The sequence below is a fragment of the Chiloscyllium punctatum genome, chromosome 29 (assembly GCF_047496795.1).
Source record: "Chiloscyllium punctatum isolate Juve2018m chromosome 29, sChiPun1.3, whole genome shotgun sequence".
Lineage (NCBI taxonomy): Eukaryota > Metazoa > Chordata > Chondrichthyes > Orectolobiformes > Hemiscylliidae > Chiloscyllium > Chiloscyllium punctatum.
Genome location: NC_092767.1, coordinates 20,009,601 through 20,153,779, shown reverse-complemented (window position 1 = coordinate 20,153,779; position 144,179 = coordinate 20,009,601). Strand labels below are relative to the sequence as shown.

The 144,179-nt window shown below is 45.2% G+C and overlaps 1 long non-coding RNA gene and 1 other non-coding gene across 5 annotated transcripts; one reads left to right on the top strand and one right to left on the bottom strand.

Annotated features, from left to right (window-relative positions):
* The first annotated feature begins 29,757 nt into the window (after positions 1-29,757).
* LOC140454329 (uncharacterized) lies at positions 29,758-99,325 on the top strand. Of its 4 annotated transcripts, none has more exons than XR_011952666.1 (4): positions 29,758-29,821; positions 36,084-36,190; positions 38,709-38,808; positions 99,219-99,325. It is a non-coding gene; the product is annotated as an uncharacterized lncRNA (long non-coding RNA). The 4 variants fall into 4 exon arrangements; XR_011952664.1 differs by lacking the exon at positions 99,219-99,325 and adding an exon at positions 56,658-57,300; XR_011952667.1 differs by lacking the exon at positions 99,219-99,325 and adding an exon at positions 54,838-54,925.
* Positions 99,326-125,996: 26,671 nt separating this feature from the next.
* On the bottom strand, positions 125,997-126,078 carry trnas-gga (transfer RNA serine (anticodon GGA)). The gene has a single exon. It is a non-coding gene; the product is annotated as a tRNA-Ser (tRNA).
* Between the last annotated feature and the right edge of the window lie 18,101 nt (positions 126,079-144,179).

Genomic DNA, 144,179 nt, shown 5'->3' with positions numbered 1-144,179 from the left:
AACTATGTCTCTATCACATTCCCTGTTCCACGTAGGTGCATCATTGCTGCTGTCATACACAGTGCCATACCCTTTGCATAAAATGTTCTCGCTCGATTTGAAGATATATTTATATGTCCCCGCTTCATTAAAAACATAACATGTTTAATGTATTCAGAATACCTGTGTCAAAATGAATGCATTTTTTAACAAATACAGAAATTGCTGGAAAAGCTCAGCAGGTCTGTCAGCAACGAGATGCCTTTCACATGCTGTAGTTGTACCAGCCTCCATCACCTCTCTGATATCATTTCATATGCACACCACTCTTTGCGTGAAATGGTACCCCTTAGATGTCTTGAAAACGTTTCCCCTCTCACTTTCAAGCAATGCCCTCTAGTTTGGACACCCCTAACCTGGGGAAAAACTCTGACTACTCACCCTACCCGTGACCATTTTGATTTTATAAACCCTTTACTGCTGGGAAATGTAACTCCAATCAACACTTTCAGTCATCCCGGGCTTAAATTCTGAAATTCAATACTGATACCTCTTCCTTCTCCATCAAGTCTCAATTCTAAATCCATTTTAATCCGTTTGTTCAGATGCATCATGAGACACCTCTGTGGGCTTTACGCCTGGACCTTTGTGCCCGGAGGTAGGGACACTAGCACCACTCAGCAATACCCATAAAGCTGTAACAGTATTCTCCTGTGTGTTTGCTCATCAGCCTGTTCTGACATGCTGGGACATACCTCTGCAACAGGCAGGACTTGAATCCAGGCCTTCTAGTCCAGAGCTAGGAACACTACCACACAAGTTCAGAAATTGGAATCAAATCCAGAGCTCTGGCTCAGAGACAGGGACAATACCCACTACACAACCATACCCAGATTTTCGGTCATATTTTAAGTGCCAGCTTTCAGCTCAGTGTGGATTTATTATAATCAGGTTACCATTACTGAATTACACAAAACGTTTTGTATTGTCAAACAAATGCAAGATATTTGTCTCAACTGCAGGATGTTGAGTGCACGTGCTGTGCCATTGAAATTAACTATGAACAACTTTAATCGCTATTATCTGTAGTCTGCAATATTAGGGAAAGAAAACCTGCAGGCACACTCTGCACACTGAACGGTCTCGAATTGATATTTATTACTGATCACCAGAGACGGAGAAAGACCATAATTTCTGGCCCCAAAACACAGGTCAGTATTACAACTCTCACGTGTGTCTGCCCTCTGCCTAAAAGCATGAAATTTTACCTGGCCGCTGATTACATTCCAGCCACCCCTCGCCACCCCCCTGACTGTGTCTGCAATCTGTCCCTCCTCCCCCTAACCACCCAAGGTAAACCAAGCTCAGGGTCATTGCGAAAATCAAGGCCAGAGTGTGCAGGCTTCCTGGAGATCGGGAGGGAATTTTAAAATTGAAGGGGGAGGGTGAGGAGGCAGTGATATCACACACTGGGCTGAGGGGTGGGAGATGGAGTTTAGTTTGGATTAATGCGAGGGATTGGATTTCGTAAATCAAACAAGAGCAAGACCTATACAATTAAAAGTAGGGCCTTTGGTAGAGTTGTAGTACAGAGACCTCGGCCGTCAGGTAAAGTCCTTTAAAATTTGCATCTCAAACCGATAGTGTGGTTATGAAGGTGTTTAGCACACTTGTCTTCATTGGTCAGACCATTGTGTATCGGAATTGTGACGTCATGATGAGGTTGTACAGGATATTGTCGAGACCTCTACTGGAATACTGTGTCCAGCCTGGTCATCCTGCCCGCTCATTCCATAGGCACACCACCCTCTGGGTGAAAAAGCTGCCCCTTAGGTCACTTTTAAATGTTTGCCGTAACACCTTAAAGCTATGCCCTCTAGTTTTGGTCCCCCCCTACCCTCAGAAAAGGACTTGACTATTCACTTTGATATGATTGACCTTGATATTATTAAGCTGGAGAGGGTTCAGAAAAGATTAACCTGGATGTTGCTGGGAATGGAGAGAGTGATCAATAAGGAGAGGCTGGATAGGATGGGACTTTTTCACGGGAGAGTATGAGATTAAGGGGTAACTTTACAGAGGTTTATAAAATCATGAGGGGTACAGATAAGCTGAAGGGCTGATGTCTTTTCCAGAGAGTCGGGGGATTCAAGACTGGGGGGTAGTTTGATGTGCGCAGAAAAAGATTTACAAAAGCCATGAGAACTAATTATGTTAGACAGAAGTTGACTTGTGTATGGAATGAACTTCCAGAGGAAGTGGTGAAAGCAGGGACAGTTACAACGTTTAAAGGACATTTAGATCAGTCCACGGACAAGACATCAGTTTGGATGGTGTTGTGAGCAGCTATCCTCTCCCTTCCCCTCTCTGAATGAATCTCTGCCAATGCCTGTGCAGTGGCGTGTGGAGGCCAGCAGAGGGTGGCATTGCATCACTTTAAGCACCACAGAGACTGCCAGACCTGCCCCACACAGACACACAGATACACACACAGCAATTGTTAGGGCACGGCGTGAAGCACATCTCGGAATTTAATCTAAATATACAGAAATGCTCAATTCACCTCATAAAATATAAAACAAAGAGTGACAGAGAACTCCCAAATTGCACTGTTTAAATAAAAAACATCAATTATTTTTTACTCTGAAAGTAAACATTTTACATCAACTATTCACAACTCTGAGACCCTCTTTCTCTAAACTGCTTTTTAGCCAACTCCGAGCTCTATAGCAATATACTGTTTCAACAGCTGCTTATTGAAATTGCATTAACTTAATTTCAAAACCATACAGCAGCTGTTGTTTCCGACGTCTTCTTCGCTATAGATCTCCCTGGGTCATCTTCTTTCTGTTTACTGCGGATATGTTCCATATGAAAAGGTACCTTTGATGGTGAGTGTTTCCTAATCTCTTGGATCTGTGTTGATGACATTTGCTCTGTCTGCAATTTTCAAAATGCCTGCATTTTTAATATCCACAACATTGTATTATCTCATTGGTTCGATATTTGAAAAACAATAAATTCAAACGTGATTTGGTTTTAATATCATGGGGCATAAGTTAAACTGATTGGTAAAATTCGAATTATTGTCCAAACATTAAACATCTCAGGGATCTATTTCTCAGCCAAATGTGATATATTTTCAGTTGACTTTGACACTCAGGGTCTGCCATCCTTTCATACCACGGGCGCTTGGCAGCTCTCAGTTCAGAACAGCTTTCCCACTCTCTTAAAGGTGCTGTACACACTTTCAACTTCATAACATTAATACCCTGTTGTCAATGAAGATAGGTGGAGCCTATCCAGATTTCTACGTGATTTGTCAATATTTCATTCACTCCGTGTCGTGTGTGTCAGGATTGTTGTTGCTCCATTGACAGCATAACATTATTCGAATCTATCCGTGGGAATATAGCTGTATTTCACTTGCTCATACTCATGAGTGTGGCAGGATTTCAGTTCTTTCATGGGGACTGTGACACTATGACAATCTCAACATTTGTAGATGGCACCAATCTTGGACGAATTGTGAAGTTTATGGTGGACAGTGTGCAACTCACACAGGACAATCACAAAATGGTGTAGTTTTCGGACAGATGGGGATCAATGCAGAGCAGTGTGAGGTGATGCACTTTAGTAGGAAGGACATTGAGAAACAATGTAAAACAGGCCGTACCGTTACAATTGTGGTGCAGGAGCCAAGGGACCTGGGTGTAAATTAGATTAGATTAGATTAGATTAGATTAGATTAGATTACTTACAGTGTTGAAACAGGCCCTTCGGCCCAACAAGTCCACACCGACCCGCCGAAGCGCAACCCACCCATACCCCTACATCTACCCCTTACCTAACACTACGGGCAATTTAACATGGCCAATTCACCTGACCTGCACGTCTTTGGACTGTGGGAGGAAACCGGAGCACCCGGAGGAAACCCACGCAGACACGGGGAGAACGTGCAAACTCCACACAGTCAGTCGCCTGAGGTGGGAATTGTACCCAGGTCTCTGGTGCTGTGAGGCAGCAGTGCTAAAAAGATGTCAGGACAAGTGAGTAGAGCAGTAAATCTCACAGATTAGTTTCAGTATCTGAGCTGTTTATAGGAAAAGGTGTAGGAGGGAGTCTCGGTGCTCCCTTCCTGGGAGGTGGTGGTGACGATGTGTTGTAAGCCCACCCTCCTGCCCACCGAGACCATGGGGATTCCATTTGTACCAGCTCAACACAAAAGGGAGATGGCATCAGGGCCGCAGCTTCTAAGTTGTGCCGGGTGGAAACGGAGCTGCCAGTGGGTTTAAAGTGAGAATTGCCCTTCACTGAACATTGCTCCTTACTCGGTCACTGGGACGTGGATGTTTCAGAATCTCCACACGAGGCGTCACTGCGCTCTCGGCTCCTACCAGGGTCCTCCCCACATGGAGGGGGGAGAAGGGGTGAGGGAACGGATATCAGGCACTCCACCACCCGGCTTGGCCCTTTCTGTCCTATTCCAGTTTGTTTCTCCTGGAATGGGAGAAAGGGAGGGAGGGACGCTGGGAGTGGGTGGCCCAGCTATTAGTGCTAGTACAGGAGGGGGTGGAGGATGGGTTTTGGTGAGGTGTCCAGAGCGGGTCAGTCCACAGGGTTGTATTCATGCAGTGTTGTTAGTGTGGCGGTGGTGGGCGGGGGGGGCGGAATGGGAAGGTAAAGTGGAGGGAGAGAGGGGGGTGAAGAGAGAGAGAGAGAAAGAGAAGGTGCTGCATGCGGCAGTGACAGTGTTGGAGCTTGAGACTTGTTCGTTTGTAGGTGCTATAACAGATATACAGTGAGTGTGAGGGAGCCGGGACAATACAGTGAGCCTTATCCTGACAGAGTGGGGATGCTTGTCCTGTATTGCTGGGCATTTCTTCAGACCACAGACACTGCACCGAGCTGTGTGGTGAGCTCAGACCATGCTCGGTGGGTCTGGTGGTGTGGCCCTCTCTGGGAAGAGAATGGCCTTCCTCTGTACTAGTCCATCAACTAGGACCTCTGTGCCCCTGTTGAAAAACCATGGCATAATTGCCCCTTATTTGCCATGCTCGTAGTAAACTGCTCAGGCCAGATCCAACCTCAGAAATCTCAACCGTGTGCCCACTGGCCTTTTAAAGATGGCACCAGTGCCAGTGATCATGGAATATCCAGGGGCATCCGGGCGATGGTGAGGACCTCCAGCCATGATGGGTGGGAGAATCGGGCTGGTATTGAATGAGAAGGACACCATGGGGTTGGGTAGGTAGTTAATGAGGTGAGTTCGATTTGATAGCACCAGAAAATAGGTCAGCCTTGTGCGGACGATCCCTCTGTTCCACTCAAAGAAATGCAAACAACGATAAATTATTGTTAGAATTTGCCCAATGAGTCATAGATTCTGTTGAAACTAATTTCAGTTACAAAAATGCAGAACAAACGCTCATCTGACCTCACACCAATATCCATTTTTCCCAACATTCCCGGGAATACTGGTTCATGTTACAGGATGCTATCAAAGTATCTAAATTTCAGCACTCTGAAACCCGGGAACACATCCAACCAAAACAATGTCTCTCAGTCGCACCCAATCTGTCTATTTCCCAAACCCCTCCCATCTCTCTCTGGCAGTGATGGTCAAGCCCACAGCACCCGCTTATAATGGCAGAATGGAGATATGGAGCTGTAAATGGGTGGGAGCGGTACATCCTGTTATTCCAGTATGGGCTGCAAGTTTCCCCACACTGGGCAGGGTTCAAACACAGTGTTACTGAACAATGCACTTTGGTGGTGTACACAGTCCTACATGCTGGGAGGGTAACTGCTCCTCGTTTACAGATCAATGCACTGGGGTGGGGTACACAGTCCTACATGCTGGGAGGGTAACTGCTCCTGGTTTACAGATCAATGTACTGGGGTGGTGTACACAGTCCTACATGCAGGGAGGGTAACTGCTCCTGGGTTACAGATTAATTCACGGGCGATCACTGCACATCCTGCTGTGCTGGTCAGACTATCTGCGGTTTATAGATAATGCAATGATGTGGTCAGTGCAGCTCCCCATGTTGGATGGATATGTGGCCTTTGCACAGTACATCATGTTGGTGGGGTGGATGGGGGGGAAGGTGATGGACAGGTCAAGGAATTCCTCGGAACGTTCTGTCCCCAACATTCTATAACTGACATTCCCCAGAACGTTCTGTCCCCAACATTCTATAACTGACATTCCCCAGAACGTTCTGTCCTCAACATTCTTTAACTGACGTTCCCCAGAACGTTCTGTCCCCAACATTCTATAACTGACGTTCCCCAGAAAGTTCTGTCCCCAACATTCTATAACTGCCATTCCCCGGAACGTTCTGTCCTCAACATTCTTTAACTGACGTTCCCCAGAACGTTCTGTCCATGACATTCTATAACTGACATTCTCCAGAACTTTCTGCCCCTGATGTTCTATAACTGCCATTCCCCAGAACGTTCTGTCCCCCACATTCTATAACTGACATTCCCCGGAACGTTCTGTCCCTGACATTGTTTGTGAACGGCCGGACGTCAGTGAATTGAACATACGATAAGATCCCGAGGGAAGAGATCCCGTTCCAGGGAGAAGGAGACACTGTTCCGAAGGCCCCTCAGGCAGTTAAAGGGGTGAATATGTTTTCCCTGCGTTTACATTTCTTCACGACACAGGATCGACCACAATTTAGACCAAAATACAGAAATTCCCAAACTCCGTTTGTCTTCAGGAAACTGGGAGAGAATCCTTCAGGACAGCAACGTTTCCACCCTCCGTATTAGGAACTGGGAAGGAGTGACCTGTGTCTGCTCTCGAGGGATCGAGTTGTGGGAATATTCGAGAAACAATCTGTCCTGATGGACGTGTCTCTTTTTTGGGGGGGAGAAGGGTTTCTTTTGGTTTATGTCACATTTTTGTCAGTAATTCCGACCTTCCCATTTGTTATTCCAGCTCCAATTATTTTAATAAATCCCTGAATCCAGGGACACATTTGAAAATCTCACTGGGTCCCCGATCAAACGGGTCCCTTTGCCTCCAGGCTGATGGATAATGGGTTTGTTTTCCTTCCTCACAGTTAACGTAGTGACCATCTACGTCCTGCTTTATAAAGATTGTGGATTGTCTCCATGTGTCAGACGTTACCTGGGGGCCATGGCAGTGGCGGATCTCCTGGTCATTATCCTCGACCTGATACTGAGACACATTCCCATTGTCTATTGGAAACAGTTTTATTACCTGTTGGACTCCGTCCCCGTGTGTAATATCCACGCCGTCCTGCTTTATGCAGCCACTGACTGCTCTGTCTGGTTCACCGTCACTTTCACCTTTGATCGGTTTGTGGCCATTTGTTGCCAGAAGCTGAAAAGTAAATATTGCAGTGAGAAAACGGCGGCTGTGGTTCTGGGAGCAGTGACTGTGCTGAGCTGTTTAAAGAACATTTTCTGGTATTTTATGCTCACGACTCGGTATTCGCTGTGGAACCCTCAGAACACCCCCTGGTTTTGTGATGTAACAGAGGTTGTTTTTTACTCCATTGTCTGGAGCACAATCGAGCTCCTCCACCTCATTCTAACCCCGTGTGTCCCATTTCTCCTGATTCTGCTGCTCAATGTTCTCACCGTCAGACACATTTTAGTGACCAGCAGAGCCCGCAGGAGACTCCGCGCTCACACCAATGGGGAGGCTCAGTCTGACACTGAAATGAGAAACCGAAAAAAATCCATCATTTTACTGTTTGTGATCTCGGCCAATTTCATCCTGTTATGGTCAACGTTAACGCTGTATTCTATATGGTTACGGATGTGGAATATTGGGTATCATTCTGTGCTTCTCGATCGCTTTGTGCGGGAATTGGGTTTCATGCTGCAGCTCCTCAGTTGCTGCACAAACACCGCGATTTATGCCGTGACCCAGACTAAGTTCAGGCAGCAGCTGAAGAATGTGCTGAAATATCCCTTCACCCAAATCCATCCATCCATCAAATTCCCTCATTAATCAATCCATCCGGGATTTTCTCATTTCAGTTCAGTGTTTCAGTGATGGAGCAGCCTGTCGCTATGGTAACAGACTGAGGGTAGCGCTGGTTTGTCCATCCTTATCCCACAGGGGGGCAACAGGGGCACATTTCAATGTTTCTCTCAACTCAGGGGCCATTGAGAAAAGGCACCATCCCACTGACTGTTTCCATCGCTTCCATTTGTAAACAATAAAAATGTTGATTAAAGCGTGCTGAGCAGCAGAGTGACCGATGTTGTTGTGTGTCTTTGTGTTGGAGAAGCTGAGATGGAGAGAGACAGACTCAGCCCCAAGTCCTGGTCCTCAGGGAAGGGGAGGGCACCGCGCCCTGAGCTCAGGAGCTGGGTTTAACTCCCTCTGTCTGGCCTCCCCATTACCTCTCCCCTTCTCTTTCTCCTCAATTCTTTCTGTCGCTCTCTCTTTCAGCACACGCACTCTTTTTCAACCCTCCCACTCATCCCCCTCTCTCTCTCACACACAAACCCCCCAACCCTGGTTCCTCCACCTGCCTCCACTCCTCCCTCTCCCCCCCTCTCTCCCTCCCACAACTCCATCTCTATTTTCCCCACCTCCCACATCTCACCCCCACCCCTCACACGCAGCCTCACCCCCAAACACCCCCAGTCTCTGGGTCAGAGGGAGAGGGAAGGACCAGGGAGACCGAGTATGTCAGAGAGAGAGGGAGGGAGAGAGATTCAGTCAGAGGGAAAGAGGGAGCTGGGAGGAGAGAGACACCAAGGGAGGTGGAGAGCGAGAAGGGGGAGAGAGAGAGTTAGGGTGAGGGAGAGAGACAGAGAGACACAAGGAGGGAGATAATGAGAGAGAGGGGCGAGAGAGAGAGTGAGACTGAGAGAGGGCCGAGGGAGGGGGCAAGAGAGAAAAAGAGACAGAGAGAGAGAGGGGCGACGAGAGAGAGGAAGGGGGCAAGAGAGATAGGGAAGACGAGAGAGAGAGAGAAAGACAGGACAGAGAGAGAGAATGAGGGGGTGAGAGAGATACAGGGGTTGGGAGATGGGGGCAAGAGAAAGCAAGATGGCTAGAAACAGAAACAGGAGGGAAGAGAGAGAGAGATAGAGGTGTGAAGAGAGATAGAGTGTCGAGAGATGGAGGTGAGAGAGAGAGAGAGAGGGAGAGACTGGATGAGAGAGAGCAAGGGCGACAGAGAGAGATATGGTGAGAGAGAGGAAGGGCACAAAGGAGAGAGGGGTGTGTGAGAGGGCGAGAGAGGGAGTGAGTGGTGAGAGAGAGAGAGGGGGGAGAGAGAGGGGGGGGTAGCGGGCGAGAGAGGGAGGGAGGGGGTGAGATAGAGAGAGATGGAGGGGAGAGAGAGAGGGGAGCTAGAGAGAGAAGGAGGGGGAGAGAGAGAGGGAGGGGAGAGAGAGAGGGAGGGGGCGAAAGAGAGTGAGGGAGGGGGTGAGAGAGAAAGAGGGCGGGGGTCGAGAGTGAGAACGGGCGAGAGAGAGAGAGCGGCAAGAGTGAGAGGGAGGGGGTGAGAGAGGGGGGAGCAAGAGAAAGGGAGGGGTGAGAGAGAGGGGGAGGGGGTGGGAGAGAGAGGGAGTGGGGCGGGAGAGAGAGGGAGGTGATTAGAGAGAAATTAAGGGAGGGGGTGAGAGAGGGAGGGGGCGAGAGAGAGAGAGAGAGGGAGGGGGCGAGAGAGAGGGAGGGGCAAGAAGGAGAGGGTGGGGGCGAGAGAGAGGGTGGGGGCGAGGGAGAGGGAGGGGGCGAGAGAGAGAGAGGGAGGGGCGAGAGAGAGAGGGAGGGAGGGGGCGAGAGAGAGAGGGAGGGGTGAGAGAGATCGTGAGGGGGGTGAGAGAGAGGGAGCTGGTGAGAGAGAAGGAGGGGGCGAGAGAGAAAGGGATGGGGCGAGAGATAGAGGGAGGGGGCGAGAGAGAGGGGAAGGGAGCAAGAGAGAGAGGGAGGGGGTGAGAGAGATAGAGGGAGAAGGCGAGAGAGAGAGGGAGGGAGGGGGCGAGAGAGAGAGGGAGGGGGAGAGAGAGAGAGAGAGAGGGAGGGGGCGATAGAGGGAGGGGGCAAGTGAGAGAGGGAAGGAGAGGGCGAGAGAGAGAAGGAGGGAGGGGGCTGAGAGAGAGGGGGAGGGTGGGCGAGCGAGCGAGAGGGATGGGGCGAGAGTGAGAGAAGGAGTGAGAGCGAGGAAGGAGAGTGAGAGAGAGGGAGGGGACGAGATAGAGGGAGGGGAGGCGAGAGAGCGAGCGAGAGAGAGAGGGAGGGGGCAAGAGAGAGAGAGGGAGGGGGCGAGAGAGAGGGAGGGGGTCAGAGAGAGAGAGGGAGGGGGAGAGAGAGAGAGATACGGAGGGCCAAGAGAGGGAGGGGGCGAGAGAAAGCGAGAGGGAGGGAGCGAGAGTGAGAGAAGGGGCGAAAGAGAGGGAGGAGGTGAGAGAGAGGAAGGGGGCGAGAGAGAGGGAGGAGGACGAGATGGGGGGGCGAGAGAGAGAGAGCGAGAGAGAGAGGGGAGAGAGAGGGAGGGGGTGAGAGAGAGGGAGGGGGAATGGGGTGAGAGCGAGAGGGAGGGGGGCAAGAGAGAGAGGGAGGGAGGGAGGGGGTGAGAGAGAGGGAGGAGGTGAGAGAGAGAAAGGGAGGGCCAAGAGAGGGAGGGGGCAGGTGAGAGATGAGGGAGGGGGTGAGAGAGAGAAGGAGGGCGGGCGAGAGAGGGGGAGGGGGACGAGATAGAGCGACGGGGCCGAGAGAAAGAGGTAGGGGGTGAGAGAGAGAGGGTGGGGGCGAGAGAGAGAGGGGGAGGGGACGAGTGAGAGAGGGAGGGCGGCGAGATAGAGAGGGAGTAGTCAAGAGAGAGAGGGAGGGAATGAGAGAGAGAGGGTGGGGGCGAGAGAGAGAGGGGGAGGGGAGCGAGAGAGAGAGGGGGAGGGGACGAGTGAGAGAGGGAGGGAGGCGAGATCGAGAGGGAGTAGTCAAGAGAGAGAGGGAGGGGATGAGAGAGAGAGGGTGGGGGCGAGAGAGAGGGGAGGGGAGCGAGAGAGAGAGGGAGGGGAGCGAGAGAGAGAGGGAGGGGGCGAGAGACAAGGGAGGGGGCGAGAGTGAGAGGGAGGGAGGCGAGAGAGAGGGGGGCAAGAGAGAAAGGGAGGGGGGCGAGAGAGAGGGGGAGGGAGGCGAGAGAGAGAGGGAGGGGGCGAGAGAGGTGGGAGAGAGAGAGGGGAGAGAGAGAGGGTGGGGGCGAGAGTGAAAGAGGGGCGAGAGGGAGAAGGAGGGACGTGAGAGAGAGAGGGAGGGGTGAGAGAGGAAGGGGTGTGAGAGAGAGGGGGAAGGGGGCGAGAGAGAGGGAGGGGGGTGAGACAGAGAGGGGGTCAAGAGAGAGAGAGGGAGGGAGGGGGCAAGAGGGAGGAGACGGGCCAAGAGAGAGAGGGAGGGGCGAGAGAGAGAGACGGAGGGGATGAGAGAGGGAGGGGGAGTGGGCGAGAGAGAGAGGGGGAGTGGGCTAGAGAGAGAGAGGGGGAGGGGGCAAGAGAGAGAGGGAGGGGGACAAGAGAGAGAGGGAGTGGGCAAGAGAGAGAGTGATGGAGGGGGGGCGAGAGAGAGAGGGAGGGGGTAGAGAGAGAGGGGAGGAAGAGGGAGAGAGACGGGCCAAGATAGGGAGGGAGGGTTTGAGAGAGAGAGAGAGAGAGAGAGAGAGAGAGAGGGATGGGGCGAGAGAGAGAGAGGGACGGGGCGAGACAGGGAGATGGAGGGGGCGAGAGAGGGAGAGGGAGGGGGCTAGAGAGAGAGAGGGAGTGGGCTGGAGAGAGAGGGAGATGGAGGGGGCGAGAGAGAGGGGATTGAGAGAGAGAGTGGAGGTGAGAGAGAGAGGGAGGGATGCGAGAGAGAGAGAGGGGTGTGAGAGAGAGAGGCGGGGCGAGAGAGAGGGAGGGGGCAAGAGAGAGAGGGAGGGGGCAAGAGAGAGAGGGGGGGTCAAGAGAGAGTGAGGGAGGGGAGCGAGATAGAGGGGGGTGAGAGAGAGAGAGAGAGAGAGGGAGGGGGCGACGGTGAGAGAGAGACAGGCTGAGAGAAAGAGGGAGGGGGAGAGAGAGATAGAGGGAGGGGGGGCGAGAGAGGGAGAGGGAGGGGTCTAGAGAGAGAGAGGGAGGAGGGCGAGAGAGAGATGGAGGGGGCGAGGGAGATAGAGAGTGGAGGTGAGAGAGAGAGAGGGAGGGGTGCGAGAGAGAGAGAGGGGGCAAGAGAGAGAGGGAGGGGGACAAGTGAGAACGGGAGGGGGGCAAGAGAGAGGGAGGGAGGGGTCGAGAGAGAGAGAGGGAGGAAGGGGCGAGACAGAGTGGGTGGGGGCAAGAGGGAGAGACATGGGCTGAAAGAGAGAGAGAGGGGTTGAGAGTGAGAGGGACGGGGTGAGAGAGAGGGAGGGGGTGAGAGACAGAGGGAGGGGGGCGAGAGAGAGAGACGAAGGGGGTGAGAGAGAGAGGGATGGGGAGAAAGAGAGAGAGGGAGTGGGGTGAGAGAGACACGGAGGGGGCAAGAGAGATGTAGGGAGAGGGCAAGAGAGAGAGACACAGGGGGTGGGCGAATGAGAGGGAGAGGGTGAGAGTGAGAGAGAGAGAGTTGGTGAGAGACAGAGGGGAAGGGGGCGAGAGCGAGAAAGGGAGTGGGCGAGAGAGAGAGAGAGAGGGCAGCGAGAGAGAGTGGAGGTGAGAGAGAAGGATGGAGGGGTGGGAGAGAGAGAGAGAGGGAGGGGTATGAGAGAGAGGGGGGTGCGAGAGAGAGGGGTCGAATCAGAGAGGGCGGGTGGCGAGAGAGAGAGAGGGAGGGGAGTGAGAGAGAGTGGGATGGGATGAGAGAGAGATAGAGACAGAGAGAGGGAGGTGCGAGAGAGAGGGAGGGGGCAGAAGAGTGAGGGTGGGAGTGGGCAAGAGAGAGGGGGGGATGGAGAGAGAGAAGGAGGGGGCGAGAGAGAGATTGGATCGAGAGAGAGAGGGAAGGTGAGAGAGAGAGGGAGGGGCGAGAGAGGAAGGGATGGGGCGAGAGAGAGAGGGAGGGGGCAAGAGAGAGAGAGGGAGGAGGCGAGAGAGAAAGAGGGAGGGGGCGAGAGAGAGTGAGGGAGTGGGCGAGAGAGAGAGAGGGAGGGGGCGAGAGAGAGAGAGGGAGGGGCGAGAGAGGGAGGGGAGGGGGCGGCAGAGGGAGGTGAGGGGGCGGGTGAGGGAGGGGGGTGAGAGAGAGAGAGTGAGAGGCGAGAGAGAGGGAGGAATGAGAGAGAGAGAGAGGGAGGGGGAGAGAGAGAGGGGGAGGGTCAGGTGAGAGAGAGAGAGAGAGGGAGGGGACGAGAGAGAGAAGGAGGGAGGGGGCTGAGAGAGAGATGGAGAGCGGGCGAGAGAGAGATAGTAAGGGGGCGAGAGAGAGGAAGGGGGACAAGAGAGAGGTCGGGAGGGGGCGAGAGAGAGAGAGGGAGGGAGGCGGGTGAGAGAGAGAGGTAGGGAGGTAAGATAGAGAGGGAGGGGGTTGAGAGAGAGGGAGGGGGCAAGAGAGAGAGGGAGGGGCCAGAGAGAGGGAGGGGGCGAGAGAGAGAGAGGGAGGGGGCGAAAGAGAGAGGGAGGTGAGCGAGAGAGAGAAGGAGGGGTGCGAGAGAGAGAAGGAGGCGGCGAGAGAGGGGGGGCGAGAGAGAGGGAGGAGGGCAAGAGAGTGAGGGGGGCGAGACAGAGAGGGAGGAGTTGAGAGAAAGAGAATGGGGGCAAGAGAGACTGCGAGGGGGGTTTGAGACTGAGAGTGGGAGGGGGCAGAGAGAGGGAGGGAGGCGAGAGAGAGGGAGGGGATGAGAGAGAGAGGGAGGGAGGGAGCGAGAGTGAGAGAAAGGGAGAGAGAGAGAGGGAGGGGCAAGAGAGAGGGAGGGGGCGAGAGAGAGAAGGGGTGAGGGGGGCGAGAGAGTGAGGGGGAGGGAGCGAGAGAGAGAGGTAGGGGGCGAGAGAGTGAGGGAGGGAGGGCGAGAGAAAAGGGAGGGGGCGAGAGAGAGAGGGAGGGGGCGAAAGAGAGAGGGTTGAGAGAGAGAGAGGGAGTGGTGAGAGAGAGAGCTAGGGGGTGAGAGAGAGAGGGGGAGGGGGCGAGAGAGAAAGAGGGAGGGGATGAGAGAGAGGTAGGGGGCCAGAAAGAGAGGGAGGGGGCGAGACAGAGAGTGGGAGGGGGTGCGAGAGGGAGAGGGAGGGGCGAGAGAGAGAGGGAGGGGGCGAGAGAGAGAGGGAGGGGTGCGAGAGAGAGGGAGGTGGGCGAGAGAAAGAGAGGGAGGGGGCGAGAGAGAGAGAGGGAGGGGGCGAGAGAAAGAGAGGGAGGGGGCGAGAGAGAGAGAGGGAGGAGGCGAGAGAGAGAGGGAGGGGGCGAGAGAGAGAGAGGGAGGAGGCGAGAGAGAGAGTGAGGGGTGGCGAGAGAGAGGGAGGGGGGCGAGAGAAAGAGAGGGAGGGGGCGAGAGAGAGAGAGGGAGGAGGCGAGAGAGAGAGGGAGGGGGGCGAGAGAGATGGAGGGGAGCGAGAGAGAGAGGGAGGGAACGCGAGAGAGGAGGGGAGAGAGGGGGTGGTGAGAGACAGAGAGGGAGGGGACGAGAGAGAGACAGGAGGGAGGGGTGCGAGAGAGAAAGGGAGGGGGGATGAGAGAGAGAGGGGGGGCGAGAGAGAGTGAGGGAGGGGTAATAGAGAAAAGTGGGGGTGAGAGAGAGAGTGGGAGTGCGAATCAGAGGGGGGGTGAGAGAGAGAGAGGGAGGGGGCAGAAAGAGAGAGGGAGGTGGCGAGAGAGAGAGGGGGGGGTGTGTGAGAGAGAGTGGAGGTGAGAGAGAGAGGGAGCGGTGAGAGAGAGAGGGAGGGGGCAAGAAAGAGACATGGAGGGGGCGATAGAGAGGAAGGTTGAGAGGGGGGTTGAGAGAGAGAGAGGGAGCGGTGAGAGAGAGAGAGGGATGGGGGAAAAACAGAGGGAGGGGGCAAGTGAGAGACGGAGGGGTCGAGAGAGAGGGAGGGGCAAAAGAGAGAGAGGGAGGGTTGCGAGAGGGTCAGACAAGGGCCGAGAGACAGATAAGGGATGGGGTGAGAGAGAGAGGGATTGGGTGAGAAAGAGGGGGGAGGGAGCGAGAGAGAGGGAGAGGGTGAGAGAGAGGGCGGGGGGGTGAGAGAGTGGGCGGGGGCGAGAGAGTGGGTGGGGGCGAGAGAGAGGGCAGGGGGCGAGAGAGAGAGAGGGAGGGGGTGTGAGAGAGAGCGGGATGGGATGCGAGGGTCGGGCGAGTGAGAGAGAGAGGGCGCGAGACAGAGAGGGAGGGGGTGGGATAGAGAGGAAGGGGGTGAGAGAGAGGGAGTGAGGGGGCGAGAGAGAGAGGAATGGGGTGAGAGAGGGAGGGAGTGGGGCGACAGTGAGAGGGAGGGGGTGAGAGTGAGAGAGAGGGGGCGAGAGAAAGACGCAGGGAGCGAGAGAGGGACACGAGAGAGACGGGGGCGAGAGAGAGGGGAGTGAGCATGAGAGAGGGGGGTGGAGGGGCGAGAGAGGGAGGTAGGGGCCTGAGAAATTGGGATGTGGTGGGAGAGAGGGAGGGGAGCGATGGGGGGGGGGCGAGAGAGAGGGGAGGTGGTGAGAGAGAGGGGGAGGGTGCGAGAGAGAGAGTGACGGGGCAAGAGAGAGAGGGGGAGGGGGCGAGAGAGAGAGAGAGAGGGAAGGGGTAGAGAGAGAGAGATTATTAATGCGAGTGACAGGGAGGGGGCGAGAGAGAGAGGGGGTGGGCGAGAGAGCGAGAGGGAGGGGGTGCGAGGGAGAGGGAGGGGACGAGAGAGAGAGGGAGGGGGCGAAATAGAGAGGGAGGGAGGGGTCGAGAGAGAGAGAGTGAGGGGGCACGAGAGAAAGGGATGGGGTGAGAGAGGGAGGGAGGGGACGAGAGAGAGGGGAAGAGAGAGAGGTAGGTGGCGAGAGAGAGAGGGAGGGAGTCGGGCGAGAGAGAGGGATGGGGGGCGAGAGAGAGAGAGGGGGTGAGAGAGAGCGTGGGAGGGGGGCGAGAGAGAAAGCGGAGTGGGGCGAGAGAGAGAGGGAGAGGGCGAGAGTGAGAGAGAGGAGGGCGAGAGAGAGAGGGAGGGGAGGCGAGAGAGGGGGGAGAGAGAGAGGGAGGTGGCGAGAGAGAGAGGGAGGGAGGCGGGCAAGAGAGAGAGGGAGGGGGCGACAGAGAGAGAGGGAGTGGCGAGAGAGAGCGAGAGGGAGGGGGTTGAGAGAGAGAGAAAGTGAGGGGGCGAGAGAGAGAAGGAGGGGCAAGAGAGAGTGGGAGGGGGTGAGAGAGACAAAGAGAGAGGGGCGAGAGGGAGAGGGAGGTGTTGCAAGAGAGCGAGAGGGGCAGTGAGAGAGATAGGGAGGGTGGGCAAGAGAGAGAGAGAGGGAGGGGGCGAGAGAGAGAGAGGCAGAGGCCGTGAGAGAAGGGGGGGCGAGAGAGCGAGGGGGGGTGAGAGAGAGGGAGGGAAGCGGGCGAGAAAGAGAGAGGGAGTGGGCGAGGGAGAGAGTGGGTGTGGGTGAGAGAGAAAGAGAAATGGGGCGAGAAAGAGAGGGAGGAGGTGAGACAGTGTGGGAGGGGGCGAGAGAGAGAGAGGGAGGGGGTGGTGAAATATTGGGGGGTGTTGAGAGAGAGGCGGGCGAGTAAGAGGAGGGCGAATGAGGGTGCCAGCGAGGGAGAGCCAGGATGAGAGCAAGAGACACAGAGAGATGAACAAAGGGGGCGAGCAAGAGTGAGAGCGAGCGCGAGAGAGCGAGAGAACGAGGCGGCGAGAGAGAGAGAGAGAGAGAGGTGCCAGAGAGACAGAGAGAGGGGGCAAGAGAGAGAGTGAGAGACAGCGAGAGTGCGCGCGCGAGAGAGAAAGAGGATTGGTAGAGAGAGAGAGAAAGGGGCAGGATAGAGAGAGAGAGGGCTACAAAGAAAGAGGGGGAGAGTGAGAGTGAGAGAGAGAAGCCGCGAGAGAGAGAGCGGGAGCGAGAGAGAAGGGATAGCGAGATGGAGAGACAGGACAAGCGAGAGGTAGAGCAATGAGAGATGGATGAAAGAAAGAGAGAGGAGGCGAGAGACAGAGGGAAGTCCCAGAAAGGCAAAGAAAGCGGGGTGAGAGAGCAAGAGAGGATGCGAGAGCGATGAGGCAAGAGTGAATGAGGGAGAGAGGTGGCGAGAGAGAGAGAGAGAGAGAGAGGTGCCAAAGAAAGAGAGGGGCAAGAGAGAGAGAGAGGCGGGCGAGAGAGGGATAGAGTGGGGAGAGAGAGAAATGAGCGAGATGGAGAGGGGGAGAGTTAGAGAGAGAGAGAGAGATGGGGGGACATGGTATAGAGAGAGGGAGAGAGTGACGGAGAGTGAGTGAGAGAGAGAACGAGCGAGAGAGATTGAGAGAAAGAGGGAGAGAATTGCAAGAAAGAGGGAAAGAAGGGGCAAATACGAGAGAGAGAGTGAGAGAGCGAGGGAAAGAGAGAGGGAGAGAGGCTGTGGGAGAGAGGGTGGGGGAGAGAGTGATCGAGAAAGGGCAAGGGAGGGGTTAGAGAGGGGCAACAGAGAGAGCGAGAGAGAGTGAAAGGAGCGAGACGGAGAGGTGATAGAGAGAGCGACAGAGGTGAGCGATGGTGAAGGGGGCACAAAGAGAGAGATATAGAGAGAGACGGGGGAGAAAGGGGGTGTAAGAGAGAGAGGGTGACAGTGATTGGGTGAGAGAGGAGAGAAAGGGGGTGTGAGGGGGGAAAGGAGAGCGAGAGAGAGAGAAGGAGTAAGAGAAAGAGAGAGAAGGGGAGAGTGAGAGGGCAAGAGAAAGTGGGGGCGAGTGAGAGACAGAGGGATGAGAGACAGAGGAGTGTGAGAGAGGGAGGGAGGGAACGGTGGCCGGGGGGGCGGGGGGGGGGCGGAGTGAGAGGGGGTGATTGGGGGGGAAAGGGTGGGCTGGGGGAGGAGAGAGGGGGGGTGAGGGAGGGTGTGTTTAGGTGCGAGAGGGGGGTGGGGGTCGAGGGGGCGAGAGGGGCGGGACAGGGGTGGGGGTTAAGAGGGGTTTGCTGGGGCCGCGCGAGAGGGTGGGGGAGAGGGTGGGAGGGGAGGAGTGAGTGGGAGAGGGGGGAGAGAGGGAAGGAGAGTGCTGGCTGTGTCATTTCATCAGCTGTGAAACACATTCAGACCGGTGAAGTCCCTCATCCTGATGATTTTCTGGTCAGGACTCCAGTCACTAACTTGCTGCCAGGTTCTGATAAATAACCAAAAACACAACAGGAGTTGCACTTGCAGAGAATAAGGGAGCCATGGTTACATCAACATCAGAGCACGAGGAGGCTATTTAGCTCCGTCAGCCTATTCCACCATTCACCCAAATCATGGTAATCTTCATCATCATGACAAATCCCTGTCTTTGTCCCATAATCCTTCAGCATTTTCATTCGAAATCTACCAATCTCAGATTTAAAATTTGCAAATGATTTCCAATCAATCGCTGTTTGTGGAACTTTATCAAATTTTATCCATTTCTGTGTATAAAAGTGTTCCCCGATATCACACCTCAATGTTCTGACTCTAACAGTTTATCTGTTTAATCTTCTTAAATTAAGCCTTGGAATCCAAGTATCACATCAGTAAATCTACACTGCCCTTCCACTCAGAGTGATACTCTCCTTAAGCCATGGTGCCCAGCCCTGACAGCTTGGTCTAACTAGGTTCGGATTTGCTGAAGCATGACTTCTAATCCTTTGGTATCTCATCTTCTGTCGAGATCAATGTCAACATTCTACCGGTCCCTTGGTCATGTTTCTGAACCGGTTTGTGACATTTTCATGAACTATACAGCTGAATCAATCCCACCAAGTTCCTTTGGAGTCCACTCTCTCTCTATTTTCACAATCAAGAAATATCCAACCTCTCACTTGCCGACACAAACTCATCTGTCATTGTTTTTTTCATTTACTGAATCTATCAAGATTGTTTTCTAATGCTATGCTTCCATCTACCTACACTTGGAATCACTGTAATCTGCAGAGTGGCCCCAAATTTTGAATGTGGCTTTCCTTTCATTATGAATAGTGAATAATTAGGGCTCCAACATCGATCCGTGCAGGATTTCACTAACCATATCCTTCCAATTAGAATATCTACACAAATGTCTCTTGTTCAAATCAAATTCCTCTGCAAGGACATCTTTTGCATCTTATTACCTTTAATGGAGAGTGGAAAGGTGTAAATTTAGGGACATAGTCAAATTTGCCTTGTGTTTATCTGATTGGGGGAGCAATGAATCCCATTAAATATTAATCTTTGTCTTCACCACATGGTAACTCAATCACAAAGATTAACAATGTTAAATATTTATTCTCCTTCATGATTGTTAAACTCTGGGCACATTTTTACCGAGTGGTACTCACTTTTTTTTTCAAAAACACAGGGCCTGCCCAACTGTTGGCTCACACCCGTTACACCATATGGTCCTCGTCCTCCCCATTCTGAATCTCATGGCAAAGTACCTCGAACATGGAGAGGAGCAACTATTCCAAGCACTGAGATCCCAGTAATTGGTACCACCACTCACCCTAATCCATTGGAGAAGCCGAATGGTCCCGTACTATGTCCTCATCTGAATCATCCTGCTAGCTGCGTTTCTTCCCCATATTAAATTGGTGATGGCTCTCTGGTGGCAGAAGGGAATGGACGGATTTCTCTTCAATCTCATCTTTCATCATTGACTCGTCGAACTCATGGGAGTACTCAGTGGCAACAGAAGCAGAGTCTGGAGAGACAATAAATGATTAACATTGTTCTTTGTTATTTTCCATTGCTCACTGAAAGGTTTAGAACTTGAACTTGAAGTTAGGGGCTGAGCTAGAATCCTTGGGTTAATTATCGGCTCAAGGAGCAGAGTTGGGTTACAATTATTGATTCAACACAACTTTGATATTGAATCACACATTGTTTAGGTTTCCTTATGCACAACCACAGATCCAAGGGAAACACAAGGAAGTTGGATTGAATAGCTTAAGCACATGACTGAATAAAGGAATCTTGAAATAAATCAATGCACGACATGTGCCTATTTGACCCACATATCCTTTGGGTAGGGAAGGAGTGCTAACGTAGCAAAAGATTTGATTGATTCAAATCATCTAACTGAAGAGACACATTTCCCTGCTTAAGTCATGAGATCAGTGGAAGGACAAAACATCATTTCTGGTTAAAGAATTCACCTTTCTCACCAGGTAATGAAGGCACACTGTCTCTGCGGATCGAGTCATTGGCCACTGTTTGAACCACCTCCTCAATAGAGCTATTTCACTTTTGTGTGGCCAGAGGTTCTGCTTTTCTCCAAGAATGGTAAGGGTGAGCTGCCTTGTTTACTGCTGCCGCTGCTGCTCTTATAGAAATAGAAATGTCACAGAACAACACAGATGCATAGTTTCAGGACACAAAAACAGGTTCTCAGTATTTTTGATTAACACAGACTTCCTTCTCATCCTAAACACATCAACATAGTTTTCTTCGATTTCTTGTCTTCCAAGCTCCTCCTTGAATTAATCTGTTATTTGCTTCAATTATTCCTGATGAAGTAAGTTCTACATTCAAACCCCTTTTTGGTAAAGACTGTGTCGCCCTCTGCAAATTCCCCATTAGATTTAATAGTGATTACAATTATATCCCCAGATCCAGTGGATTCTGTCATTCGCAAGCAGAAACATCTTTTCCATGTCTACTCGATCAAACGTAACTGGAACATGTCACTCTTTTTCAATGAGACAACACTGCCCAATCCTACTTGATGAATTCAAACTCAGTTTGGATATAATTCCAGTAACTATTCTTTACCTTCCCAGATCCGAACTGTGTGCAGTGCTCCAAGGGTGATCTGTCCATGGTCCGACACATATCGAACACATTTCCATTCTGTCACCCCAGAAATAAACCCATGACCTACTTCTCCATCTAACCTCACAAACCGGTGCCATTTGCTGCCAGTGACTCATTCCTATCTCCAGATCCCTCTGCCCTATTTAAGGACATATTTCCAAAGAGGAAGTGGTCTCTTTAGTCTTTTGACCACAGTGTACTACCTCACACATGGGTGGAGGTTAATCTTCCACAGCTTTGACTGCAATATTCCCTTAACCAAATCTTCCCAACAGTAAATCTTCCTAAAAACAAAACGCCAATATATTAATGTACTTAATCTCATCAACTATTTCTTATTAGAAAAGCACTAACTGTCAAGCTCAGTTTTGAACAAAAATCCTCTGCCAGAATTATTAAAATGTCACAAGCTGAACTACAAACACTATTTCCATTCATATTCATTGCAGCCCAAGAATGAGAGGTGGTATCATTGAGGGTCTATAAAATGGTCAAGGGATTGACCAAGTAGATGCAGAGAAGCTGATTCAATCTACAATGAGTCGTCATAAGTTTACAATAAAGGGAAAGTTGGAGGCATTACTTCTGTCAGAGAATGGTGAATCTTGGGAATTCACTACCTCAGAACAATGTGGATTCTGGGACATGAAGTAAATTTTAAAAAGAGGCACACGGGTTTTTAATTAGTAATGGGTTGAAGAGTTAAGGAGAGCTGGCAGGAAAGTGGTGTTCAGGCCAAGATGAGATTAACCATGTCTGTATCAAATGGCAGAGCAGGTCCAAGGGGCTGGATTAATATTCCTGCTCCTAATTATGATGCTCTAATGTTCTTATTTCAAAAGGAGGAAGTAAGAGGAATGGACTAATACAAGGTGTTTAATGGGCATGGTATTGGAAAGACTATGGTGAGAGGCTGTTTGATTTGGTGAGGTGAAGCACAATATTTCTACAGTAGTGTCAGCAGACCAGCTGGGCCCAGCACAGAGAAAAGACCGTGCTGTCTTCTTTGCAGCATCTTTCCCCACCTATCCGATTCTAGCCTCTACCTTATTCCCCTCTCCCTAGCTTTCAGCCTGAAGCTCCTTCACCAAAAACCTTGCAGCCTCTTTCTTCAAACCCACCATCACCGAATCCCCCACCATCAACATTCTGGGGATTTACTATTGACTGGAAGTTGAAGTGGACTTTCCATATAACTACGGTAAGTAAACCACCCTCCAAATCTCTGAAGCCTGTCCACCATCTACAAGAATCAACTCAGGAGTGCAATAGGATATTCACTACTTGGCTAGGTTTGGGTGCAGCTCCAATAACACTCAAGAAGCTTGACAGTATCAGGAAAAAGCAGACTGTTTGATTGGCACCACATTCACTCCCTTCTGCACTGATGCCCGGAGCAGCACTTTGTACTATCTACAAGATACATTACATCAATTCATAACACTTCAATAGCATCTTCCAAACCTATGACCAATATCAAATAAAAGGAAAAAGGAAGCAGATTCATGGGAACATCACCTCCTGCAGGTTCCCTTCCAAGCCACTACCATCTGGAGTTGAAAATCTTTCAGCAGTCCTGAAGTGTCATTGAGCCAAAATTCTGGAATTCCCTCCCAACAGCACTACCAATAGGTCGACAACCCATACGGACTGCAGTGATTCAAAAAGGGAGCTCACAACCACCTTCTCAAGGGCATTAGAATGAGGAAATAATTTTTCGCACAGCCAGTGACACCCACATTCCATAAATTCATTAATTCCTTCATGCCTCCTCCTCCCTTCCACAACACCCCCACCCATAGACAGCTACGCTGCACAAACACAAAGCCTTGAGCAGCATGTGGTAACCCACAAGGAGGCCCAAGCTACGTTCAAGCCGTGCTCAGACAGGGGTGGTCCTGAATGAACAATCATCCCCAGTGATTGACACACCGTAGTCAACAGTGAAACTATCAGTTGCCAACGTTTTCACAGAGATTGGTTGGGACATGGGATGAACGGCCAGAGGAAGTGGTAGATGCAAGTACAGTTACAACATTTAAAAGACTTTTGCGGAGGTATATGAATAGGAAAGGTTGAGGAATATGAGCCAAATGCTGGCAAACTGCACTGGCATAGTTTGGGAAATTTGGTTGACATGGATGAGTTGGACCGAAGGGTTCATTTCCATGTTGGTGACTATGATTCTATTCTTTTCAGTCACAGTGGCATTTTGCAATTGTCATAAACTATGGTCAAATTGAACAAGTTAATGGAGGCTTTTGACACCAGGGCCACAGTACTCTGTAGGTAAGGTGTTGAGTAGTAGCTGCAATTTAGTGGACATTTAATAAACAACATAATGAAGAAGTAGAGAAGGACATTACTACAGATGGTGGAATCTGTACTGAAAACAGCAAATGCTGGAGCTGACAGCAGGTCAGAAAGCATCCATGGAGACCAAGCAAGTTAACGATGTGTCTCGACGACTCGATCAGAGATCTGATGTAGAATCATCTGGACTCAAAATGTTAGCTTGCTCTCTCCATCAATTTTTTTCTTTTAAAAGGAAGTTCATGGGATGAGGGTGTCATTGGCTCAGCAGCATTAATTGCTCATCCCTAATTGCCCAATGGGCAGTTACAAGTCAAGCTCATTGCTGTGTGTCTGGAGTCACATGTAGGACAAACTAGGTAAGGATGGTAGCTTCTTACTTCAATCATGTTAGTGATCCAGATGGGTTTTCCGTAACCCGACAAAGGATTCACGGTCATGAGATTCTTAATTCCAGATATTCACTGAATTCAAATTCCACCATTTCCTGTGACACAATTCGAACCTGGTTCTCCAGAATGCAACCTGGATCTTTGGATAAACAGTCTAGCAGTAATACCACTCAGCCATCGGCTCCCTCCTGTGATCTGCAGTATTTGTTGTTTTCAGTTCTCAAGAAATAAGTTATGCATTAATTTTGAACTCTGTAAAAGCATCCACAGTGAACACAAAAAGTCCAGCTCCAGTCATGATGTTTGAGTCTGGATGACTCAGACAGACTGGCTAATGAAGCAGAGTTACGCATTTTAATATCTGGCAGTTTGTCCGCAGTTTCGGCTGGCGTTGGGCTGCTCTCATTCCTTCTGCGATGAAACAAACAAAGAGATAACAGTCGATACACCCCACCAAATCTCTAAATTCAATTGCACCGCAACCAAAGTAATTTATTTTAATTCAAAAATGTTTCAGTGAAAGACATTCCAGCAAGCTCACCACCACATATCTCAGTTTAATGGGAAATGGGATCAATTCTGTAGCACCTACTGTCCCAGTGGAAAAGGCCACTGGTTTAAGCCCTTGAACAGGCTATCAGCTGATCTGAGTTTTCAATCTTGTTCTTTGACAGATTGCAACATGTTTTGCACAAGGGGGCATGCAGACAGGACAAACTTCAACTATATTCAACACAAGAAAAGGCAATTCCATTTAAATGAGGCAGATTAATTGAGATCAGGCCTCAGGTGAGGATACAAAACAGTCATGTTTGGAATTTCCAAAGACCCTCAAGATTGTCCATTCAATTACTGAAGTTTGTCTCAGTATTGCTTTCGCAATCAACCTATTTCAATGCATTATGACACCTCTGGAGCAGGTGGGACAGTTCCAGGCCTTCTGGCTCAAATTTGGAGACACTACCACCGCATCACAAGAGCACTGTGTTTTAGGCTGAGTAACTGGTGGGTTAATTTGCCCAATTATCTTACTAATCCGGAAGATACTGTGACCATCCTAATGCTGGGAAATAAGCAAGGTATTAATGGGAGCAAAGACGTTACAACAGTCTCTCTGACAAGGGACAAAATATCTTCCATCTGTTGTTTTGTTCATCCTTCGATAGTTTGAAATTTTTAAACCTCCTGGTCTACCATCATCTTTGCAGTTTTGTACATTTTTTCTTTCAATTTGATGTCACTCATAATTCCCTCAGCTATGCACCACTGTTCATCGTCCATTTTTTTTACAAGTTAATATATATTGTTGAGAATTATAAAATAACTGAATATATTCTTCTGCTTTAACATTCTAACTAGAGTCCCATTCCAGTTTAGCGAACTACTACCTTACCCCCCTGTGACTGCCTTTAAGTTTAGATACTAGTTGAAGAACCAAATTCCTCACCCTAAACCTAGATTCTATCATGCTGCATTGCATCTTACCAAAAGGGTCTTTTACATTGAGCTCATTAATCAATCATATTATCAGGTCTAAAATAGCTGTTCCATGATTGGTTCCAGAGCATCTGTTCTGTGAAATTGCACAGAGCAGTCGACCTCAAACTGCTTCAGAAGGTAACATAAGCTGAGTTGTGCAATACTATTTTAACTAACAGAGAACCCTCTGAATACCAGGATTCTATTAGATCTCCAAAATTACTCAGAGCATGGAATCCCTACGTTGTGGAAACAGGCCCTTCAGCCCAACAAATCCACACCAACCCTCCAAAGAGTATCCCAACCAAACCTATTCCTCAATGTTTACCCCTGATTAATGCAACTGTGCATCGCTGGACACTATGGCAATTTAGCATGACCAATTCACCGAACCTGCAGTTCTTCGGATTGTGGGTTTGCAGCCCTGGTTCGCAGTTGCTTCGTGAAGTCTGAATGTTGTTGCCTCTATTAGTCCAACAGCACTGTCACTGACACAGGAGCTGTTCCCCCAGATCGGTTTGTGGCAGTCAGAGATCCTGCTACAACCTACGCACATGCCAACCCAGTCATCTCAATCAGAAAGAATTAGTACAGCACAGATTAGAAGACAACTTGGATCACATTGTGCTTTTGAAATCAGAGGCTTTTACAAGGGACAAAGTATTGACCAACTAATAGGACTAAAGGCAGACAGGACCTAATGGCCTGGATCAAACATTTTTATGGCAACTGACTGCAGAGATATTCAAGGCATCGATTGGAATATTCCAGAATCAGGGGATACAGGAAGCATCCAGTGGATTGATGCGCCTGTTCAAGAAGGGAAGGGAGACAGAAATCAGGAAACTATAGACTAGTTAGTTTAATATCTGTTTTTGTAATACGGCAGAGTCGAATGTTAAAGTAATATATAGCAGGACATTTAGAAAAGCTTATCATTAAACATGGTAGACTGGGTTTTGTGAAAGAGACACTATGACAAATTTGCAACAGTTCATTGAGGAGATAACAAGCAGGGCTGATAAAGGGCAATCCAATGATGTTCTGTATTTGGATTTTAGAAATGCAAATTTTAAGGTGCAACAGAAAAGTTAATTGCATAACTTCAGCTATTACAAGGGGGCATAGCTTTAAATTAAGGGGGGGGTAGATATAGGACTGATGTTAGGGGTAGGTTCTTCACTCAGCAAGTCGTAATTTCATGGAATGCCCTGCCAGTAGCAGTGGTGGACTCTCCCTCTTTATGGGTATTTAAGCGGGCATTGGATAGGTATATGGAGGATAGTGGGTTAGTGTAGGTTAGGTGGGCTTTGATCTGCGCAACATCGAGGGCCGAAGGGCCTGTACTGCGCTGTATTCTTCTATGTTCTATGTTAATACAGGAGCTCACTGTTTCAGGGGTGACGTATTTGCATGGAGTGAGGATTGGTTAACCACACTGGCTGTTGTTGAGACCTCACTTGGAGTACTGTATGCAATGTTAGCTCCCATATTTAATAAGGGATAAACCAGTTTTGGAGACCATTCAAAAAAAGATTCAGCTCGCTGCTTCAAGGACAAAAAGGTTGACCTATCAAGAATAGCTAAACAGGTTAGGTAATTATACAATAGAATCTCAACAAACAGATTACATACTTTGTGGAAACAGACCCTTTGGCCCAAAAAGTCCAAACCGATCTGCCAAAGCACAACCCACCCAGACCCATTCCCCTACATTTACCCCTTCACCTAACACAATGGGCAATTTAGCATGGCCAATTCACCTAACCTGCGCTTTTTTTTGGATTGTGGGAGGATACCGGAGCACCCGGAGGAAAGCCACACAGAGAGCGTGCAACTCCACACAGAGAGTCACGTGAGGCAGGAATTAAACCCAGGTCTCTGGCACTGTGAGACATCAGTGCTAACCACTGTGCCACCCACATAATATAAGGGGTGATCTTATGGAAACAAGATTCTGAGGAGCTTGACAGGGTAGATGTTGACTAGATCTTCTAGCACCAATGAAGTCTCAAACTAGGGGACATTACATAAGGGAACATTCATTTTGTAAAAAATGTAAAGAATTTTTTTCTCTTAGTGAATGGCTAGAATTTTCTAGCCCAAACAATTGTGAAAGTTAAATGTGGTAGGGGAATGGATCTGGTTGGGTTACTCTTCAGAAGGCCAGTGTAGCTTGTTGGGCGGAAGGGCCTGTTTCCACACAGTAGGGAATTTATGATTCGATCTCAAATTATTCTTCAAGAGGGCAGATAGATTTTTGAAGTATTGAGCAGTTAAGGGCTATGTGGATCAAGCATAAAAGAGGTGTTGAGGTCTGGGCTTGCCCAGCCATGATCTGATAGAATGGGGGAACAAGCTGGAGGAGATGAATGTCCTCCTCCTGCTCCAATTCCTTGAGGCTCCATTTCATGCTTTTTTTTATCTGCAGAGTGTGATACAATGTCTTGAAGACCTCAGATGTTGTGAAAATGGTGTGTTTATGTACTGGTTCAGATGGCATTGGTTCATCAATCACAGCTATACAGTCATGAGTAGGAAGGCAATTTCCTTTATGAATAAAGGAAATCTACTGCAGAGCTCACACAAAGGGATCCTTCCCCTCAGTAAACTCTCCCATCACATGACCCAACATAGCAGCAAAAGCAGGATGCACTACGCATGCTCTAGCCAACAAAGGGACACCCTCGGGTGATTGATGTCAGCTCCAGACCAATGAAAGGACGGTGGGCGGAGCTGGAGTACCTGGCGGGAGGGTGGTCCTCCAACCAATCAAAGTGAACTAGGGGCAGAACTAGACTAAACCACGTGATCACCCTCGCGCGCAGCGGAGAGTCACTGTAATGAATGATCGGGAAGTTATGGAGCGAAAGGATACGGTAAGGAAAGAAATAAATAAACAGAGGGAAACGGGAGGAAAACTGTGTTGCTATGAGCGGAGAGGTTTTACAAACATGTTGTGCACGTCGGAAAACACAAATTTGAAGGTCCCAGTCCCGTGTTTGGAGTAAACGGGGAATTGCCTCAGCGCGGCTGCAGGTCTGAGTGAGCGCCGCCATCTTTATTCGGGGCAACGATTGAGTGGACACGTGTGCGGCCGCCATCTTTGTAGGGGGCAAGGTGCAGCCAGGCGCATGTGCAGCCTTTCTCTGGTACAGAGTCATTAGGCAGGATTTACACAGAACACATTCACACTCAGAGTAATGGATGTTTATTTCTGGATTTGTTTCGTCATTCATTTAAATGACTTGCTGTCGTAACTGAGTTTGCAGGTCATTCAAAATTGGAGGTATTGTGCATAGTGAAAAAGGTTACCTCAGGTTACAGTGAGATATTGATCAGATACGGATTAATTTAGATAAATGTGAGGTGCTGCGTTTTGGAAAAGCAAGTCAGGGCAGGACTTATACACTAGGGGAAAGTGAAGACTGCAGATACTGGAGATCAGAGCTGAAAAATGTGTTCCTGGAAAATCACAGCAGGTCAAGCAGCATCCAAAGATCAGGAGAATCGACATTTCGGGCATGAACCCTTCTTCAGGATTCCTGAAGAAGGGCTCATGTCCGAAACGTCGATTCTCCTGATCTTTGGATGCTGCCTGACCTGCTGTGCTTTTCCAGCAACACGTTTTTCAGCCCAGGACTTATACACTGAATGGCAAGGCCCTGGTGACGCTTGCAGAACAAAGAGACCTTGGACTGCAGGTTCATAGTCCTTGCAAGTCAAGTTGCAGGTAGATAGGATGATGAAGAAGGTGTTCAGTATATTTTCCTTTATTGGTTAGAGCATTGAGTATAAGATGTGGGAGGTTATGTTGCTGTACAGGACATTCGTTAGGCCACTTTTGGAATATTGTGTGCAGTTCTGGCCTGCCTCCAATCAGAAGGGTGCTGTGAAACTTGAAAGGTTTCAAAAAAGACTTACAAGGATGTTGTTAGGGTTGGAGGATTTGAGCGACAGGATGAGGCGTAAAAGGCTGGGGCTGTTGTCCCTGGAGTGCCATAGGCTGAGCGGTGATGTTATGGAGGTTTAAACAATCATGAGGAGCATGAACAGGGTAAATGAACAAGATGTTTTCCCTGGAGTAGTGGTCTCCAAAAGTAGAGGACATTGCTTTAGGGTGAACGGGGCAAAAATTCAAAGGGGGCTGAAGGGCAACTCTTTCATGCAGTGAGTGGAATGAGCTGCCAGAGAGAGTGGTGGAGGCTAGTACAATTAAAACTTGTTGAAGGCATCTAAATGGACACATGATATGATTGGGAAGCATTTACAGGGATATGGGCCAAGTGCTGGCAAATGGGAATGGATTAGGTTCGGATACCTGGTTGGCATGGATGAGTTAAACCGAAGGGTCTGTGTCGGTGCTATACATCTCGATGACTGTGGGATCATAACAGCTTATACAGCTTTGCTTCATCTCTGGGCTCCCTTATGACCACTTTGTCAATATCTAGCTTGCTCAGTACCGAACAATGGGTGTATTTTTGGTCTGTTTAGTATTTTACAATTACTTTTACAGACATTTTTGTAAGTTAATTTTTCTCTGCCGCCCAGCCCCTGACCATGTGCTGCTTATTAATTTTTTTCTGGAAAATCTTTGACAGTCAAGAATTCATTTTTCCAATAAGCAAGTATATTTTCCTTCCATTTCTGACAATCACATTCTGCACCATTTTCATTCCCTGTAATCTGTTTTGTACTCCCTGAAACATCAACTGTGTTTCTCCTTCCACAGAAACCAGTGATTAATGCCAAAGCCCTGTTGCTTTTGGAGAGGGTGATGTTTGACTTTCTTGTACAGCTGCAGTGGTGAAGGTGCTCCCACAATGTGGTTGGGTAAGAGACATTACAGAGTATTCATTACAGCAACAGTGATGATTTGAAGGTAATGTCCACATCAAGAACAGTTTGTAGTTTAATCATCCTGCTTATAATTTCACTAAAATATTATTGGGAACTTTAGACATGAGGCCAGAGAAGGATGATATTAGGTCAGGTGACCAAAAGCATTGCCAAATAAGCAGGCTTTGAGGAATGTCTTAAAGGAGGAAAGCAGACCTGTGAGGTTTTGGCTGCGAATTTCAGAAAATGTTGCTTTGGCAACTGTAAAAGCAGCCACACAGGTGAAGTCATGAATTAACAGATCATTGGGAGTCTCGAACAGAATGGGTTGTCGAGGGCTTCAAGGATGTGTGATGCGGTGAGCTAGGCATGATCACAACCAGGAATTAAATCAAGGGTGAGAATTTTAAATTGAGGGATGTGGGCCGGATGCTGGCAGGTGGGACGGAATTGGGTTGGAATATCTGGTCGGCATGGACGGGTTGGATTGAAGGGTCTGTTTCCATGCTGTACATCTCTGTGGCTCTATGTTTTTGATTATGAATAGGAGCCTTTTGATGGATCGACAAGTTTTGGTAAGAGGGAGTACTTGGGCAGCAGAGATTTAGTTTTCCTTAAGATTACAGGGAGATTGAATGTGGGAAGCTGGCCAGGAGTGTGTTTGGATACTGAAGTCTGGAGATAACACAAGGTGGATGAAAGTATATGAGCTGAGACAAGGATAGAATCAGCTAGAAATAGTGATCTTGGAGTGGGACTGGGCTGTCACCCTCACCTCACCTCTGGGATTCAGCTGGTTGCCAGGTTGTGAATCAGGGCAGGAACACAATCGGGAGCTGAGTGGTCCTGGTGGAGCCTAAAATGAGTGTCGCTCAGCTGGCTGTTGCTGAGCAGCTGCTGCTTGGTAGCCCTGTTGATGACATCTTCCATCACTTTACTGCTGATCGAGTGTGGACTGATAGATGGAACTTGCCTGGGTTGGATTACCCTGTGTTTTTGTGTTGAACATTCCTGGGCAATGTTCCACATTATCGGTAGATGCCAGTGCTGGAGCGGTACTTGACTTGGTGGGTGGCAAGTTCTGGAGCTCAAACCATCAGTATTATTGCCAGAATATTGGTAGGGCCCGTAGCCTTTGCACTACTTAACCATTTCTTGATGTTATTCAAACTGGCTTAAAACTCACATCTGTGATGTTGGAAACCACTGGAGAAGGCTAAGATGGATCATCCCACTTTGCACTTCTGGCTGAAGATTGCTGCAAATGCTGTTGTCTTATCTGGTGCGTGGTGTGTGAGGCCCCTCCATCAGTAAGGGTGGGGATATCTGTGATGTTTTCTCCAGAGAGTTGTTCAATTGTCCATCACCGTTCACAACTGGGAGTGGCTGAACTGCAGAGCTCCGATCTGATCTATTGGTTGTGGGATTTGTTTACCTCTGTTGCTTGCTGTTTGACATGAAATAGCTTCAGGAAATGGTTTAAGTAGAATCCAAAGAGATTAAACAAATATATCACAGACAAAAGATGAACTGGACCAGAAAATAGGACCCCTTAAAAATTAACAAGGCTGTCTATGGAACCACCAGGGGGTGGGAAAGATATGCGAATATTTCACGTCCTTTTTACTGGAGAAAAATACGGAATCTCGAGAGGTTGGAGAAATAAACAGAGAGAACTTGAAAAGTATCCATGTTACAGTGGAGGTGTTACTGGATGTCTTGAATCGCATCAAGGTAGATCAAGCCCTGGGACCTGACCAGATGTATCCCAGAACTTTCTGGAAATCTAGGGAATTGATTGTTGGGCCTCTCCTGAGGTATTTGTATCATTGATAGCGACAGGTGAGGTGCCATTAATTTAAAAAGGTGATAAGGAGAGGCCATGGAACAAGAGAATAGTGAGCCTGAAGTCAGTGGCAGGCAAGTTGCTGGAAGGGATTCCGAGGGACAGGATATCCATCTATTTGGAAAAGTAAGGAATAATCATTGACTGTTGTCACTGTGGCTTTGTACGGGCACAATCGTGTCTCACTAACTTGAGTGAGTGTTTTGAAGTAACAAAGAAAATTGATTAAACCAGGCTGTGAACGTTGTTTATATGGACATTCGACAAGGTTCCACAAAGCAGACTGGTTCGCAGGGTTAGATAACATGGAATGCAGGGAGAACAAGCCATTTGGGTACAAAACTGGCTTGATGGTAGGAGACAGAGGGTGATGATGGAGATTTGCTTTGTGGACTGGAGGACTGTGAGCAGCAGTGTGCTACAAGGATCGATTATTGGGTCCTTAAATAAATGACTTGGATGTGAATATATGAGATATGGTTAGTAGCTTTACACAAGACACCAAAAATTGGAGGTGCAGTTGACAGCGAAGAAGGTGAGTTCAGAATACAACAGGATCTTGATCAGATGGGCCAGTGGAGCAAGGAATGGCAGATAGAGTTCAATTTAGATAAATGTTAGCTGTTGGATTTTGTAAAGGCAAATCAGGGCAAGATTTATACACTTTCTGGTAAGGTCCTGGGGAGTGTTGCTGAACAAAGAGACCTTGGAGTGCAGGTTCATAGTTCCTTGAAAGTAGAGTCACAGGTAGGTAAGGGAGTGAATGCAGCGTTTGTTATGCTCTCCGTCATATTGTGGCTGTACAGGACATTGATTAAGGCTCGTCTGGAATTCTGTTTTCAGTTCCAATCTCCCTGTTCCAGGAATGATGTTGTGAAACTTGAAACATTTCAGAAAATGTTTGCAAGGACTTTGCCAGAGTTGGACAGTTTGAGGGCAGTGCATGTTTGGAGTGAGCTGTCAGAGGAAGGGGTGGAGGCTAGTACAATTACAACATTTAAAAGACATTGATTAAGCCACTTCTCGAATTCTGTTTTCAGTTTGATTTTCCCTGTTCTGGGAAGGATGTTGTGAAACATGAAAAGGTTCGGGCAAGAGTTACAAAAATGTTGCCAGGATTGAAGCATTTGGGCTACAGGGAGAGGCTGAATAGGCTGGGGTTAATTTCCCTGGAGAGTCCAAGACTGAGAGGTAACTTCATGGAGATTTATAAAATCACGAGGGGCATGGATAAGGTGAGCAGCTGGGGTTCTTTTTCCTGAGGTTAGGTGGGTCCAAAACTAGAGCACATGGTTGAGAGGGCAACGATTTAAAAGGAATCTAAGGGGCAATGTTTTCAAGCTGAGTGTCGTGTGTGTATGGAATGAGCTGCCAGATGAAGTAGTGGAGACTGATAAAATCACAACATTTAAAAGGCATCCGATTGGGTACGTGAACAGGAAGGGTTTTGATGGATACAGACCAAGAGCTGGCAAATGGGACTCCAGTAGTTTAGGATTCCTAGTTGGCATGGATGAATTGGACCGAAGTTCTGTTTTTGTGCTGTATATGTCTATGACATTAATAAACTAAGATGCGTTCCTCTTTTGTGGAGAGCAAGCTGAAGCACAGATAATTGTCCTTGGAGCTGAGAAGGTGAAGCAGTGATTTTGACCTGGTGCAGATTTGGTTCCAAGGTCTTGTTTTGCAGAGAGAGAGAGGAATTGTTAACACTGTCCCAACGTTTAGTAACTACTTTCAAGTAATTGGCAAATAATATAAAGTGAAAATGTGAACATTATTGTACTCAGTAAGTTCTGAGCCTCTGGAACAGTCTGAACGACACAGATTCGGCAGGTATTCTGAAACAGACTTGGAATTTTAATTTTTCAGGAAAGATTTGGGGGGCTGTGGGCAAATAGAAGGGGACTTGGGACAGATTTGCAGCATCTCCAGAGGGAGAGAGTACAGCCCCAATGGGCTGAATAGCCCCCAGGCCCTGTGCTTTGTGATACTGCCCCATTGACTGTGAATGATGAAGCTCATCCCAGGGCAGAGAGCGGGATGAGATCTCCACTCTCATCACAATGGGGCCCGGCTGATTGACAGCAGCTCCAGACCAATGGGAGGAGAATCTGTGTGGTCCTGCAGCCAATGGGATTGAACGAGGGGTGTGGCCAGCAAGATGACACCTGTCGATGAGCTGTGCAGGTGTAGTGTCACTGTTTGGGGTTGGGAGAGACAGCAGAGACTGGGACAGAGGCTGTGGGACCTGAATTACAAACTCCCGGGAAATAAAAACCAAAAGAACTGCGGAAGATGTAAACCAGAAACAACAAACAGGAGGTTCTGGAAAAGCTCAGCAGGTCTGGCAGCATCTGTAAAGAGAAATCAGTTAAAGTTTCAGATCGAGTGTCCCTTCCTCAGAACTGATACTGAGAGAAAAAATGTTGGTTTATATGCAGCAGGTAGGGTTTAGGGGAGGATGAAAGGATTAAAGGATAGGTGGGGATAGAGCGAGAAGAAGGGAGTGGATAACGATCTGGCTGGGGGAGGGCGACTAGCTGTTACTGGAGACTGTTAGTGGCTAACCATTGGTAGTGTGTAATGGCAGGCTGTGAGAACAAGGTCTGGGGTGTGGGGTAGGGGGGCTAGGACATGGGGTTGTTAAACTATGGTCAGCCACTAACTGTCTCCGTTGTAAGCTGTTCCCCACAGACATCAGAGCTGCAGATGGTTAACACTGCTGCCTCTCAGTGCCAGAGACCCGGGTTCTATTCCCACCTCAGGCAACTGTCTGTGTGGAGTTTGCACATTCTCCCAGTGTCTGCGTGGGTTTCCTCCGGCTGCTCCGGTTTCCTCCCACAGTCCAAAAATGTACAGGTTAGGTGAATTAGCCACGCTAAATTGCCCGTCGTGTTAGATGTAGGGGAATGGGTCTGGGTGGGTTGCTCTTTAGACGGTTTGTCTGATCTAAAAACCTCTTCAATATCCTTCCCAACCCCCTCTGTACTCCTCCTCAAAGATGTATCTTAAAGTTGTTCTCTTTAATCAATGTTTCCAGCATTCGTGAAGCACTTTAGCAGAATTGTCAGTGTGAAAGGCTCCATACAATGTAGGTCGTTGTTGTTAATGTCTGACATTAGGAGAAACAGGAATGAACACTCTCTCTTATACCTGATGAACAGCAGCAAAAGCAGGAAGCACTGAGCATGCTCCAGCCCACAAAGGGCCTCTGGTGATTGATCTCAGTGCAGGACCAATAAGAGGATGGGGATGGGGCTGGAAGACAAGGTCGTGCCGGTTGGTCTGAGTGAATGAGGGGCGTGACTACACTCACCCACGTGATAAGCTTCTGGATTCGTGTTGCTGGAAGAGCACAGCAGTTCAGGCAGCATCCAAGGAGCAGCGAAATCGACGTTTCGGGCAAAAGCCCTTCATCAGGAATAAAGTGATACCATGTGATAAGCTTCACTGGCAGCACTGTGATGTTGTGACCAAGGCATTGGAAATGTGTGAAGGTGCAGGGCATGGTTAAGGAAAGACATATTGACCAGGAAGGGAAGGAAATTTTAATGGAACGGGCTGAGACGTTTTACAGAATTTAGTGCACATCGGAAAACACAAATTAGAAAATCCCAGGCCCGTGTTTGTGGCAAATGGCAAAATGCTTCAAATGGTGAAAGGTGTGAGTGATCACCGCCATCTTTATTGGGGGCAGTGATCCGTGGGACATGTGTGTGGCCGCCAACTTTGAGAGGGACAAGCTGTAGGGGGATGCATGCGCAGCCTTCCTTGGCAGGGAGTGATAGGGCAGGATTTACACAGTGTCAAAGTCAGGATGTTTTCAATGTCAAAGAGTGTGATGCTGGAAAAGCACAGCAGGTCAGGCAGCAGCCGATTGGTGGAAAGGAAGATGGAAACGTAGGACAGGTCAAAAGGGCAGTGCCGAGTTGGAAGGCTGGATCTGGGATAAGGTGGGGGGAGTGGAAATGAGGAAACTGGTGAAATCCACATTGATCCCATGTGGTTGGAGGATCTGAACACAGATGATGAGGCATTCTTCATCCAGGTATCAGATGCCTGGGATTGGGCGGTGGAGGTGGCCCAGGACCAGCATATCTTTGGTGGAGCGGGAAGGGGAGTTCAAGTCTTTGGGCACAGGCTGTTTGGCTTGTTTAGTGTTTTATTGTTACTTTCAAAGACATTTTGTAAGTTAATTTTCCTCTGCTGCCCAACCCCTGACAATGTGCTGCTCTCTCAACGGACTAAATTTTCCACAGTATCTTTGCCAGTGAATAATTCTTCTTTTTTTCAACAAAAGAGTGCATTTTCCTTCCATTTCTGACCATCAAATTCTGCAACATTCTCACTTCCTGTAATGCATTTAGCACTCCCTGAAATATCAACTATGTGTTTCTCCCTCCACAGACACCAGTGATTAATGCCAGAGTCCCATTGCCTGTGGAGAGGGTGATGTTTGACTTGCTTGTCCAGCTGCAGTTCGTGTGGTGAATGTGCTCCCACAACTAACTTGGGTAAGAGATGTTGCAGATTATTCACTCAGCGACAGTGAAGAGTTGACAATGTGTGTGCAAATCAACAACGGTTTGTATTTTTATCATTTTTATAATTTCACAGAAATTAAAAATTTCTGACATATCCCCATTCTGATGGGGATATTGGGTCAGGTGATCAAAAGTATTGCCAAATAAGCAGGTTTTCAGGAATACCTTAAAGGATGAAAGCATGTCTGAGAGGGTCAGGGTGCGAATTCCAGACAGTGTTCCCTTGACCGTGTCAAAACAGCCAGACTGGTGAAGCAATGAGTAAATGAATCTTTGGGAGTCTGAAAGAAAATGAGTTGACGAGGTCTCTCAGGTTGTGTGATGCAGGGAGACAGGGATGTTCACAGCCAGGAATTACATCAAGGGAGAGAATTTTAAATTGTTGCTTGTTAATAGGAGCCTTTTGATGGATCAACAAGTTTTGGTACAAGTGAGCACGATGGGCAATAGGGTTTTAGATACTCTTGAGCTTATATGTAAGTTGCATGTGGGAGGCTGGCCAGGACTGTGTTTGGAGAACGAAGTCTGGAGATAACACAGGGATGGATGAGTATTTCAGTAAATGAGCTGAGACGAGGGTGGAGTTGGGTGATGTCACTGATGTAGAAATAGCAGTTTTGGAGTCGGGCCCCTCCTCATCACCCCCCCTCCCCAATTCACAAATATTGTTCCTTGTTCTGTCTGTCTTTTCTGGTTATGTCCAGTTCTCTAATTCTGCTAATAACTAATATTTGACCTCTCAGTTGTTGGAAAATCCTGCTCCATCTCCACTCTCCCTTTCCTTTCTGAATTCCTCATATGTGGTGTCCATCCAGGATCTATCTTTGTTCCCTCCTGTATCTCACCTACACACTGCCAGGAGGTGACATCGTATTGGTTTCACATGTACACTGACAATGCCCAGCTCTCTCTCCCGATCATCCCGCTCCATTGCTCCACTGTTACTCATTCATCAAACTGCATACCACACGCCTACAACTCGATTGGCTGCAATTTCCTCCAATGAAACACTGCAATGGTTAAACCCATTGCCTTCAGTTGCTGTTACTTACACTTAGTGCTGAGCCCCTCCCTCTTACTGGGAAATGCCTGAGGCAGAACTTCACAATATTGCTCTCATATCCTGACCCCAAAGTGACCTTCTAATCAGACATCTACATAATCGCAAACACCAGGAATTCCAATCTCTAAAATGTTGCTTTTCTCCACCTCACCCCAGCTCCGTTGCTACTGAAACCCCTTACCCATGTCTGTGTTGCATTAATGTTGACAAATCTAAAACAGAACCCTTGATTCTGTAACTGACCCAGAGACTGGTTCCAGGTTCCCTCATGATGGGACACATCCTCTCAGTATTTACACTGTCATACCCCTTAATAAGCCTATATGTTTCAATAAGATCCCCTCTCATTCTTCCCCAAATCCAATGAGTCAAGTCCCAACTTCTTCAGCCTTTTCTTCAAAGAGAGTCCCTGCAAACCAGGGATCATCCCAGTCAATCTTCTCTGAATGTTTCCGATGAAGTGATGTATTTCCTTAAATAAAGGGACCAAACCTTCTCTCATTACTCCATATGTGGTCTCACTCGCACTATATAATGTGGCTCTCAGGTATATACTCCCAACTCTTATACTGCAAATCCCTTCAAACAAGGAACAACGTTTCATCTCCCTTCCTGATGACCTGTTGTAACTGTGTGCTAGCTTTCTGTGTTTCCTGCACAGTTACCCCCGGTCCCTTTTGTGTTGCAGGTTCCTACAGTTTCCACCATTTAAATAGTCCTCTGTTCTTTTATTACCTCATCCAAAATGAACAACTTCACATTATCCCAAGTTATGCTCCATTTACCAACTTGTCCACTTCTCCGAATCCCTCTCTTTAAACTGTTTATAATCCTTTTGGAAGTTTACTGTTCTACATTTTCTAGGAGATTCCCCCCTCATTCTTCTAAATCTTTCCAGGGAGCTCCGGACAGTGGGAAGCATGCTGATTTGCTGTGTTTTTAGAGAGACTCTTTGGAGTGACTGGGAGGATCTTGCTGCCCATTTGTCAGAATGGAGACAACTTGCCCATCAAGCTGCATGAGCCTTTCACCCCCCATGTCTGATTGATGAGGCACAGTGGCAGCACGGAAGGGAATAAAATCCTGCTGTCCGCATCTCACTGACAGCAACTCAGCATGCTTCCCACTGCCCGGTGCTCCCTGGAAAGATTTAGAAGAATGAGAGGGGAATCTCCTAGAAAATGTAGAACAGTAAACTTCCAAAAGGATTATAAACAGTTTGTCCCATGTGTCAAAGATCTGCCCTGTTCAGTCACATGAAGTCCCAAGGTGGAAACTCATAGAAACCCACACAGATTTCCCCCTGAACTGATTGCTGATCTCCACAAGGGGTAATGTGTACAGTCATCCTGGACCAGGAGGAGGGGATGGTGTGAGTTTCTAACCTGAACTGACAGTGACAGATTTTATAAACTTGTATTACAGGATACTACAGGTGGATGTTCAGATAGGAATCTCAGTCATTGTAACGCCAAACTCTGATTGAATTACTCCATTCATCAGGACCTGGATATTTGCACTGTGTGTGAGTATTTTGTTCCAGCTCAGTTCCATTTTCTGCATAAAAATTCTCCTTTGAATCAAACCGTCCTGTCAATAGATCTCCCCAAAATCTTCAATATATGTCCAGTCATCCTTTTATGATGAGTTGATGAGTGTAAGGTTTAACATCCTGATGTATATGTTTTGCAAGCACTTGTCTCTCAGCTCCCCTCAATTTCCTTTGCTACAAGGAGAACAATCTGTTTTCCCAAACCCCTGATTCCCCAATGTCTGTTTGCTCTCTATAAGGCACACGTCAGGATCGTGTTGGAACATTCTCCACTTGCCTTCATCAGTGCAGCCCTCAACAGTATTAAAGAAAGCGAACATCCTCCAGGACAAAGCACTGTGCCTGAGCGGTGTCCCATCCACCACCTTCAGCATTTCCTCTCTCCACCCCCGATGCACAGTGCCATCACTGTGTAAAAGGTAAAGTCAGCATTGTCCTACCAGACCATAGGGCTGCTCTCTCATTAGGGAGAGATGTCTGGTGGTGGTTTAACCTGAAGGTTAACACAGCCCAGGCAAGAGGAGAGGTTGAGAATGGGAGTCCATCTGTATTAACAACACCCATGTCCCTGGAACTAAAATCCCCCATTCCTTGAGCCATCCTGGTAACTCTCCTGTGCCCCCTCTCAGGGACCCTGCCATCCTTCCCAATGTGTGGGCGAACTCTGGTTTGCACAGACCCAGCTGCTCTGTGTTCCTGTGGGTGATGTCATCATCCAGTTGCACTAAACCTCACTGTCTGTGAGGGTGGGAGACACAAATCCCCAAAACATTTGAGATGTATTTAGTGTGCACTTGCTGTGCCATGATAGTTGACACTTTTCCATAAGTACTGGAAAATAGATGAGGATAGTAGTATGGTGGTAGTTTTCTTTTTCACAGACCTGATGGACCACCAGAGCGTTTTTCTGTTCTGTAGACCACTGAGATGTTTATTATAGGAATATGACAGGCTCCATTGGACATCAGGTCAGAAAAGGTGATACTAGAATAGATGACACGTGATTGGTCGATATGTTTGGAAGAAAAGTGAGACACAGAGGTTTAAAAGCAAATTCAGAAGCTCAGCGCAGGAATTGTAAAGGGCAATCATCAAGTGAGAAATAAACATTGGGCATCCTGAAAGCTGGAAATAAAGAAAGGCACATATAGCAGAGCTTTGAGAGACTGGAGGGGATTAGACATGGGGAGGATAATGAAGCTGGAGGAGATGCAAGTTGGAAAGGATTGTGAGGATGGAGGATGTTACAGAGATAGAGATATTTGTGATAGAGGTTCTTTTGATTTTGAGGCTGGAGTGGACTTACAGAGATGAGGAGGATTTGTAAGGCTGGATGGGGTGGCACTGATAGGGAGAGTTCCAAACAGAGAGGAATTTACAGAGATAACGAGTCAGAAAGTTACACAGCATCGACACAGACCCTGTGGTCCAACCAGTCCGTGTCGACCATAAATTCGAACTGAACTAATCGCACCTGCCTCCACTTGGTCCAAGTCCATCCTAGCATTCCCTATTGATATACGGGTCCAAATGTTTTTTTTCCTAATAGAATCCCATTCCCCTACCCTTTTGCTCTACAATTAACCCTGACTAATTCACTCAACCCAATCATTCCTGAACACTATGGGCAATTGAGCACGCCCAGTTCACCTACCCTGTACATCTGTGGATTGTGGGAGGAAACGGCAGCACCTGGAGGAACCCGCTCTGTCATGGGGAAGAATATGCAAACTCCACATGGACAGTCACCCAATACAGGAATTGAGCCTGTGTCCCTGGCGCTGAGAGATAGCAGTGCTAACCATTGAGCCACTGTGCCACACTTAAATTGTAAATATATTCACAGCTACCATGTCCTCTGCAAGTTTATTCCACGTGTGAACCACTCTGTGTGCAGAAACCAAAAATAAAATCCAGAAATTCTTTTTAAAGCCTTCCTTTTCTCACGTTAAAAAGTATGTCCCCAATCTTGAATCGCGGCCCTCCTGGAAAGGGCATCTGCTATTCACATTACTGAAACTCTTCAGGATTTTATAAACCTCTCATAAGATCACCCCTCAGCCTCCTGTGCTCCAGTGAAAAAGGACCCAGCCTCTCCAGACTCTGCTTATAATTAAATCCCTCCGTTCCCATTACCATCCTGGTAAATCTCTTCTGAACCTGCTCCGATTTAATAATATCCTTCCGATAACAGCACAACTAGAACTGGGCACAGTATTCCAGAATTCCAGAAGAGGCCTCCGCGACATCCTGTACAACCTCAACATAACGTCCCAACTCTTATATTCAAAAATCTGAGCAATGAAGGCAAATGTGCTAAAGCCCTTCTGAACCACCCTGTCTGCATGTGACACATAGTTCAAAGATCTGAACCCCTCGGTCTCTTTGTTCCAAATCACGATCCGAGGCCCAACTTTTAATCAGTGTAATTCCCGCCCTCGTTAGTTTTACAAAGATGTAATATTTTGCATTTATTCCAATCCAAAAATCACAAACATCCTTCGAGTATAAAGGCAAGAGGAGCATACTTCAGAGTAAAATCAGAAAGGCAAAAAGGGGACAGGACACCACTTTGGTGAATAGAGCGGTTTGGACAAACCCGGGAACTACAGACGCTGTGCTAGACTAGGTGTTGGAGGGAGCCCTGAGAGACAGGATTTGCGTGTATTTGGAAAAGCACAGACTGATTAAGGATAGTCAGCATAACTTTCTGCATGGAAAATCATGTGTCACATACTCGATCTGGTTTTTAAGAAGTAACAAAGAGGATTGAGGAGGGAAGAGCAGTAGATGTGATCTATATGGACTTCAGGAAGGCGTTCGACAAGGATCGGTGCTGGGTCCACTACTTTTCATCATTTATATAAATGATTTGGATGTGAACACAGGAGGTATAGTTAGTAAGTTTGTAGATAGCACCAAAATTGGAGGTGTAGTGGACACTGAAGAAGGTTACCTCCAATTTCAATGGGATTTTGATCAGATGGGCAAATGGGCTGAGCAGTGGCAGATGGAGTTCAATTCAGATAAGTGCGAGGTGCTGCATTTTGGAAAAGCAAAGCTTCGCAGGACTGATACACATCATGGTCAGGTCCTGGGGAGTATTGCTGAACAAAGAGACCTTGATGTGCAGGTTCATAGCTCCTTGAAATTAGAAGCACAGGTAGATAGGTTCGTGAAGGTGTTTGGTAAGATTTCCTTTATTGGTCAGCATATTGAGTACGAGAGTTGGGAGGTCATGTTGCAGCTGTTCAGGACATTGGTCTGGCCACTCTTGCAATATTGTGCGCAATTCTGTTCTCCACCTAGCACAACGATGTTGTGTAAGTTGAAAGGTTCACAAACGATTTATAAGGATCTTGCCAGGGTTGGAGAGTTTGAGATCTAGGGAGAGGCTGTACAGGCTTGGGCTGTTTTCCCTGGAGTGTCAAAGGCTGAGGAGTGATCTCAGAGGTTGATCAAATCATGAGCATGCATCAGATAGATAGACAAGGTACCTTCACTGGAGTGAGGGAGTCTAGAACTAGAGGGCATAGATTTAGCATGAGAGGGAAAAGATGTAAAACGGACCTAAGGGGTAACGTTTTCATGCGACGGTGTTGCGTTTATGGAACGAGCTGCCAGAGGGAGTTGTGAAGGTTGCTACAATTGCAACATTTATTAGGCATCTGGATGGGTATATGAATACGAAGGGTTTAGAGGCATATCGACCAAGTGCTGGCAAATGGGACGAGATTAGGTTTGGATATCTGGTCGGTATGGAAGAGTTTGACTGAAGGGTCTGTTTCCGTGCTGTATGTCTGTGACTCGCAGCCGGGGATCAGCTCAGTGGGTTTCAGTCTATTAAAAGGTAAATCTTACTCTGCTTTACTTTTAAAATCCGGAACATTCAGTAGGGTGAGTGTTTACTAGTTTAAGTGCCTCTGTTATGATGTTTTGGTTGAATGTTTTAAATGTAAAACACAGGTACCAATGTATTCGAGAGTAGTCTTTTGTAAAGCTGTAAGACTCTGCCTTTTTATGGGTCTACAGATTAAGGTGCAGAGATGGCCATTTGTACAGTGATGTGCGCTTCCTGGAGGAGAGTAGGGGGAGTTTGAATGATCCTGATGATAGCCTGCAGGAAGTGATGCAAATCCTCTTAGATCACATGGATCAGATGGAGCGGTGCTTAATGGTAATGAAGAATTTACAAGAGTCAGGGTGTGTGATAGATGGCAGTTTCAGGCCGGAAAACTGCAGATACAGTCAGGTAGATGGGTTACCTCTCGGAAAGGTAGGAGAGGGAGGTAGGTAGAGCATGAGTCTCCTGTGGAGAAAGTGAGGACTGCAGATGCTGGAGATCAGAGCTGAAAAATGTTTTGCTCGAAAAGTGCTTCTGCCCGAAACGTCGATTCTCCTGCTCCTTTAATGCTGCCTGACCTTCTGCGCTTTTCCAGCAACACATTTTTTCAGCCATGGGTCTCCTGTGGCTATCCCCATCTCAAACAAGTTTACTGTTTTGGATAATGTAGGTTATCATAGACTTTGAGGGAATGTTGCACTGACAGCCAAGTGACTGATACTGAGATTGGCTCCACTATAATGAGAGGTCTATCAGATTCCAAACGCTCAAGGATGACAAGGGACTTTCTAGTCGGGCACAGACTGCTGTTTCTGCAGCTGACAGTGAGTCATCAGAATGGGGTGGTACCTCCCTGGTGCTAGGGTCAAGGATGTTTCGGACAGGTAGCAGAATATTCTCAAAGGAAAGAATGACCAGTGGGAGGTCATTGTACATTGGTACCAATGACATAAGAAGGGGAAAAGATCCTGATGAGAGAATATAGCAAATTAGCCTGGAATATAATAAACCAGGTCCTCGGTCATAATATGTGGATTACTCCAGGTGCTACATGCTCGTGAGACTAGGAAGAGCAGGATGGAGGAGATGAATGATTGGCTAAGGAGCTGGTGTAGGGCAGAAGGATTCACATCTTTTGATCATTGTAATCTCCTCTTGAGTAGAGTTGATGTGCATAAGATGGATGGATTGTACCTGAATTGGAAGGTGTCGGATATCCAGGCAGGGAGATTTGCTCGTGCTACTCAGGAGTCATTAAACCAGTGAGGGAGTGTGGGTAAACTCAAAGAGATAGTGAGAAAAGAGGTAAGTCTGAGGCTGGTACAGTTCAGAAGTCAGACAGTCAAGCCAGGCAAGGGTAAGGCACAGAACCAGGTAGAACTGACAAGTTACACTGCATTTGCTTCAAAACAAGAGGCCTGACAGGGAAGGCAGATGGGCTCAGGGTATGGTTTAGAATGTGGCACTGGGATATCATGAGTATTACAGAAACGTTGCTCAGAGATGGGTAGGACTGGCAGCGTAATGTTCCAGGGTATCGATGCAAGAGGAAGGATAGAAAGGGGGACATGAGAGGAGGCAGAGTGGCCTTTTTCATTAGGGGTAGCATTACAGTTGTGCTGACGGAGGATATTCTGAGATTACGTCCAGCGAAGTTATTTAGGTTGACCTGGGAAATAAGAAAGGGATGATCACCTTGTTGTTATTACCTGCGTGGGTTTCGTCTGTTTGCTGTGGTTTCCTCCCACTATCTAAAGATATGCAGGTTGGGTGGATATTCCAGGCTGAATTGCCCATATTGTTCAGGGATGTGCAGGCGAGGTGGATTAGCCATGGGAAATGCAGCGTTACAGGTTTAAGGTAGGAGGCTTTGAGGGTCAGTGTGGATGTGATGGGCCGAATGGCCTGCTTCCACTCTCTCCGGATTCTCTGATAATTCTACTAGTTTTAAAATAGTTACAGAAAATAATAAACCAGATCTAAATGGTGTCCTAAATTGGACAATTCGAATTTTGACGGTACAAGGCGAGAACTTTCAATATTTCTTTGCTATTCCCAGGTAAAGGGACAGCTGGAAAGTGGGAACATAAGAACAGAAGGAATAGGAGCAGGAGTAGGCTACCTGACCCCTCAAGCCTGCTCTGCCATTCAATAAGATCAGGGCTGATCTTTTCATGGCCTCAGCTCCACTTTCCTGTTCTCTCACCATAACCCTTAATTCCTTTCCTGCTCACAAATCTACCTTTTGACCTAACGATAGTCAAGTTGATAACGTCAACCGCTGCACTCAGCAGCAAATTCCACAGATTCACAGATTTATCTGAAGAAGTCCATCCTGAACTCAGTCCTAAATCTGATATCCCCTTATTTTGACTCTCTGCTCCCTAGTTTGCTCCGTCCCCAGTGGAAATCACCTCCCTGCTTCTAGTTTATCTACTCCCTTCATAATTGCAATTTTTTTCCTATCCAACCCCCCATACTTCGAAATTCCGATGAGTATAGAACTAGTTTTCTCAATCTCTCCGCATACGTCAACCCTCTGAAATCCTGACTCAAACTAGTGATCCTTCTCTGCACCCTCTCGAGTGCCAGTGCATCCTTCCTGAAGTAAGGAGACCAAACCTGTACACAGTACTCCAGGTGTGGCCCCTCCAGCACCCTGTACAGCTGCAGCATAACCATCCCTCTAGCAATGAAGGACAATATTCCCTTCACTGTCTTATTTACCTGCTGCACCTGCAAACCAACTTCCTCTGATTCATGTACAAGGATACCCAGCTCCCTCTGCACAGCAGACTGCTGCATTTCATCAGTTCGCTGTTAGTCCGACCAAAATGGATGACCTCACATTTCCCAACATTGTCCTCCATCTGTTCGACCCTGACCCACTCACTTAACCTATCCGTATCCCTCTGCAGACTTACATTGGCCTCTGCACACATTGCTCTACCACTCAGCTTAGTGTTGTCTACCTTTCATGAATCGATGCTGTGTCTGCTCTGAGACAATTTCGATCCAGATAGCTCACTATTTCTTCCTTGAGCGATCGAGCATTTCCCCCACTACAGAAGTTATGCTAACAGGTCCATTTTAAAATATTGGCATCACATTTGCAGCTATCTAATCTGTCAGAACCGTCCCAGAGTCCAGCACATTTTAGTGAATTATCACGAGTGCGTTTGCTATTTAGCCTCTGCCATCTGTTATAGTCCCCTGGGATGCACTCCATCACGGCCAGACGACCCATCTACCTTTAGACTGTTATCTTTCCCAGCACCACCTCTTTACTGAGAATGATTGCTTCTCTGTCCTCATCTGCCTTTGCATCCATAGGCCTGCAATAACGAGAGTACACAGACAGTATGTTCTTGTTAAGGCCAAGGCTGGGAGGTGTAAGGAATGCTGCCTGTCGAGAGAAATTGAGGGCCTGGTCAAGAAAATGAAGGAGGGATATGGCAGGTACAGACAGCTGGGTTTGCGTGAATCCCTCCAGGAGTAAAAGGGCAGTAGGAGTATAGTCGGGGGAAACCATGAGGGCTAAAAGGGGACATGAGATAGCTTTGGGAAATAGGTTTAAGGGAGAACCCAAAGGGATTCGACAAATACACCTAGGACAAAAGAGTAACCAGGCAGAGATTAGGGACCCTCAAAGATCAGCAAGGCTGTCTGTGGAACCATCGGAGGTGGGAGGATTTCATGTCAGCTTTTACTTAGAGGATGTGGAAGTGAGACAGTTTGGAAAAATAAATAGGGATAACTTGACAAGTTTCCATATTACAGAGAATGAGGTACTAGATGTCTTATAATACATAAAGCTGAATAAATCCCTGGGACTTGATCAGGTGTGTCCCAGAACTTTGTGGGAAGTTAGGGAAGTGATTGCCGGGCCCCTCGCTGAGATATTTGTATCACCAATAGCCACAGGTGAGGTGCTGTAAGACGGGCGCCATTATTTGAGAAAGGTGATGAGGAAAGTCCAGGGAACAATACACCAGTGAGCCTGAAGACAGGCAAGTTGTTGGAAGGGCTTCTCAGGGACAGGATTTGGATGTAATTGGAAAGGCAAGAAATAATTCGGGATAGTCAGCATGGCTTTGTGCCTGGGAATCACTAACTTGGTCTTCAGAAAGATGTTCAACAGATTCAACGTAACAGACCGGTTAACAAATTATACAAAATTGGCTGGAAAATTGGATACAGAGGATAGTGGTGGAGGGTTGCTTTTCGGACTGGAGGCCTGTGATGAGCAATATGGTGTAAGGATTAGTGTTGGGTCCACTGCTTTTCATCATTTATATAAATGATTTCCATGTGAATATCTGAGCTATGATTAGTGACTTTACATCGACACCAAAATTGGAGATGCAGTGGACAGGGAAGAAAATTACCTCCGAGTACAATGAGACTTCAATCAACTGGGCTGAGGAGTGGCAGATGGAGTGGAATTCAGATAAATGTGAGGTGCTGCATTTTGGAAAAACAAATCAGGGAAGGGCCTGGGGAGTGTTGCTGAACAAAGAGATGTTGAGGTGCAGGTTCATAGTTCTTTGAAAGTGGAATAGGCAGGGTGGTGAAGAAGGCGTTTGGTTAACTTGCCTTTATTGGTCTGTGCATTGACTATAGGAGTTACGACATTATTTTGCAGCTGTACAGGACATTGATTCAGCCATTTCTGGAATTCTGCTTTCAGTCCTGTTCTCCCTGCTATCGGAATGATAATATAAAACTTGAAAGGATTCAGAAAAGATGTGCAAAGATGTTTCCAGGGTTGAGGGTTTGACCCATACAGAGAGGCTGAATAGGCTCGGGCTGTTTTCACTGGAGCATCGGATGCTGAGAGGTGACCTTCGAGGTTGATAAATTGTGAAGGACATGGTTAGGGTGAACAGCCAGGGTCTTATTCCCAGGTTAGGGGAGTCCAAAACCAGAGAGCACAGACGTGAGGTGTGAGGGAAACGATTTAAATGCGATCTAAAGAGCAATGTTTTCAAGCTGAATATGGTACGTGTATGGAATGAGCTGCCTGAGGATGTGTGGAGGCTGGTACGATAACATTTAAAAGGCATCTGATTGGGTACGTGTTTCGGAAACTTAGAAGGATCTGGGCCAAGTGTTGGCAAATGGGACGAGATTAATTTAGGATATCTGGGCGGCATTGACGAGTTGGATCGAAGTGTCTGTTTCTGTGCTGTGCATCTCTATGACACTAATAAATTAAAATTAAGATAGATTTCTCTTTTACGGAGAGTTAGCAAAAGACCTGACAATTTTCCTTGGAGCTGAGAAGCTTAAGCAGTGATTTCAACCAGAAACAGATTTGTTTCCAGGATATTTAATTTACCGAGACACAGAGAGAAATTATTGTCACAATTTTTAGTAACTACTTTCAGGTAATTGGCAAATAATGCAGGTTACAAATGTGAAGGTTATTTTACTCAGTAGGTTCTGAGCATCTAGAACAGTTTGAATCACAGCTGGATGCAGCTTTTGTTATTGTCAAAACAGATTTGGAATTTAACTATTTGAGGATAACTGTGGAGGGCTACTGGTAAATAGGAGTGGAGTAAGTGCAGATTGGCAGCATCTCCAGAGGAAGAAAGTACAGCCCCAATGGGCTGAATAGCCCCCAGCCCCTGTGCTCTGTGATACTGCCCCATTCACTGAATGATGAAGCTCATCCCAGGGCAGAGCCACAGTCATGTACAGCAAGGAAACAGACCCTTTAGTCAAACTCGTCCACACCGACCAGATATCCCAACCTAATCTCGTCCTATCTGACAGCAGTTGGCCCATATCACTCTACGCCCTTCCCATTCATATACCCATCCAGCTGCCTTTCAGATGGTGACAGCTTGTATAGTTGCACCACTTCCCTGACAGTAGATTCCATACACGCACATGAAAAAAGTTGCCCCTTGGGTCTCTTTTATATCATTCTCCTCTCACCTTAAACCTATGCCCCCTCGTTCTGGACTTCCTCACCCCAGGGAAAAGGCCTTGTCTCTGTATCCCATCCACGCCCCTCATGATTTTATAAACCTCTGAGGTCACCCCTCAGCCTCCTACCACTCAAGTCACAATGGGACCTGGCTGATTGATGGCAGCTTCAGACCAATAGGGGAGTTGGTGTAATCCTCCCGCCAATGGGAGTGAATGAGGGGTGTGGCCAGCAGGCCAACACGTGACCATGAGCTGTGCAGGTGCAATGTCACTGTGAGGGGGGACCCAGTGAGTGTGAAGGGAGTGGGAGAGACAGCAGAGACTGGGAGAGAAATTGAGTTTGTGGACTGGGTGGGTTGATAAACACACGCTGTTGGCTGCTGGACCTGAATTACCAACTCCCAGTAAATGAAAACCAAAGGAATTGCGGATGCTGTAAATCAGAAACAACAACCAGAAGATCCTGAAAATACTCAGCAGGTCTGGCAGCATCTGTGAAGAGAAGTCAAAGTGAACATTTCTGATCCAATCACCCTTCGTCACAACTGATGTTCCTGAGAAACAATGTCGGTTTATATGCAGAAGATAGGGATTAAGGAGTAAATGATAGGTGGTGATAGATTCCAAAGAACGCGATGGGAGCAGTTGGACAAAGGAGTGGATAACGATCTGGCTGGGGGAGGGTGAATAGCTGTTTATGGAGACTGTTAGTGACTAACCATAGGTAGTGTGTAATTGCAGGTGATGTAATAACAGGGCCTGGTCTATGGGATGGGGGCTAGGACATTAGTACGTAGGAGACTTCGGACCTAAAATTATGGAATCCAATATTGAGGCCAGAGGGCTGAAGGGTCCCCAGGTACAAGATGAGGTGATGTTCTTCCAGCTTGTGTTAAAGTGTGGCACTGGATGTGCACAGCAGGTCAGGCTGTATGCAAGGAGAAGGCGAATTGACATATTGAGCCTAAGCACTTCTTCAGGAATGTGAGGGTGGGGAAGAGGACAGATAATAGGATGGGTGTGTAGGGCTGGTGGGAAGGTAGTTGGGAAGGCGATAGGTAAATGCAGGTGGGGGTAATGGTGAGAGGGTGGAGTGGATAATTGGGAAGGAAGATGGACAGATGGGACAGTTTGAGGGCGGTGCTGAGTTGGAGGGTTGGATCTGAGATAAGGTCGGGGAGAGGAGATGAGTAAATGTTCCCATGTTGTTGAAGGGTCGCTCCATCCCACCTATTATTTACTCTTTTACCCCTATCTCCTGCAGTCCAAAGATGTGTAGGTTAGGTGAAGTGGCCAAGCTAAATTTCCCGTCGTGTTCAGGGATGTGTAGGTGAGGTGCGTTCTTCAGGAGAAATTTAGAATAACAGAGTTGCGGAATGTGCCTGGGTGGGATACTCTTCAGAGGGTCAGTGTGGATTTGTTGGACCGAATGGCCTGTTCCCATACTGTAGGGAGTCTAATTTTCCCAGCTGCCATCGGTTCTGAGGAAGGGTCACTGGACCCGGAATGGCCCTTGGTGTGTGCAGGAGCCGGAAACTGGGAAGGGGGAGTGGCAGCGGAAACCGGGAGAAAATGATTCAGTTTAGACTGGGAGGTTTTATTTACACGTCTGTACATGGTGTTAGTCCTGAATTAGAAACTCTTGGTCCCATGTTTACAGCAAATGGGAAAACGGCTGTGGGCCTCAGTCAGTGATAGGTCCTGGGTTATGGCCGCCATTTTTACTGGGGGTACGGTACAGCGAGGCGCATGGACATGTCCTCTTCCTGGGTGGGGGAGGGGTGATTTGAAAGAGGAGCATTTACACATCAGACACATACCAGAGAAATACTTGTCTTTCCAATTCATCCTGCACTTGTTTTGTGAATTCTTTTTATGGGATATTAAATGAGAATAATTGAGGACGGGATCTCAAAAAAGCAGATTTCTGCACTCAGCGGAGTCATCAGGATCTGAATATCATGAGCATTTTACTGTGGAAGGAGAAAGGGTTGTCTGTTCTGTCTCTGGGAAAATATCTCCAATACTTTTGTGAAGCAACATGCAGAAAGATGTTCAGATTTGTGGTTGAATCCCCCATGGGCGATTTGGCCTGAGTGGGAGCACAGATTTATCCAGATTATACCTAGTCTCTTTGCAGGAACTGTCAGATTTAGTCCCAATCACTCACTTCATGATGTTAACCTGTAAACTCCTAATTTTCAACTGCCTGCAAAATTCTCATTAAAATTCTTTGTGAACTCAAATTCCAGCACATTTTCAGGTGGAATGTTCCAGGTTCTGACAACTGTCTGTTCATCCAGAAACTGCTGAGGTCCATGTTGACTCTGGGGTTACAAAGGGCTGAGCTGAAAGATGAGATGCAGTTCCTGAGCTCTCATTGTGATGCATTGGAACAGGACAGGAGGCTGAGGGCAGTGTCGGTGTGAGCAGACAATGAAAATGACAGGGCTGCACTGAGTGTTGCTTGACTCAATGAGTGTGCTTTGGAGTTGGGTGAAAACAGAGGGAAGTGAGACAGGGAGAAGTTGAAGATGAAACTCCGGTTTAGTTCAGGCCATTGAGAAATTCACATGGTCCCAATGGGAACAGCCAATTTGTAAGTGATATCTGCAGAGTATTTGTTAAGTTTTTAAAATATAACGTATCAGCTTATGTAAAGATTGGGGCTTTTGATATATAATGGAAATGTTTGAAGTGAAGGAATGTTGACAGCTATTTTAAATTCTCTTAATGGGAGTAATTAGCTGAATCCAGAGAGACGTTGTGACAGGAGCCCTCAGACCCGTGGGGTGCTCCTCTTGTACAATGTGGGAAATAAGGGATACTTTCAGTGTCCCTGACGGCTATGTGTGCAGGAAGTGGGCCCACCTGCAGCGACTGGGAAACTGCTTTTCAGGCCTGGAGTTATGAGTGGACTCAGGGAGACAGTAAAATGTAGCTCCTGAAATAAAATAATGTCAGACTTACTCACAGTGCCATGTGCTAGTGAGAGCAGGACTAAGAGGATAGATCAGCTGGACGTGTGACTGGCAAACTGGTGTATCAGAGAAGGGTTTAGATTCTTCAGGCACTGGGACCGTTTCTGGGTGGGTCCTGTACCAGTGTAGGCTTAGATGGGTCAGATTCAGGACAGGGAGTGGGAGGTAGAATATTAGTGATGTAGTCAGCAGCTCAGAAAGCCAAAGGAAAGGAGGATGAAATGAGGATTGAGTCCCTCTTCATCCATCAGTCCTGCCATCCCAGGAATTATAGTCAGCAAAATATGGAGCTGTACAGCTCTCTGACTCTAAGTGCTTGAGCAAAATGGGGGAAATCCACAATAAAAACAAAACGTGCTGGAGATCCTCAGCAGGTCGGGCAGCATCTGAAATGGTGACAGAAACATTGCAGCCTTGAAGACGTGTTTAGATGATCACACCAGGTACTACAATATCGGTTACACGCTGAGTGCCAGAACGTGGGACTCGAATTAATAGGTGCTTGATGACCAGCATGAATACGATGGGGCTGGAAAGGGGACGTTTCGGGTCAGGACTATTCATCAGGGCTGACAAAGGGTTCCAACCCAAAACATCAACCTTCCTGCTCTTGTGATGCAGTCTGACCTGCTGCACTTTCCCAGATCCACATTGTATGGACTCTGACTTCCAGCATCTGCAGCCCTTAACTATCTCCACATCCCAGGACTCAGGCTGGTGACCCTCCTTTACTCTCTCAATAACCAGGAGAGCCTTCCTTGGGAAAGGGGAACAAAGGTATACACAGTACTCTAGGTGTGGTCTCACCAAGGCCCTTCCAGAAAGGGATCCCTGCTACTATACACGAATCCTCTCACTAGGAAGGTCACCCATCATTTACATTCTCCGCTGCTTCCCACTCCTGCCTGCTTCTGAAAAGAGGGAATCGCAGAGAAACATGGAATCAAATGGGGTCAGAGTCTCTGTTATAAAACTGTTGAACACAATGCCCCCATCTTCTACATACTGGCCACCAAGCGCACGTGCCTGGTGTGATAATCTAACCACTTCTTCAAGGCTGCAATGTTTCCTGCATCCGTCAGCACTTCAGATTCTGCCAGACCTGCTGAGGATCTCCAGCACTTTCAGTTTTCTCTGTTGTGTAGTTCTGAAAGGGGGGATTTGCAGTTGAGAATACAAATTGAACTTCATTTTCAGTTTTGATAGTTACTTGATCCGTGCCGATCTGAATATCATTTACCCTATCTGGATGGAAAGGTGGTGCATTCTGTCCGTGGGCGAATATTTCAAATGTCAGTGTGACTGGGAAAAAAGTACTGAGACAGTGAAGTCCATGTCAGCGTGGGGACTGTGGAGAGAGATTTCATTGGTTTTTGAAAGTCTAAAAAATCATGGCACATTTCCCAGGAACAGTTAAGCCAGTGGTTTTGTATGAGGGCAATTAACCATGAAACCGGAAAGACAAAAGGATTCCTGCATCATGGAAAAAGCTATGAAAATGGGATTGTTGTAATGGGGTAAATTATCAATCATTGATTGTAATCCATTGGTGTTGTCACATCGGTTCCAGTGCCGTGGGGAAACACTGGAAATGTGATGAATGCAGTGTAGGTTTCAGTTTTTAAACTGGAAAAGGTGCAGAAGAAATTTCCAAGGATGATGCCAGGCCTCGGGGGTCTGAGTTACAGGGAGAGGTTGGACAAGTGAGGGCTTTTTTGTTTAGAGCAGAGGAAACCGAGGGGGAATATTTTATAGAAGTGTATAAGACCATGAGAGGCGTGGGTAAGGTGAATGCACTCAGTCTTTTTCCCAGGGAACCAAGGACTGGAGGGCATCAGTTTAAGGTTAGAGGAGAAAGAATAAAAGGGAAGCTGAGGGGTAACTGTTTTACACAGAGGGTGGTATGTATATGGAATGAGCTGCCAGTGGAAGTGGTTGAGGCGGGTACACTAACAACATGTAAAAGGCATTTGGACAAATACATGGATAGCAACGGTTCAGAGGAAGATAAGCCAAGTGCAGGGAAATGGGGTCAGCGTGGATGGACATTCTGATCGGCATGGGCCATTTTGGGCCAAAGGGCCTGTGTCTGCTGTAGGATGCTGTAACTAAGTGCATTTGCTATTTCTCCCACGAACTCTGTTGGTATCCTGGGATGTATTCCATCAGGGCAATGAGGCTTGTGTACCTTTAACTCCACTACCTTGCCCAGCTCTAACTCTTTCACGATAATGGTTATTATCTAGGTCCTCACCTTCCTCAGTCTCCTTATCAATTACTGGCATGTTCTTCGTATCCTCCATTGTGAAGACTGACTGCTGTGTCCTCATCTTCCTGAACCCTGCTGGATAGGAATTACAAGGCACAGAACTCTGAGAGGTCTTCTTTGAGTCTTTATTGATGAGACATGGTAGTTACCTGGGTATTTTACGTGCAAAACGCCTTTAGGCAGCATCAGGTCCAATGAACGGCTGCCATTCTTCTACCTTTGTGATTTGTGACTTTGCATAGAGACTGTCTCTCAGGATTAACTCCATGGCAACAACAGTTTAAAAAGTCTAGTTCAGTTCAACTCTGTGGTTAAACCACACACCCCTCCCCCACACCCCCGTGGCTCCCTCAAGTACCTGACAGGCGCTTCAGTTTCAGTGGGGCTGTCTATCAGGATTCTGATGTGGAGGAGCCGGAGTTGGGGTGGGGTGGACAAAGTTAAAAACCACACAACACCAGGTTATAGTCCGACAGGTTTATTTTGAAGTACAAGCTTTTGGAGTGTGCTGTGATTTTTAACGTGATCAGGATTATCTCTCTGGTAACTGTTAAATGCTTCAACAATTAGAGAGGCCATATATTCACCAAACAATAGGTTTCCCTCTAACAGTGTAAACTGCTATTCTGTCCCTGGGCATTGCTACTCATCACTATTTTCACCCAATCCCATCAAGGTTTCAGTTGACCTTTGAAGTTTTTCTAATCTCCTAATTTCTCCTTGGTCTTTGCCAATTTATATGCCTTCTATTTCAATTTGATAGACTCCCTTATTTCCTGAGCCACCCACGGCAGATTACTCCTTTTCCGACAGTCCTTCCTTTTCACTGATATATACTTTTGCTGAGCACTTCGAAAAATTGCTTTGATATTCCTCCACTGTCTGTAAACTGTCCCACCGTAAAGTCTTTGCTCCCAGTCTACATTACCAACTCGTGCCTCATCCTATTGTAGTCTTCTTTGTTTAAGCACAGGATCTTGGGACTGGATTTAATCTCCCCGCTTTCCATCTGTGTTCTAAATTCAACCAGATTTATCACGCGTCTTTTGTCAGATTACGAGGTGAGGCGATGTTTCCTGGGTGTTTTGGTTTTCATTATCAGTAACCTTGGCTTTGTAATAAATTACAGAATAGATATTTACAACAGAGTATTCTGGACAATGTGAATGTACGACACAATCCATAACCATAAATCACTTACCCCTCAGTTTAAAATTGCAAAATCATTATCTTCTACACACTTCCTCACTATCTCAGTTTTGAATGCTATTCCACTTGACTATCCTAAATTTTCTGAAAATCTCCTTTGGTGAAGGTGGTGAGTTTTGGATTCCACTTTCCAGTTATTACCGTAAGAAGATAACCCTGGGCACAGGAGAGGCAATGCAGCCCTTTGAACCAGCTCCACCATTTAATACGGTGATGATTGAGCTCACCTCGGTCTCAGCTGGATTTTCCCGCCTGTTCTCTCTCTCTCACTCTCACCCTTCAGCTCATTGCAAATTAAAATTCTATATCTGTCCATTAAATTTGCTCATTGTCTTGGCATCCACTGTGTTTTGAATAGGGAATTCCTCAGATGCACAACACATCGAGATAGGTGCATTCTTCTTCATGAGAATAGAATAGAATCCCTAAAGTGCAGAAGCAGGGTATTCATCCATCGAGTCCACACCAATCCTATAATTCATTTTCACCCATTCCCAGTATTTCCCATGGTTAATGGCTTAACCTGGACATGCATGGACACTGTGGTTTATCATGGCGAATCCACCTAACCAACACATTTTTGGACTTTGGGAAGAAACTGGAACACCGAACAAAACCATGCAGCCACTGGGAGAATGTGGAAACTCAACACAGTCACCTAAGGCTTGAATCAAACCAGGGTCTCTGAAGCTGCGAGGCAGTGGTGCTAGCCACTGAGCCACCTCTGCCTAAAACTGCTTCCCCTTCTTGACCTCTCCACCCCGCAATTGACTGAATCTATATTCCTTACATCAGAAATTGGGTTGTCTAACCAGATGTCTCAGTAAAACCCAGTGACAAACCATATGTCCTGTCTGTCTGAATGGGGATCCTATACACAACACCCTTCCACCCCACACGTTTCATTTTACTTTCCAGAGACAGGGCTCCAGTGACTTCATGGGGACTGTAACTTCCATATTTCCTGAGGCAGGGACCACAGGTGTAGTGGGAAACCCGGCATTGTATATGTACAGAATGCGGGCGGGTTTTGGAGCATGTGTTTTAGGGTAATTAGGGGAAAGTATTTCACACTGTGATTGGTTAGAGGAGGAACGTATCTGTTTGGAGTATTGATCAGTTGGGGGGGTCAAAGTGTCACTACACCCTCGTGGGACCACTCTCCATCCCCAGTTCATTGTAATGCTGGGAATAAACTAATGGGAAACAAGGAAGAATCTGATCCATTCTCCCAGACTGAAGGTTCCTCTTCTGTCCAGGATCTGCCACCTCCCTTTCTGTTTCCATCTGTTTCATTCTGCTCTTACATTTTTGACTTGCAGCAACTGAAGGGAAAGCAAGTAAACCCAGAAAGGGTGCAGAGTCTAACCAGGATGGGAAGTGGTGGCATGGATCTGTTTATCAGTAACTCCATGAGAATGAGGAGGGTGTATATTAGAGGCAGCAGAGTCATAATGGTGGGAGAGAGTAAGTGGGCTGGAGGGTTACAGCTTTGGGGGAAGAACGGGGAAAAAGATATTCCAGAGAAACTAGAATAGTCTGTTCTGAATTTCTAATCTGTACATATTCCTTTACACAGGGTATTAGATGGTGAAGATTTGCAGGCTGAAATCTCAAAATCATGTGCAGATTGTGATTAAGTTAACCAGCATTTGAAGAACCAAAGATGGAGAATCACTCGGCCAAAATCCTGCAACAATCTCCCTCCCAGCATTGTCAGTCTGTCTGCACCAAATGGACTGCGAATGGTTCAAGACAGCAGCTCACGACCATCTTCTCAATGGTACCTAGTGATGGGGTATAAATGCTGGCTGAGCCAGTGATGCCCATATCCTGGAAATGGGTTCTATCTTTATTTACTGAAATCCGGTTGATGTTACTGTAGGATGATGAGGGACGCTGAGTGTGTCCTCCAGGAAGAGCACCATCACATTACCCCTGCCTACACCCACACATTAACACAGCAACATCGCTGGGACAAAAGGCAGTGAAGCCCAAGGAGGACTGAAATATCGTTCTTCAAGGTGAAGTCATGAAAGCGGATTGGAACAGAGCAGGAACAGGAGACTGAGCTGGATGGTCAGCTGTTTCCCATTGAATGGTGGAGCCAGATTCAAAGGCCGAATGGCCTTTTCCTGCTGCTATCTTCCAGGTATGTATATAGCCATGGAGCCCGGGTAGGAAGAAGTAGTCAGGGCAGGGATTCTGCAGGAGATTGCACTTCCACCTCAGTTTTCAGTGAGGGGTGGTTTGATGGATTTTATTTAACATTTGTCTTTAATGCAAGGTTTGTGATTTTGTTTTTTTTGAAAAGTACAAGTTTATTCCACAATAAATAAAACTTAAAGAATCAACACTATCTGCATATAACCGTTTTTAAAATTTCAAATGCCCTTTAAACAAAATCCTGTCAACTCCCGGACCCCATCACTTTTCAGTTACTCAAACTCCAGGGAAATATTCCTTCCCCCTCTGAACCTTTGGTTTGATTTAACTACTTTCAGTTCTTGTTCTGTGAGCTGTGAAGCATTTTTCTCCCATTTCTCTTACCCAGAAGTGTTATCTCACACAGCTGAGCAACCTTCCCACCATCAACATCATTATTCCATTATTTTGTTTTTTGTTGATGTATAATCACCAGCAGTAGCACACCAGTGTCATCAGTTGAATATTTACAAACAAAGCCCATTATGGGCAAAGCAAACCATTACAAGTGACAGAGTGGGAAGGGAATAAATCAAAGTCGAGTTGAGGGTGAGGGGGTGGCGGTGGTGGTGGAGATCAAGCACTGTATCCCCTGCGGTGCCCACCTCCATATAATGGCATAGAGAGCATTGATACACACCACATGCTCCTCCTCCAAGGAGACGCTGAGAATATTCTTTATCCTCAATCATAGAATATAATCCCTACAGTGTAGAAAGAGAGCATTGGTCCATCAAATCCCACCAACCATCTGAAGAACATCCCGCCCACAGCACTCCATCCCTGTAACACTGCATTTCCCATGGCTGATTCACTTCGTCTGCAAATTCTGAACACAGTGGACAATTTATGACTACCGATCCACCTAACCTGCATATCTTTGAATTGTGGGAGAAAACCAGCGCACGTGGAGGGGACCCCCACTATATGGGGAGAATGTGGATACCCCACATAGGCCGTTGACCAAGGCTGGACTCTAACCTTTTACCTGGTGCTGTGAAACAGCAGTGCTATGATCACAATTTAAATCAATACAGATGAATCCTGCTCCTTGTCACATTGCTGTTTGTGGAGACTTACTGCCCAGAGAGACATCCTGAGGTTCAGAAAGTGGCAATATAAACTCAGTCACCTCCAGCCCAGTTAATGTGGTTAACAACAACAACATCAATTCTCCAGCAGTGTCATCATGTACAAGGTCCACTCCTGACTCTGATGGACAGTAACTGCAGAATCCGAGTGCTGCAGTGATGTGTGAACTCTCCACCACACGGAGCAGGGGGATGACCACTTCCCTGTGTGCACTCACTGGGCTCTCAGTCGTGTTGAGTCTCAGCAAATCCCTTGTCACACAGAGGGAAACAGCTCCTACCCAGTGTGAACCCGCTGGTGTGTCAGGGGTCAGGATGAATCACTGAATCCCCTCTCACACCCTGACCATCTGAATGGCCTGTCCCCCCTGTGTGGGCTCACTGGGGTCTCAGGGGGTCAGGATGAATCACTGAATCCCCTCTCACACCCTGACCATCTGAATGGTCTCTCCCCTGTGTGGGCTCACTGGGGTCTCAGCAGGTGGTGCATTTGAGTGAATCTCTCCCCACATTGGGAACAAGTGAATGGTCATTCTCCAGAGTGCGCTCACTGGTGTTCCAGCAGATCAGAGGACTGAGTGAATCCTTTCCCACACATGGAGCAGGTAAAGGATCTAAATCCATTGTGCCTCCTCTGGTGCCTCAGCAGATTGTAAGATCGAGTAAATCCCTTCCCATACGTGAGGTAGGTGACCAGCCTCTCCCCAGTGTGACTGTGTCAGTGAGTGTCCCACTGGGAGGGGTAAGTAAATTTCTTCCCACAGTCCCCACCAACCATCTGAAGAACATCCCGCCCACAGCACTCCATCCCTGTAACACTGCATTTCCCATGGCTGATTCACTTAGTCTGCAAATTCTGAACACAGTGGACAATTTATGACGACCGATCCACCTAACCTGCATATCTTTGAATTGTGGGAGAAAACCAGCGCACGTGGAGGGGACCCCCACTATATGGGGAGAATGTGGATACCCCACATAGGCCGTTGACCAAGGCTGGACCTTTCAGTCTCAATTGCCAGTTCCAGTCCTTGAAGCAGCCAGTAACATGCCATTGTGACTTGAATTCTAACAGCAGCATTGCCTTGGCAGAAGAGGTTGAGGAGAATGAAACTGTCTTCTCTGGACTATCTAAACATGAAACACTTCAAATGAACAGAAATCTTAAAGAGATCAATCTGGTAGACACAGCAAGAATGTGTGCCCTGGCTGGTGTGTCTGGAATGAAATCAGCACTAACTTTGGTATCTTTACCCAGCATCCCCTTTAGCTGCATAAATGTTTAAGATTTATTTGCTGCTCTAATTCCACTCTCTTGATCACTCCCATTTGTAACTGCTGTAATGTTGGCAGCCGTGCAAATTGATAACATTTGATTCAATCCATCCCAAAACCTCTCTGTATCTGTGTCTCACTTTTGTTCACTGAGACCCTCATTCAATCTGATCTCTTGACAAACCCTGCCCTGATATTTCCTTAGAGTGCTCAGAATTAAATGTTCACAGAATTGTGAATGCAGAAAGGAGGCTGCTTCACTCATCAGCTCTCCAAAGGTAAGAGGGCTGAGAGGTAAATAAGAGGGGTGTGTGGGGTTGGTGGGATGGGAACTCTGAAGGCCATAGGTCGATGTAGATGGGAGGTAATGATGAGAGGGTGGGGTGGATAATTGGGAAGGAAGATGGACAGGTGGGACAGTTCAAGAGGCCAGTGTCGAGTTGGAGAGTTGAATCTGAGAGAAGGTGGGGGGAGGGGAGATGAGCAAACCTTGATACCGTGTGGTTGAAGGGTCCCAAGGTGGAAGGTAAGGTGTTATTCTTCCAGGTGTCGGGTGGCTGGGATTTGGCGATGGAGGCAGCCCAGAACCTGCATGTCCTTGGTGGAGTGGGAGAGGGCGTTGAAGTGGTCGGACACAGGGTGGTGGGGTTGTTTGGTGCATGTGTTCCAGAAATGTTCTCTGAATCAAGTTGGCGTCCTGACTCCCCAGTGTAGAGGAGACCACATCGAGAGCAAAGGATAAAATAGGTGAGGTATCTGGACGTGCAGGGAAATCTCTGCTGGATGTGGGAGGATCCTTTGGTGCCGTGATTGACGTGAGGGGAAGGTGTGGGCACAGGTTTTACACCTCTTGAACTGGCAAGCAAAGGTGCTGGGAGTGGAGGGTGGGTTGGTGGGGAGCATGGATCTAATGAGGGAGTCGCAGAGGAAATGGTCATTGTGGAATGCTGAAAGGGGTGGGAAGAGAAATATATCTCTGATGGTGCTGTCTGATTGTAGGTGGTGGAACTGGCAGAGGATGAAGTGTTGTATCTGGGTGGAAGGTGAGGACTGGGGGGTTCTATCCTTGTTGCGTTGGAGGTGTGGGGTTGAAGAGTAGAGGTGCAGGAAGTGGAGGAGATACACTGGAGAGCATTGTTGACCACATGGGAGGGGAAATTGTGAATACTTGAAATAGGAGGCAATTTTGTATGTTCTGGAGTGCTCTGCCAGCTTGCATCAAGTTTCACTGAAACACTGCAGTAAGCTTGAGACAGAGAGGTTGGCAAGGGAACATTCTTGTGTGTTAAAGAGCAGGCAACTGGAAGCTCAGGGTCTTTTTTTCAACAGAACGTGGATCAACAGCCACCATTTCCACCACCGCCACTGAGATGCTGCCAGACACAGGTTCCTGTCCCCTCCATTAACAGCTATGCACCCTCCCAGCCAGATCGTAATACACTCCTTTGTCTTTCCAAATATTCCTGTCTCTCTTTGCACTCCATCTCAACCTATTATTTACTCTTTATCCCCTATCTCCTGCAGTCCAAAGATATGCAGGTTCGGTAAATTGGCCAAGCTACATTTCCCGTAGTGTTCTGGGATGCATAGTTTAGGTGCATTAGTCAGGGGAAATGTAGAGTAATAGGGTCGGGGAATGGGTTTGGGTGGGATAATCATCAGAGGGTGGGTGTGAGCTTGTTGGGCCGATGGCCCTGTTTCCACACGGTGGCTGGGAAAATTTAGAATTCCTGCAATCGGATCTAAGGAAGGGTCACAGGTACCGGAATGACCCTTGGTGTGTGAAGGAGATGGAAACGGGAAAGGGGGAGTGGCAGCGGAAACCGAATGAAATGTATCAGTTTAGACTGGGAGGGGTATAATTACACTCTGTACAGGTCGCTCGTCCTGAATTAGAAACTCCTGCTCCCACGTTTGCAGCAAATGGGAAAATGCCTGTGGCCCTCAGGCAATGATAGGTCCTGGGTTTTGGCCACCATCGTTATTGGGGGCAAGGTACAGCAAGGCGCATGGACATGTCCTCTTCCTGGGTGGGGGCGGGGCGATTTGAAGAGGAGCATTTACACATCAGACACATACCAGGGAAATATTTGTCGTTAATATTCATCTTGCACTGACTGTGAGCTTTGTCTTGTGAATTTTTTATCAGATATTAATTGAGAATAATTGAGACCGAGATCTCAAAATCATGTTTCTACAGTCAGCGGAGTCATCAGGATCTGAATATCATTGGCATTTAACTGTGGAACGAGAAAGGTTTGTCTGTTCTGTCTGTCGAAAAGTAGCTCATATTTTTAGGTAAAAACAATGTCCTGTGGCCCAACATTTCAACTCCCCTCCCACTGAGCAAGGACATGGAGGTCCTTGGCCTCCTTCACCGCCGCTCCCTCACCACCCGACTCCTGGAGGAAGAACGCCTCATCTTCTGCCTTTGAACACTTCAACCCCAGGGCATCAATGTAGACTTCACCAGTTTCCTCATTTCCCCTTCCCCCACCTCACCCCAGTTCCAAACTTCCAGCTTCGCACTGTCCCATGACTTGTCCTACCTTCCTATCTTCTTTTCCACCTATCCACTCCACCCTCCTCTCTGAACCATCACCTTCAGCATCACCCCACTCTCCTATTGTACTCTTTCCTACGTTTTCCCCACCCCCACCCTCCTCTCATTTATCTCTCCACCCTACAGGCACCCTGTCTCTATTCCTGATGAAGGGCTTTTGCCCGAAACGTTGATTTTACTGCTCGTCGGATGCTGCCTGAACTGCTGTGCTTTTCCAGAACCACACTATTCCAGACTCGCATATTTTTGTCAAGCAAATAGCAGAAAGATGTACAAATTCATGGTCGGATCACCCTTGGGGTATGTGCTGTGTTCTGGGCTGTGCAGCCCGGGAAGGAGATATTGGTCTGAGAGGGAACATAGATTTATCCAAACTACACCTCGACTCTTTGCAGTAACTGTCATGTTTAGACCCAGTCAACCACTTCATGACTTTAACCTGTGAACTCCTTACTTTCAATTCCCTGTAAATTTCCCAATAAAATTTCTTATGGACTCATATTCCAGTAACTTTTTAGGTGGAATTTTACAGATTCTGACAATTATCTGTTCATCCAGAAATTGCTGAAGGCCATGTTGACGCTGAGTGCTGCTTGGCTCAATGAGAATGTTTTGGAGTTGGGTGAAAACAGAGGGAGATGAGACAGGGAGAAGGTGACGCTGAAACTCAGTTTTAGTTCAGGCCATTCAGAACTTCGCATGGTCCCAATGGGAACAGCCAATTTGTAAGCGACACTGCGGAGTATTTGTTAACAGTTTTTAAAGTAAAATATATCAGCTTAAGTAAAGATTGGAGCTATTGATTATAATGGACATGTTTGAAGTGAAGGAAGGTTGAAAGCTCTTTTAAACTCTCTTAATGGGAGTAACTAGCTGAATCTAGAGAGACATTGAGACACGATCCCTCAGACCCATGGTGGGCTCCTCTTGTGCAATGTGGGAAATAAGGGACGCTTCTAGTGTCCCTGACGGCTATGTGTGTAGGAAGTGTGTCCATCTGCCCTAATGGGAAACTGCTTTTCAGACCTTGAGCTGTGAGTGGACCCACTGTGGACCATCTATGATACTGAGAATATTATGGACAGCACGTTTAGTGAGTTCGTCGCACTGCAGGTGAGGGTTACACAGGCACAAAGGGAATGGGTGACCATCACATCAAGTTAAAGGCTCAGCAAGGGAGTGCAGGAGTCCCCAGTGATCATCCCCTTCTCAAACAGATACTGTATACCGGTTGGAATTCTGTTGGGGCTGAATGGGTGGGCTGGCCTCTCGGGGAAATCAGCAACAGCCAGGGTCATGACACCACAGATCGCTCTGCTGCACAGAACAGGAGGAAAGACAGTTGCAGGGCTATCGTGACATGGGATCAATTGTCGGAGTAAGGGCAGGTACTTCTGTGGCTACAGACATGAATCAAGGATGGCATGTTACCTCCCTGGTGCTAGGATCTGTAATATCATGGAGTGTTTACAGTGAGTTCTGCAGCTGGAGGGTAAATAACCAATGGTTGTGGAACACACAGATACCAACGACATCGCGAAACAAAGGGATGAGGGCCTGAAATATGTATAAAGGAAAATCAGAGATCTATTAAAATGAAAAGTAATAATGTCAGACTTACACCCAGTGCCATGTGCAAGTGAGAGCAGGAACAAGAGGATAGATCAGCTGGATGTGTGGCTGGAGAAATGGTGTACCAGAGAAGGGTTTAGATTTTCCAAGGCACTGCGACCATTTCTGGGCTAGGTGAGACTTGTTCCAGCCTGACTGGTTACCCCTGGGCAGGGCTGGGAGAAATCTCTTGGTAGGGTGATTGCCAGTTCCATTGGTGAGATTGTAACTAGTCTGGCAGGGGGTTGGGAGCTAAAGAGTGGCCAGGTTCAGGTCAGGGAATGGGAGAGAGAGTATTTGTGATGCAGACAACAGCTCCGAAAGACAAAGGAAAGGAGAATTAAACGAGGATTGAGTCCTCTTCATCCATCATTCCTGCCATCCCAGGGGTGAGAATCAACAAAATATGAGGCCTTTTAAATGTCTATGACTCTAAGTGCCTCAGCAAAATCGTGGAAATCTGAAATAAAAACAAACAAAAAAAAATTGCTGGAGATCCTCAGCAGGTCTGGCAGCATCTGAAATGGTAACAGTTGCAGGAAACATTGCAGTTTTGAAGACGTTGTATAATGCCATCCCACAACGTCCACTACTCCAGGCAAAATGTCCTCAGCCCCTCCTTATGGGTCACATGTTTCAATACTGGCAGCACCCTTATAAATCTTTTTCTGGACTTTTTCAGGTTTGCCAAAATCTTTCCTGTAGCAGGGAGACGAGAATGTAAAGCAGTCTGGGCATTCCAAAAGTGGCTGAGCCGATAAACTGTACAAACGAACCATGATCTCCCAACTCCTATACTCAATGCACTGCCCAAAAACAGCTCGCATACCAAACACCACCTTCACCGACCGGTCTACCTTCAGCCCCACTTTCAGGGAACTATCAAACCACTCTGCACAGTGTATTTGTCGTCAACACTTCCCAGGAACTTGTTATTATGGGGCTGAGTCCTATCTTCCTGAAATCAGGGAGACTAGAATTGAATGTAGTATTCTAAAACTGGCCTCACCAATGCCCTGTACAGCCACAACGTGACCTCCTAACTCTTATCCTCAGTGACAGAATCCATACAGTGTGGAAGCAGCCCATTCAGCCCATGAGACCTTACCAACCATCGGAATACCATCCCACCTGAACCATGTGACCCAGCATTACCCCCAGTTAATCCACCTAACCTGCACGTCTTTGGATTTTGTGAGGAAACCAGAGCGCCCAGAGGATGCCCGTGCAAACACACAGTGGGAGAATGTGCAAACATGACACAGAGTGGAATCGAACCGAGGTCCCTTTATTGATGAGTGCACAGACCAATAAAGGTCAGCGTCTCAAATGCAGTCTACAGCACCCAGTCTCCCTGAAACTCGACTTTCCAGGAACTATGCAGTTCTGATCTCTTCAGAGGGATTGAAAGTGAGGAGGAGAAAACAGGAACAGGGTTGAGTTGTAGATCTATAAAATAACTCTCTATTCCCTCCTCTCTGTTTCCCCCCCCCCGTTCCACTCCCCATTCTCTGATTCTCCCCTGCCTCTGCCTGTCCTCCCCTGCCCCCATCTCTGTCCTCACCTGTGCGACCACTCTCAATCTCCACATCCTCTCTTCCCCCCCCCCCCACCCTCAGCCCACACTCTCTGCCTACTCTCCCCTCCCTCTCACCTAGTTCTGTATACCCTAACCACAGGGAAAGGACCTTGTCTATTTGCCCTTCCCATGACCGGTTGATTTTATAAATCTCTATCAGGTCACCCCTCAGCCTCCGACGCTGCAGGGAAAACACCCTATCCAACGCTGGCAACATCCTTGTAATTCTTTTCTGACCCCTTTCAAGTTTGAGAACATCCTTCCGATGAGAAGGAGACAAGAATTGCTGGAATATTTCAAAAGTTGCCTAATCAATGTCCTGTACAGCCACAATATGACATCCCAAAACCTATACTTCATTCTCTGACCAATAAAGGAAAGCATACGAACTGCCTTTTCACTATCCTATCCACCTGTGACTCTACTTTCGAGGAACTATGAACCTACACTCCAAGGTCTCTTTGTTTCGCAACACTCCCCAGGAACTTACTATTAACTGCAAAAGTCCTGCGAAGGTTTGCTTTCCTAAAATGCAGCATCTCACATTTTTGTAAACTGAACACCTCAGCCCATTCGCCCATCTGATCCAGATCCCGTTGTACTCTGAAGTAATCTTTTTCACTGTCCACTACACTGCCAATTTTGGTGTCATCTGCAAACATGCTAACAATACCTCTTATGTTCACATTGATATAAATGGCAAACAGTCGTGGATTCAGCACCGATCTTTGTGACATTCCATTGGTCACAGGCCTCCAGCCTGAAAAGCATCACTCCACCACCACTCTCTGTCTTCGACCTTTGAACCAGTTCTATATTCAAATGGATAGTTCTCCCAGTATTCCATGAGATCTAACCTTGCGACCCAATCTCCCATGAGGAACTTTGTCGAACGCCTTACTGAAGTTCACCGCTCTGCCCTCATCAATCCGCTTTGTTAATTCTTCAGTCAACTCAGTCCAGTTCATGAGACATGATTTCCCACGCACAAGGCTGTTATTGATATCCAGGACTGAACTCTGTACATTGGGGTCTGCGTCGCCCAGTTATAGGAGATAATATTCTGGATAATGTTCACGTACACCAGCTTTGTGTTAGTGACTGTGTATTGAGTCTTGTTAATAACACCAACACAGGTGAGTTCCTTTTGAAAGGCAGTCCCTATATCCCTACCCCCTCCCACCTGCTCTGTCTCCTCCATCCCCACCGTAGACAGTAAGTACGAGGAGCTCATGGAGTTTCCATGTGAGTGAGGTTGAGCAAATCTTCCTTTCCTTCCACCACCCCACTATGAAATGGTGGTAGTGTCCTTTCCTCTGGACCAAGAGGATCGGGTTCAAAGTTTGGTAACAGCGGCTTTGAAGAGGATGATTAGAAAACATGCCCAAGCCACCAGGCCACACTGTCTCTCCCAGCTGTCCCTGCCTGAGTCTCCAAACAGAACCTTCCTGTAGTTTCTCTCCTGTCAGACTCTCCCATTACACAGTTTGTACAGTATCCCCTCCTGCTGCTGCATTGATCCTGTCCCTCACTGACCTGTTCATCCCCCAGTGTCCTCCACATTCATTCATTGTTTACAATCCCATTATTTCCCGTCCTCCAGCCCCGCCCCCTCCAGTCTATTGGGCAGCAGCTGATATCAATCCTCCAGGCTCCTGTGTGATCGACAGCATGTTCCGTAGGAAGGGAGATCAGTGCACGGGCGCAGTACTGGCCAGTTGTTGGCGTATGTGCAGGGCGGGTCAGTGCCAGGGAGGGAGGCTGTGGGATTAATCTGTCATTAGCAGCTCCCTTCTTTCTTTCTTCTGAGGACACGACCCAGGGGAATAGCCCGTTGCCCGGTGTCCTGACGAGTGGTCAAAGTATCAATGGGGGAGCATTTTGCAGCAAGTTTTCAGAACTCTTATGAATACTCAGGAGTGTTATGGAAAATGACTAGGATGGGCCTCTAATCAGAGTTCTAATTTGGTTAATTTTAGTTCAACCAGATATGATTTGGCCAGTGTGTGCAGAATGGTTCTCATCAGAGAATGGGGGTTCTGGGAGATGGGGGGAGGATTCACCAACACCCTGGAGGCTCCAAGTCAAACTCATTGATTTGGTTCTTAGTCTGCAGACAGCAGCTCGGAAACTGAATTCAAGGCGAGGAGAGAGATTGTGAGAACTGGGTGTGGAGGAAAGGAGGGATGATATTGGTTTGGATTTCAGTTAAAAAGAGAGAGAGAAATTGTGAGACAGAGATTTAAAGCTTTGGGGGAACAAGGAATCTACAATTTAATACTATCATTCTCTTATAAAGTTCCATCCTGTATAAACAATGGTGACTTGTTTTTTTTCTGTTGTAGGGTACGGAAAGGGGGGATTTGCAGATGAGAAATTCAAATTGAACTTCATGTTCAGATCTGATAGTTACTTGATCCGTGCCGATCTGAATATCGTTGGCCTTTTCATCTGGAAGGAAAGGTGTGTATTCTGTCCGTGGGCAAATATTTCAAATCTCAGTGTGACTGGAAAAAGTACTGAGACACAGCCAAGTCCATGTTAACGTGCTTTGTGGCTTTGAATGGAGTCTGGTTGTCAGGATTATCTCCGTGGCAACGGCAGTTTAAAAAGTCTAGTACAATTCAGCACTTTGTGTTTAAACAACACACCCCTCCCCAACACCTCCGTGGCTCAGTCAAGTACTTGACAGGTGCTTTAGTTTGGGTGGGGTTGTCTGTCAGGATTCTCATGTGGAGGAGTCGGTGTTGGAATGGGGTGAACAAAGTTAAAAATCACACGACACTAGGTTATAGTCCAACAGGTTTATTAGGAAGCACTAGCTTTCCAAGCACAATGTAATTTTTAACTTTATCAGGTTCATCTCTATGCTGACAGACTTCTTCAGATAAGTACTTCAACAATTAAATAGGCCATATGTTCCCCACGCAATAGGTTTCCTCGAGCAGTGTAAACTGTGATTCTTGCCCTGGGGATAGCTGCTCATTTGTAGACCCAGTCAAAATCCCATCAAGCTTTTTGTTGATCTTTAAAGTTTTTCTAATCTCCTAGTTTCTCCTTGGTCTTTGCCAATTTGTTTGCCTTCTATTTCAATTTGATAGACTCCCTTATTTCCTTAGACACAAATGGCAGATTACTCCTTTTCCTACAGTCCTTCCTTTTCACTAATATATATAATTTTGCTGTGCACTTTGAAAAATTACTGCCTCATCCTGTTGTAGTCTACTTTGTTTAAGCACAGGATCTTGGGATTCGACTTAATCTTCCAGCTTGCCATCTGTGTTATAAATTCAACCAGACTTCTCACATATTCTTAAAGTGCCTCTTTGGATTCATCCTAATCTTCTCACCCAAGGTTCTTTCATGTCCACTTTGTCGCCCTCCTGATTTCCATCAAAGGTAAACTCCTATATCCCTTATTGTGCGCCAGGGACTCCCTTGATCCCAGTTGCCTGTGCCTGAGCCACGCATCCCTCTTTTTTCCAGTCAAAGCCTAAATATCTCTTGTCATCCTGGGTTCCCCATTCCTTCCCACCTTGCCCTTCACCGTCACAGAAACATATAGACCTTGAACTCTAGCTATCTCACGTTTAAAGGCTTCCCACTAGCCAGCGGGCCATTTACCTGCAAACAAATTACTCCAGTCGACCCCTGCAAGATCCTGTCCAATCCCATCAACATTCCCCTTGTCCCAATTTAGAACTTGAACCTGTGGACCAGCTTTGTCCCTATCCATAGCTATTTGTAAATTAATAGGACGATGGTCACTGGTCCCAAAGTGCTCCCCCACTGTCACCTCAGTCACCTGTCCTGCTCTGTTTCCCAAGAGTTGTTCGAGTTTTGCCCCTTCCCAAGTAGGACCCTCTACATACTGCTGGAGGAAACTTTCCTGAATTCACTTATCGGATTCCACTCCATCAAATCCCTTCATGCTCTGGCAGTCTCAGTCTGTTACAAAAATTAAAATCCACTCTTGTAACAACATATTGCTCCTGCATGTCTCCCTTTTCCCTGCATATTTGTTACTCAAATTCACGTTGACTATTTGGAGGCCTATAGTACAACCCCAGTGACATCATCATCCACTTCCTACTTCTTAGCTCCACCCGCGAAGCCTCACTGGATGATTGGTCAGTTATTTTATCTCTGATTACTGCTGTGATAATCCCCTTAATCAGAAATTCAACTCCTCCTCCCCTACTTCCACCATCCCTGTCCCGCCTAAAGCACCTGTACCTGATGCATGAAGCTGCCAGTCCTGACCTTCGCTTAGCCATGTTTCTATGTAGGCTATATCATCCCAATCCCATGTTCCCCTCCACGCCATTAGTTTATTGGTCTTACCTGCCAACTCTCTTGCACAGAAATAAAAGTAGTTTAATCCAACAGGCATTCCTTACTCCTTATCATGTTCCAGCCTGACCTGTCTCTTCACTTTATTTTTTCTGATTACTGTATCTCCCACCAGCCTCGTTCTTCCCTCCCTGATCATGACGATATTGCTCCTCGCCAATATAGTTTAAATCCTCCCTTGTAGCATGAACAAAATTCGCCAACAAGATACTGGTCCCCTTCCCAGTGCATGCGCCACCTGTCCCTCCTGATCAGGTCAACTCTGTCACAGAAAAGACAACAATGTAAAAATCTGAATCTCTCTGCCCCCCACCCCCGCACCAATTCTTTCGTTACTTATTTATCTGCCATATCCTCCTGTTTTTACTTTCATTAGCTCATTACAATGGAAGTAATCAGGAGATTACCACCATCAAGGTCCTGGTTTTTAACTTTTCTCCCAGCTCTCACTAATCACTCTGTACGACCTCATTCCTACATCTACCCGTGTCATTTGTGCCAACGTGCATAATGATTTCTGGCTGCTCCCCCTCCCCCTTGAGAATGTTCTGCAGCCGTTCGTAGACATCCTGGACCCTGGCACCTGGACGGTAACTCAACATTCTGGATTCCCATTTGAGGCCACAGAATCTCCGATCTGTCACTCTAACAATCGACTCTCCTGTCTCTAAGGTCCTGTTAACTGTTACCCTTTCCCACTATGCCCCAGAGTCAATGGTAGTGCCATCAACCTGGCTACTGCTGCTTTCCCGTGGAATGTATTTCCCCTGAACAGTATCCAAAACGGTGTACTTGTTTTCGCAGGGAATTGCCATAGGGGATTCCTGCATTCTCTGCCTACTCCATTCCAGGTCGTCGCCCACCTCTTCTCTGTCTTGAACACAGCAGGGAGCAAGGACTCCTGTTGGATTAAATTGCCCTTATTTAAATGCAACAGGACAGATAGGTAAGCCTGATGTACTCATAGCATGGATCTGAACGCGGGACTGGGATATTATAGTCATTACAGAAACATGATTGGGACGAGTCTTGGGTGTGACCACAACACGAAAGCTCTTATCTATGAAGTTCTCAATATCTCAGATGATCCTGAAGGCATCCAGCTCCAACTCCCGAACACGGTCTCCCAGGAGTTGCAGCTGGGTGCATTTTCCACACGTGTAGTTACCAGGGATTGTGGAAATTTCCCTGAGCTCCCCACATCCCGTAGGAGGAACGTTCAACAGTCCTAACTGCCATCTCCATTGCGGCAAGACTAAAGTTGAAAGGACTTTATTTGAGCTTGCCTGTAGTTTTCGCTGAGCTGCTGCTGTCCAAAACCTCTTGAGCCAAACATTACTACTGACTCTGCTACCAACTGCATGTCTCTCTACCCCTTCTCATTTAGTTTTGGTGAGAGAAGGAGGGAGACACTGCAGTGATGTAGCACTTGGGCATTAAGCACTCCTTGACACCTGGCTGCTGACTACCTGCTCTCCATCCAAGATCACTGATTAGCCTTGGAAGATGTCTTACTGAGATTTTCCTTCTGGTAGTGCTAAATGCGCTGCTGCTAATCTTCACCCCGATAGCCAACCTGCGTTGTCACAGTCCCTTGGTCCTTTCTGTCTAAGAGTACTGCCTTTATTAATTCATTGAATCCATCGACTGCATTCCAAACTGTGTCTCACTCCACAGCGAGAGAGGTTGATTTTCCAGTGAATACAAGGCTATTGTAAAAATGATACAATTCGACATAGGGACAACAGTATGTCTATGCGCTCACTGAGTCTGCTTTTCCACTCAATTCGGTGAGATCAATTTTGATAATCCCCCATTCCACTTGTCTATATTTTCCCCATAAACATTGTATGAGAATGTCTGCCTCAATCTTAAAGATATTTAATGAGCCAGCCTCAACAGCCCGAAGAATTTTCGAAAATGATTTCCCTCTCACTGATGTGAGACTTGGTGGTCTTTAACCTCATGCGGTATTTCTAGCACTCTGTTTGAAAGTTGTATCAATATTAGGTATTATGCTGTCCTATCACACTTTCTCTGTGGCTAGAGGCAAAACAAAAATGAAAAGTTAAGAGACTGTAATCTCCTCACGTCAGCCAAAGATACAGCTCATCCTGGTCTGTGCATTTGCCTACTCTCTATCCCGCAAAAACTTCCAAGTCTTTGTCAGCTTCTGTATCAATTCACTCAAGGATCACACGGTCGCTCTCCTTGAATCCAGGAACTCCTTCTTCAAACTGAAGATCGGAAGAAAGTCAGTGTTTAACATATTCTCTGGCTCCGTGCACAGGCTGCCCACTTGGTCCCTAATATTCCCCATTCTCTCCCGCGTTATCCTCTTCCCCTTAATAACCCGAAAGAATGTCTTTGAATTCTTGCTAATCTATACCCTCGAATGTTTTAGCACCCCGCCACCACTTCTGCTCTTCTACTGACTTTGTAAGTTTAGCCCTACACTTTCTATATTCTTTTCAGACCTCCGTTGACCTGCTCACTTTGTAACTGCTTTAAGCTTCTTTTTCATTTTTAATTCTGTTCGGAAATGTGTCGACACCCGAGGTTCTCTGGGCTTGTATTCCTAAAATTCATCTTCAGTGTAACATGCTGGGCCGACACTGTCATCAATTACATTTTGCTCAAGTGACCCCCTAACTCACGCCCCACGCTGTTCTGGGACAGTTGCACCCAGAAGCATCTGCACTTTGGCCAGGTCCTGTCATATTTTTTCATAAAATCAGTCTCCCAAATGCAAAAAGCTTTTAATTTTCAAACATTTCTGGGTCTTTTCCTTAGCAAACTCAAGACATAAGAGTCACGGTCACTGGTCCTTTCATGCTCAACCCAACCCTGCCTGCAACATCTGACTGGCTTCGTTCCCCACGGTGAGGCCCAGCACAGCCCCGCCCATTGTTGTATCTGCTACACGTTGACATAACAAGCTCCCAGGAATAAATTTCAAGGCATCTGTCCCCTCTTAAAAATGTTATCACTGTCCGAATGAATTTTTGGAATCGAAATGCCTGAATATAATGATCCTATTGTTGTATTAGCACACCTCAGTAAATTGGTTCGATATCAGCTCCTGTACTTTATTTTGTTTGGGAGTCTATAATATATCCCCAGCGGTGTGTCTTCATGGTTTTGATCCTGAGCTCTAATCACCAAGCCTCATTAGATCCTTCTTACTGCAGTCACTAACTCCACAATTAGTAATGCAACCCCACTTCCTCTTTTACCACCTCTCCTGTCGTGCCTCTCGATCTTGTATCACAGGATATTGAGTTGTCAGCTCTGACCTCCCTCAAACACATCTCTGTGATGGCAAAAATGTCACACTTCCCCATTTCACCTCATTCCGTTATCACATCTGTTTATCCGATAATATTCCCAGCATTAAGGTAAACGACATCCAGCCTGGAATATAACACCTGGAATACTCTATAACGTGGAGTTCTTTAGTCATTCATCGTTTGTTCTCAAGCTGCCCAATTCATGAACCAAAACTGTAACTCTGGAAATGAATGAATATTTGTTGAATTGCAATTTCTCTTTTCATAAATGTATTCATCAAATGCAACTTTCCAGAACTAAACAGTCAGCTCCACATGCAATGGGTTTCTGCTGATTAATTCTCTGTGCAGTGTGCAGAGGGGAGAGGTCTAAGTAATGGAGGAAGTGAGAATTGCAGGTATTGGGGATCAGAGTCGAAACGTGTGGTGCTGGCAAAGCACAGCCAGTGGGGCAGCATCTGAGGAACAGGAGAGTCAAAGCTTTGGGCATCAGCAGTTCATCAGGATCTGCAGTTCTCACTTTCTCCATTACTTCGTTCTGGAAAGTTGCATTTGATGAACACAAAGGAGGATGAGAGATGACTTGATAGAGGTGTATAAGATGACGAGAGGCAAATATAGAGTGGAAAGCCAGATACTTTTTCCCATGGTGCAAATATCTATCAGGAGGGAGAAAAACCTAAAGGTAAGTGGAGGAAGGTTGAATGGAGATGTCAGAGGTAGGTTCCTTTCACAGAGAATGGTGGATGGTTGGAATGTACTGCTGGCAACTGTAGTAGAGTCAGCTGCATTGGGGATATATTAAGAGACCATTTGATCGGCAATTGAATGATAGCATAATGAAGGGTATGTAGGTTAGTCTGAGTAGGATAAAGAGTCGGCAGGACGTCAAGGCCAAAGAGTCTACACTGGACTGTTCTATGTTTCACTCAGCATGTGGATTCTTTTCAATTGTTGAATGTGTGAGGGAGATATGTGTGTGATATCAGGACGCTCTGTAGGGGTGTTAGGCCAAGACGTCCACTTCTGAGGTGCATTCTTACAATCACCTGAGTACCAGTACAATATGTGTGTGATGACCTACACCAGACAGAATCCGTCAAGGTCTGTTATTAAGGTGATTCTGGACCTGTCATTTGCTGCTGTGTTCTTCAGATAGATTTTGTTGGTTGACCCATGTATTAATTTTTCTCCATCAACAGAGATGTACAATTTTATTTGTATACTGGTGAATGTGAAGGTGACATTTATTGGACACGGTTTTGGAGCTTTCTTTGAGAGACACAATGTGCTGCAGAATACTGTCAATTTGTTAACGTCTTTACCCAGTGTCTGGTCCAGATAGTAGATGCTTGGAGTCTGGGAGGCAGGCCAGATATCATCACCATAATTAACTGTGCGATGCGATTCTGACACTCCATGTCCATTCATCTGCCCCCAGTCAAGGCTCAGACCGAAGATGGAGTCGAAATAATTTGTTGTGAAATAATTTTGAATGACTGCTGTGACCCAGGTGGAAGCTCTCTGGATTCATTTAAGAGCAGACAAATATCTTACCCAGTATCACAGGGAGCTGTGACTGAATTCAAATCTTTTAAAGTTTTTTTTCAATGTTTTTTATGATTGCAATCTGATCTGAAAAAATCAGATATTTGCTATGTTCGTGAATTGTGAATCACAAAAGTGTGAAATATCATTATTCAACCAAACAATAATTGCATCACCTCTGAAAACAATTAGGTTGATATTATATTTATGGAACTAAAATATACTTTCCTGCCTACATTTTATGATACAAAAATAAAGATTGTATGTTTTATTTAATACTGAACAAAGAACATGTTATCTGACTATAGTGCTGATCACAATTATATGCTTTTGCATGCATGAACATCAAGTAACCACAAAAATACATCATCCTCTCTCTGGTATTCTCACATACGGATGAGGAAGGACACCACTTCAACTGGGAGAACACATCCATCCTAGAACAAACCAAACAGAGGCACGCACGAGAATTCCTAGAAGCATGGCATTTCAACCTGAACTCTATCAACAAAAACACCGAGTTAGACCTCAACTATCACCCCTGAGAAAAGGAGCAGGTTGTGACTTCACCACAGGAAATAACATCACCACAGGAAATGACATCACCAACCCAAAGAAACTCAAACCTATAAATAGAAAGCAGGAATTTTCAGCGTTGGTTCCCCTGAGGCCCACTGAAGATGAAGATCGTAAAACATCTCGAAATGAACCTCCCAGCTCAGCGAAGAAGCATATCCAAAACTTCAACCTGAGCTACAAATCTTCTCAAAACTCGCTACAATTACATTCTCATTGTCAGTATTCAAATGAATACATCGTTGCTCCAACATTTGGAAAGTCGTTGGCGTCTGAATGATTGTATTTTTCGAGTGAGAAAACGATTGAACAGTCATATAGAAATTGTGTTCTTACATGTTTATACATAATCGATCAGTTTAATTTCTCACTAAATGTGCGAGCTTCAGTTCTTTTCCAACAATTGAAAAATGACAATAATTCAATATGAACAGAGAATATTAGATTAAATAAATGATTTGTGTTATTAAATTGAAGTGAACAACAATTCGAAACCTTGCAATTTTCGGAATGAATGGTATTAATGTGAAATGTGAAAAAGAATGAAGAACATCTATCCGTGTGAGTGAACAGTCAGACATTTTCGAAAGAGTTTTGTGGCAAAGCAAAGGAAATATTTGTTTTATTTGTTGGGATACAAAATTTTAAATATTTGTGTGCTGAGTACTAATTAGACTTCATCATCAAGCTGAAGTGCAATACTTGTATTATAAATGGTTATGCTGCAGGAAAATGATCAGATAATTGCCAACATTTACAGTTGGAAATAATCTGATACTGGCTTTGACTTGCATCTGTACATGATAGAGTACAGAACTTTAATGTACACAAGGAGGCTATTTGGCCACTGTGTATGCATCAGCTTGTGAAGTGTCTCCCAATTCCTCCCATTTGCCACCTCTATCACTGTTGCCCTTTAATTTAGGAACGTTCAAATATATCCAGTTCCCTCTTGAGTCTTCATTCACAAATCTCCCAGGTAGGGCATTCCAAATCCTAACAACTCTCTCAATAAAGAGCTTTTGACTTATCTCACACCAAGGTCTTGTGCCGACGATCTTAAAACTGGGATGCTGTAATGCCAACTAAGATCAACAAAGTATTCTTATTTTACCCTTTTTTTTCATAATTTTGGTTACTGCAATAAGTTCACATCTTCGTCTGTTCTGATCAATCAGGAGTAATTTCATTACTCTAATTTCTCGCATCCTACCTTTAACTAATTTCTTCATTCGACTTATCATTCTGATTATTTATAAGATTCCAGGTATTCTTCTTCAAAGTAATGAAGGGTGTGTGTGTGTGTGTGTGTGTGTGTGTGTGTGTGTGTGTGTGTGTGTGTGTGTGTGTGTGTGTGAATAATAAAAAAAAATTCTTTGTAATGTCTGAATTACACCCAGTGCCTGGTGTAAAAGAGGTAAGGATGAGTTAACGATTAACATATGGTAAAAGAGCTAGTTCAGGGGGGACGGTTTCAGATTTCTGGATCATTGGGCCCTCTTCCAGGACAGGCGGAGGCTTTAAGAAATGGAGAGATTGTATGAGCACAAACATGCTAGTGGGGAGGTTTTCTCATGCAAATTGGGTGGATTTAAACTAATAAACCAGGAGGCTGGGAAACAAAGCAGCAGGTCAGGAACGGAGCAGAAGGGCATCAGGCACGGCCAGTCTCATGACGATGCTGCTAGAAGGAATCAAATCAGTCCAAAATGTGAGTTGGAGATTGGAATAAATGATAGAGATGTATGTCAGCGATTAATAAATGAAGATGGAATGTATGGGGTTCGTGAAAGAGTGAGGTGTGTGAGATCAGGAAGCTCGTACTCAAGAAACTATTAAAGGGGAAAAATAAATCGAAAAAATCTCATTTAAAATCCTTAGGCCTAAAAGCACACAGTATTTGGAATAAAATTGATGAGCTGGCAGTAGATACAGCGATAAATGGATATGACCTGGTAAGGATGATTGTAACATGGTTACAGGAAGATCAGGACTGGATAGTGAACTGTCCATGGGTACTTGGTATTCTGAAAGGATAGACATGAAGGTAAAAGAGGTGGAATTGGTGTGTTGGTTAAGGATGATATCAAGGCTATATTAAGAAATGATATTGGCACGAGGGAACAAAATTAAAATCAGTCCAGGTGCAAATAAAAAGCAACTGAAGAAACCTCTTTGGAAGAGTAATTTTCAGCCACCGTCTCCCCAAAGTACATCTGAGGTCGGAAATAATGAGGGTTCGTGACAAGGTAACAACGGTGGGATAAACGTGCATATTGAATCAATTAATCAACTTGGCAAAGAGTAGGCTCCAAGTACAAATCGTAGAGTATATGAAGGATTGTTTCTAAGAACACATGTCATGGAGCCACCCAGAGAGCAGGGTACTTTAGATTTGATATAAGCAAGGAATGAAAAACGATCTTGCAGGAAAGGATCCTCTTGGAAGAATGACCACAACATACTGTAGTTTCAAATTTAGATTGAAAGAGTGAGAACAGAGTCACATACGAGAGCCTTAGTGTTGGGTAATGATACTTACATTGGCCTAAGGAAGGTGTTGATGGGGGGTGGGGGAACAGTCAAAGGCAGGACGGATGAAGAAATTTGGCAAATACTTAAGGGGATACTAAATACCTCTCAATTAAAGTATATTTGTGAGAGAAGAGGAATTGCATGACAGAGAAAATTTATCCATGTCTAGATAAGGAATTCAATGACAGCATGAGGGCAAAAACTAGGGCAAATCATCCTGCACAAGTTAGTCATGCTCAGGGGGACTGGGTAAGGCGGTAGCCTAGTACATTACAGCTAAACTGCTCATCGAGAGACCCAGATAATGTTCTGGGGAGCTGGGTTCTAATCCTGCCATGGCAGATGGTGGAATTTGAATTCAAATTTGGGATTAACAAACTGCTGGTGAACATGAATAGATTGTCTGGCGAAGCTCACCTGTTTCACTAATGTCCTATGTGGAAAGAAACAGCCATCCTTCGCTGGTCTGGCCGATATGTGACTCCAGACCCACATCAATGTAGATAACTCCTAACTGCCCTCTGGGAAATTAAGGATGGGCAATAAATACCGGCCTACGCAGCAATGCCCACTTCCTGTGAATTAATGAAAACAAACAAAAAAAACCAGCAAAGGGTTAACACACAACATTAAAAGAAGCTATGACAAGAAATGAACGGAAACATAAATACTGATACCAGTAGCTTTCACTAGTACATAAAAAAGAATCGCAGAGTGAAACTAAGTGATGGCTCTTTGCAGGATGAAACTGACAAGATAACGATGAAAAACTCAAAAATGGCAAAGGCACAAAAGCAATGTTTTCTGTTTTCACAGACTACACTAAAAACTGTAGTTCCTACAGAGGAACTTGTTGGGATTACTGCTGTTTGTCATTTTAATAAATTACCTAGATGAGGGCATAAAATGATGTGTTAGTAAATTTAATGATGATACTAAGGTTGGTGAAGTGTGGATAGCGGTGAAAGATGTTGCAGGTTACAGAGGGACATAGATAAGCGACAGAGCTGGGCTGAGAGGTGGCAACTTCAGTTTAATGTGCAAGAATGTGAGGTGATTCATTTTGGAAGTAGCAAAATGAATAAAGAGTACTGGGCCAATGGTAAGATTCTTGGCAGTGTCTATGACCAGAGAGAACTCAGTGTCAATGTACGTAGATCACTCAATGTTGCCAATCTGTTTAATAGGCTTGTTAAGAAGGCGTACAGTATGTTAGCTTTTATTGGAAGAGGGATAGAATTTTGGAGCCACATGATCATACTGCAAGTGCACAAAACTCCGATGTGGCCGCACTTGGAGTACTGTATATTTCTGTTTGCTACATTACAGGAAGGACGTGGAACGTTTGGAAAGGGATCAAAAGAGATTTACAAGGATGTTGCCTGATGTTGAGGGAAGGTCTTATAAGGAAAGTCTGAGGTAGTTGTCGCTGTTTTCATTCGAGAGAAGAATGATGAGAGCTGTCTGAGTTGATCTACATTAGATAATCAGAGGGTTAGATACGGTGGACAGTGTTATGAATTTTTAAGTGTACTAAACCTTCAAGAGAGTTGAAAGGCTGGCCAGAGTACTGGAAAAATTAAAAATGTAATATTTGGTCAAACAGGATCTGGGTTGCTATGAGACAAATTCAAATTCAAATTCAGCCAATCAGTTTAAATAATGTGCCAAGATGCCAAATGCTAATCAAGTTTGTATTTAGTATTTTTACGATATTAAAACCAATGAAACAATCCAATCTTTTGGGGTATAAATATCAAACATTTTGAACAGTCGGTCAGAGCGGCAAAGAGCAGCAAGCCGCTAACAAGTCCAGCCTGGCAGCAGAAAGATCTGCTCACTGACAGGGACCTTTATCAACCAAAGACCTGGGAAGCAGAATCCCCAAGAATAAGAAAAGAAGACAGGAATATGGAGAAGCATCGATTGCTGCCTGGTTTTGAAATAAGAGTTTTTAAAAAAATCTTCATCAGGATTTTTTGATCGGACTATTATTATAGCGGTGGAGGTATCAGTGTGCATATCAGTCTATTGGTGCGTAAAAACGGCGAACTTGCCAAATTTTGGGCAATGCCATGATGACCTTTGACAAGGTAAGGTGCTTTTCGGTGATTAAACAGAAGAACAAATGTCTGTGGGTAAGCAGTTTGCAGGTTCCCAATTGACAGAATGGATCAAACCCGTTCAGTTAACAGGCACAAGCTGCATTTTTATCCAGGCAACAGTTCAAATGCTGCCAATTAACTTACAACGACACTTGGAGATTAAGAATCCATTTTAGCGTTAACAATATGAAACCAATCATATACTAAGTATTTCATGTGTCAAGGAGATATATATAACAGAGAGGCAATTGGACAGAGGGGGAGAGTCCACTGCTAGCTGAAAAAATGATGACAGGGAAGTGTCATCTGTGAAAGAAATATTGGGGTCTCACAAAAAATCTCCATGCTCTGCCTAAAAAGCCCTATCCATCAATAAAGGTACACAACACGCTGATTAAATATACTTGAAGCCAGAAAACAACTGAGAAGGCATTTCAGGCAGAGAAAGACGAGGGAATAAGATACAAAAAATTCAAGAGCTTCCATTCTGGATGAACTTTGAGAAACTAAGTTTTAATTTTACTCTTAGTAATAATGGATTTATGAGTGGAATCCGCATTAGTACAACCGCATATCAGGAAAATCTTGTTTTTTTTTCCGGAAAACGTAATTAGTTACAGAGAGATTGTTCAGTTTGTTAGTGATTTGTTCACTGTTAAAGTTAGAATCATAGAATACGTAGAGTAGGGAAACTAGTTTATTTGAACAGATATTTCGAGGTCGCTGTATACCAGAGAACAGAAAGAGATAATGGATGATTGTGACCTGTGTTACAAGGTGAATTAGCTTGTCTCCACAGGCATCTATTATTTTTATTGTGGGTCAGAGAACCACAGAATTAATAGATATCAGACGGAAGCCATTCAGTCCTTCGTACATTCACGAGCTCTCCAACTACGCAATCAGAAAGCAGAGAGAGTTATTGGAGATAGACAGAGAGAGAGAGAGAGAGAATGAAATAGAAAGAAAGAATGTGAAGGTAGATGAACAGAGAGGAGAGAAAACGGAGTGACAGAGTGAGTGAGAAATGAAGGGGTGTGAAATGGGGATGAAATTAGATAGATCAGGAGACAGCATGAGGAGACAGAGACAGAAGATGGAAGTTTTGTTTAAACATTTCTCCTGAACCAAAGGCTCTTTGTTTGGAACCCATCAGCTGTGAGCACCATGGTGATACTGGTTGTGATCCCAGGTCATTGATCTCCTATAATATCACAGAGTTGAGTGGCTGACAGCTAAACAGAATCCAATAGACCAATTGACTGGCTCCAGAGAGAAGGTGGATTAATTTAAATAGACTGTGCCAATAATAGCAGGAACTATAACCCCCTGAGAATCTGTGCAGGATACTGGGCCAGAGAACCTCAGTGAGGGGAATCACTGTCAGAGTGGAAATCAGCATCTCAGCTATGGGTCAAGTAATGACTGAAAAGGTTTGCACCCCACTTCCATGGTTTAGTAATCCACATTACACTTCATACAGCTCGATATCATGAGGGTATTTGAACAATCTTATCTCTTTGTACATTTCATATTTTGGTTTATCGAGAAAATCATTTTGTCCCTGTATTTTGTGTTGAATAAACGCATTTCATTTCTGGGGAAGAAAGGACCTGTTCTGATGGGACAGCCTTTATCAGATCCATGTTGGGACCAGAGTCCGAATGAATCGCTTAAATAGGGCGATAGGCAGAGATGTGAATGGAATAGGAGTGGGGGAACGGGAATCAGTTATAGGGGTAATTAGAATCCTGAATTAAAAGAGGAGGTAAGAGTGCAGAATTCAGGATAGATTATTAAAATCTCCATCACAGACATAAGTAGGATAGAGTATCTAGAAATGATTAACAAACAAACTTCAAGCACACTGGAATACGAATGACAATGAGAGGAGAGATGGTTAATACAGGACTGACAGCATTATATCTGAATGCATGCAGTATGAGGGTAAATGAATTCGTGACCCAGATCGAAATTGGCAGGTATGGCGTGATGGACATCACGGAGATATAGCTGCAAGGGGATCAGGATTGGGAGCTAAATATTCCAGGATATGCACCCTATCCAAAAGATACGCTGGTGGGCTGACGGGGTGGGGTTGCCTTATCAGTAAGAAATGAAATTAATTCAATAGCAAGAAATAACATAAGGTCAGATGGTGTAGCATCTGCATATGTAAAATTGAGGAAGCTCAATGTTAAAGCAACGACAGTTGGTGTCTTATACAGGCCTCCAAACTGTAGTGAGGAGCTGGGCCATCAGATATATCAGGAGATCGAAAAGATATGTAGGAAAAGCAAGGTTACAGTGATCATGGGCGATGTCAATATTCAGGGGGGAATGGGAAAATCAGATTGGTAGTGGATTGTAAGTAAAGAAATTCATGAAATGTCTACAAGATTTTTTTTTGAGTAGCTTGTGGTGCAATCCACGAGGGAACAGGCAATACTGGATTTAGTATTGTGCGAAGAGGCAGACTAGATAAGGGATCTTAAATTGAAGCAAGCCGTTGGAAGCAGCGATCATAACATGGTTGAATTTATACTGCAATTTGAGAGGCAGAAGATAAAATCAGAGGCAACAATACTTCAGCTGAATAAAGGCAACTGGAGAGGCATAAAGGAGAAGTTGGGTAGATTGACTGGGAGAGTAGGCTTGCAGAAAAGACAGTAGAACAGCAATGGCAGGAGGCTCTAAGAGTAATGTAGGAGACACAGCAGAGATACATTGCAAGGACAAAGAGGCATGGTACAGGGAGGATGAGGCAACTATGGCTGACGCGGGAAGTTAGGGATAGCATCAAAGCAAAGGAGAGAAGTATATAATGTGGTGAAGGGCAGTGTGAAACTAAAGTATTGGGATGCTTATAAAGACCAACAGAGGGCAACAAAAATGTTTCAGAAGGGAGAAAATTAAATAAGGAGGTAAGCGAGCCACTTGGATGTATAAAGTGCAAAAGAGAGGCAAAAGTAGATATTGGAAATGATGCCAGAGAGGTCTTGGTGGGGAACAAACGAATGGCTGAGGAACTTTGCGTCAGTCTTCACTCTGGAAGACAGGATTACTTTCCCAAAAAATTCAACAGAGTGAGAGGAAGAACAGAGTATGGTGGTCATTACCAAAGAGAACGGGTTAGAAAACTGAATTGCCAGAATGCAGATAAATCATCTGGACCAGATGGACTACACCCAAGCCTTGTAAGGGAGATAGCTGAAGGTGTAGTGCAAGCATTATTTGTGATCTTTCAGGAATGACTAGAATCAGGAAAGGGCAAAGTGGACTGGAAAATCTCGAACGTGACACCCCATTTAACAAGGGAGTAAGGCAGAAGACAGAAAATTACAGACTGATTAACCTAACCTCAGTTGTGAGTAAGATTCTGAAATCCATCATGAAGGATGGGATTTCTGAATACTTGGATGTAGATGGTAAAATAGGGCAGAGTTAGCCTGGTTTCATCAAGGGGCGGTCATGCCTGACAAACATACTAGAATGTTTTGAGGAAGTACTGAGCGGATTAAGAGAGCCAATGGATATTATTGCCTAATCCTCACGACGTCCTTTGACAAATTGCTACACTGGAGGCTATAGAGAAAGGGGACCCATGGTGTCAGAGGCAACGTGCTCGCATCGATTGAAGCCAACAGAGAGTGAGCATAAAAGCTGCCATTTCACGATGGCAGTCAGTGACAAGCATTGCCACAAGGCTCAGAGTTGGGAGCACCAAATTTCACCTTATACAGCTCACGATCTAGATGAAGGAACAGAGGGCACCTTGGCTAATTTTTAGTATTAGAATCACTACAGTGTGGAAACAGGCCTTTGGCAAAATAAGTCCTACACCAACCCTCCGAAGAGTAATCCAAGCAGACCTATTTTCTGCTGACAAATAACGCAATATCTGGGCAATTTAGCATACCCATTTCACCTAATCTGCACATGCTTGGACTGCAGCAGTAAACCAGAATACCCGCAGGGAACCCACGCAGATATGGGGAGAATACAGAAACTCCAAACTAGTATTGACCCGAAGTGGGAATCGAACCTGTGTCCCTGAGACTGAACGAACCACTAAGCCACCGTGCCACCGACAGCTTGATGCTCAGACAGTACAAAGATATGAAGAGGGTCCGATAGCATTGAAGAGGTAGTGAGCTTGCGGAAAGTTGCTCCACCGATTCTCCTCAGCTTGCCAAACCTCTGTACTTGAACCCCACCCTTCCTACCACAACAAGGATAGACCGCCATGGTCCTTAACATCCACCCCACCAACCTCCAGATAGAATCATCATCCTCAACAATTTCTGCCACCTCCAGGCAGACCCTACCACCAGAGATTTATTTCTCTCCCACCCCTATCAGCATTCTGCGGAGACCATTCCCTCGACAACTCCCTCATTAGGTCCACGCCCCAACCCCCCAACCAAGCCATCATCCATTCCCAGCACCTTCCCTTGCCATCCCAAGTTGTGTAAAACATGCGCCGACATCTTCCCTCTCAACTCCATCAAAGGTCCCAAAGGATCTTTCCACACCCCGGAGACATTGTACTTTGTCCATTGTTCCCTGTCTCCTTTACATTGAGGAGACAGTATGTCAACTTTTGGAACGTTTCAGGGAGCATCACTGGGACACACACACACACACACACACACACACACACACACACACACACAATGACCCTACCACCCTATGGCCGAAAACTTAAACTCTCCCTCCCAATCCGCCAAAGACATGTCAGTCTTGGGGCTGCTCCACTGCCAAACCCAAGTCACCGAACACCTGGAGGAACAACATCTCATCTTCCACCTTGGGACCGTGCAACCACACGGTATCAATGTCAATTTCACCAATTTCCTCATCTCACCTTCCCCACCTTATCTCACATCGAACACTCCAACTTCGAACAGTCCCTTTGAATTGTCCAATCTCTCAATCTTCCCTGTCCTTCACGATCACAATCCACCTTCGTCGAACTATCGCCTTCCACGCTAACATTCACCTCTCCTATTTATCTTTCAGTACTCTTTCGCCCACCCTCTTCTATCCTGACAAAGAGCTTATGCCTGAAACGTCACACCTCCTGCTCCTTGGATGTTGCCTGACCGGCTGTGCTTTTCTAGCACCACACTTTTGGGCTGTGATCTCTTGCATCTGCAGTCCTCACTTTCGCCTGCAGAAGGATGTGGGCAGTTTGGGAGATTGGGTAAAGAACTGGTCAACAGAGTACAGTGTGCAAAAGTGTGTGGTCGTGCTCTTTGCCAGAAAGACAAGAGGAATGGACTATTTTCAATATTATGAGTAAAATCAGAAGTCTGAAGTGCAGAGACTTGGGAGTTCTAGTCCAGGAGTCTCTCAAGGTCGACTTGCAGGTTGTCACTAGTAAGGGATGCAAATACAATGAAGCTATTCATTTCAAAAGGGTTTGAATATATAAGCAGGGATATACTTCTGAGGCTGTATAAGGCTCTGGTCAGACTACATTTGGAGCATTGTGTGCAGTTTTGGGCCCCGTATCTCAGGAAGGATGTACTGACACTGGAGGATGTTCAGAGAAGATTCATAGGAATGGTTTTCGAATGAAAAGCTTAACATATGTGTAACATTTAAGGACTCTGGGTCAATATATGATGGAGTTTAGAATTATCTGGGGAATCTAATTGAAACTTACCAAATACTGAATGACGTGGACAGACAGGATGTTGGAAAGATGTTTCTATTGATAGGAGAGACTACGACTCTAGATCCCAGCATAAAGGGAAGACTTTTTAGAACAGAGATAAGGAGAAACTTCTTCAGCCAGAGAGTCGGGGATCTATGGAATTCACGGCCACAGAAGCTGGAGAGACCAGGTCATTATGTATATTTAAGACTGAGCTCGATAGGTTCTTGATTGTCAAGGAGACCAAGGGTTATGGGGAGAAAGCGGGAGAGTGATGTTGAGAAGCTAAACAGAAATAATCAAATGGCGGAGCAGTCTCAATGGGCGGAAAGGCCACATTTCTGCTCCTATGTCTTCTGATCTTATGGTTAATGTTGGCTCTCCTCATCCCTTATTATAGCTGCATCATGATTCTGACCTAATGATTTATAAAGAGGCACGTTCCAATACTGATGACTGGCAATATCATTATCTCTCCCTCCAGTCGCAGCAGCCATTTCCTCCAATTCTCTCTGATTTCTGTCTCCTCCCCAATGTCATAATCACACTGTAATTGAAGTCTAATAAATTATACTTTATCAGAGTTCATTGACATAAATAACATCAACAGCATGACCCTTACTTGCCCCTTCTCATCCTGAAATAACAATCTGAATTGTATTTGTCATGTACAATTCTCTGTTAACATATCCACGCAGTTTGCCTGTTATAATCCATGTTATATTAAGCACATTTTCCCATCAGATTTTGGGCTATAAAAGTTAATTCATCAATATAATCACTGATCAATAATTTCAGGCTATCATTTCCATTGATAAATGGAGAAACTCGTTTATGTTCCAACAATTCTCTGTCATTGCTCTCATATCCAAGGCAGATTTAATGATTGCACACAAACAATCTGCCATCTCCAACATCCCTTCCCACAGTCACTCCAACATATCCCATGCGGACTGTGAAATTTTTAAACGTTATTTTGAATTTTAATAAAATTAATATTGAATTGAAAGGGTTTAACTGGAGCTAATTGTTCACCGACTGTGATTCTTGTCAATCTCAGTGGATTCTAATTATCCCAGTGGAGGGTTCCATCGTTAAACGATAAATGGGCTCTGTCAATGTATTATCCGACAGTGTGAGAGGGAGTATCACCGACAGCACTAACAGGGATCAGCAGCTCCAAAGGGAAGGGAGGAGACATAAGAATCTGAGAACATTACACTCGAATGTTCCAACAATGGATCAGAATCTGAGAGCATTAGACTTGAATGTTCCCACAATGAACAGGAGTTTATCCTTGGGTCTTTACTTTCTTTCTCAGCCTTGGATATCATTAGCATGGCGGATCCAGGAAATCCTTTGGATTATTCAAGGTGGTTACTAACCCATCCTCACTATCGTTGGTGTTCTTAGTAAGTCATTCTCTTTGACTGTTAAACTGGGTCGAACTGAATTTCTGCTCATGATATGTAAATATTAGGAAATGGCAATCAATGTCTTCAGTTCCAATCAAAAGTTCCTTTCCTTATAAAATATATAAAGCAAATTACTATTTACAAATTACTCACTGATATGCGAGAAGGAACTCAAACTCCATAATCCTTTCTGTCCTACACAAGTTTACATTTCCATATCCTCCCTACCCACCAATCCTGTCCAATACCACCATTATGATATCCCAGTCGTCTCCTCAGCCTCAGTGCAATTCCTGAATGAACCATCGTTTGTGTTTTTGTTAAATCCGATACAGCTGTTTCTTCAAATCTCTTCAAAACAAATGTCCACTACAAAATAATTGCATTTGAGATGTTTAACTTGTTCTCTGAACAAAATCTGTCAGATGTAAGACAGTGTGTAGTGCTCAAGTCAATGACGCTTAACCTACTGCCATCGAATAATAATCCATTGACATCTCATGAAAGAAATTGATATAATTAAAACGAAACCATTATCATTTGTGAGAAAAAGCCCATCTGCTTGCCTCATGTTCTTATGAGAAGACAATGGGTCATCCATGCCTGGACAGGTCTCCGTGTGACTGCAATCCCACAGTAATGTAGTTTACTCTTTACTGTCCTGTGGAACAGCTGAACCAGCCACTCAGTTTTAGATTGGTATAACATGCTGGTCGGACCAGGGCTGCACACCCCCGTGAGGGAAGAACAAAAGGAAAGATAGCTCCTCCCTCTGCCTGTTTACCATATTCCCACAGCTCATTTCCACTGGGGGAGGTGACCATTCCTTGTTTTAGGTGTATTCTATATCTTTGAAGTTCTCCACAAGAGTGATGTTCATCTCCATCTCTGGTGTTGGCTTTATTGATGTTGATGTACAGACGTAAGGAACTTGTAAATTTCACGTCAGTCTCAGGGCATAGAAAAGGAATGGCTTTTTCACACCACAGGAAAGAAACAGAGACGGCAAAGTGAGGGAAGGGAATTATCATGATCATCCCTGAGAGTGTTGTTGAGGCAGTATTTAGGGTATTGTGGGCAGATTTTCTCTCCTTTACAGGGAATGATCTCCTCGTCACAGAGAGAGTGTGAAAGAGTGTCAACAGACTAATCACTGGGATCATGGGACCATGAGGAGTGAGTGAAGATTAATCTGTAGCTCTGTGACAGAATAAGAGGTAATTGCATTGAAACTTGAGGGGAATGGACAATTACTCATTATGTTCGAAACAGACACTAAGAACGTGATAAATTCCATTGTTTGTTTTTTTTTACACGGGTTATAATTCTCGATAGTTTAAGTGCCTCTGAGAACGTTTATCCTACTTCAGCCCCACTCTCCATGTCGATTGACAGAGACAGGTTCAGGGTTTGCATACAGTCTCCGACATTTATATATCGTGCATTTGGTTTGTGTGATTCTGCACAGAACGTCATGTTATCCACAATCCCGACAGCAGCCAAAATACCTTCACTCTAAAACAGTTAACTATTCCCAACAGCTTCTGTCCTGGATGGAGAACATGGGTCTGTCTTCTCGGAGGGGGAAGATGTCTCCTTGATACTTCGCACAAAATATTTGGCTTCTCTCCTCACTGCCAGGAAACTATGTTAAAATGGCACACGTTCCACATGCAATGCGGCTACGAGGAACATCATGGAGCCGTTTCTGAGTGCAGTCTCTGCTCCTTTTGTTTGTCACGTTGGAGCATCAATGACATCCCCTTTTTTCTGCATAAGCCCTTGAGGGGATGAATGTTCTCGTCCAGGTCGCATGGAACACGCTCAAGGGTCTGATTGGACTTTTCACGTTCCTGTTTAGCAGTTAGATGTACTGACGAGACTGCTTCTTTTCTTGTGGAACAGGCAGAAGGGTTGAATGGTTTGTCCCTCTTCTTGTTCATTCGATTCGATGGCCTGAATTACTTCCTCATATCCGGGTGCAACCACATTGAGATGCTGAATGAGCTCCTATTTTAACTGTGGAAATGTGCAGTATCTGGCCGTGCTGTATCATGAATGTGACCGACACTTTAACAGCACAAACCTGAATGTTGTCTGGGTCTTGCTGCATATGGACGCAGACAGGTTCAGGAGGTGACAGTGTACAAAATGTTCTGAATATTGTCTGATCTTCAGTGACCATCACAACTTCTGATCTTATGGTGGTGGAAAGGATTGATGCAGCAGCTGGAGCTGTTTGTGTTAAGGAAGTTCCCCTGAGGATGTCTTGAAGTGATGCCCAGGGACTGAAAGGATTGAGGTCCACAAATCACGCATATCTTCTGTTGTGCTATGGATGACCCCAACCAGAAGAGATATTGTGGCTGATGCCCACTAAATGTAATTTAGTCAGCGTTCCTTGATACCATACTGAGTCAACTCCGGCCTTCATATCAGGGTCTGTCACTCTTAGCTGGGCTCCTGTGTTCACCTCTCTTGAACTCATCAATAGGTTATTGTGTCTGTGTGGGGAGTGTTTTCTTCTCACAGAGGGCAATGCATGTCAGGAACTATCTGGATGAGAGAGTTCGGGGATCTAGATCACTGAAAGTAGTTACAGTGGAGGTAGATTGGTTTTTGCCCACTATCATTTTGTTGAAGGGTGTGAAGAATTGGCAATTGAATGGAATTGCTACCAACAGTGGATCAGCCATCATGGTATACAATGGCACAGCAGGATTGACTGGCCGAATTACCTCATCCTGTTCCTTATGTTCTGATATCTTGTATCTGGAAAGTTAATGGTTGTAATTTTCCTGAATGTTGCAGTCGGAGAGTGCAAATTATTTTGAGTATCATCTCTGAGTGATGTCTGTGGGCTGTATTCAATCTGGGCTGTAATCTGGGTCCACTACATGACCAAGAAATGAACAGCAGGTTGCAGAGCGGAAACACTCTGTAAAGAGACCAGAGGCGTCTTTCAAACCCAGCTTGTATTACCCAATAGCATTTTCCAACCCACACCGTACTGTGTGTGTCAGTCTGGAGGAACTGAATCATATCCTATGTTCCTGTGAACCAGGTATTTGGTGCAAGTGTCTTCCATCTGTTCCTGTGCGGGGCTGAATAGAACATTGGAACATTTGAGTGAGGAGCAGGAGTGGGTCATTAACCACTTTGCTACTGCTGTACCAGGTACTAAGTTCGTAGCTGATCTGTTTGTTGTCTTAGCAGCACTTTTCTGGATGCACCATTTCCATTCATTCATTTCTCTGTTCAATACAAACACCTAGACATCACATACTTCTGGGAAAGGGAATTCCCACTTTTACAGCTCTTTCAGAATTCCTCATTCGTGTTCCAACCAATGTTACAGGGTCACTGATTCCTTTTGAAGTCACACTCCTCCACTGGTTACAAGAAATTTCAAAGTTTAGTGATAAGGACAATGATATCAGTGTCAGCCTGGCTCACCTTCAAAGAAATGTGACAAACACACAAACATGCCGCTGCATGCACACATGAACACACACATTTTAAGACAAAATAAAAAAAATGAAAACTTTCCAGAGTTCTTTAATAGCTGAACTCTTAACAAATGGAAAGATGACAGAAAGTCCCAAATGTAATTCGGCCCTCTGAAGTTCTTCCGCTCACACAAGCTGCTTGTCATGGGCTATCTCCCCGGAACAGTTGGATTTGGTTCAATTCACTTTACGTCAGATAGTGGAAAGATGCCAAAGAATATTTCATCAGGAAACCTACACGATTGGTAAAGATGACGCAGGATATTTGTTTCTCTTGTCAGGTGGAAGAAAATGAGATAGTGGGGGCACGAGGCTGCTGCTTCTGTGGCAGGTAACATTTTTATCCCTCCCTGTGTTAAACTATGCAATAATGCCAACTGAACACCAAAAAGGACCACGTGTGATTTCCTTGAAATTTCTCTGCAATGGATGATAAGATTCTATGTACAAATGCATCATTACTGCTGTTGGAAACAGTGCCTTTTCTGAGCAAAAAAAACAAAATCCCAGCTGCATAATTTCATGGCATGTTTACATGTGTCTGCATAATTTTAAGGAATAGGTTGATGTCTTCATTATATCTGCGTTAAAATCAATGTTACGACAGAGTGTGAAGCCCTTCTGCTAATTTAAACCAGACACACAGAAAAAAATCACCTCGCCCCATAATCTGTAAAAGTGTGAGTGACAAAGAACGACAAATCCCACTATCTATCGAAAGCAATAATAGTTTATTCTTTAACTCCAAGAAAAAAAAGAGAACATTAAACAACAACTTTCTACACTGTACTCATCCTGGCCTGATCGGTTTATCTACTTCCCACTCTACAGCAATGTACTGATCCAATAAAACCACCCGATTAAGATTTACAAAAAAAAAAATTGAACTTTAAAACCCCCAGCGAGTTATGTCGATTTTCCTGTGAATCTTCATCTGTAGGTTTTCCCGGGTCTTTTCTTCGGTCTTCTACTGCACAGATTTCATAGAAACAGGTACCTTTCAAAGAGCGATTCTGCAGGCAGTCTGCATTTATTAGTGCTTTTTGCCGCCCTAGCTAACTGTTCAAAATGCCCGATTTTATACCACAAAACACCAGAATATCACATTGGTTTTATAGCATTAAAATTCAAATTCGTTTGGATTTTGGTTTCTTGGGGCGTAAGTTAAACTGATCGGCCTAAATCGAATTTGTTGTATATCATAGCACTCAGCTCAACTGCTTCTTTCAGACAAATGTTACGTTTAAAAAAAAATTCAGCACGCTCTGTGTTTAAGTCCTTGCCAACTTTTACTCTCTTGAAAAGGTGCAGTACACGCCTAAGCATTTTTATCAATCAACACATTTTATTCTTCACATTTATTCTGTAGTTTCAAACACCCTAACAAGATAAAATATGTATCCAGCTAATTTTTTCACAAAATCGTGTATGGTTCAAAAAGATTTCGCATCCAATACCTAAACTGGTAATGCTTCTTATCAAAAGGCCTCCCAGGAACGTGTGTACAGGGAGAAGGAGAGGCATGTTTCGGGCACATTCCTGATTAACGGCTGATGCCCGAAACATTGACTTTCCTGCTCCTCGGATGCTGCCTGACCTGCTGTGCTTTTCCATGGCAACATTTATCGAATCTGACCTCCAGCATCTGCAGTCTCGCTGTCCAGATGCAGTAAAACATTGCTATGATTAAACCCGATACCCTTTCCCAGAAACAACATCATTTCATACCACTTGCTACATCTGCGGACTAACTTAATGGATCGGAGCAGAAGTTGGCCATTCGGCTGCACCATTCAGAATGTTCTGACCATCTTCTGGTCTGTTCCCAATAAACATTGACCCTCCTGTCCAGGAAAGATCATTCGAGGTCAGCCTTGAATAGCTTAAAAAACCGTGTCTTTACTGCTCTCTGAGGAGAAGGGCACCACGGATAGCATAACACGAAAGGGAAAGGAACGTCCTTATTTCATTGCAGAACCCATTATTTTAAAACTGTTTTAAACTAACATCAAATTCCCACCTTTTTTGAAACATAAAGACTGAATAATTAGAAATAGACATAGACTATACAGCCCTCTAAACCTGTCCAACATTACCACTGACTCTTTCCAATCAAATATGTATTAAACTCATTCTCCGCTCCTGTCCCAGGAGGAGATTACCAGATAGCATAACACCACACGAGCATTAAAAAAAGGAGCAGAATTAGGCAATCCGGCCCATCAAAGCTGAATGCCATTTAATATTTGTTTAGAGGTTTCTGAACATCAGTCTAGTGACTTCTCTCAGTAACCCTTGGTACCCTTATTCATCAAAAACCTATCTATCTCTGGCTTATTGACACAAGCGCCTGCGTTTCTGTGTATCTGCATGCGTGCGTGTGTGTTTGTTCATGTGTTTGTGTGTCTGTGTATTTGTGTGTATACATTTGTTCTTCCGTGTATTAGCCTCTGTGTGTTATCTGTTTAAGTCTGTTTGTGTGTGACTGTGTATGTCTCTGTATGCCTCTACATGTGTGTGGGTCCATTTCGTTACATGTGCTGTGAGTGTTAGTATATTGTGGTGTTTACATATGTCTCTCAGTATTTCTGTGTCTGCATCTTTCTGCAATGAGATATTTGTTGTTTTGGGAGGGAAAGAAGTATCGGAAAAGACAGAGCGGTTAAAGTGAGAATTGCCTTCCATAAAACATTGCTTCTTACTCAGTTGGTAGGAGGTGGATATTACAGAATCTCCATACGATTCACTCGGTCCTCTCCAGCTCGTGCAAAAGTCCTACCAACATGGCGGGGAGAGGGGAGGGGGAAAAGCAAACGGATATCCGACACTCCACCACCCGGCTTGGCCCTTTCTGTCTTGTTCCAGGCTGTTTATCCTGGAATGGGAGAAAGGGAAGTGGGGAATGAGCTGTTCGTACTGTTATAGGTGGTGGTGGTGGGGGCGGGGGGGGAGTGTTGCTGAATGGTGAGGTGTCTGGAGGGAGTCAGTCCACAGTGCAGAATCCATAAGGTGTAATTGGTGTGGGTGTATTGCATGAGCGACAGACAAAATGATGGAAGGAAGGTGCTGAATTCAACAGTGAGATTGGAAGTACATGAACTTTATTTGGAGATTGAGCGTAAGCCTTGTTCGGGGGTAGGTGTGATAACAGATATACAGGTGAGTGTGATGGAGCAGAGAGAATACGGTTATACTTATCCTGGTAGAACGAGGATAGAGAATGTCCTGGACATTTCTTCAGATCATCTCAGCGTCGAGGTGAGCCTCAATGAACGTCTTCTCTAAGTCTGTCACGAATAATGCCACCGACCCTGTCCCTCAGATCCCACAGAATCGGTTTGGGAGGATCTTAGTAATGAGAAACAAGCATTGGTGTGTTCTGCCGTGCACATTTTGTATATCTTATGCTGTGGAAAATTGGTAATGTTCGTGCTGCAGTAATACTGAATTATCTCACGTTACATCTAAACTGCATAAACGAAGTGACTGCTAATGCTGTGAAAAATACATTACACAAGTGTGTATCAGGCTGCTGGAAGAGTGTGTTGTAATCCAAACTAGAGACAAGATTAGTTTTGATTTGGTGATGTGTGCTCAGAAGGACTAATTAATAATCTTGTTCTGAGGAAATGTGACATTAATATGCTGCATTTTACACGGCATCTGCATATAATATCGAATGTTGAACATGGTTGTCAAACATCAGGGAAGCCTGTAGGGTGGAGGGTCAAGTTCGCTCCAGTGAATTGGGAAAGTACAATATGACATTCAGTGGGAGACAAGCAATGGTTGTTAGAGTCATAGAGTCCTAAAGCACAACGGCAGACCGTTTGGTCCAAACTGGCCCATTCTGACCAAAATGTGCATTCAGACTAACCCCATCTCCCTGCCATTGCCCCGTAACCTTCTAATCCTTTCCTATACATTAAACGCTATGGAATAGCTCCACAGTAAGCTGGAATTCAAACCCAAACTTTTGGTTGAGACTTTGACACACGATGATGCACAGTAAAAACCAGACACTTTGTTCACTTGTGAACTTGCTGTTGTTTCAGTAGGTTGGATTGCACATTAAATCTCCTCCCACACCAGTGCAGGTGAACAGCCTCTCCCCACAGTGAGATGGCACGTGCACAGAGAGTCCAATTAACCACTTTAATCCAGGTCCAGTTTGGGAGCAAATGAAGTTTCTCATCAGTGTCAACATATTGATGGGTCAACAGATTTGCAGAGATTTTAAGCCGCTTCCCACGATCAGGGCATTTAAAAGACATTTCTGCTATGCGGACTTGCTGTTGTTATAACAACGTAGTGGATCAAGTGAATTCTGTCCCACACTCGAAACAGACGAATGGCCTTTCCCTCGTCTCACTGTATTTATGTCCTGACTAGGGAGATGATCTGGTGAATCCCTGCCCACACGTACAACACGTGTACAGTTTCTCCACACTGTGAATGACGCTTTTCCCTTTCATGTTCAAAAGCGAATCATATTCAGGCAACAATCAACTGGACAACACCATCAGATACTGAAGTGATATTTGGTTTTTAGCCCTCGCACTGTAAACCACCTTCTTCTAATGCCTGGTAAATTCATTGATAAAGGAAAAACAGAAGCAATTGAAAGCCCAGAAAGGAAAGATAATAAGATGCAAGAGCAGAAGTCGTCAATTAAACCTGTGCAGTCTGCTCTCACCAATCAGTGTGATTGCAGCTGATCTGATAATCCTCAGATTCAAGTTCCTGCAATAGCATCTAACCTTTGAATACCTTGCTGAATAAAATCTGTTTCTCACAGTCTTAGAACATGGAACACAGAACAATACAGCACAGAACAGGCCCTTCGGCCCACAATGTTGTGCCGAACAATTGTCCTAGTTTAAGCACCTATCCATGTATATATCCAATTGCCGCTTAAAGGTCACCAATGATTCTGACTCGACCACTCACACAGGCAGCGCATTCCATGCCCCCACCACTCTCTGGGTAAACAACCTACCCCGACAAACCCCCCTACACCTTCCACTCTTAACCTTAAATTTATGTCCCCTTGTAACACTCTGTTGTACCCGGGGAAAAAGTCTCTGACTATCAATTCTATCTATTCCCCTGATCATCTTATAAACTTCTATCAAATCACCCATCATCCATCGCCTTTCCAATGAGAAAAGGTCAGCACTCTCAACCTATCCTCGTACGACCTATTCTCTATTCCAGGCAACATCCTGGTAAATCTCCTCTGCACCCTCTCCAAAGCTTCCACATCTTTCCTAAAGTAAGGCGACCAGAACTGCACACAGTACTCCAAATGTTGCCTTACAAAGGTCATTTACAGCTGTAACATCACCTCACGACTCTTGAAGTCAATCCCTCTGCTAATGAACGCGAATACACCAGAGGCCTTCTTACAAGCTCTATTCATCTGAGTGGCAACTTTCAAGGAGCTATGAACATAGACACCTATATCCCTCTCGTCCTCCACCTTACTCAGAAGCCTATCGTTAACCCTGTATTCCACGTTCTTATTTGTCCTTCCAAAATGGACAACCTCATACTTGACAGGGTTGAACTCCATCTGCCACTCCTCAGCCCAGCTCTGCATCATATCTAAGTCCCTTTGCAGCCGACAACAGCTCTCCTCCCTATCCACAACTCCAACAACCTTTGTATCATCTGCAAATTTAGTGACCCACCCTTCGACTCCCTCTTCCAAGTCATTAATAAAAATTACAAGCAGCAGAGGACCCAGAACTGATCTCTGCGGAACTCCACTTGTAACTGGGCTCCAGGCGGAATATTTACCATCTACCACCACTCTTTGACTTCGAGCGGTTAGCCAGTTCTCTATCCAACTGGCCAAATTTCCCACTATCCCAAGCCTCCTGACTTTCTGCGTAAGCCTACAATGGGGAACCTTATCAAATGCCTTGCTAAAAGCCATGTACACTACATTCACTGCTCTACCCTCATCCATATGCTTGGTCACCTCCTCAAAGAATTCAATAAGACTCGTAAAGCAAGACCGACCCCTCACAAATCCGTGCTTCCTGTCCCTAATCGAGCAGTGTCTTTCCAGATACTCATAAATCCTATCCCTCAGTACCCTTTCCATTACTTTGCCTTCCACCGAAGTAAGACTAACTGGCCTGTAATTCCCGGGGTTATCCCTATTCACTTTTTTGAACAGGGCAACAACATTCACCACTCTCCAGTCCCCCTGGTACCACCCCCGTTGCCAGTGAAGACGAGAAGATCATTGCCAACGGTACTGCAATTTCCTCTCTTGCTTCCCACATAATCCGATGATATATCCCGTCAGGCCCGCGGGTCTTGTCTGTTCTCAGGTTTTTCAAAATGCCCAACACATCTTCCTTCCTAATAAGTATCTCCTCGAGCTTGCCAGTCCATTTCACACTCTCCTCTTCAACAACAGCAGCAGAGATATGGAGAAACAGATTGTAAAACAGATTTTGGAAAAGTACAGAAGCCACAGGGTAGTCGTCATGGGCGATTTCAACTTCCCAAATATTGATTGGAAGCTCTTTAGATCAAGTAGATTGGACGGGGCGGTGTTTGTGCAGTGTGTCCAGGAAGCTTTTCTAACTCAGTATGTACATTGTCCGACCAGAGGGGAGGCCATATTGGATACGGTCCCTCTCATTTGTAAATACTGTAGAAAAGTATTGATTGAAGACCTCTCATATCTCTTCCGACTCAATACAAGTCTCCTACTACTGTCCTTGATCGGACCTACACTCGTTCCCGTCATTCTCATGTTTCTCAAATACGCATAAAAGGCCTTGGGGTTATCCTTGATCCTACCCACCAGAGATTTTTCATGCCCTCTCTTAGCTCTCCTAATCCCTTTTTTCAGCTCCCTCCTGGCTACCCTGTATCCCTCCAACGCTCTGTCTGAACCTTGTTTCCTCAGCCTTATGTCAGCGTCCTTCTTCCTCTTTACTAGTTATTCAACCTCCCTCGTCAACCAAGGTTCCCTCACACGACCATCTCTTTCCCGCCTGACAGGTACATACATATCAAGGACACGTCGTACCTGTTCCTTGAAAAAGTTCCACATTCCAATGACATCCTTCCCTGACAGCCTATTCTCCCAACTTATGCTCCTCAGATCCTATCTTGCAGCATCGTATTTACCCTTCCCCCAGTTGTAAAACCTACTCTGTTGCACGCACCTATCTCTCTCCATAACCAAGGTGAAAGTCACAGAATTGTGGTCACCATCAACAAAATGCTCACCCACTAACAAGCCCATCACTTGTCCCGGTTCGTTACCGAGTACCAAATCCAATATGGCCTCCCCTCTGGTCGGACGATGTACATACTGAGTTAGAAAAGCTTCCTGGACACACTGCACAAAAACCGCCCCGTCCAATCTACTTGATCTAAAGAGCTTCCAATCAATATTTGGGAAGTTGAAATCGCCCATGACTACTCCCCTGTGGCTTCTGTACTTTTCCAAAATCTGTTTCCCAATCTGTTTCTCCACATCTCTGCTGCTATTGGCGGGCCTATAGTAAACACCCAACAAGGTGACTGTTCCTTTCCTATTTCTGACTTCAGCTCATACTACCTCCAAAGGAAGATCCCCCTCGAACTGCCTTTCTGCCACCGTTATACCATTTCTAATTAGCAACGCCACCCCCCTCGTTTTTTACCACCCTCCCTAATCTCAGTGTAATCTTGGATACACTGAGCTGCCAATTTCTACAGCGGCCTGCAGTAAATACTTTCACATATTCAGTCGGCTCGAAGAGAAAAAAATTCCTCCACATCTTTCTTAAATAGTTTACTACTTACTCTGAGATTATGTTCTCTGGTCTTCGATTCTCAGACAAGGCGAATCATTCTCTCCTAAGTTATCCTATCATGTCCCTCATAATCAAATGCATCTCAGTAAAGTCTTGTTACATTATTCTACACTCCAATAAGTGCAGGGGCAATATTCTCAGTTTCATCTCCCGAGAATATCCTCCCATATCCAGGATGATTTGTGTTAAATTTCGCTGAACTGCTATTCCTAAAATTTGTGCACATTAATCCAGCTCTGATCTGACTAATGCCATGTGTATTTTGAAAAAAAAAATACATATGTCCCCATTCCGTTTAAATAAAGTGAAACAAAATTATTTAACTTCCCGATGACCTGCTGAAACTGGATGCTAACTTTTCATATTTCCTGTACAAGGAAGCGAAGTGCTCTGTATGCTGATGCTTTGTGCTGTGTATTTAATATTTATATCTGCCAAAACGCATAAGTCTCTTTTTTTTTTGCATGTCATATGATGCTACGTTTTTGTGCAATTGTTTATCCTAATTCTGTCCATCCACAATGTTGCTGTGCCGCCCTCATTACTTGCATCCATATCTATTTTGTGTAATCTCCAAACTGAGCAACAGTACATTAACTTATGTTTTACAGGTTATTAGTACATGCTGTCAACAGCTGTGGCACCAATATTGTTGGGCTGCGGGAATCTGCAAGTTACAATTTACTGTCATGAAAATGCCCTCATTACCTCGCCTCTCCATTCATTCCCCAATCCTCGACTAATACATACCCCCAACTGTGTTGGTTCATGCTTCTATGCTTGTGAAGTGCTATCGTATACAACACCGTTCTGAATAATTTTAGAAATTCAGATATATTCCATTTACTGCATTTCCCTTTATGTATTGTGCTTGTTACGATCTGAAAATACTTGTAAACGTATTAGGTCTGGTTTCGTCTGCACAAAGCCTTGCGGAATCCATTTTATTCTGTAATGCATTTCTAATGCTCTGTTATTCCAACTTTAATCACAGACTAACATTTTGCCAGTGGCAGATATGCTGTCAACGTGAGCTGAATTTGTCAGGCTGGACACTCACAAGACGTGACCATTGTTGAAAAAAGGTGTTGAGGAACAAATCAAAACGAAAGGTATTCTACATCAGACAGACAACGGGGTTCAAGTGAATTTCTTGTAGCGACTTCAATAAAGTGCAGACCAGGAAGGAAAGAGGGGATATGAAATAATTTAATCTGCTAGGGCTGAAGATAATCCAAATAGGGTCTACAAGTACATATCTGGCAAGAGAACAACGCGAGAAATATTACCTGAAAGATCAAGGAGGTTGACATTGCTTTTGAGCTCAGCAGATGGAAGAGGCATTAAACGAATTTTTCACGTCATTTTTTATTGTGGAGACAGCGAGACCAAATGTTCACTCTCCATATGTGAAGATGACGATACCTTTTCCGAAACTATTTGACCAAGCATCAATAAATTGAGATTCGGTGATGTTTCTAGCGGCTGGATTACATTCGACTCTGTCTGGCCTCATGCAACAAAAAGTCTACATGTTCTCAGGACTGGATTTTTAATATAACGAGCAGAGACTGTGTAAGCTTTGCCTTGTCGTACTGCAGCATCGGAGGACGAAGATGACTTTATCGAGATTCATAAAATCAAGAGTGCTCTCGATAAGGCGAACAGCAAAGTTCGTTTTCCCTTGGATCCGGGAGTCCAGACCTCGTAAGATTTACACCGAATGACAAGACATCCTTTTCACACAGAGGATGGCTTGCCCATGGAATCAACTGCTGGAGCAACTGGTATGTAGAGGTGCTGTTACATTATTTTATAAGACATTTGAACGGTTAGACGAAGAGAAAGTATTTAGAGGGATTCAAGGAAGGTGGAACAGCTCAGTTTGGGATGTCTGTTCGCCGAGGATATGTGAGACTTAAGGAGGCTACAGAAATCGTGGAAATACATACTGATAAACATTTCATATTACAGGAAAATAATTGCTGGACATCTCAGAAAATGTAAAAGGCGTATAAAACGCCAGACCCTGGACTGGTGTATTGTTATGAACCTGGTGTGAAAAAAATGAGTTGAAAAGCTGCAATGACACAGAACAACCTGTTCTGACCAAGGGAACAATGTGATATTTGTTTGAAACAACCAGCAGAGCTGGATTGCCATCAGCTTAAATTATGAGTCAAGATCCGAAATCAAAATCAGGTGTGAACTTCACGTTTTGATAATATTAAAGCCAATGAAATAATCCGATGTTTTGGGGTATAACATAGAACATAGAACAGAGAAGAATACAGCGCAGTACAGGCCCTTCGGCCCTCGATGTTGCGCCGATCAAAGCCCACCTAACCTACACTAACCCACTATCCTCCATATACCTATCCAATGCCCGCTTAAATACCCATAAAGAGGGAGAGTCCACCACTGCTCCTGGCAGGGCATTCCATGAACTTAAGACTCGCTGAGTGAAGAACTTACCCCTAACATCAGTCCTATATCTACCTCCCCTTAATTTAAAGCTATGCCCCCTTGTAATAGCTGACTCCATACGTGGAAAAAGGTTCTCACTGTCAACCCTATCTAACCCCCTAATCATCTTGTACACCTCTATCAAGTCACCCCTAAACCTTCTTTTCTCCAATGAAAACAACCCCACGTGCCTCAGCCTTTCCTTATAGGATCTTCCTACCATACCAGGCAACATCCTGGTAAACTTCCTCTGCACTCGTTCCAGTGCCTCCACATCCTTCCTATAGTATGGCGACCAAAACTGCACACCATATTCCAGATGCGGCCGCATCAGGACATTTTCAAAAGCTGGGACTGCGTCAGAGACGTCCAGCTCAAGAGATCCTACAAATGTACCTTCCTGGAAATGTGTTTGCATGGCAGAACATCGAGGAAAACCTGGAGAGAATCTTCCCAGAAAAATCCACAAAATGAGACTTGAAAAAGCTGAGTGGTTTTGAACAATGATTACTTTTAAAATCATTATTGGGAATCTGTTAGAATCGGAATATTATTGTGGAGTGGAAGGTAAAAGATGGGTTTAAGAGAAACTAGCTGTAAATAGTTGTTAGTTTTCATACTCTGTTAGACATAAGGAAAAAAGCTGATATTTTCCCTTTCAATCGTGACCTTTGCGAAACGTTTTGACTATCGAATTTTCACAGATTACAGCACGGGGTAAATATTTTTCTGTGTTGCTGGCTTCAATTAGCATCGAGGTTTACCCTGTTATTGAACTGAATCCCAAAGCATTATGGGTGGTAAGCGCGGAAATTGCAAGACTCGTTGCTGAAATAATTGTGTCATCTCTAAATATGGGTGTGATTTAAAATGACTGGACATTGACGAGCCTTGTTGAAGAATGGATACAGGGAAAAGACTGGAATCTCCAGGCTTGTGACTTTGGAATTAGTGGTTCGTAAGTTTTTTGAGGTGGTTTTGGAAGGTAGCATTTTCAGAGTGCAGGAAATATAGGGGATCATCAGAATGGTTTAGTGAGGTGGAAACTTGGTCTCACAAATTTCTGAGGTTTTGATCAAGTAGGCAAGAGGATTGATGAGGCAAGAACAAATATCTTTGCTTACTTAGGCTTTAGGAAAGCGTTTAACTAGATTCAACATGGAAGATTAACGAGTAAAGTTAGATCAGATGTGGTTCACATTGAGTTTGCAAATTGGATAAAAAATTCAATTAACAACAAGAGAAAGGGTGAGGTTTTGTCAGACTGGAGGCTTGTGACCGGCAGTGTTCCACAGGGATCAGTGATGGCTCCTTTGTTTGTGACTGATGTAAATGTTTTAAGTGACAATATGGAAGGCAGGGATCATCAGTTTGTGGTTGACACCAACATGAGCGACATGTATTTCACGAGATGACAGCAGAAGTCTTTGTGTGTACATGAAGAACATGTAAAAAGGCTTTTGGACAAATACATGGATAGCAAAGAATTAGAATGATATGGTCCAATTGCAGAGAAATACGGTTAATGTGGACCGGCATTATGATCAGTATGTAGCAGTGTGCACCAAACGACCTGTTTCTGTGCTGAGGGACGCTACAACTCTCCATGGTGGGACAGTCGACAGAGAAGAAAGTTATCTGAGGTTATAGAAGATTAAAAGAGACATTGATCATTCGGGTATATGATTAAATGAATTATAAAGGAAAATTATCTTGAACAATTGTAACGTACTGCACTTTGAGTTATAAAGGCACTTGTACAATTACAATTACTGCTTTGAATCGTCCTGCGCAATAGACACGTGAATAGGTCACGGAATGGACTTTGGAAGTCGTGTCACATATTGTCAGCTTCGTTAAAATGCTATTAGAACACTTTCATGCGTTGCTCAGTGTGGAAGTTGGGACGTTATCCTGAGGTTGTACAGGATGTTGGCGAGTCATCTTCTGTAGTATTGTGTCGATGTTCTGGTTTCCAAGTCGGACAAAGAAGAATGTTAAGTTGGACAGAGCTAAGAAGAGATTTACCAGTATGTTGCTAGGAATGAAGGGATTGAGCTGTAAGGGGAGGCTGGATAGACTGGGACTTCTTTCAAAGGTGCATAGGAGGTTGACATTTACCGTATAAATGTTTTTTTTTTAATCCTGAGGGGTACAGATTAGCTCAACTGCAACGGTGCTTTCCTTTTTTGGGGTATTTCAGGACTAGTGGGTGTATTTTTAAGGTGTGAGGACAAAAGTGAAAAAAAGACATGAAGTTCACTGTTTTATTTTACATGGTATGCTTCTTGTGAAAAGTTCGAGAGGAAGGAGGAATGTGGATAAGGTTACAACATTTAAAAGACACTTAGATAAGTGCATGAATAGGATATGTTAAGAGAGATATGGGCCCAGTACACACAGTTGGTACGACATTAGTTTCGGTAAATGATAGCATGGACTGTTTGGAACAGAGATCTGTTTCAATGCTGTTTGAGTCAATGACTCAATTTATTTGAAATTTACAGAGTGCTGAGAGGCCTGTGCAGAGCCAATGTGGCAAAGATGTTTCACCCACTATGACACACGAGAACCCGAGGGCACAGAGACAAAGTGAAGAGACAACAATTTGGAAATGAGACGTGGAGGAATATCTTCAGTCAGAGAGTGGTGATTCTTTGGAGATAGTTGCTGTAGAGGGCTGCAGGCCCCAATTCAATGAGCAAATGTGTGGCACGGTGGTTCATTGGTTCACACGGCTGCCTCATATCACCCGGGTCCCAGGTCCGATTCCAGCCTCGGGCGACTGTCTGTGTGGAGTTTACACGTTCTCCCTGTGTCTGTATGTGTTTCCTCCGTGTACTCCGGTAGCCCCTCACAATCTAAAAGATATGCACATCACGTGAATTGGCCATGCTAAATTGTCCATAATGTTCGGTGCATTAGGCAGGGGTAAACATACGGTTGGGATGGGTTGATCTTCGGAGGATTGTAGTGAACATGTTGGTCCAAAGTGCCTGTTTGCATCCTGCAGGGAATCTAATCTAATAATTTCAATTCAGATTAAAATAGCACAGGATATTTTCCCACGACCCAATGCCCTCTGCGCCATGTCAACAGAAGTTTCACTGAGCGAGTTTGGAGCTCGCAGCCTCGGTGTTTCACGCGCCTCTCTCCCTTCACAGTAGGACTGCATGCTCATGGAGTTTGTCACTGACAGGCAGAGTAGATATCCACTCGTTCATTCCACTCTCAATTTCCAACTGGATCTTCGCCACTGCGTACACAGTTTCACTGAGTCCAGACCTGGGAACCGGTGTGATGTGAGTGTGCAATAATAGTTTCTTCCTTGTTACAATGTGAAACTTCATGTTTATTGAAACTGATATTTCAACAATATTTGTGAGCTCTCGCCTGTACATGTAATCTTTTATTTTAATCTATCGAATTCAGTCTTCAACATTCTCAATGATGGAATCTCCACAGCCACTGGGGACATCCAAGGTGACCATTCAATCCAGTCTCGGTGGGCTTTCCTGTTGTGCATGTGATGCGGTTCCTCGACTATCTCTGCCATTGCATTCAAGGCTTTTTGTATTGTGTTTTTTCATGTAATCGAATAGTGGTCCGTCCTCTGCGCAACCTCCATTCAAATCCGAGTGTCTGTAATGAGCATTTGTTCCATGTTACTCCACATAACCTGTGCAAAACAAACGCAGAAAGGACACAATCAATTTTAAGATGAAAATACTCACTCAGGTGTTGGTTTTAATGCTTCAAGCCGCCACTCTAAGCACCCAATCTCGGAGATTTTTCTCCCTTTAACAATCACTATTCCCCCTTTCCATCCCTCCTCCCATGTGACTGGGGCATTGGAAAAATTAACATTCACTTTCACATTGACACCGTTAAGTCTGTGCTGCAGCTGTCACTCTTGTTAGGTGAACGTGACCCAATATCACCATCAGGACCATTAAGCCACTTAATGCTATCAGACAATGTGGTTGGGTTTTGAATCCTCACGTATCGTGTTTTATTTGCATGGACCAGAGATCATTGGAGCATTGGGTTCATGAAACTGACACACAACAGTATCGAGGGAATGACTTTATTGGAAAAGACCAATGTCTCTGGTCTCCCCACATTTCTTTCAAGTCATCATTTGTCTCTCGCTAGATAATTGTGTTAATTTTACATTTCACATTATAGCAGTGATATGACAACTGTGGAAACGATGCAGAAGTGATTTACCAATATATTATCTGGATTGAAGAACTTAAACTATTAAAGAGTTTAGACAGGCAGGCGTTGATTTTCTGAAAACAGGGGAAATTGAGATGAGACCGTATTGAGATGTACGAAATGATGAGCAGTATGGATTATGTACAGTTAACGAAACATTTGATGGAGGGATCAATCACCAAGGACCCATAGATTTAAGATAAGGGTAAAAAGGTTTGGGTAGCTGCACATAAAAAAACGTTATCAAACAACGAGTGGTTGGAATCTGGAACTCACTGTCTCTAAGTGTTGGAACGGCAGAAATGCTCAGAGAATTCAGAGACATTCAGATGTAAATTTGTAATGTTAAAAGCACACAACGTCAAACGATGAGAAATTGGATGAGGATAATCAAGCAGTTATTTTGTCAAGAGCACACACAAGTAGCTTGCAAGAGCAGTTCGCTCTGACGTCCACTGGAATAGGGCGTTTTGTATCTTCAGCTGTCATGTGGGATGCAAGGGTCCATTTTCCCGCTGGGGCCGCCCTGACTGTTTCAGGGTTTCAAGGTTTGTGTAATGATTTGTAGTTCCAGTGAAGTTTGCAGATGGTGTGGGGATGTTCGTTAGTGTTGGGAAGTTGGTTTGCAGCAGTTTCCTGCCCTTTCTCGGTGACATCCTCAAGGCTGATGAGACTCTTATGAAGCTCTGCTGTCCTGTAGCGTTTCGAATTGGTGTGATTTCCTTCCCACTACTTTCAGTTGCTGCTTCTTGTCGTTCATTGCAGGTCCCGGTATGTTACGTCCAGGTCAGCATGTTCTTTGATGGAGTCATTGGATGAGTCTCGTCATTCTAGAAAATCTCTGGCTGCCCACTATTGTCCAATTATTGTTGTGTTGTTCTGGTCGAATTTGTTGACCTCATCATGTCTGTGCATTGCCACTCTGAACATCTGATTGTGGTGTTTCCTGGATCCTCCACAAATCCTTTGCAACAATAGGTATTCCCGCAAATTCCTTGCAGACAAACAACGTTAGGAGGGCACCCAACACATCAAGCAAAAATGTCTTGGAACGGACAGCCGTTGACTACTCGGATCTATGAGAGAATATAAACCGAAAGCCACATTTAGACAACAACTCACCAGAACAATGGACCCAATACCCATCATGTACAATACAAATATGGTCAAACAATGTTGCACGTAGTGAGAGCAGGGAACATTATACAGGACAGACAATTCACGACACGCATTCATGAAGATCTACTTGACACTAAACACCACTGCCAGGTGTCCTCAATAGGTTGACTCGTTACACTGAGTGTTGCTGATTCTGTGGCTGGAAGCTTGAATTGTATGACAGTCTGCAGGAATGGAGACGGTGTTGCTGGAAAAGTACAGCAGGTTAGGCAGCATCCAAGAAGCAGGAGAATGGACGTTTCTGGCATGAGCAAGTCATCAGACACATGCCCAAAACATTGATTCTCCTGCTCCTCAGATACTGTAGACCTGCTGTTTTTTCCAGCACCGCACTCTGAACTCTGATGTCCAGTATCTAAAGTCCTCATTTTCTCCTCCGTTTGCAGCAGTTGTTGGTTCCTTGAGTGAGGGATCAGTTGATATAACCAATGTAAACTTCGATTGCTGATTGAGAAGTATAACCAAGTGTGTAGCTCAAAAGAGTGTTTCTGTTGTTTCTCAGGTGCCGTTCCTGGCACGGCCTCTGGCACTGTAATTATTTTGAGTTTCCTGGCTGTTCATTGTGTGCTTCTATGATCACACAGTTGCCAGTACTCTGGGGAGCGGCTGCAGTTAGCTGCGTTCGCAGCCTAGGTGCAATTGATGCGGTTTGGTTCGTTCTTGATTTGTGCAACAGGAACACAGTGATGAATCAATTGATATTGCAAGAAGGCAGACAGGCGTGGAAAATGTCGAGGTTCTGGTGATATTTGCACAGTGTTTAGAGATTACCTAGATTCAGGAGAAAAGAATGTTGAATTCCTACGAGTCGTGTTGAAGAACTGTCTGGGAAACAAGTCACCAGCGGTGTGGTTTTCGAGCGCACTCACAGTAACCACAATGTGAAATAAAACATACAAACAAATGAGGAAGACAGATGAAGGACGACAGTAAACATGGGTGACCTGACTTTCACTCCCCAGCTCCTCCAATTCCCACTTCCAGCTCCATTATAAACAAATGTTAGAGAGCCATAAGCATCAAAGTTGTCCATTGGAATGACTCAATTCATTCCTTTGTTTTCGATTAGGCTATTTGTTTCATGGTTTTTTACTTTCCTTGGAAACCATCTCTTTCATTGTGAGCATTCGGAAAGGAAGCCATCCTTTTTGTTAGGGAAAAATATGATACTAAACATGTTTGTTTCAGGCATGAGATTCCTCTGTCTCACACGTTTCTTTTACTTTCTCTCGATTTTAATAGTGTTCTTTCTTTTGAATTCTCCGACCAAAGTGCATGACATCGTAATGCCGACATGAAACTGCATCTGACAAGTTAGTCCCCATTCATTCAACCTATCTATATGCCTGTGCGAAATGCCACGTTCTCAACATAATATGCGCTCTCTCGAGTGTGAATTGGCAGCACATTTGTGCACATTTCACTCCACCACTTGCTCCATGCTATTAATAGAGAGATAATTGAAGGCTGAAATATACTGAGTCTTGCCAGACATCTGCTGTAAATACTTCTACATACTTGCTACCCGCTGAAAGTGAGAACAACCTCCTCATCTGTGTCCTAGTGGGAAACACCTCCCCCTGAGATTAGAACCTCCAGTCCTGCACTATTCTGGATATAAACCAGAGAGGAACAAACGCTTAAAGTAAAGCATAATCTCACTGGCGTCTCCAGGGCCAGTTCTGAGTGGTCTTTTTTGACCTCTGGTTGAACAAACTGCCCTGATTAGCACTTTAGTTTTGACAATGACACATCTACTTCAAAGTTACTTCAGTGTCTGTGACTGAAGTGGTGCTGAAAGGCGCTGTAAAAATACAAGAACATCTTTGTTACTCGACCATTGCCGTATTGTTAATCTCTCTGCTCATGGAAATGGATCCTTCCCATCCACTCTATCTCTCATCAATACAGAACATGTTTCTCTCACTGTTGATTTTAAATGATTTCCTGTTGGATGAGTTATCCCTGCAACTCCAGAAAACCCGTCTCAACAACTCGACATTTTCTCAGGTCTGCTCAGTTGTTGACATGCAGGAAACTTGTGTTCTGAACGAGAAACGGATCTGACTCAAAACGTTAGCTCTCTTCCTCTATCCACACATAATAACAAACACATTGTGTATATGTAGGTTTCACTGAGTTGATTTGATACAAGTTGTGTTTTCCCTTAAACGTCTTCACTCCTCGTCCTTTGGTCAGTTGCCCTGGTCAGGGGAAGCAGTTCCTCCTGACCATCAACGGCCCATCCACACCACTTCCACCCACATCATAGTAAACATTCCAAAGAAATCTCCTATTAAACTTCCTTGCTCCAAACAAAACATTCCCACAGTCGGGAATCTCTCCACAAAGTGAGATTTATTTATCTCTGGACATAGTGCAAAGCAGAGGGCTGTGAAGAGATTCTTGGAAAATTTTGCCAATTGGCGGGTGGGGAAACTGTCAAGACGCAAAGCAGAAATCCTAGCCTCGAGTTTTTTGAATCTTTATATATTCCTTGGGAAGCGGATCCAGAGGCGAATGAACGATGAACTGTTCGACTGTGCAAACACAGGTTAGAAATCTTTCCGTGCTTGTGGAGGCCAGTGCTTTCACTCTGATGCTCTCCGGACATGAACTGATCTGTGACATTGAAAAGATTCTCGTTCCTGCACGTCAGGACGTCAAATCTCATTTCAGCCCCGGGACAATGAGAAAACACGGTCACAGACAAGACACTGAAAGGCTGGAAGAGTCACAGTCCCGGTTGGAGGAGAACTGGTTCCTGGTGTCATGGTTATGTCTTTAGAGGGTGGGAGCAGACTATTCCCATGTCCTCAGAATGAATTTCCAAAGATTTATTTTCGAAAGGTAAAGCTAATTAAGGAGTACTTTCTATGGGGGAGGAGCAGACTAAAGCTTGCATTGGGAGATCAGTGACACCGTTGGCTCATCAGTCTATGTGGCGATGTTAGTCAGTGCGTTCGGCTCTTCACTCACAGGTGCTGTTCTCCCACGACCTGGGAAGGGAGCGACAATCACACCATCCTTTTTTCTTCAGCTGCACAGTTCCGTGGTTTTGCCGTGGTCAGGAAATTGTTCGTCATGAGGCACGAAGGGAGTAGGTCCCGGTTTTAGGAGAGCTGGTTCCCGGTGACATGACTGTGTCGGCAAGGCGTGGGATCAGACTGTTCCCATTTTCCACAACGAATGCCCCAGGATTCATTTTGGAAACGTCAAACCAATCGAGGGCAATTGTCATTCTACGAAGGGCAGGCGAATTCTTGAAATTCGCTCAGAGTCTTCTTTATGAGATCCTGCAAGGGGCTTGCGACAAGGAATCCCCCAGTCTCTGTGGAGCAATTAATTCTCTCGTTCGGCTGTTAACCGATAGGGTGTTGCCACGCATGGAGCGGTCGCTGCTTCCTATCCATCCGAATCCTTTTGTAGGTTCGGGAATATGCTCCCAATCGGAAAACCTATCCAGTGTGGAACGAGAAATGTGTTTCTTTATTGTTTAAAGGCTAGTAAAGTGCTGCGGATGCTGGGAATCTCTGACAAAAACAAAAACTGCTCAAGGAACTCGGCAGGAATGGAAGACCCTGTGAGAAAAACAGAGTTCTGAGAAACTCCTGAAGAAGAGCTGAATCGTTTTCTCAGTTTCTCTATCTCCAGATGCTGCCAGACATGCTTAGTTTATCTTGTAATCTCTGTCTTTGCTTCTAAATGAATGATAATTTGAAAAATCGGGATTGATTACACAGACCAAACATATCTTGATATTTTACCCTGTCGAAGCTGTGGTGATTCAATTCAAACAAACCAAACAATGATTGCCTGTTCCTCAGCTCCACAGGGAGGGAGAACTTGAAACCAGTTTAGTAACGTACTTCTGCAGGTATGGCCAAGTGATTGAGGCGATGGGCGTTAAACCAACTGTGAGTTCCTCATGCAGTTAGGCATTTTGCTGACTGTAATTGAGAGGTGAGAGTGAACTAGAAGGGTGTTTGTTCTCTGCTGTTTTGTTTGAAATCCAAATCGCAGGATGAAGTAAAATGCATATAACCCAGATAAGGAAGCTTGGGAAACTGTAACCAACCGCCTGTCATGATTGAAAAGGCAGAAAACTCCAAAGCATGAAGACCCATATAGTCGAACACTTACAGTGCTGAATTCGTTTGAGCCTTTGAGCAAAGTGCTGCCAAATGAGATAAGTACAATTCAGGGTATTGTATTGGAATGTGCAGACTTAGTGGGCCAAAGGGCATTTTCTGCGCTCGACGCATCCATGGCCAGCTGAGAAAATCTCAGTTTGTGAAGGAACAGGACATTGTTTGCAAAATGCCCCTCGGCGAGGAAGGGGTCGAAGCTACTTTCTGTCAGTCACGGTATTCATTGGAAGATTTTAATTGGTAATAACCGGTACGGTGCCCATTGGTGGAATCATTCTATACGATAATCAGGACATGAATCCATGGTGCCTTCTTGCCCTGCCGTGAGCAAGCCCTCGCAGCTTACATTCCCTGATTCTGCTTTTGAAATAAAGATCACTTTCTCAATGTGTCTGTATTTGTATCAAAGAGCTCATTGATCTCGGGACTAGACATAAAGAGGAATCTGGAGGTGTGACAGGGACAGAAACAGAACGAGACGAGACGAGACGTGAAAGTGTCTACAGATTGCCATGTGTCAGTAGTTAGGTGAGGAATATTTGCTGGGCGCTATCCTGTCAGATCCCAGGATCAAGATGACTTGATTTGGTGGGATTTGTGTTACTGAAAGTTGCACATGCGAAGCGTGTGGGACAATTTCAGCTCAGTAATCTCTTCATATCGCAGCTCACAGCAACGGTTCGCATTTTTTGAGAAATGGCTTGTATTCCACTTAAAACCGCCTTTCACCAGAGAAACTTGCGGACGTAAAGCGCATGGATTACGTATAATGATGAGGACTTTGTCACTGTTGGGGAATGTGCCGGCGTGTCTGCCTCTGTGTTTGAACATGAGAATACTTTCCTCAAAGGAGTTGCAACCCAGTCAACCGTCAGTACCATTGTTGTGTCATTTAAGCTCACAGAGCGAATCTCATTGACATTTTCCCTGGAAAGTCAGAACACTCAAAGTTATGGGGCAAATGCTGCAAACTGGGACGAGAATAGATGGCCGTCTGATAACCTGGTCTGTACGATGGACTGATGGCCCTTCACTGTCCCGCCCCAACCCCACTCCCCCACGCTTTAAAAACTCGAGGACAGAGAGAGGAATTGACCTGACGAGAAAATCTCTTCACAATCTTCCATCACCTTTTTATTGTTCCTTTTCCGACAAATTTTGCAAATTACTTACGACGCTTTTTATCTTCTCACCTAAATCATTTATTTAAATTTTTAAAAATGAATGTGGGCTAAACATCGATCCTTGTGGGACATCGGTAATAGTTCTCCAGTCTGAAAGCTACTTTCCACAGCTATTCCCAGCTTCCTGCTGTTAATCTAATTTTATATCGAATTGGAAATCTCCTCAAACTCTCTGTGATCTCACTTTTTGAATCAGGCAAACATGTGGAACCTTGAAAAAGGTTTTTATTAATGTTCAAGTGAGCAATATCTACCACTTTGTCCGGATCAATCATATTAATTATGCCCTCGAAAACTCAGTCATGTTTGTGAGATACAACTTCCCTCGCGCAAAAGTTTTCTGGTTATTCCTATTTATTCCTTGTATCTCCAAATGCATTTAAATCCAATCGTTTAGAATTGCATCCAACAACTTACATAAGACCACCGTCAGAAACACAGGTCTATCGTTCCCAGGATTCTCCATGTAACCCTTTCTTCACAAAAGCACAAAATTAGCAACTCCCCATTTCTTTGGCGCCTCACTCATAGTAATAGCTTACACAATTATTTCTACGAAAGCCCCAACAGTTTCATTCCCTAACGTGCCACAAATTTCTGGGATACATGAGATCAAATCCCAGAGAAATATCCTTCTTCATATTTTCCAAGTCCTCCAGCACTTGCCCTTTACAATGGAAACGACTTTATAAACATCAATATTTAGTTGTAGGGTTCATTTCGTTCTCCACGAAGTGAACATTATATATCTCTCCATCTGCTGAGGTTAAAAACAAAAGTGAGCCCTTTCAACTTAAAGTGGTCCTATTTCGTCTCTAGTTCTTAATGTACTTGTGGAATCTCTTTAGATTATATCCTTAACTTTACGTGCTAAGGTGATCTGACATTCCCGTTTGACCTTTATGATGTCCTCTTTAAGAATGCCCATCCCCTCCTTATATCATTCAACAGATTCAATTGAAATCATATGTTTATATGGAAATTGTGACCTTTTTTAAAAAAAAGAAATTCATATGACAAAAGCCTTAATCCTTGCGATCAACCTTGTCCTAATAAAATACCTGCAATGTGGAAACAGGCCATTCTGCCCAGGAAGATTCCTTTAATCCTGCAACGGACATCACACCCAAACTCACACCTCTACCCAATTCCTGTAACTCTGCATTCCACATGGCCAAAGAAGGTCACCGATACATCTTTTGTCTGGGGAGGAAATTCAGGCAGAAACGGAGAGGATGTGGAAACTCCAAACACACCGTCGTCTAAAGTAGAAGTTGCCGATTATTGAGCAGTTCGTCATACTGCACCTCGCCAAAAGCCTTTTGGAAATTCCAGCTGGTCACCTCCACAGGGTCGACTTCGTCTTACTTGCTCATTATCTCCTCACAGATGTCTAATATATTTTTCAGAAATTACTTCCCCCTGAGAACCTGTGCTGATGCTCCAAATACACGTTAAACCCATCCTTCCAATGACATTTGACAATGAATTTAATACAAAGCTGATTTATTTGATTTTTATCCAGAATATCAAAACTTTGCTTACAGATCTGAATATGATGAACAACAAGGTTAAATCGCAGTTGAGCGGGGTCGATGAGAGAGTGAATTATTTCCCTTAGTGGGATCCCTCTTTTGTCTCAGCAGGGTCGATGAGTGAGCTTACTGTGTTTCTCACATGGAGCAATTAAATGCTTTCTGCCCACTGCAAACTTGCTGGTGTACTGAGAGTTGAGATGAACGCTTGAGCCTATTCCTAGAATAACTACATTTGAAACGTCTCCCACATTGTGAAAATGTCGAAGGGACATCAGTTCTACAGAGACTGTTAAGCACATGCCACGGACTATACATTTGATAGGTCTCTCTTCAATGTGAAGACGTTAAAAATAAACTGCCACCTGGAACTTTGAGAGTGAATATGTCTTTCCACAGCGTGAACACGTTGATGACACGTTCGTCTCCAGGAACTTGTGCAGCACTTCCTGCAGTCAGGGCATTTAGAAAAACACGTTAATACCGTGAGAAAGGTGCTGAGCCATCCGGTCACTAGGACTTTTACAGCAGGTCCCATCGACTTGGAAACGAAGATGTCTCTCCTCCCGGGTGACCACATAGATCAGACGGCACGTCTCCAGAATTCTTAAAAGGTCTCTCATTCATGTGAGCATATTTCTCAGAGATGAAGCACACAGAGGTTTGATAACATTTTCCAAAGTCTGGCGAGATGAAAGGTTTCTAATTAGTGTGAGCGTTGTGCTGGACGTTTTAAAACATTTTCGGCAGTCCAGACTTTGAAATGGTTTCTCCTCATTTTGAACGAGCAGGTGCTGCAGCAGGTCAGAGACAGAATGAATCCCTTTCCACACTCTTAGCAGGTGAATCGCTTCTTCCTGGAATCTTTGCCTCCATGGGAATTCAGCTCAGACAAGGAAATGAATACGCACATTTCCATAGACTTTCCTTAGTATGACTGCATTTGTGGTTTGTGAGCTCTGATGATGGGTAGAACCATTGTCCACACACACAATAAGAGAACGATTTCTCTCTCACTGTAACCAGAGGGTATTTTTTTCCTTTGATGTTCTCTCTCTGATCAAGTTCTACTTGTGAAAAAATGTGCGACTTTATCAGATCACGGCGGAGAGATTGGTTTGTAAATCTTCCCCTTCTAATATCCTGCAAAATTGATGTTATCCAAAAATAAGAGCGGGAAAGCAACTTTCACAAGACTCTGGATACTTTCTAAGATATGGTCTGAGGGTGATGGATTTTTGACACTTAGAATGTGATCAGAATTTCGTCAGAATCTTTCATACACACAGCATCCACCACAGAGAACAAATATATCTGCAGGTGGATATAAACACGGTCACCTCCCTGTTCCTTCGAGGTCAAACGCTGTCCTGCCTTGTCTGACATGCAGTTCTGTTGGAGCTGACATTTCTTAGAATTGCATCATGGCAAAGCTGAAGCCTCTGTCTTCAGTCCCGAAATCAAAATCCACTGGCTCGCTCCTGAGTCGAAAGTGTGCTGCTGGAAAAGCACAGCAGGGCAGGCAGCATTCAAGGAGTAGGAGAATCGACGTTTCAGGCAAGAGCCATCATCAGGAAATAAGCTTGTATATCGAGGGGGTAGAGAGACAGATTGGAGTGGATGGGGCTGGGTTAAGGTAGCTGAGAGTGTGATAGGTGGATGGAGGTGGGTGTAGTGGTGATTGGTCGCAGAGCAGTGCGGAGCGGATAGGTGGGAAGGAAGCTTGATACATAGGACAGTTCATGAGAGCGATGGAAGCCCAGGACCTGCATGAACTTGGGTGATTGGGAGGGAGAGTTGAAGTTTTCGGCCACGGGTCAGTGATGTTGTTTGTTAATGGTGTCCGGGGGTGTTTTCTGAAGCGAACTGTTATTAGGTATCCTGTTTCCGCACTGTAGATAGACTGCATCAGGAGCAATTCAATGACATGTGTGGAAGTGCAGGTAAAACTCTAGTGGATGTGGAAGGCTCCTTTGGGGCCTGCGACAGAGTGGAGGTGTGGGTGGAGGTTTTGCAAATCCCTTGTTGGAATGAGAATGGGGCGGGAGGGGAGGGTGGTTTGGGGAGGGGCGTGCACTTGACAAGGGAGTCATAGAGGGAATTATCTTTATAGAAAGCGGATAGCGGTGGGGAGGGAAACACATCTTAGCTGGTTGGGTTCATTTAGCTCTGTCCTTGTTGGAGGGATGGGTTTTGTGAGTTGAGTTGCGGCAAATGGATGAGATGAGCTAGAAAGCATCATTGACCATGTGCGAGGAGAAAATGCCTCGTCACTGAATCAATCTTCTCCCTCGCAACTGTCTGAGTCTGAACGAGTCACATCATAACCATAGTGACATCCTTCACTGCGTTTTGTGCTTTCAACCACATATCGTCATCGTCACCATGTCAGCCTACTTGCACCTCATTAACATCGTTAACTCTTCTCCGTCTCCGCTCTTCTGCAGCTCAAACTCTCATCCATTCATTTGGATTAAACGGTGGTAACACACTTCCATCCGTCCTCTCAAATTCCCCCTCTGCTCTGGCCTAACTCCCTCTGCCTCTATTCAAGGGTGTACTTGTGTTCAGTTCAGTGTTTCATTGTTCCTTACCTGAATGATATTTTTACCACTGCACATTTTCCCAAACTTGCACTGCTGCCTTCGCAGCTTTATCTTTCCACACGGGCTCCCACATGCTGGAAGGGCAGGGATTGCGGGTTATTCATCCAAAGATGTAGTCCTGTGATCTTTCCACAACTCTGCTGCGCGTGGGAGTATTAACAACAAGGGCTGTTCACCCATTACCGGGCAGCTAAACACAAACGTTTTTATCACTTCGGCAAATCTCTTGACTGTCTTCGCTCTGTCTATCACTGTCATGTCCTCCAGCACACTCAAGAGCAATTAGTATTGTTCAATAAATGCCAACCCAGCCAGTGAACACGGCACCCAAGATTTTGTTTTAAAACGCACTCTCAGATACCTGCATAGCCTGGAATTCCAATCTCCGGAGTATGTTCGATTTGAACTGTTCCACGTTTGGTGCCTCAACTTCAACAACCAAGGTCATAAATTGTGAAATCTCTTCACGACGTAAATCGCACAATGCTATAGGAACGAATTAGTCAACAACGGAAGAAGAAAAGCTGTAATCTTTGTTGAAATTAAGGGCAATTAATTGCTATCAAAACTACATCGTGCCTTTCACATAATGGAAACTTCAAAGCTGTTCCTCTGGAGGGAGTTTAAACAAATTTTGATCCGAGTCACATTATGAATTATTGGGAACCTGACAAAGTGTTATATCAAACAAGTGACCAAAGAAATGGGTTTCCAGTTGTGTTTTAAAACAGAAAATGAAGCTTGCATCACGAACCTCGGACGACGGAATTTGCTGTGCTAGAGTTCATCATTTTCTGTGAGTCAGAAAAAATGCTTTCCCTGCCGGTGGCTCCATAGCTCAGAGGTCTTATCAACCATTGGTCGTGTATTCGTCTCTCGCTTGGGCTTGCTGAATTTGTGTACAACTGTTGCAACAAACATTCACAGAAGCATTTTCCGTGCTGCTTGGAATTATTTCTGAGGGAACATCGTGAAGTGATTTTCCCCACGGACCAGGCCTCATCTGCTTGACTTTCGAAATCCCCCTCTGTGTTTCTACTTCGAGGAACACAAGGACGACAAGCGTCTGATGCCAAGAATTATCTCGTTTAGCCGAAAGAACAACGTGATACAGTCGAAACAGTAAAGTAACGGTGAAATAGTGGTGAAGGAAAACATACAGAGAAGCGGTTGAATGCTTCCATTCCTTATGGAGGTGCGTGTAGTGGTGATTGGTCGCAGAGCAGTGCGGAGCGGATAGGTGGGAAGGAAGAGGCAGGAATCTGCTGGAATCCAAATGAAACAGGTAGGAGGCTGGAAGAACACGGCTAGCCAGGCTACCTCAACAGGTGGAGAATTCAACGATGAGCATTTCCCAATTATTCACGATTGTGCCAGTCCTAGAAGGACAGTCGCCTGCCTGTTTACCCCTTTGCTTATGCAAACAGAATCGGGTTTTAAAGCCCGAAGTGAAGAAAGAAGAGGCAAACAGTTCAATTCCTCATTTTCTGAATGTTGGCCTCTCCTAAGGCCTTTGTCATTCTCACAAGATGTGTCTGTATATTTCCCTCTTTGGTTGAAAATGCGGTTCAATTCTCCCGCAGCTCATGATCAAATTTAAGGGTATCTGACTTCAGTCTTATTCGCTTCCTCACTTGAGATTAAACCTTTGCAGGGAACGTCTCTTTAAGATGAACACTTCAGAAGTCAGGCTGCAGGCTACTGGAAGCTGGAAATGAGAATGGATGGATGTTTAATGGACTGGCATTGACATAATGCATTATTCTGTGCTGTAAAAGCTCGGTGTCACGAATAGTATTTTGGAAGAAACGTCTCATCGCAGGAAAAAAAACTCTGCTGTTAAGAGAAGATGCAAGTGCACCTGCCGTCCTAAATGTCAGCTAGTGGTTACAATTCAGCACTATCACCGCTGTGGTTTGGTTTCATTGCCTGGTCAGGGAATCAGGATTATTGTTCCTGATAAGGACAACAACAAAAGCGGAGCATCTTTGACAGGAAACGCATTTTACACGCTTCCGCATGTGCCTTGAAATATTGCTGCAGGGCTACAAGGTGGCTCACTGGTTCGCACTGCTGCCTCACAGAACCTGAGACATGGCATGAATCCAAATGGGTCGACTGTCAGTAAGGTGCCTTATTCAGGAACAAATGAAGAGTAATAGGGTAAGGAATTGTTCTGTGGGAGTTAATCCCTGGAGGATTGGTGTGAATGTGTTGCATCAAATGGCCAGTTTCTTATCTGACGGCATTCTATGATACCTTACTGTGTTGGTTTAGCACATGTTCAGAGAGGGGAGAAAAGTGAAGAAAAACAGTCATTTCCCAGTCAGTGGTTGATCCATTGTGTGACAACCAACCGATTGACCTGTGACTGAACTAGCTCCCATCTTCCCTATACTGGTAATGACAGTAATACACCATTCGAGCGGGTTTTCATGTGTTGCATCAGAACAGTATTCTTTCTCAAGATGGAATTCCCTGGGATATAAAAGAGATGATAAAAGACATGGATGCCGAAGACTGGAATCAAAAGAAGTTAGGAAGAATGGACAGCGTCTACTGAGGAACCATAAAGAATGGAAAGGAAGCCAACGAAGTACTGGGGCATACGCCATTAGAAAAGACAAGGCGGTGTTTCGTGGGATGGTGGAACAGATGAATAGATCATGTGGCGTGGAACCAGGTAAAACTGAGTTGCGTCCATATGGAAGTTTCCCTGATGATGTGAATTTGCTGAGAGTAAACAGGAGGGAAAATCCTTCATTCAGATGGATCTATAACTCGACTTTCGAACTTCAAAACCAGTGATGAATGATAAGGAAAAGTTCGGAGCACTTTTCTTTCATTCTGCACGAATTGAAATCGAAAATGATTATTTTTCAGGAAAAATGTGTCAGAAGCTGATTCTAAAGTATTTGTAAAAATGCGTGCAGAAACATAATGAGTGAATTTCACCAAGACATGGAGTCTGGTCGGCCGGGTCGGGTCAGCGTTACGTGCACAATTTCTAATTGGTTAACGTTAATTGGAAATATACCACATATCACCTCCAACTGAGTACCACTAAGTGTAGAAAGTGCTGGTTTTGAAGAAAGGTTTAGCAGCTTGTTCTACGTGAACTTCCATAAATTGTAAAAGAACTGAGCTGTTTCTGTTAGCTCAGCATTAAAGGGAAGTCGGTAAGCTCAGTCCGCTGCATAATTGGTTTATGATATAAAGTTATGCCAACAGTGTGGGATTAATTATCGCAATGTCTCAGCTTACCATCAGAATCCCGATCTCCCCACTCACCTAACCCTTTATACGATGGCGACAATCAAAGTGAAATTATCCTATAGTGACTGGGAACTGACCTGTCGATGGAATGCACCTTTTTTTTCATCTATTGCCTTGGACATTTGGCTGCAATCACAGAGAAGGGAGTGGGACCATTTGCTGCTCACCCATCTCCCCCAAAGTGTCCAGTGACAAGACTCGAAAAATGTTTGAATCCTATTATCTTTAAAGCAGTACTTCAAACATCTTTATCATTTCGGTTCCAGTTTTGCCGACAACATTGTCCAAGGAGATAAATCTCATAATTTTTGGATTGATTTAATGGCCTGTGCGAGGTTGCAACAAAATAAGTAACATGAACCAAATAAACGTCCTTTCCAGAATTTAACACAGCACAGGATCAGCGATATTAGAAACGTCAACATCTAATCTAATCAAACGTCAACATCTAATCTAATCAAACATCACCTCTATATCTCTATTGAGAGATGGATATTCACTCAGGGAGTATTTCTGCTGGTTGTAAGTAACTGAGGTATTTCCTAAGGACAGAACACTCCACAAAATCATTTTTTAAAAAACAAATGTCATTTCAATCAACTTCCTTTTGCAACTTTTAAATATATATGTGCACACGCATACATGCAAGTGCACACAAATTTGTATATACATGTATATATGTTCGTATATATATATATATATGAGTGTGTGTATGTGGCCAATATTAGGAATGGATTGCCGGACCTTTGAAATTTCGTTCTGTAGAATGTGAGAGGTAAGGGTCTTCAATAATGTCCCAGATATCCACATCTGCGGGAAGTGCACCCAACTCCTTCTCCTCGGCAACTGCGTTTGGGAACTGTAGCTTGATGTCAGATCATTTGGAGTCTGAGTGGAATTGAGCGAAGTTATAGGGAGGCAGTAATACTTCACGTACAAGAAATAGATAGATGGTATACAGTCGGGAAACGAAACGCTAACAGGCAGACAGTGCCGGCATCTGCTGTGGTCGTGCCCCTCAGTAACATGTATACCATATTTGTTATTTTTAGGTGGGATGACTTCCGAGGGGAAAGCCGTTGGGTGTAAGTGTTTGGCACAGAGTTTGCCCTTTTGCTCAGAAGGGTGGGGAAGAGAGGAGGAGAGCATTTGTTAATGGGACTCCATATCGATGGGAACAGATTGAGATTCTGTGGATATCGGGCAGACTCGTGATTGGTGTGTTGTCTCCCAGCTACCAGGGTTTGTGATATCTCACATCGTGTTTTCAGGATCCTTAAGGGAGAGGGTGGGCAACCCCAAGTCATTGTCCACATATGCACCAACATCAGTAATAAAAGTGATGTGAATGTATGGCAGAATTTCAGGGATCGAGGGTGACACCTTAAATCTAGAACAAACAGATTTGTTCTCTCTGATTTGTTGCCCATTCTACGTCGTAGTGAGGTGAAGTGTAGTGAGAGAGCATTTGAAAATGTTTTTGGAAGAATGGTGCGGGAGGGAGAGATTCCAATACCTGGATAGTTGGGGCTTATACTGGAGTCGATGAACCTTTACAAACAGGATGGTCTTCACCGGAACTAGAAGAGTACCAATACCCTGAGGGGATAATTTGCCAAAGCTCTTCATGAGAGTTTGAACGAATTCAGCCGCGGAGTGGGAAACTGAATTGTACCTCGAGTTTGCAGGTGGTTGTGAGTGGTTTTGTCATAAATAGCGTTTCAGGTTTACAAGAGTGTACTGGCAAGGATGAAGGTGGGTTGAAATGTGTTTGCTTCAACGCCAGAAGCATGTGGGATAAGGTAGGTGTCATGGGTTGTTACCTGGGACTTCGATGTTGTGGCCATTTCAGAGACATGAACGGAGGACTGAAGAGAATGGTTGTTCCTGGTACCTCAGTTTCGATTTTTCAGTCAGAACAGGAGGGTCGTTTCAGAGGGGGAGATGTGGCATTATTCGTCAAGGACAGTAATATGGTAGCAAAAAGGATATTGGTGAGGATGCGACTGAATCTGCTGAGGTGGAATGTACTGAGATTAGAATCAGGAATGTAGAGGTCACCACAAAAATGTTCTAGATTTATGGAAGAAAAGATTGCAAAGATGATTCTGGATAGGAACAAAAGTGACAGGGTAGTTGTTATGGGGAGCTTGAACTTTCCAAATATTGATTGGAAATGTTATCGGTTCAGCACCTTGGATCGGTCAGTTTTTGTCCAATGTGTGCAGGAGGGTTTCCTGATGCAGCATGTAGACAGGCCCACAAGGTGCAACGATACATTGGATTTGCTTATTGGTAATGAACTCAGCCAGCCGTTCTCTTTGGAGGTAAGTGAGCACTTTATTGATAGTGACCACAATTCGGTTCTGTTTATTTAGTGATGGATAGGCATAGGTATTTATTGCAGAGCATGTGGTATCGCGGGGAGAAAGGCCATTATGATGCGATTAGACAAGAGTTAAGATGCACCGCCTGTGGAAAGCAACTTCAAGGGTTGTGCACCCCTGAAATATGGAGTTGTTCAGGGAAAAGCTACTGCATGTCCTTGGTAAGTATGTATGCGTCATGCAGGAAATATGAGGTCGACACAGGGAGCAGGGTTTACTGAAGAAGTTGAATCTCTTGAGAAGAAGGAGAAGGAGGCGTATGTAAACATGAGATATGAAGGCTGAGGTAGCACGCTTGGGAATTAAAAGTAAACCAGGAAGGGCCTAAAGAGAGAGCTACTTCGAGCCAACAGGAGGCAGGAGAAGTCTTTATCTGGCAGGAACAATCCTGAAGCTTTCAATTGATAGTTCAAGAAGAAAAGAATGTCTAACATATGATTATGGCCTGTCAAGAACAGAAGTACGAAGTTGTCAGCAGAGTTCAAGGATAGCAGAGACGCTGAATGTATTTTTTTTCATAGCAGAAATGAAAAAGACAATGTTGTCGAAGAGAGTATTGCGATGCAGCCTATTAGAATAAACGAACTTGACATTCATAAAGAGGAGTTGTTAGCAATTCATGAAAGTCTAAAAATAGGTTTTTCCCCTGGACTTGATGGGATGTATCCGAGGATTCTCTGCGAATCGTGGGAGGAGATTGCAGAACTTTTGACTATAAGCTTTATTTCATCAGTGTTTATGTCATTAGTGCTAGAAGACCCGAGTTTAGCAAATATTGTCCTCTTCTTCACGAAGTGGAGTAGAGACAATGCTGGTAATTATAGAACAGTGATCCATAGCTTTCTTGCAGCTAACGTTTTGGAACAGATTATGAGAGATAGAATTTATGATCATCGAAAAGGAAGAAGTTGATTCGGGATAGTGTGTACGATTTTATGAATAGTAGGTTGTGCCTCACAAACCTTATTGAGGTCTTTGAGAAGGTGAGCAAACAGGTGGATGAGAGTAAAGTGGTTGATGTGGTGGATATGGTTTTCAGTAAGGCACTGTCGGCTGTTGCATGAAATACAGAGTCATGGGATGGAGGATGGTTTAGCAGTTTGGATCAGAAATTGGCTCGCTGAAAGAAGACAGAGTGTGGCAGTTCATAGGAAATGATAATCCTGGAGTTCAGTAACTGATGGTGTACTACAAGGTTCCTTTTTGTGTCCGCTGTTGTTTGTCATTTTTATAAATGACCTGGATTAGGGCATGGAATGATGGATTCATAAGTTTGCAGATGACATTAAGATCGACGATATAGTCAATAGTGGCAATATCTGCTGACGGTTACAGAGGGGCATGGATAATCTGTCTAGCTGACCTCAGATGTGGCAAATGGATTTTAATGTTGAAAAGTGTGAGATAATTTACTTCGGAAGGAGCAACAAGAATAAAGAGTTCCTGGCTAATTGTTATATTCTTGGAAGTGTAGATGTGCAGAGCGATCTCGGTGCCCATGTATTTAAAATTCGGAAAGTTACCACCCACGTTGACAGGTTTGTTTGCAAGGAGTACGGTGTGTTAGTTTTTCTTGGGAGAGTGATTCAGTTTCAGAGTGAAATTATCACTTTGCAGCTCCAGAAATTAACTGGGGTGGCCTCACTCATAGAGTTGCGTGCATTTCTGGTCACCACATTATACGATGGATGTGAAAGCATTGGAAAGGGTGCAAAGGACATTTTCTAGGATGTTGCCTTCTAGGGAGAGATGGTCTTACGAGGAAAGGTTGAGGGACTTGAGGCGGTTTTTGATTGCGACAAGAAGTTTGAGGGGTGAATTTAGAGAGACATAGAAGATGATCAGAGGTTGCCATAAGGTGGACAGTGAAGGCAATTTTCTTCAAATGGTAATTTTGGCACAAGGGCACATCGATGTAAATTGAGGGTGATAGTTACCGAGGTAGGTTCCTTTATCAATGAGTAGAAAGGGTGCTGAACAATACAACCAATCCATGGGCGGGAATACGATCCGGGCCACGGTGCTGAGACTATCGAATCCTCACAAGTAAATAACAAGACTAGGCGATAGATACTATCGTATTTGGTGAAAATAAAACACCCTTTATGAACATTTTCGTTGCAGATTATTTTCAACTTGTCTTCGTAGATTTACAAAGTGGGAAAAGGCCATTCCGCCTGTGTGCATCGCGGCTAATCAGAGAGCCATCCATTCCAGTCTCAGTTTCCAACTTTGGACCAAAGTCTCGTGTGTTCTCATGTTCCCAGGGCAAATGTCAATGACTTTATCCTGTGTTCTTAAATGGCACAATAATGGGGCAAATGTATGACACTTGCACAACGACTTGGAACTCTTTTGACGAACTCCTGCTCATTTTCACCCACAAAGGGAGACACACAGAAAGATACCCCCAAAGCGAAAGAGGTCTCCGTTGTGGTGAGCTGGAATTTGAAATGGACAAGAGGACAAATGCAAGTTCCAAACGTGGAAGCACAGAAGCGAAGTCCCGGCAGGACTTCACAGGGGAGCGTCAACCTGGGGCACGATTAAAGTCAGACATTCCCCTTCGAGCCAGGTAGGACGCGAACCTACAATTTTCTGATCCGAAGTCAGACGGGTTATCCATTACGCCACAGGCCCAAGAGACACGCTCAGGGCTGGCAGAATGTCGATATGTAATGCCATTGACTTTCACGGAATCAGAATTAAAAAGGTGAACAAGCAGCGAAGATAATCACCAACACTGCTTCACTTCGAAGTTTCCAATTTGTGAAGCAGTGCCTTTCACTGGCAAAGGAGAAACATTTGTCCTCAGCTGCCTGCTTCAGGGTCGCCTCCTTCTCTGCTGGAAGTTTCCATCGTTTTATTCGCAGTCCCGACGCGATTTCATGATCCACTCCAGTGAAAACGTGTCATGGTGTCGTCTAAGCAAGACCCTGCTGAAACTCAGCGGGAGACATCTGGTCATTTCGAGCTCAGGATGTGGAATTAGACGAGCTGCGTGACACCTTTTATTGGCGCCGCCACTTCACTGCAAATTAGCGGCTCAAAACGAGCCGTTGTTAGCATCAGCTTGATTTGTACCTTCCTGCAGTGCATTTACTGAACAACATCAGATAGATCCCATCCGGCCCAGCTGACTTATCTATTTTCACACTCTGCAGTATTTCTAATATCTCTTCCATGTGAACCTCAATCTCTTCTAGTCTAGATGCAAGTAGCTCTGTATCTTCCTCGCCAACATTTTCATTATCTATAGCGAACTCTGTCGAAAAATATTTATTTAGTGTTTCCTCTATCTCCACTGACTCCACACACGACTTCCCACTATTATCATTGATTGTCCCAAATTTAACTCTCGTCATTCTTTTAGTGCTGACATACCTATGGAAAGCCTTAGGGTTAACCCTGATCCTATCTGCCAACAACTTCTCATGTCTCCTCCTGGCTCTTCTCAGCTCTCTTTTTAGGTATTTCCTGATATCGTTGGAACCCTCGAGCGCTCGAACTGAGTTTTCACGTTTTCTCCTAACATAAGACTTCTTGTTCTTCTTGACCAGGGTTTCCACTAGCTTAGTAAAGCACGGCTCACGCGTTCTATATCTTCCTCCCTGCCTGACAGGTACATACTTATCTAGGACACACAGGAGCTTTTCCTTGAATAAGCTCCACATTTTTAATGTGCTCACCCCCTACAGTTTCCTACCCCACTCTACGCTTCCTAAATCTTACCTCATTGCATCGTGATTTCCCTTCCACCAGCTGAAACTCTTGCTCCGTGGAGTACACCTATCCCTTTCCATCACGAAAGTAAACCTGAGAGAATTGTGATCGCTGTCTCCACAGTGCTCACCTACTTCCAAATCTAAAACCTGGCCTGGCTCGTTACCCAGTACTAAATCGAAAGTGGCTTCTTCCCTTGAAGGCATGTCTACATACTGTGTCAGGAAGCCCTCCCGCACACAGTGGACAAAAACTGACCCATCTATAGTACTCGTACTGTAGTGATCTCAGTCAATTTTTGGATATTGTCTTGAGTGTTCCAGAGTTTTTCATTGTCCCACAGTCCAGATGAAGTTTGTATTCCTCGCGTACGGGAGCGAGAATTCTTTCAATGTCTCAGATCAGTTCCTGTGCCGAGAACATCAGAGTCAATGTCCCTTCCTCTACTCGGACTGACAATTTACACTTCTTCAATCTCCTATGATTCCATTTCCCAAAGGGTTTCTCAAGATTTGCAAAGCTGGAGCCTAAATTATATGGTTTGCTTCCTAAACATTTTTCCAACTGCCAACTGACAATATTTTCACAGTATCTCTTCACAATCCTCTGGCTTGCACCATGTCCAGGGATGAGAAGTCCCGTTTGGTGGAGAGAGTTCCTAGGCTGGTGAGTTTCACTTTGGAACAACGATGGTTAAGTGGCAATTTCCTGCGGTCGTTTGTAATGATGGGAGAGGGAGCGGTGGGGAATGAGCACTCTGACGAGCAGGAGGAAGTCTTGCCAATTACCAGACTCCGAGAACAGAGGACAAGGGATGAAAGGAATCTAATGAAAAGCAGCACTTCTGCTCAGGGCGTTCAATAACAACTGCAGAAACCCGATGTGTCGAGCAGTGTATCTGGAAAGAGAAACAGAGATAATGTTTTAAATGTGGAGCATTTCTGATGAGGAACTCGAGTTTCTCAAGTCTAATCAAATTACAGGCCTGGTTTGCAAAACAGGCTTTCTGAACTTTGAATTGTTCCAGCAGGAAAGCATTCATAACGTAGTCAGCAGGATTCGAGCCTACGTGGGGAAACCCCAATGAATTTCCAATCCATCGCCTTAACCACGCGGCCATGACTACAGACAGCATTGCGCCCTGAGCCTTGACCAAATCAGCCGTGATCTCATTGAAAGCTGCCGCTGACTTGAGTTCCATGTTTCCATCTCCATTCATACCTTTGCTGTCATTTGTAAGGTGCGAGACACCAATGTAAAAGAAGAAAAGCACAAAGTTAGGAAAAGACATTTGCAGCCAAATTGAGTCAAAATGATTCATTGAAAGGTAAATCACACTTGGAATTTGCTAGATCTCTTTGCGAACATGACCAGCAGAGGTAATCAAGGGAGCTATTGATCTGAGTATTCTTGGACATGAAACAAACAAAGTTTAATTCCATATTCATTTCTTTTTCTGGTGAAGGAACCGATCTTTCCAGATGCTCACAATGACAGAGATTTTTCCCAATTAAAGAGGAAAATAAGTCCCATCTCACGCTGACACCATCGTAAGCGCTGCTGTTTCACAATGCCACAGAGTCAGGGTCAATTCCCGCCTCAAGGAACTTAATGTGTGGAGTTTGCACGTTGTCCCCGTGGCTGCGTGCGCTTGCTCTGGTTTTGTCCCACGGTCCAAAAATGTACCGGTTAGTTGAAATCGCCGTGCTAAATTGACGGGGTTAAAGGAGAGGAATGCATTTGGTCTCGGGCGGGTCGGTGTGGAGTTGCTGGGCCGAAGGGCCTGTTTGCACATTGTAAGTATTCTAATCTACAGTAATCAATGACCAAGGTACAGCGCACGTTGTTCGATGGGCAAATATGACTTTTTGATTGTTTTTCTTCAAAGTTTCTTCCAATTCAAACAGGAGAGGAAGAAGGGAAATGAATGTCTCCCATAATTCTTGCCTTCTTTTATCATTCACAGGCGGTTTTTTTTCCTCTACTATTTTTTTAACACTGTGTTTACTGTTAGTGTTCTTGTCAGCCACACCGGCTGGTTACCTCTTTCCTCAATGTTCCTCATCTCTACCCAAACACACTTTCCATCCTTATCTCCTGAATCAAAGTAATCTCTAACCATTGCATAATTGCCACGGAAACTGGGCTTTTCAGACGCCTGTGTATGTCATTTTCCAATATTAATTGATCGTTTACTGTGTTGCAATTGCGCACGAGAAGAGGAAAACAAAATAGAGGCCGATGATCCTGGGTTTCAAACACACGTAATTGCAGCTAAAACGAAGGTTACTGCACACAATGCGATCACGGAAGCATGCAGCGAACCGTCAGGAAGCACACAATAAGTGCAATGCTGGATGTCATTTCCGGAACAGGACGAGAAACACAACAGAAATACGTCTTTTGGGTACTATTTTGGATGTATTTCTCAATAAACTATCGTGTGTTACATATGTTCCATCGGGAGTTACCTCACACAAGGAAGTAACCAGTGCTGCAGACGGTCATATAATCCGAGCTCCAAGTCCCGGAGTCAGAGACACTCAGTCCCCTGTGTGTCCCTGCAAGGAACAGCTGTGCATGGGGTTTACAGTGTAACTGAACTGCATGAATGCGGCTCGATAGTCGTCTGTCTGCTTCTCCTCTATAGTTTTCTGTGCAGTCCCTGCGTGCAATCTTGTCAACTACGTTTGTCCGGCACAAGATGGGCATTGGTCACTTGTCTCTGAGAGAGGCTGTTGGTTTATGTGTTGTCATAATTCCGAGTGTAAGGAGGAATCTGGCTGTCAGTTCCTAGAAACTTACTTTAATAAATGGAAGCGTGCGTTTTAACTTGCCGTGTGGCATATACTCATTGCAAAGTTTGTGCACTGCGAATCACGTTGTGGGACTATCCAATTTTGGCAAAGAATTTGTGTGGCATTCACGAGTTTCCACGACCAGCTATCCCGAGTAGCAATACGGACAAATGGCAAGAACTACAAATTCGATTAGAGCAGCACAAGGTTAATCTGACAGGGCAAACAGAAGGCAGCCAGAAGATTTCTGGGTGTAGGGCAATCACCCAAGGTACCTTTTCATATGAAAGTCTGTGCATCAGTAGAATCTGGGACCAAAGTAGTCTATGTTGGTTATTCATATTCCAGACAACTTACGTTGTTCCCCGTTTACTCTGAAAGTGAATAGACATAGTTATTTCACCGTTATTTCGAAAGAAGATCCTGCATTGAATCTGTTCGCCGTTTTTTGATGTTGTGGCGAAAAGGTGGGCAATCGCGATGTGAAACGTTGCTATGCTTTCATTTCCTTCATTACTCTCCAGGTGAGGGAGAAAGGTGATTGGCTCTCTATATCAGATGGGGGCACCGGCGCATTAATGGCCGAATTTAATCACGGATATACTTGGAAATGTTCACATTTAATGGTTCGTTGTTGTGTTTTGTTTTATGATACTTGAGCACTTTCTGGGACTTGGCAATACACTAAATCTCCAGTAGGTTTGGAATTGCCTCGCTGTTATTTGTGCGAGCAGTTCATGTCAGAGACGACTCACAGTGCCTCACAGACAGCACTTCAGCTTCGGTGTGTCTGATCATGGTACTGCCTTTTCAGTTTTGATTGTGTTCCCCGATAAGAGCTGTCAGTTTTTGGATTCGCTGGGAGAAAAGTGGGTAATGCGATATGTGAGGTATTTTTCTTCAGCCAAAATCTTTGATGGTGAACTTGGGAAAGTGTCAAGAAGAATGGTCATTGGCAGGAAATATCCAGAAAACCATCATCTCTGGATCGGTTAGGCTCATCCACCCTCCAAACAAAATAGCCAAGCTCGCTGACTGAGTAACAAACATCATGCGGTTTTTTGCAAATGGTGTATTCAAACCGGTGCCGGTGGCTGGAGCATCTCAGACTTGTCGAGCATGGAAACAAATCCCGCGATCCAACTTGCCCTTGCTGAATAGATAACCGAAATTAATCCATACATTTCTGCCAATATTTGTGCCTTTTCTCTCCGAGGTCTTCCTGTCTATTCAGATGCCTTTGAAATGTTGTGAGTGCACCAGACTCTGCCACTAAATGTGGCGATTCATTCCACACACACAAAGGTTCTGTGTGAAAAACATGTGTCCCTCACATCCCTTTTAAATCTTTCCTCTCTCACATTTAACATTTACTATGTAGATTTGAACTCGCGTGTCTTGTGAAGAAGTGTTCCCTTACTATTTACTCTGTCTGTCTTCCTCATGATTTTATAAGCTTCTGTGAGGCCATATCTAAGCCCTGAAGCTCCTGGGAATCTGACGAAGCCTATTCAGTTTCGTTCTCATGTCGAAGCACGGCAAACCTTGCAAATCCTTGTAAAGGTTTTCTAAACTTACACTTGCAAGAATTGTGTCCAGCTGCAGCACTTGTTTGACCGCGTGGCCACTCTGGAGCTGTGGTTGGACTCACTGTGGAGTGTCAGCAATTCTGGAGAGTTATGTTGCCTCCCAGGTGCTCAGGCCAGGGATGTCGCCCATCGGCTGAAAAGCATTTGAAAAGGGGATCGTGAACAGCCAGTTGTCTTGGTGCATACAGGCACCGACGAAAACAAAAACGAGATGAGGACCTGCAGGGAGAATTCAGGGAGCTAGGATAGAAATTAAAGAGGAGGACCACAAAGCTAGTAATCTCAGGATTACTGCCGGTGCCGTGTGACTGCCAGCGTAGAAATGAATTTTTAAAAATGGCACGATGAACACGTGAGTTGAGGAATGGTGCTGCAGAGCGGGTTTCAGATTTGTTGGATTTTGTGACCAATTCTGGGGAATGTGGGACAATAAGAAAATTGACGATCTACATCTGAACCAGACGGGATCGTATGTTCTTTCGGGAGTTTTTGCTACTGCTGTTGGGGAGGTTTTATACTGATGTGGCAGGGGGCTGGGAAGCACAAGATTAAACAGGTCGGTAGGTGAGGTGGAAACTGGAAACGCCAAGAATCTGGAAGCTAGCATTAATAATGGGAAGAGTAGGCAGAGAGCAGATGAATGCAAAAGAACTAGTGGCCTGAAATGCATCTACTTTAATGCGTCGAGTATAGACAGATGAACTTAGGGTTTAGATTGGTGCCTGGGAATATGACGTTATTGCGATCACAGAGATTTAGTTGACGGAAGGGCATGGTTGGCAACCAAATGTTCTAGGATACAGACGCTTCAGACGGGACAGGGAGGGAAGTAAAAGGGGAATGAGTTGCATTGCTGGTCAGGGATGATATCATGGCTGTGCGAAAGGAGGACACCATGTAGGGCTTTTGTCGTGAGATGGAGCAGTGAAATAAGAAGGGTGAGGTTAGATTTTTGGGGCTGTATTACAGTGAGCGTGAGGTGTAAGAAAGAGTAGTTAAACAGATCATGGAAAGACGTAGAGGCAATAATTTAGTGTTGATTGGAGATTTCCGTTTTCCCAACATTGACCGTGATACGCTTAGCGTCAGAGATCTGGATGGGATGCCATTTGTAAGAAGCCTCCAGGTGAATTTTCTGGAGCGGTATATCAATAGTCCGACGAGGGAATAGGCCATATTGGAATTGATCTTGGGGAATAAGCCAGGGCTGGTGATAGCAGTTGCCGTGGGTGATTTCTTTAGGAAGTGTCCAATATTCTGTAAGTTTTAGAATACTCATTGACAAAGATGAGGGTGGTCCTGAGGAAAGAGTACGAAACTGGACCAAAGCTAATTATATCAAAATTATGCAGGAGGTCGGAAATGTGGATTGGACACAGCTATTTGTAGTAATTTCCACAGTTCATATGTGTCAGGCTTTCAAAGCTAGGTTAAATATAGTGCAGGAGAGGCATGTGCCGTTGAAGGCAAAGGATTTGAAAGGCAATATTCGTGAACTGTTGATGACAGGACAATTGTACGACTCGCCAAGAGGAAAAGGGAAGCAAACATAAGGCCTCGGCAGCTAACAACATAATGGTCCCCGGGGAACATGAGAAGAGTAGGAAAAGTATGAAACGAGGAATCAAGGGGGTTAAAAGGGGTCATGAAGCAACCTCACGCTAGCACAATTAAGGAGAATCCTAAAGCCTATTATTCATATATAAAAAGCAAGCGGGTAGCCAGAGAAAGGATTGGTCCACTAAAGGAAAATTAAGGAAGGCTGTATGTCCAATCTGAGAGAGTGAGTATGATTCTGAATGATTATTTTGCATCAGTGTTCACTGAGGAGAGGAACATGATGAATGTTGAGTCTAGAGATAGACATTTGATTAATCTGGATCATGTTGACACAAGTAGGGAAGCTGTGTTGGGCAGGCTAGGGGTAATTAATGTGGACAAATCCCCAGGAACGGATGGGATCTATTCCTGGTTCCTGAGTGATGTGAGAGAGGAAATAGCTGGGGCGCTGACAGATATCTTCGTGGCAGCCTTCAGCACAGGTGAGGTTCTGGCCGACTAGAACGTTGGTCATATTGTCCCCTGTACAGGAAGGATAGTAGGGATATTCCGGATAACTACAGAACAATGGGCCTAACATCAGTGTTGGGAAAGTTGCTGGAGAAGGTACTGAGGCATAGGATCTATTCATATTTAGAAAATAATGTGCATATCAGTGAGAGGCATAGAGTTTTTCGGGGAAGTGCCCAACTTGATAGATGAAGGAAAGGCTGTTGATGTCATATACATCCACTTCAGTAAGGAGTTAGATAAGGCTCCCCATGGTAACCAAATGCAGAACTTAAAGTAACATGGTATGCAGGGTGTTCTACACTGGTGGATAAAGAACTAGTTGAGCAATGGGGGACAGAGAGTAGCAGTTGAATGGAGTTTCTGGAAATGGAGAAAGTTGACCAGTAGTGCTCCACAGGGGTCAGTGTTGTAGCCACTGTTGTTTGTGATATACTTAAATGATCTGGAAGAGAGCACTGTTGCAATGATCAGAAAGTTTTCAGATGACACGAAGATTTCTGGACTAGCAGAAAGTATAAGTGACTGTTAAATAATACAGGAGGATCTAGATATACTGTAAAGTTGGGCGGAGAAGTGGCAGCTGGAGTTCAAAACAGACAAATGTGAGGTGACGCATTTCGGTCAGTCTAATTCTAGATGGGGTTATACAATGAACAGAAGAGGTTTGGGGGAAAGAAGTTGATGGACAGAGAGTTCTGTGAGTGCAGGTCCATTATACACTGAAGTTTGCTGCACAGGTGGATAGAGTAGTCAAGCAGGCAGAAAGTATGCTTGGCTTCATTGGATGGGGTATTGAATAAAATGGCTGGCAAGTCATCTTAAAATTGAACAATACATTGGTCTGGCCACGCTTAGAATACTGTGTAATTTTCTGGTCGCCACATTACCAAAAATATGTGGATGCTTTGGAGAGGGCGTGTAAAATGTTTAAGCAGATGTTGCCTCATATGGAAGGTGCAATCTAAGAAGAGAGGTTGAGTAGGTTAGGTTTGTTTTCATTGGAGAAAAGGAGTTTGAGGGAGACCTTTTTTGAAGTTTACAAAATCATGAAGGGTACAGACAGGGTAGATAGAGAAAAGTTCAATTTCCCAGGTTGAAGGATTAAAAACGAGAGGTCACGTTTTCAAGGTGAAAGGTGAAAAGTTTAAGAGGGATACTCGCGGCATTTACTTGTCACAGCGGGTGGTGGGTGTCTGGAACGCGTTCCCAGCAGAGACGGGAGAGGTAATCACGGGAAATACGTTTAAGAGGCGTCTGGACAGATGCATGAGTAGGTGGGGAGCAGAGGGATACAGATGCTTAGGAATTGGGTGACAGGTTTAAACAGTAGATTTGGATCGGCTCAGTCTTGAATGGACGTAGGGCCTGTTCTTAGTCTGTACTTTTTTTTGGTCTTTCTTCTTAAATTATGCCAATTTCATTACAAAATTTCCGAGGTCTAAGTGCCTGAAGTGAATCCATGCTGAAACACTAGTCATAACAAAGCTGAGAGTTGGCTTTTGTGTAGTAGCGTGGTCGAGCGGTCTAATGTGCTGGTATTTAAGCCTCAGTTTCTATCGAATCGTGGCTTCGAATGTGAGCAACAATGTGGCGATGTAGGTGAGAAAACTGCGCATGTGTGGATGCCTTTTAATTTGAGTGTTTGCAGATCCTCAGTGTGCTTACCCTCTCGGTGATAAAATCAGCGACCGTCTCTGAAAACAACGCAAGTTCCTGCTGTCGGACAGATCCTCATATCACGTCGATAACTTTGCTTTTGGATATCTGCGTTGCCAGTTTCTGTATCTCAAATGGTCAGCGCAGTTGGCTGAAATGTTGGTGGTTCGAGCCCAGCCAGGGAACAAGCCTCAAATATTTCAGCACAAGCATTTACCCCGACCATGTATTGATATTATAACCGGGAAAACTCATCCATGATTCACCCCAAGTCCGCAGGGAGCGAGAAGGTGACACGCAGCAGAATACGACATCACTTTCTCCAAGCTCCCGATGCCAACAGAAAGCGGTCACTGCAGCTTCAATCAGCGGCTTTCTGCCAAGCCATGGGAAACAACTCATGGAAACTGCTCCCTTAGTAACAGCTCTTTCCGTGTGAAAGGAGCAAAACTTTCACTTTAAATTGGAAAGGGCTTCAGGACATTGGAACGTTGCTCCAGTTCTTGGAACGTGTTATAAATAAAACTCCTGACTTGAAAATAGGAAGTGGTAAAGGTTTTAGGTAGAAAGAACAAATAAAGTGTTGATTGAGACGACTCTGTCTCGTCAGCAGATGGGAAATGCCCAAAACTGTAAACGGAAATGATTGGGTTTCCTTTGGAAATTTCCCGACTGATGTACTGTCTGCCAGAGAGATTGGAATTCACATCAGCGACAGAAAGGTGAGGGTAAAAATGTGAAGATATTAAGGTTGAATCTTAAATCCCGGGACAAGTGCAGAATAGATTGTAATGCTTTGAAGTAATAACTGAAGTGAAAGGTGTGAATGATATTTTTGTGATTAGGAAGAATGAACCCAATCCTAAAAAATTTCTGATGAATTATGCTCACAATGTCATAGCAAACTAATCCACAGCGCACGTGCTTGGTTAGCTCAGTCGGTGCAGTGTGAGATGCTTAATCTGAGGGTGGTGGGTGCAAGCCTCACAATGGGCGCTTTCACTGCTTCATACAATTCCGGCTCTTCGTTCCACGTGCAGTATTGTTGCTGCTTTTATTGACACATCTGACCGCCTGCTTTTGATCACACGTCGGTTTCTGAGTGAACACTGTTTCCATTTTACTGGTGGCGCCAGAGACAACTTTATCAGTGCAGCCGAAAATACAATGAATGATGTCCGTTTGAAAACGTGAGGTTCCAAACCAACCATGCACCACCCAAAGTGTTCAAAGGCACGGAAACCGAATGGCCACTTGCGAGGGGTCTGACAGAGACGGATCAATGTCACATGGGTCTTGAACCAATTTTCAGTGATTCAGATCGTTCTGATGGAAACCAAAGGGTACTCTCCCTCAACGTTTTGCAATTGTTCTTCTTGTGTTTAACGAAATGAGCAGTATATTGTCAGTAACGAGAGTGGAGGTGCGGCAGGATCGTGAGGTTTCAGTGTGGGACATAGACACAGTAATTCAATTATCCCCAGAGCACGGGAGAGTTGTTTGGTCCAGGATCACTGCCATCTTCTGTTTCTAAACTAACAAATGAAATTACTGGAAACTCTCAGCAGGTCTGGGAGCATCTTGGAAATATAAATCGATTTAAGACTTCAGGACTAGTGACACTTCTTTTCCATGTCCATCTCCACCTGCTTTTGCACACTCTTCCTTTTTATTGAACGTCTCCTGACTTCCAACTTTACATTCAGCTTCTCTTTTATTTCTTCCTCTCCAACAATTTTCCCAGTCTCCAATTTTGTATCAGAACTGTTCCATCTTTCACATTGCCCAGGACTTCGAACTGAACAAATAACTCTGTTTCTATTTCCTTAGATAGCAGATGGCCAGAGACTGGAAGGCAGTGTGGTTCCGAAAACTCATCCATGATTCACCCCGCGTCCACAGGGAGCAAGACAGTTACACGCAGCAGAATACGACACCATGTTCTCCAATTCCCCCGATGCCAACTGAAAGCGGCCACTGCAGCTTCAATCAGGGCTTCCGGCCAAACCCTGGGACACAGCTCGTGGAAACTCCTTTCTCATTAACTGCTCTTCCCGTGGGAATGGAACAAAACTTCCATTTTAAATTGGAAACGGCTTCAGGAGATGGGAAGGTTGTTCCTGTTCTTGGAACGTGTTATCAACAAAACTCCTGTCTTTAAACTAAGAAGTGGTAAACATTTTAGGCAGGAAGAACAAAGAAAATGTTGATTGTGAGGACTCTGTCTCGTCAGCAGATGGGAAATTCCCAATACTGTGGACAGAAATGATTGGATCTCCGAAGGTAATTTTCCGACTGATTTGCTGTCTGCCAGAGTGACTAGAAATCACTTCGTATGAAAATATTCGGGTTGAATCTTAAATGCCGGGACAAGTGTTAAATAGATTGTAATGTTTTGAAGAAATAACAAAAGTGAAAGATGTGAATTATGATATTTGTGATTGGGAGGAATGAGCGGGATCTTTGCAAATTGCTGTGCCAGGTGAATTGTGCTCAGAATAAAATAGCAAACTAATTCGTCGTGTGCCAAGCCTGGATATCTCAGTTCGGTGAAATGTGAGGTTTTTAATCAGAGAGTCGTGCGTCCAAGCTCCATAATAGTCGTTTTCACTGTTTAATAGAGTTCCAGCTCTTCGTTCCACATGCAGAACTGCAAACCAACGCTGGTGGAGCATTCTTGTTGCTTTCGTTGACACAAATGTCCTCCTGCTTTGATCACATGTTGGTTTCTGAGTGAAAACTGTCTGCACTTTACTGGAAGCGCCAGAGACAACTTTATCAGTGCAGCTGAAAATACTATGAATGATGTCCATTTCAAAACGTGAGATTCCACTACATCCGTGCACCAACCAAAGTGTTCAAAAACACAGAACGCGAATGGCCATTTGTTAGTGGTCTGACAGAGATGGCTTAATGTATCATTGGTCCTGAACAACAATTAACTGATTTAGAATGTGCTGATGGAACGTAACGGAGCTCTCCCCGAACGTCTTGCAATTGTTCTTGTTGTGTGCTCATGTAAGTTGATGTAATGAACAGTTTATTGACAGTAACGAGGGTGGGGGTGGGGAAGGATTCTGAGGTTTCAGTGTGGGACAAATGTGATCTGATCGAACGGGTAAGTCAAATATTCCTAGAACATTGGAGAGCTGATTGGTCCAGGATCACTCCCATCTTCTGTTTCAAAATCAACAAATGAAATTTCTGGAAAATCTCAGCAGGTCCGGTCGCATCTTGAAAATGAAAACCGAATGAGATGTCGGGACTGGTGACACTTCTTTTTCCATCTCCATGTCCCTCTGCCTTTCTACAAACTTCATTTTTATTGAATATGCCCTGACTTCAAACTTAATATCCAGCTTCACATTTATTGCTTCCTCTCCAAACATTTTCCCAGTCTCTAAAATTGTATCATGCTTGTTCTATCTCTCACTTTGCCCAGGACTTCCAACTGAACAAATAACTCTGTTTCTATTTCCTTTGATACCAAATGGCCAGAGATTGGAAGACATAGGAGGACGGTTAGCGCTTTCAGAATATCTGGTCTGCTTCACCATTCGATCTTGGCTAATATCGTTCTTAACCCCATTCTCCAGTCGTCTCCCTGAACACTTACTCCCCAGTCTTAGGATCCAGTCTTTTTTCCCAGAGTGGGTCCTCAACCGTCCCAAAACCCTCCACATGTGTTGGCAGCTGTTACACCGTGTCTACGTGTTATCAATCTCAGTTTCAGTGATTCTCGGCAAACACGAACTGTTCTGAGCAGCTCGATCGGGTCTCTGGCCCCACTGTGATCCTGTGGTGGAGCAGTAATCATCTTCATCTCCTATGGAAAGGATCGGCGCTTCAAAAAAAAACGGACAGAAAGAAAGATAGGCTTGTGTGTCAAGATATGTGGAGGTAATTGCTTTCTGACCCGGTCAGTAAACCTTACTCTGTATATCCCCGCACATTTTAGCTGTTGTGGTGAAAGGGAATATCAGTCCAATTAATTTCCATCTTCGCTTCAATTCGATATGTTTTCTTCCTTGTTCTGAATATGCAGGGATGTTTCCAGCACTGATGGTCACCATTTCTAAGAGTGCATGCCGCGAGCCCTGATATTTTCTGAAGAGTAGCAGTATCAGTTTGTGCGAAAATGGCCCAGTACAAAGCTTAGAAGAAACATTGTTGTTCCCTTTTTACGGACGACAGTCTTTCATATCATGATTGATGGGGCTTTATTGCATACTCATCAGCAAGCCTTGTTTTGAATTTACTCGCCCAATACTACTGTAGCGGTGGAAAGAATATAATTCCGAACACCTGCTGCGTGAATTTCATTTTCAAATTTCTATTCGCAGTGGTCCTTCATATGTGGCGATGTTTCTATCACTGCTGGCCATCCTGTTTAAGAGTGCAGTTACATATGTTCCTCTGTCTTGGCGCTGCAGGGAAAATTGTCTGCGCCTTTTCAGCCAATATTTCCTGGACATTTCAACATGGTATTCTTTATTTTTTCGATCATGTCCACTTTAAGGACACAGTTACCGGGCACTGATCCTTTCTGTAACAACAGGACCGCATTTGCTTTACATCTGAAGGTGGCCTGGATTAGTAACAAGGAGAACATTTATTTCCTCCTGTCACAGAGAACACTGGATTCATGATGTTAGTCTCTGTCAAATGCATCCGAAAATGTGCTCTGAAAGCTTCATTTGAACGCTGTCTGGCGTTTCTCAACGTGTGTCAACCAAAACCAGAAATCCTCAATCATAGTTTGGAGCAGTTCACATATTCGAGTTTCGAAGCAGCAGACACGGATACAGTTCATTCAGAATGAAAAGATTTACAGGCACAGATGAACTATCGTCTCTTGTTCTCATACTGTGTCTAATATTACCGTGTGGCCTGAAGTCTAAGCCATGTTGTAACTGAAAATGAGGAGATCACAGACAGGCTGCCAAATGACAGTATGTACTTTGTTTTCTTGTTCTCACAGAGTTCCAGGAAAGTATGACAGCGAGGGAGAGGATTGCAAGTCACGTGCAGCTCTGGTGAAATACCTTCTGTCTGATTCAGTCATCAACAAGAAACGTGAATGCGACTAAAGCGGGACGCCTTTTCACAACTCGAAGAAAGCGCAATCACGAACAGTGACCACTTCTTTGACATCTCAGATCGCTTTTGACCTTCCCTGAATATGTATAGGAACTAATTTTTGCACACCTCAAAGTGAGAACTGTTTGATTTACCCACCATAAGTGAGTCACATGTCCTTGATTCCCACATAGGTTTCCAACTCAGCTTGCAGCCAGGTGGCAGTTGTTCATGGCTCTGCTGGATAATGCACTATTATGGAGTAATAACATGAAAGTTGGAACTCTTATTGGCTCTGGGTTTCGAATAATCTTGCTACGTGTTCTGCCATTCTCGGATTCCAGTGCTAAACCAGTTTTTCAGGTCATCTGAGCAGCAGGAGAGTCGGCGTTTCTGGCAGGAGCAGAATTCATCATCTCCAGTGATCACTTTATCTGAGGGGAGAAAATGAGTAAAGTTTTATACAACGAGTAATCGGAATTGCATTCCGTTTCAGCATGGCAGCAGATATGGGCTAGCAAATTCAAAGCCATAGTTTCTGATGAGAACAACAAGTACGACCGCTCAGATAGAGCAATTCCTCCTCACCGCTTATTCTGCAGAACTGGTACAGTTGCTGTGAGTATGCTGCATGGTATCATCAGGTACATGCTCTTGGGATTCTAGTTTTGGCCTATGTGCTCGCGTGGCTGAGCAACCTGAGACTCTGATTTCAGATTCCACTTCTTAACAAGGCTCGTGTTTGTATCCCAGCGCGGCCACGTGTGCTAATGGATTAATCTGGCAACGTTTTGCAGGGATGAGTTTTGTTAAAGTTGAACAGAAAAAGTAGTCATTTCTACGAACCCGGCTGTGATGTGGCACAGCAGAAAACAACCAACATGTCAGTTCCCACGTTGGTTTCCCCTTCTGCTGTAGTTGTCACGTTCCCCTCCAGCTCGAAAGGCCACCAGCATAATATGCGACTTAAAAACAGGCTGCGCCAAACTTTCATATTCCAGACAATTTGCATTTTTCACAGTTTCTCTGGAAGTGAATGGAGATATTTATTTCCCTGTTGATGTGAAATTAGGTTCTACATTGAGTCTGCTCACAGTTTTCTGTTGTTGTTGCGAAAAGGAGGGAAATTGCGATACGAAACTTGGTTACTTTTCCATAATTTCCTTAATTTCTGTCCTGATGAGAGAGGCTGGTGATTGGTACTCTAGATCCGGTGGAGACATCAGCCCAATTGTTCACCTCGTCTAATCGAGACTGTAATTGGTAATCTTCACTTTTAATGGTTCATTGTTAGTCAGTTCTGATTCTGATTCAGTAAGATTAGGGAGGGTGGTAAAAAAGGAGGGGGGGTGGCATTGCTAATTAGAAATGGTATAACGGTTGCAGAAAGGAAGTTTGAGGGGGATCTGCCTCTGGAGGTAGTATGGGCTGAAGTCAGAAATAGGAAAGGTGCAGTCACCTTGTTGGGTGTTTATTATAGGCCCCCCAATAGCAGCAGAGATGTGGAGAAACAGATTGGGAAACAGATTTTGGAAAGGTGCAGAAGCCACAGGGTCGTAGTCATGGGCGACTTCAACTTCCCAAATATTGATTGGAAGCTCTTTAGATCAAGTAGATTGGATGGGGCGGTGTTTGTGCAGTGTGTCCAGGAAGCTTTTCTAACGCAGTATGTAGATTGTCCAACCAGAGGGGAGGCCATATTGGATTTGGTACTCGGTAACGAACCGGGACAAGTGGTGGGCTTGTTAGTGGGTGAACATTTTGGTGATGGCGACCACAATTCTGTGACTTTCACCTTGGTTATGGAGAGAGATAGGTGCGCACAACAAGGAAGTTTCTACAATTGGGGGAAGGGAAATTACGATGCTGTAAGACAGGATTTGAGGAGCATACGTTGGGAGCATAGGCTGTCAGGGAAGGATGTGGTGGAAATGTGGGACTTTTTCAAGGAGCAGATACGACGTGTCCTTGATATGTATGTACCGATCAGGCAGGAAAGAAATGGTCGTGTGAGGGAGCCTTGGTTGACGAGGGAGGTTGAATATCTAGTAAAGAGGAAGAAGGAGGCTTACATAAGGTTGAGGAAACAAGGTTCAGACAGAGCAGTGGAGGGATACAGGATAGCCAGAAGGGACCTGAAGAAAGGGATTAGGAGAGCTAAGAGAGGGCATGAAAAATCCCTGGCGGATAGGATCAAGGATAACCCCAAGGCATTCTATGCGTATGTGAGAAACCTGAGAATGACGAGAACGAGGGTAGGTCCGATCAAGGACAGTGGTGGGAGACTGTGTATTGAGTCGGAAGAGATAGGAGAGGTCTTGAACAAGTACTTCTCCTCAGTATTTACGAACGAGAGGGACTGTATTGTTGAAGAGGAGAGTGTGAAACGGACTGATAAGCTAGAAGAGATATCTGTTAGGAAGGAAGATGTGTTGGACATTTTGAACAACTTGAGGATAGACAAGTCCCCCGGGCCTGACGGGATATATCCTAGGATTATGTGGGAAGCAAGAGAGGAAATTGCAGTACCGTTGGCAATGATCTTCTCGTCTTCACTGGCAACGGGGGTGGTACCAGGGGACTGGAGAGTAGCAAATGTTGTGCCCCTGTTCAAAAAAGGGAATAGGGATAACCCCGGGAATTACAGGCCAGTTAGTCTTACTTCTGTGGTAGGCAAAGTAATGGAAAGGGTACTGAGGGATAGGATTTACGAGTATCTGGAACGGCACTGCTTGATTAGGGACAGCCAGCACGGATTTGTGAAGGGTAGGTCTTGCCTTACAAGTCTTATTGAATTCTTCGAGGAGGTGACCAAGCATGTGGATGAGGGTAGAGCAGTGGATGTAGTGTACATGGATTTTAGTAAGGCATTTGATAAGGTTCCCCATGGTAGGCTTATGCGGAAAGTCAGGAGGCATGGGATAGAGGGAAATTTGGCCAATTGGATAGAAAACTGGCTAACCGGTCGAAGGCAGAGAGTGGTAGTAGATGGTAAATTTTCAGCATGGAGTCCAGTTACAAGTGGAGTTCCGCAGGGATCAGTTCTGGGTCCTCTGCTGTTTTTAATTTTTATTAATGACTTAGATGAGGGAGTCGAAGGGTGGGTCAGTAAATTTGCAGATGATACAAAGATAGGTGGAGTTGTGGACAGTGAGGAGGGCTGTTGTCGGCTGCAGAGGGACTTAGATAAGATGCAGAGCTGGGCTGAGGAGTGGCAGATGGAGTTCAACCCTGCCAAGTGTGAAGTTGTCCATTTTGGAAGAACAAATAAGAATGCGGAATACAGGGTTAATGGTAGGGTTCTTGGTCAGGTGGAGGAACAGAGGGATCTTGGGGTCTATGTACATAGATCTTTGAAGGTTGCCACTCAGGTGGATAGAGTTTGTAAGAAGGCCTATGGAGTATTATCGTTCATTAGCAGAGGGATTGAATTCAAGAGTCGTGAGGTGATGTTGCAGCTGTACAGGACTTTGGTTAGGCCACATTTGGAGTACTGTGTGCAGTTCTGGTCGCCTCACTTTAGGAAAGATGTGGAAGCTTTGGAGAGGGTGCAGAGAAGATTTACCAGGATGTTGCCTGGAATGGAGAGTAGGTCGTACGAGGATAGGTTGAGAGTTCTCGGCCTTTTCTCGTTGGAACGGCGAAGGATGAGGGGTGACTTGATAGAGGTTTATAAGATGATCAGAGGAATAGATAGAGTAGACAGTCAGAAACTTTTTCCCCGGGTACAACAGAGTGTTACAAGGGGACATAAATTTAAGGTGAAGGGTGGATGGTATAGGGGAGATGTCAGGGGTGGGTTCTTCACCCAGAGAGTGGTGGGGGCATGGAATGCGCTGCCCGTGGGAGTGGTAGAGTCAGATTCATTGGCGACCTTTAAGCGGCATTTGGATAGGTACATGGATGGGTGCTTAATCTAGGATAGAAGTTCGGCACAACATCGTGGGCCGAAGGGCCTGTTCTGTGCTGTATTGTTCTATGTTATGTTACTTGAGCACTTTCCTGGCAGTATTGGTGCTCTAAGGCGCCAGTACGTTGAAAGCACCATTTGGAATTGACTCGCTGCAATTTGTGTGAGCAGCTCATGACCCAGACGACTCGCTCTGCCTCACAGACAGCATTCATGAGTCCGTGTGTATGAAAATATGTTCTCTTTGTCAGTTCTGTTTCTGTTCATGAGTTGTCAGTTTTTGGTTTCGCTGGAGACACACACACAGACAAAGACCCACACACACACATATATTTTGTGTGATGATTTTTTTTGGTACTTTCAGAGTTACATTGTACTTTGCTCAGAAACTACATACATTCATGTAGAACTCTGAGCTCAAAAACTGCATGAACTTACGTAAAACTCTGTTATCTCACTTTTTGGATTGGAATCAATCTAAACATCAGGTCATAGACAGAGAACGCAGGGGCTAACGCCTTCAACATATTGTCTAGCTATTACCATTGTTAACAGCTAACCCGAGAATGCAACTTTTAAAAACAGGCTTAACAGACAATCAATTCTTCAATGTATAATTTCAGTTACATCACACTGCAAATCTTTGCTATAAATTCTGTGTTACGATCGAGCCCTCCACAAACACCTAATGAAGGAGCATCGCTACGAAAGCTAGTGTGCTTCCAATTAAACCTGTTGGACAAAACCTGGTGTTGTGTGATTTTTGACTTGGTACAACCCCAGTCCAACACCGGCATCTCTGAATCACAACTTATTCCCGACAGCTTGCAAGTGTTTCCTTCGAAACTGCAGCTTTTGGAAACGTATTACTGGGACAAAGTCATTGCTCAATGTGATGGGATGCACCGTCAATCCCTAATTACTCGAGAGATTGAGATTTTGAGTTACTCCACAGAACCCTGGATGTCCTCAGTAGCGGGGTACAGGCATGATGACATGAGGCAAGGATTTGGATGAAGCGACTTTGAAGAAGCAGCGAAACATTTTCAACTGGGAAACGCGAGAACCTTGGAGGGGTAATTGCGGTGATCGCTTTCGCTTGTATTTTTGCCATTGTCCTTCCAGACAGATGCTGATCGATCACTGAATTGTTCTGGCAGGATCCGTGTGTGTGTTCTGGGTGCAACCAAGATTTAGTTTTCCTTCGGATAATTCACAAGAAGAGAATTAAATCTTCATTTCCTGACTGGGAATGAAAGCCTGTTCTGGGTAATGCAAACACAGACTCGGTTGCAGTGATGTCCATTGATACTGCAGTAGCCTTTGGGACCTGTACAAACTCTAGTGCCTGCTCTTCACGTCATAATCGTCCTCGTCAGTAGTGTTTCTCTCTCCAAGTTTCCAAGTCGGTTCATATTATCAACATTGGTTTCAATGTGAAGAAGGCAATGCTGTGATAATCTGCTGTTGTTCAGCAGATATATTGCAGCAAGTTAAGTAAAGACTGATGCTAACACGAGCTCGTTTTGAGCTGCGCTGATGTGTTGGCAGCAAGAAAGGCACCGTTCAACTCGCCTCATTCCGGATGACGGGCTCGAAATGACCAGTGGTTTCTCGCTGAATTAGTTCAGGCTCTGGAATGTAAAAACTTCAAGTATGAAAGTACAGTGAAGGGAAATGTCTCACAGAGTGGGGCATTCCAAGTGAAACAGTGACGGTGATTATGTTTGCTGATTTTTCACCTTGTGAAAGCTGTTTCCCTGATGTGGACGTTTACATTGCCTATAGACAAACTGTCACAGCCAGACCTGGTCTTTGGGTCAGTGACGGAATTGGTAACACGCCTGACGTCGAATTAGGGATTGTCGGTTCGCATTTAAAATCACGAGGATGCAGCGTGCTAGTCCATTCCTGTTGTCTGTCAGGAACGGAAGGGTTTGGGTTTTCGAATTTACAGTTTCTTTCGTCCACTTCAAATTCTAGCTTAGAGCAACCTCTCTCATTGTCTGTAGAACTGGCTTTGGTTTAACCAAAAGCTGCCTATTGGCGGTGGAACTTGCATGTTGGAGCGGACATCTGAAGTGAAGCCCAAGGAGCTGGTCAAATCCAGAGAACTATGGAC